General features: G+C 54.4%; 1 protein-coding gene across 1 annotated transcript; it reads left to right on the plus strand.

The window, feature by feature from the left end:
* The first annotated feature begins 30,648 nt into the window (after nt 1-30,648).
* MTUS2 (microtubule associated scaffold protein 2) lies at nt 30,649-110,555 on the plus strand. Its single transcript, XM_029048531.2, has 18 exons — nt 30,649-30,879; nt 33,042-33,113; nt 56,620-56,659; nt 58,632-58,763; nt 58,850-61,288; nt 63,419-63,659; nt 64,118-64,315; nt 84,129-84,290; nt 89,653-89,751; nt 90,835-91,046; nt 103,973-104,039; nt 105,846-106,060; nt 106,323-106,428; nt 107,337-107,410; nt 107,821-107,919; nt 108,745-108,864; nt 109,187-109,284; nt 110,342-110,555. Exons 5-18 carry the CDS (start codon nt 59,114-59,116, stop codon nt 110,553-110,555), a joined length of 4,080 nt encoding a protein of 1,359 aa, XP_028904364.1. The 5' UTR covers nt 30,649-30,879; nt 33,042-33,113; nt 56,620-56,659; nt 58,632-58,763; nt 58,850-59,113.
* Nucleotides 110,556-113,541: the final 2,986 nt, after the last annotated feature.

A 113,541-nucleotide genomic window follows, 5' to 3' on the forward strand; every position in this document is an offset into this window, starting at 1 on the left:
ACAATTGGCACCTAGGATTAGGGTTAGAGACCCCCCTTCTTAACCCTTCACAAACACTACAATTGGCACCCAGGATTAGGGTTAAGGTTAGAGACCCCCCCCACACACAACCCTTCACAAACACCACAGTTGGCACGTAGGGTTAGGGTTAGAGACCCCTTCTCAACCCTTCACAAACACCACAATTGGAGCCTAGGGCTAATAATAATGTTTGTATTTGTTAAGCACTTACTCTGTGCAGAGGACTGTTCTAAGCGCTGGGGAGATACAGGGTCATCAGGTTGTCCCACGTGAAGCTCACCGTCTTCATCCCCACTTGACAGATGAGGGAACTGAGGCACAGAGAAGTGAAGTGACTTGCCCACAGTCACACAGCTGATGGGGCAGCGTCGAGATTGCAGCCCATGACCTCTAACACCCAAACTCTTTCCACCAAGCCGCGCTGCTTCTGATATTTATACTCGAAGTGTTAAATGATCCCCTTAACTTCAGGGCGGGGTCTCCACATCTGTTTGAATTAGATTCCCCGCCTTGCTCGCCTCAGCTATTTGGCAAAACCCGGGCGTCTCAAACCAGGGCCAAAAAGGTCCAAAGGGGGGGCATTGTCTGACTCCATGAAGCCAGACTCCTCCCATTCTCTCCTCCCCTCCTGCAGCAAAAACCAAAAAAAAAAAATCGCTGCCCCTTTTCCATCCCCACACTCAAAATAGAAATCGGCCATCTATACTCCTTAGCAGGCAGGATTGTGGACTACGCCGAGGACAGCCTGTCAGAGAAAAAAAGAAAAGTCAAGGCTAAATAAAGAGGAGTTTGAAATGATGAGCAAGTTAGTAATAATAATGTTGGTATTTGTTAAGCGCTTACTATGTGCACAGCACTGTTCTAAGCGCTGGGGTAGATACTGACTGTAAGCCCGTCAAACGGCGGGGACTGTATCTGTTGCCGACTTGTTCATTCCAAGCGCTTAGTACAGTGCTCTGCACATAGTAAGCGCTCAATAAATACTATTGAATGAATGAATACAGGGTCATCACGCTGTCCCACGTGAGGCTCACAGTCTTAATCTCCATTTTACAGATGAGGAATCTGAGGCCCAGAGAAGTGAAGTGACTTGCCCACAGTCACCCAGCTGACAAGGGGCAGAGACAGGATTCAAACCCATGACCTCTGACTCCCAAGCCCGGCCTCTTTCCACTGAGCCCCCGCTGCTTCTCTACTCGCAGCTCCTCGTTGCTCCTAGATGACTAGAAGAAGACCCTGGAGGAGGGATGTTTCACCCAGAAACGGGATTGTACCCTAAATAGGGTTCCCCTGAAAAGCTCCGTCGAAGAGAAGCCCATAACAGGTTGGTTTGCATGCCCGGAGAAAGTTATTTTTCTTATTTAATCAGACTTGCAACATAACTCCTGATGAAAAGCCCTCAGCTCCGCCAGTCTTCAAAGAGGAGAAAGGAGTATTGTAGGAGACACGTTTTCTCCGTAGAGATGTTTTATTCATTCAATAGTACTTATTGAGCGCTTACTATGTGCAGAGCACTGTACCAAGCGCTTGGAATGGACAAATCGGCAACAGATAGAGACAATCCCTGCCCTTTGACGGGCTTACAGCCTGTTTTATGGCCCCACTGACTCGTATGAGAGCTCACCTCCTCCAAGAGGCCTTCCCAGACTGAGCTTCCCCTTTTCCCTCTGCTCCCTCTCTGCCGCACTTTCACCTCCCCTCACTTAAGCCCCCTTTCCCTCCCTTTCCCTCTGCTCCTCTCCCTTCCCCTCAGCACTGTGCTCATTTGCTCACTTATATATATTTTTATTACCCTATTTATTTTGTTAATAAGATAGACATCCCCTTGATTCTATTTATTGCTATTGTTTTTGTCTGTCTCCCCCGCTTAGACTGTAAGCCCGTCAATGGGCAGGGATGGTCTCTATCTGTTGCCGAATTGTCCATTCCAAGCGCTTAGTACAGTGCTCTGCACATAGTAAGCGCTCAATAAATACTATTGAATGGATGAATATGAGGCTAATGGGAGCAGCTGCTGTCTGTCTCCGCATGATTAGTCATAAGCAAAGGAGGAAACCATTTTGATCTTGGTTAGGCTTGGGAAAGCACACAGCAGGGTTGTAGCTTTGTTGTAGATGTGCCAGAATGTGGCATATTACTTTCATAAATAGAGATGAGCTTAGAGGAAAGAGCACGGGCTTGGGAATCAGAGGACCTGGGTTCTAATCCTGCCTCTGCCACTTGTCTTCTGCACCACCTTGGGCAAGTGCTTTAATTTCTGGGTGCCTCGGTTACTTCGTCTGTAAAAGAGAAGGGCAAGTCACTTCTCAGTGCCTCAGTTACCTCATCTGTAAAATGAGGATTAAGACTGTGAGCCTCACGTGGGACAACCTGATGACCCTGTATCTAACCCAGCGCTTAGAACAGTGCTCTGCACATCGTAAGCGCTCAACAAACACCAACATTATTATTATTATTATTATTAAAATGGGGATAAAGACTGCAAGCCCCTTGGGGGACATGGACTGTGTCCAAATTGATTAGCTTGTAATAATAAAAATAATGTTGGTATTTAAGCGCTTACTACCCCCGTGCTTAGTACTAAGCCTGGCCCATAGTAAGTGTTCAACAGATGCCTAAAAAAAAAATGAAGCCGTACTTTTCTCTGCAATGAAGACTGGGAGAAGTAGGTCACATTCAGCAAGGCTCGCCGCCCACAGCCTCTGCTGTCTCTCGGCCCCTACGTCCTCTCTTTTAAATAGTAAAGGGTCAAAAGAATTATGAGGAATGTTAGTGGCAGACAGTGAATACCCACTCTTATTTCAGAGAAGTAAATTCTCACTGCGGCCATGCTACTCAGCCATACAGGTGGGTAGTAATTTTCCTAAGTGCCTCAGTTTCTCTTGATTGTTAGATGGTAAGCAGCTGGGGATGCCTGCTCAATCCCAGAAATGGGAAAGTGGAATGTGTGGCTGTACACCCCTTTATTCTCTGTAGAAGTACAAGTTTATCCAATCCAAAGAGCGGTCAAGATATACCCAAAGATGGCATATCCAAAAATGTGTATTTGATTCATAATATTAGGAACCTCAACAGACAGCCAGTATATTATATGTCCTGTTTCCTTCAGCAGCCTTATAGAGGACCTTGAAGATTTACACTGAGCCCCGCTCTTCTCCTGGGGAAGAAGGAGGGAAGACAACCTCAGTTTGGCATGACAACCTGACCATGATTCCACCAGAGACCTGGAAGCTCACCTGGCTCATCTCCCAGGGTCTTCAGACAGTTTCCTCCCAGGTGAGTAAAATTGGTGGGAGACGAATTAAAAAATCATGATCCTTTGAGTGCTTGTTCCCTCTTCTACCACCAGTCAGTAGTATTTATCGAATCCCTACTGTCTTTAGAGCACTGTACTAAGGGTTTGGGAGAATAGAGTGGCGTTAGAAGACGCTACTTTGCCCTCAGTGACCATTCCACCCCCTGCCAACCATCCGACGGTCTCAAACACAGCTAAATCCACTCATGAAGACATTTTTTTGGCCTTCAGTCCAAAATGGCTGCTTCTTCTCCACGTGAACAGAGTTTACTAATTAATCAGGCATATTGATTGAGGGCTTATATGTGCAGAACACTGTACTGAGCACTTGAGAGAGTACAATACAACATTCATTCAATCGTATTTATGGAATGCTTACTGTGTGGAAAGCACAGTACTAAGTGCTTGGGAAAGTACAATATAACAGACTCATTCCCTGCCCACGGCGAGTTTACAGAATTAGCAGACACGTTCCCCGCCCATAGCAAGCTTACATTCTAGAGGGGGAGATGGGCATTAATATGACTAAGTAATTTTTAATATATAATATAAAATTATGTCCGTAAGCGCTGTGTGGCTAGAGAGGATATCAAGTGTCCTAAGATTGATGTGCGTAGATGATGCAGGAGGGAGAGTGAGCCGGGGAAACGAGGGTCTAAGCGGGGAAGGCCTCTTGGAGGAAGTGTGACCTTAATAGCGGTTTGAAGGTGGGGAGAGGTGTGGCGGAGATGGAGTGGGAGGGAGTGCCAGGGTAGGAGAAGGAGGTGGGAAAGGGGTAGGCGGCGAGATAGATGAGATTGGGGAAGGGTGAGTAAACTGGAACTAGAGGAGCGGAATGTGTGGGTTGAGCTGTAGTACGAGATTAGTGAGATGAGGTAAGGTGGGGCGAGCTGGTTGAGTGCTTTAAAGCCAATGGTAAGGAGTTTCTGTTTGATGAGGAAGAGGGTGGGCAACTCCGCAGAAAACCCAAAAGGCAAGAAGTGAGAAGCGAGGGGGGGTCCGTGTCTGCCAGAAGCAGGGCTGAGTTGGCCCCGTCACAAATCACCTATGTGGAAGGAGCATGGAAGCCAAGAGACCTTGCTTTTAATCCTGGCTCGGCCACTGGCCTGTGGTGTGTCTTTGGGCAAGCCACTTATCCCCTCTGTGCCTCAGTCTCCTTATCTGTGTTAGGGGGTAAGGTACTCGTTCTCCCTCCCTCTTTGATTGAGAGCCCCATGTAGGATAGGAAGAGGAAAACAGTGTGGGAAGAATTCAGGTCAGCTTTTAATCTGGCTTTTAATCCCAGCTCCACCACCTGACTGCTGTGGGGCCTTAGCCACTCATCATCATCATCATCAATGGTAGTTATGGAGCGCTTACTCTGTGCAGAGCACTGTACTAAGCACTTGGGAGAGTACAATACAACAGAGTTGGCAGACTTGTTCCCTGCCTGCAAGGAGTCTGCAGTCTAGAGGATGAACTTTCAGTCTAGAGGCCAGTCACTGTGTGTGGAGTCTTTGCCTCCATTCCCTCATAGGCAAATGAGGATTCAATCCTCGTTTCTCCCTTTTATTTAGATTGTGAACCCCATGTGGGACCTGATGATCTTGCATCTAATCACCCATCAATCGCATTTATTGAGTGCTTACTGTGTGCAGATCACTGTACTAGATGCTTGGGAGAGAACAATATAAGTGCAATATACAAGTACAATGTACACCCCAGTGCTTGCCACATAGTAACACAAATAACACAGTGTTAGTATTTATTATTATAATAACTCTATTGTCCTCTCCCAGGTGCCTAGAATAGGGTTCAATGAACAACATTGATTATTGCGGGTTGGAAGTTTACCCAGAAAAGGAAAGATGAAAAACTGTCTGTAACTCTGAGTGGGAGAAGGTGAAATTAAAAATAGGGCCATTGACATCCTCCAGATGTCTCTATGTGGGGTGGAGTGGATGTCCTGGGTTGTGAGGAATTGTTTTCTTGGCTGTTTGGAGTGGGAATACCGAGGAAGGGGGAAATCATTTTCTTTCTGCAAGTGCCATCTGGTGGACAAGGCACCAGGATTTTGCATAATCGATCAATCATTGGTATTCACCGAGTGCTTACTATGCGCAGAGCACTGTGGCTCAGTGGAAAGAGCGTGGGCTTGGGAGTCAGAGGTCATGAGTTCAAATCCCAGCTCTGCCACTTGTCAGCTGTGTGACTGTGGGCGAGTCGCTTCACTTCTCTGTGCCTCAGTTACCTCATCTGTCAAATGGGGATTAACTGTGGGACAACCTGATTACCCTGTATCTACTCCAGCGCTTAGAACAGTGCTCTGCACATAGTAAGCGCTTAACAAATACCAAATTATTATACTAAGCACTTGGGAGAGTAAATTAGCCGACAGGTTCCCTGCCCGTAATGAATCTACAGTCTAGTGGGGGCGTACACACACATCCTCCTGGTGATTGGTACAATGTGTATGTTTGTGAGTGTATCTGTGGTCACACACCTACTCACAAAACTATATATTTCCATGCACAAATTCACACTGACACCTTTCTCTCACACCCATATACCTTCCGACACGTTCACCTCGAATCAGTCCCCGGGAGGGTTTATAACATAGTTGGTAGACACGTTCTCTGCATGGAATGAATTTCCAATCTAGAGTACGTGTGCCAGTTTAACGGATAAACTGTCTTTTTTGGTGTGTGGTAATAATAATGTTGATATCTGTTAAGCGCTTACTATGTGCAGGGCACTGTTCTAAGCGCAGGGGTAGACACAGGGGAATCAGGTTGTCCCACGTGGGGCTCACAGTCTTAATCCCCATTTTACAGATGAGGTGACAGAGGCACAGAGAAGTTAAGCGACTTGCCCACAGTCACACGGCTGACAAGCGGCAGAGCCGGGATTCGAACTCATGACCTCGGACTCCAAAGCCCGTGCTCTTTCCACTGAACCACGCTGCTTCTCTGGTACTTGTTAAGTGTTTACTGTATGCCAGGCTCTGTACTGGGATGGATACAGGCTAATCAGGTTGGACACCATCCAGGTTTCTCAAGGGGCTCACAGTCTTAATCCCCACTTTACAGGTGAGGGAACTGAGGCACAGAGAAGCGAGAGGTTTCTTGCTGCACCTCTGCGTTTGCTGCCCCAAGTTCCCAGTCCCTATTGTTTCTCTCTATTATGATCTTCTTGAAACTTCTGCTCCAAAAGTCTAATTCCTGTGCTCCAGGTTGATCCATGTTTCGCTTCTGCCTCCTGGCCCCTTTGCCGTATTAATTAGAGTGTTGCTCCGCTGTGTCTTTGACGTGTTTCTCCTGATCTCCCTTTTTACTGCTGTTTGCGATGCTCTCACCCAGTCGACCTGGCCTCACTCCCAAGTTAACAGGGCAGTTTGAAGAAACTATCCCCCTTAAGGTTGTTTCCCAACTTTTAGCTTTTCCAACCACAAGCACTGGCTGGAAATATGACATTTTAGCTAAGGAAATGCTCTTGATCAAAACCCGGATTTTTAGCAATAGGACAAATAGGCCATTATCAGCTTCCTACAGATCTCCTAAGAGCAATTCTCACGCATTATGGACCCCAAATCACGGAAGCAATCCTCACAAGGGCCACTTCCCCAGCTGAAACGCCTGCTGTGAGGTGATTCATGTCTTTTGTCTTGCGTTGGGAATTCGGGGATGTTTTTGCAAGGTGGTTATAAATACTGGTCCTAATTCCTCTTCTCCCAAGATTCCTCATTTCAGAAAAATGAGTGCCACATCACGTCCAGACGTCAGCTCATTTCCCTCCTCCTTGCCATCTGGTCGCTTTTTCATTCCACCCAAGGAGCAGTGTGGACGGGGCAGGGGAACAGTGTGTCAGGCAAACGGACCCTCCAAGGACCACGTTTTAAGACCCTGGCATCAGACAGTGTTACAGGGCAAGTTGACCGCGGCTTTCCGAAGCCCCCGCTTCGGTGCGGCTCGTGCCTGAGGGGCAGCGGGAAATATTCATGATGGATGAAATACATCCATAGTCAATGGTCCTAAAGGCCAGAAGTCACAGTGTTTGTCTTTCTTTATGAGTTCCCAGGTGCAGGTGGGAGCTTAAAAATTCCTATTTGGAAAGATGCCGTTTGCCCACTTCTAGACTCTAAGCTTGCCTTGGGCAGGGAATGTGTCTACCAACTCCGTTATATCCTAATCATCCAGAGCTTAGAACAGTGCTTTGCACACAGTAAGCGCTTAACAAATACCACCATTATTTAGTACAGTGCTCTGAATACAGTAAGCACTCAGTGAATACAATTAATTGATTGATTGGGAATGATAAACCTTTCCTAGACACAAGCCCATCTGCCTTCAGATCAGTTTAGAGCAGCCACAAAATGATTTGATGGTGAGTTTTTTGGGGTTTTTTCGGGTATGCAAATTTAGCAGCTTGGACTAGTAGAAAGCGCCTGGGCCTGAGAATCAGAGATCCTGTGCTTTGATCCTGGGTCTGCCTCCTATCTGCTGTGTGACTTTGGGCAGGTTACATAGTATTTTATTATTAATATGGAACTTGTTTAGCGCTTACTGTGTGCCAAATACTATACTAAGCGCTGGGGTAGATATAAGACCATCGAGCTGGACGTAATCTCCGCCCCACATGGAGCTCACTGATTTATTTCTCTGGGCTTCAGTTTCCTCCTCTCTAAAATGGGGATAGATACTTTTCATTCAATCGTATTTATAGAGCGCTTACTGTGAGCAAAGCATGCATTCATTCAATCGTATTTACTGAGTGCTTACTGTGTGCGAAGCACGGTGCTAAGTGCTTGGGAGAGTCCATTATAACACAACAGACAGACACAGTCCTGCCCACAACAAGCTCACAGTCTAGAGGGGAAGACAGGCATTAATATAAATAAATAGATCAATAAATTACAGATATCTAGCAATGTATTAAGCTCTTAGCACTGTTCTCTTTCCTACGTTGATTGCCAGACCCTTGTGAGACCGGAACTGTGTTCAGTCTGATTATCGTGTATCTACCTCTGGATTTGTACAGTGTTTGACATATAGTAAGCTCTTAACCAACCCCAGAATTATTATTATTAAGCATCTGTGATCATACTTGGCACTCGGACAGAAATATTAGACAGGAAAAGATAAACATATCATTGCAGGACATTGTCCAGACAGCCACCGTAAATCTTAAAAAAAAAAAAACCACCCCAAAACCCAAGTAGCCCATATTTGCGATCTTAGATTCCAAGCGAAGTTCTTACGCCGTTCAAACTGCCTTCATCCATTCCTTATTTGGCAGCGTCAGGGGCGGAAAAGAGGGGGCTATCGGAACTTACTATTTGAATGCGCTTGCCTAAGTCAATACAGGATTGGGAAAAGAGGGGAAAAAATATCCGTTGGTGCACACATTTCAGGTGGTTGGGTGGATTCGTCCCTCCAGCTGTTTCAACAAAGGCCCCGTGGAAGGTAGGCAGACCCGGTGCCCGGGCAGAAGCCCGGCACCCTAAGGATAAGGCCAAGTCAACGAGCTGACCCGAGAATTCTTCGGAGACTTGAAGGACAATTGGGAAAGCAATGAAAATCGTCCCCCAAGCCAGATTGCTACAGATCTTAAAAAATAGCACCACCGATAGAGCGAATGATAGAGAGACAAAAGTGGCCAGGCGATGCACCTCTCCCCAGATGTGAACAGGAAACAAAAACTGTTATTTCAAGCTCACTGTGGGCAGGGAATGTGTCTATTGTTGTAGTGGACTTTCCCAAGCGCTTAGCATAGTGCTCTGCACACAGGAAAGTGCTCAATAAATACCGCTGAACGAATGAAGTTAGGAGAAGGGCCAGGGACAGGAATTGAGACACCAGTTCAGGTGACCCGCAAAAGAAGTAAAGGGGCTTTCCTGGTCTTTTCACTTCCCTTTCTAGATAAATGTGGATGCATTATGGATCCTGAATCACGGAAGCAATCCTCACAGGGGCCACTCCCCTAATTATCATTTTTAACAGTTACTAATAAAGCAGGAGTAGGGACCATTATGGATCCTGAATCACGGAAGCAATCCTCACAGGGGCCACTCCCCTAATTATCATTTTTAACAGTTACTAATAAAGCAGGAGTAGGGACCGAGGACCTGGTTGTCCATTCTGCAAGTGACAGTAAGTCAGGCAAGGAGGGTCCGTGTCGGCTGGCAGGAAAAGAGTTCAAAGTTGCGCTCTATGCAAACAGGATGGAATTCAATAGGAAAAGTGAGCCTAGGGCTGGAAAACAATTATCCCATATCCAGGAAGGAGAAAAACTGGCCAATCCAACCCCAGACCTCTGAAGAGATTTAACTCGTCACCCATGTCTCTTGGTTTTGCGAGACTACCCCAATTCCTCCAGCTTTTCCTCATCCTGTTTTCTATCTCCTTAAATCATTCTGGTCACTACCTCCGGGTGCCGCGAGAAGAGACATGCCCGGGGCCTTTAAGCGAGACCCGCCTGGCGCTCAGAGAATTGGTCAGATGCTGCTCTCGCCACCCCGGGGATCAAAGTTCTTGCCTATCTTGTTTATCTTTCTCTGGACTTTCTGAACAGATTGCAAAATGAAAATTGAATTCTCTGCTTACGTTGTTGTTGTCTATGTCCCATGAGAGAGCTCCACTCTCCAGGCGATAGTAAGCTCAGTGGGGGGAGGGAGAGGAGGGTGTCAGCTTTGACAGTCCAGGTTTAGGAGCAGCGGCTGGATGCGATTCGCAACTCACCCTGGCCTTAGGGTGCTGCTGCTGTGACAGTCAATCGCATTTATGGAGCACCTACTGTATGCAGAGGACTGTACTAAGCGCTTGGGAGAGTGTGATATACCAATATAACAGACCCATTCCCCGCCCACAGTGAGTTTACAGTCTAGAAGACGAGTTGAGGGTATAGAAGACTGAAAAGAAGCTAGAGGAACAAAGACAGTGGGAGGGAGGAAGATATAGTACCGCGAAACTTTAGAACCACTCTTTGAATTGGGAGAACCCCTTTTATGCTTCCCAATTGCTTTCAAAGTTACTTATTTCACTTTGTCACAACATCCCTGTGAGGTAGGGCAGTGTTCATAACCCCATTTTCCCTCCTACTTAGACTGGGAACCCCATGTGGGACAAGGACTCCGCCCAACCTGGTTATCTTGTACCTTGGCCAGTGCTTGGCACACAGTAAGTGCTTATAACGCTAATATTGACATTAATAATAAATAAGATGAGGACACTAAGGCCCAGAAAGGTCACCTGCACCCAGCGGATGATATTACTTTTCCAAGTTCCCAAGAGAACCCCCTCCATTCTTTTTTCTACTGTTATCCTAGACGCTCGTTGTGGGCAGGGTCCTCTGATCCCCAAGTTCATGTTCTTTTCACTAGGCCGTACTGCTTCCCATTGACTGCATCCCGGCTCTGCTACTTGTCAGCTGTGTGACTGTGGGCAAGTCACTTAACTTCTCTGTGCCTCAGTGACCTCATCTGTCAAATGGGGATTAACTGTGAGCCTCACGTGGGACAACCTGATGACCCTGTATCCATCCCAGCGCTTAGAACAGTGCGCTGCACATAGTAAGCGCTTAACCAATACCAACGTTATTATTGACATCTGTTGGAAGACTAACGTCTGCTCAGCAGAGGTGGGCAAAGCTACAAGAGTTCACCTCAGGGAACCCCTAAATAGTTTGTGCGCTAATCAACTTTGGGGAGCCCTAGAAATGCCGCGTAAATGCAGAACTGTAACTCTGTGATTGGAGTAGGCAGGACCCGGGGTTAGGGAGAATAGCGAAGAAGCCAGGTGCACTTCTGCTATTTTCTTCTTCTAATCTTCTTCTGAGTGGCTGACAGAAACTAAGCCCAAGAAACTTCTTCTCTCCGTTGGTTTCACTTCCCGGGATAACAACATCAGCTGATAATAAAGTCATCCCTCAACATTTTTTTTTTTCCCTCCTACTCAGGAGTCTAAAGTTGCCAAAGGACCGATCACGGCTCCCTCCGTGTTCAACCCAGGCCGTTCACTGCTGTCTCGTCGACCCCGCTTGGGATTAAGATAACCCCAGCGGACGAACACTCTCAAGGTCGGAGTCTAGGGGACCCCCCCGATCACATCCTTTCAAAAGTCTCGGGTTTTCCTCCGGGTTGGGAGCTATTGCTCTTTAGAGTCGGAAAGATGGAAGTGAAATGGTGTAATAGTGTTGGTATTTGTTAAGCGCTTACTATGTGCAGAGCGCCGTTTTAAGCGCTCGGGGAGATACAGGGTCATCAGGTCGTCCCACGTGAGGCTCACAGTTAATCCCCATTTTACAGATGAGGTAACTGAGGCCCAGAGAAGTGAAGTGACTCGCCCACAGCCACACAGCTGACAAGTGGCAGAGCCGGGAGTCGAACTCATGACCTCTGGCTCCGGAGCCCAGGCTCTTTCCACTGAGCCACGCTGCTTCTCTAGTGTTGTGGATGGAGCACGGGTTTAGGAGTCAGAAGGTCATGGGTTCTAATCCCGGCTCTACTGGTGGTCAACTCGCTTCTCTTCTTCTCCATGGCTCAGGAACCTCCTCTGGAAAATGGGGATTGAGACTGTGAGCCCCACGTGGGACTGTGTCCACCCCGATTTACTTGTATCCATCCCAACGCTTAGTGCAGTGCCCGGCACATAATAGGCGCTTAACAAATACCGTTATTATTATTATGGAAATCCCTGGGGGTGTCCGTTCTCCCTTTGATGGCATCAGGTCTTTGATCCAGGGGGATACATGGTGTTTATCCTGGCGGTCGACAGTGCAACGCCCCGGAATTATTTTTGAAAGCACTCCGATGTGGCTTCCCAGAAATCACTCAATAAACAAACTTCTGTGGGGACAAAATAAATTCGTGACTTCCATTAGTTCTTCTCCGGGGTCTCTCAGCCATCCCTCGGATTCTCGCATCTTCCTGCTCTTCCATAAACGCGCACCAGAAACTACGCAGCCGACCTCTCTCAGGACCAGAGATTGTTTGGGTTAATTCAGCGCATTCTTTTGGAGATGATGTATATTTTGCGCTGGAAGCCAAAAAGGAAAAAAAAAAAACCTGCTGGGTGTCTTCTATTTAGACTAGAGCTCCAGCCCTTCTTTAATCCTGTTTTTCTATGCTATATATGTATACCGAGCGCCTTCCTATTTTGAATTGGCACGATCAGTAGGGTTTGTTTACCTGTGAAAAATTAGCCAGTGTTTAGGCGCTTTGGGGAACTGGCCGGACGTGGCTATCGTTCATTTCCTATTTTCCAACACATTCCTCCTCCCTTTTCAACTTTCTCTAGGCCCAAACGAAGTGGTTCCCACCAAATCTCTTTATGGTTGGCGGGGGGATGGGGGCGGGGAGGTACTGCTCCCCCAAATCGCTTAATTGCCCACAGTTAAGCAAGTGGGAGGGGGAGTATTTTACTACTTGTAGCGTGGCTCGGTGGAAAGAGCCCGGGCTTGGGAGTCAGAGGTCATGGGTTCGAGTCCCGGCTCTGCCACTTGTCAGCTGGGTGACTGTGGGCAAGTCGCTTCACGTCTCTGTGCCTCAGTTACCTCATCTGTAAAATGGGGTGTGAGCCTCACGCGGGACATCATGATTACCCTGTATCTACCCCAGCGCTTAGAACAGTGCTCGGCACAAAGTAGGCGCTTAACAAATACCAACATTATCATTATGATTATTTACTCACCTCTTAGTTGTTTTGAAGACATGAAACTTTTTTCCTTAAAGTTAAATTGGGAAGTTTTATGTCTTGGAGATGAGGGAAGCAGCGTGGCTCAGTGGAAAGAGCCTGGGCTTTGGAGTCAGAGGTCATGGGTTCGAGTCCCGCCTCTGCCACTTGTCAGCTGGGGGACTGTGGGCAAGTCACTTTACTTCTCTGTGCCTCAGTTACCTCATCTGTAAAATGGGGATTAACTGTGAGCCTCACGTGGGACAACCTGATGACCCTGTATCTCCCCCAGCGCTTAGAACAGTGCTCTGCACAAAGTAAACGCTTAAATACCAACCTTATTATTATAATTATTTACTCTTATCTCTTAGTTGTTTTGAAGACATGAAACTTTTTTCCTTAGAGCTAAATTGGGAAGTTTTATGTCTCGGAGATGAGGATTAGACATGAATCAGTTCTGAGAATAAGAATAGGAAGGAGCCTCCGACTACATCTTACCTTGAATAAGTATTTTTATACATTCCACAGAAATACCTTCAGAAATAAGTGCCGTCACACCAACCAAAACCTTTCTGGTCAGTCGTGATCTTTACACTACAAACTCTTAGCGAAATGCTGACTCACGGGCTCCTTGCCGCCACATGACTAGAAATTGGAACAGAGCCATGCACGGGAAAAGTTATGGACGTTACACTATTGGCTATTCACCAAGCTGGTGCCCTGAGGTCAAGAACCATTTTTCCCCAAAGCGAAAGAAAGCCTGGGGAAGGCATCCTCCCCGAGTCCGCTGTTTTTTGGAACGATATTTCTGAAGCGCTTACCATGTGCCAGACACCGTACAAAGCGGAGGGGTAGGTGGATACGAGATAATCAGATTAGACGCAGTCCATGTCCCATATGGGACCCTCAGTCTTAATCCCCATTTTACAGAAGAGGGAACTGAGGCCCAGAGAAGTTAAGGGCATTGCCCAAGTCACACAGCTGACAAGTGGCGGAACTGGGATTAGAACCCAGGTCCTTCTGACGCCCCGGCTCGATCCACTAGGCCACGCTGCTTCTCTGGTTCATTCAGTCGTATTTCTTGAGCGCTTACTGTGTGCAGAGCGCTGTACTAAGCGCTTGCACAATTCAGCAACAGAGACGGTCCCTGCCCAACAACGGTCTCGCGAGTTGTTTAAATTATTTAGCTAGCGGGTGGGGAAGGGGAAAGGGGGATTATTATACTTGAGTTTTTTCCCATTTTCCCCCTTTTAGAAACGGGGAAGAAGTTCGGCCTGGGTGAGGGTGAGAAAGAGGTAGAAACTGGAGCTCAGGTTGAGAAGATGTTGACAGCGGCATCAACAGCTCATTAACAGAAATAAATCAATCGAATTTATTGAGCACTTACTGTAGGCAGAGTTCTGAAGTAAGAATTTGGGAGAGCGTAATATAGCAGAGTTGGTAGACGTGTCCCTTGCTCCCAAGGAGCTCACGGTCCTGCAGGGGTCAAAATTTACGGTCAGGGTTGTTGTCCTAAATCATCTCGGGACCTAAACTAGTTACTTTCTGACTGGAGAAGAAATGTTCCAAGAGACGACAACTTCCCGATCAGGTGACCTGTCAGTTTGGAGGCCCCTAGGAATGCTTAATCACCAGGTCAAAAATCCCACCCCGTGGTTTCACCCAGTTTTCCCCGAGTTCTTGCCACAGGGTCACTCCGGGAGTGAAAATGGAGCCGATGCACCGGGCTCCGTGAAACCCACGCCTTGGGTAGAACAGATCCATGAAAACTTTTATTTCCGTCTCTGCAGGCGAGGCTACTCTACCGCCAACTTTGCGCTCATGAAGCTCGTTGTGGGCGGGGAATGTGTCCGCTTACTGTTATAGTGTAGCCCCCCAAGAGCTTAGTACAGTGCTTTGCACCCAATAAGCGCCGAAATACGAATGAATCAATTATGATTGAACTATTGAGCACGGGGCCTCTAGACCCAAGTCTCCCAAATCCTCACTGTAGGTCTACCAACTCCCTTGAATTGTGCTCTCCCGAGCCGTTAGTTCCGCGCTCCGCACACCGTAAGCCCTCAGTAAATACGATTGATCGATTCTATCGGGGTGGGGGGGGGGATTATTTTTAAGAGAGAAACTATTCAGCTAGTTAATCCGAAATGGAGTCCAAATGATGCATCGTGGCATGTACAGCTGGCCATCAGCGGGCGGTTTAAGAAAGAGAAGAGGCCGGGGTCAGCTGCATTTAGGCCCCGGCTCGTCTCGGGTGTTTTGTAGGATGAGGATTTCTTGCTGGAAGGCGCCACCTGTTGAAAACCGATAGTGGACATAACTGCCGGGGGGAGGGAAATCAAAATAAATTACAAATATGTGCATAAGCGCCGAGGGCTGAGAGTGGGGCGGATATCAAATGCCCGAGGTCATTGATCCAAGTGCATGGAAGACACAGGAAGGAGGAAGAGCTGGGGAAAGAGGGCGTAATCGGGGAAGGCCTCTTGGCCTCGTGTGTCCTTGCTGACACAAGCCGGTCAATAATAATAATGTTGGTATTTGTTAAGCGCTTACTATGTGCAGAGCTCTGTTCTAAGCGCTGGGGGAGACACGGGGGAAATCAGGTTGTCCCACATGGGGCTCACAATCTTAATCCCCATTTTACAGATGAGGTAACTGAGGCCCAGAGAAGTGAAGTGACTTGCCCACAGTCACACAGCTGACAAGTGGCAGAGCTGGGATTCGAACTCATGACCTCTGACTCCAAAGCCCGTGCTCTTTCCACGGAGCCACGCCGCTTCTCAAGTGCTTAGCAGGATCGCGTTAGGGGGGGTCGAGGTGGGCAGACTGGAAGAAGCACTGGATTCCACTTCTGGATCCATCCCGGGCAAGGCTCTCAATCGCTCCGTTTCGATTCGGTCGTGTTTATTGAGGACTCCATCAACAAGTCCCTCTGTAAAATGGGGATAGCCATGCTCGGCGTGGGAGTGGTCGTTTGGGTGCACGTGAAAGACGGGGGCAAGAGAGGCAGAGGGAGAGAACGTGGGAAGGCAAAAGAATATCTCAGTTTATAGGCAGTGTGGAAAAAGCATGGGGCTGGAAGCCAGGAGAGCTGGGTTCTAGTCCCAGCTCTGCCACTTGCTCGTTGTGTGACCTCGTGCGAGTCACGGAACCTCTCTGGGCCTCAGTGTCTTCATCTATAAAGTGGGGATAAAGTAGATGGTGAGCCCCGTGAAGAACGGGGACTGTGTCCCAACTTGTATCCACCCCAGCGCTTGGCACAGACTAAACCCAAATAAGGCTGAATTATTATTTGGGAATTTCAGGTATTACTATCAGTCTAGGGAAGAAAAAAAAGCCCGTTTAGGAGAATAATTCATTCATTTAGTCACCCTTTCAGGGCTTTTTCACTACGACACAGGCCTCAGAGCTGTCTTGTTTCCAGGTGTGGGACCGACTGTGAGACGAGGCGGGTTTTGGGGGTTTTTTGAATGGTATTTGTTAAGCCCTTACTATGGCACATAGGAAGCATTTCACATATACCATAAAAGAGAAAAATAAAATGGACATTAGTGTCCCTGCTCACAAGGAGTTTATAATTTTCCCCTGGGAGACTGACATTAAAATAAATTTCAAGCAGGGGAAATAGTAGAGTAGAAGCATAAGATCAAAGTGCTTGGAGGTGGGGGTGAATATCGAAGCGCAAGGTCAACGAGGAGGGGTGGCTGAGCCCCCCAATTTTAGGGCACTTGAGGTTTTGTTTTTCAAGGCTGAAAGTGCTTAAGGTGGACTGTTAGTGTATTTGCTGGTTGGTCAGATAAAGGATCTAGATTTCTGGACTGTGGAGCAATTACACTTTGCATCGCGACTAGGAAACCACAATTAAATAATGCATGAAATCTATCCTCCTGCTGAATATTAAACCCCACCATGGAGTAAGCCGTCCCGTGGAAAGACAGTTCGGTTAATTAAGTCCCCACCCTGGAGGGGAAATCTTCTATTCCAGGCACACAGCCGAACGTTGGGCAGTCAGATATCAATAATCATTCAGAAAACAAATATAAACTGTCATAGGGTATCCTATCAGGGTTCCGTTATAATAATAATAATAATGTTGGTATTTGTTAAGCGCTTACTGTGCGCCGAGCACCGTTCTAAGCGCTGGGGGAGAGACAGGGTCATCAGGTTGTCCCACGTGAGGCTCACATTTTCCAGATGAGGTAACTGAGGCCCGGAGAAGTGAAGCGACTTGCCCAAAGCCACACAGCTGACAGGTGGCGGAGCCGGGATTCGAACCCACGACCTCTGACTCCTAAACCCGGGCTCTTTCCACTGAGCCACGCTGCTAAACCAGCAGCCTGGCCTAGTGGATAGAGCACAGCCCCGGGAGTCGGGAGGGCCTGGGTTCTGATCCCAGCTCCACCCCCTTTTTTCCTGTGTGATCTTAGGCAAGTCACTTAATTTCTCCGTGCCTCGGTTGCCTCATCTGTAAAATGGGGATGAGGAGTGTGAGCCCCATGTGGGACAGGGACCGCGTCCAACCTGAGTAAGCTTGTATCTGCCCCAGTGCTTAGAACCATGCTTGACACATAGTAAGTGCTTAACAAGTACCGTGATTATTATTATTACTCTCCCAAGCGCTCAGTACAGTGCTCCGCACACAGTGAGCCCTCAATAAATACGATTAACTGACGGACTGACCGGCTGCTGTTGTACGTGCCGGTGTAGTTATGTTGCTGTTGCGGACCGGGGGGAAGAGTCCAGGTGTGCGAGCCGGGAAAATCATGCGGGACAGGGACTGTGTCCAACCCTGAGCCCGTCATTGGGCAGGGATTGTCTCTATCTGTTGCCGAACTGTCCTTTCCAAGCGCTTAGTACAGTGCTCGGCACATAGTAAGCGCTCAATAAATACTACTGAATGAATCCGATTTGCTTATATCCACCCCAGCACTTAGTACAGTGCCTCGCACAGCTGTGTGATTGTGGGCAAGTCACTTCACTTCTCTGTGCCTCGGTTCCCTCATCTGTAAAATGGGGATTAAGACTGTGAGCCCCACGTGGGACAACCTGATTCCCCTGTGTCTACCCCAGCGCTTAGAACAGTGCTCAGCACATAGTAAGCGCTTAACAAATACGAACATTTATTTTATTTTATTTAAGCGCTTCATTAATAATGTTATTTTATTATTATCTACGCACTGGAGTAGATAATAATAAAATAACATTATTAAGCGCTTAATAAAGCGTAAGCACGGACACATAAGCACTTGACAAATACCGTTACTATTATTAATGTAAGCACTCAATAAATACCATGGATTGGTATTGATGAGATTAAAAGCGCGATCAGAAGCAGCGTGGCTAAATGGAAAGAGCGCGGGCTGGGGAGTCAGAGGCCATGGGTTCAAATCCCGGCTCCGCCGCCTGTCAGCCGTGTGACTTTGGGCAAGTCACTTTTCATTCATTCATTCAATAGTATTTATTGAGCGCTTACTATGTGCAGAGCACCGTACTAAGCGCTTGGAATGAACAAGTCGGCAACAGAACAACAGAGCAACAGAACAGAACAAGTCGGCAACACTTCACTTCTCTGTGCCTCAGTTCCCTCATCTGTAAAATGGGGATGAAGACTGTGAGCCCCACGCGAGACCACCTGATCAGCTTGTATCCTCCCCGGCGCTCAGAACAGTGCTTTGCTCATAGGAAGCGCTTCACAAATGCCATCGTTTCTTAAGCACCTACTCTTTGCCAAGCACTGGGTTAGAGCACTGGATAGACGGAAGAGAATCGGATTGGGCTCACAGCACACGAGGTGGGGGGAAAAAGAGAGACCTTATCCCCATTTCAGCTCCTGGAGGGATCATCGCTGCCAACTTTACGTGGCTCGGTGGAAAGAGCCCGGGCTTGGGAGTCAGAGGTCCCGGGTTCGAATCCCGGCTCTGCCACTTGTCAGCTGCGTGACTGGGGACAAGTCACTTCACTTCTCTGGGCCTCAGTGACCTCATCTGGAAAATGGGGATGAAGACTGTGAGCCCCACGGGGGACAATCTGATTCCCGTGTCTACCCCAGCGCTTAGAACAGTGCCCTGCACATAGTAAGCGCTTAACAGATACCAACATTATTATTATTACATCCATCTGCCAGCCGCTTTTAGCTCTTACACCCGTCTTCTGAACATATACGTGGTCACTTTTTTATGGTCACTTTTTAAATTCAGCTATTTCATCCTGACGTCCCACCACCTCCGCCCTCCTGCTCCCACCTTTTGGAAATCGTTTCTGGCTGCCGACCTCCCCCCGTGACTTGTTTCCAATCCTGAGTTGGGGATCAGACCCGTTCGGGGACTGTTTGAGACGGTGACCCCGAAAGGCCTTTAGACGAGCTTCAGAGGAGGCGCTGCTATTTTAGTTTGTCAAAATACACAGGGCGGGATCACCAGACGTCACTGTTGGCTTCTAAATCCTTTGGGGGTTCGGGCGGCGAAGGGGAGATGCATTTCGGCTTCATTAAGTGTGGGGTAATTAGCCACAATTAAATTAGCCTGTTAATTCCATTCGAATTTTAGATTCAGTTGAGCAGATTACCTGAAAGGGTGAAATCCGAATGTGACCTTGATGCGCTCAGAATTTAAGAATGGAAGAAACGGAAGTCAGAGAAGGAAGAATCTTTCTCGTTTAATGCACCGACAGCAACCGGATAGGATCCCGGGTTTTTAGATCGCCCTCCTTCCTGAGAGGACAGAGTTGTTTCGCCTGGCTCGGTGGAAAGAGCCCGGGCTTGGGAGTCAGAGGTCATGGGTTCGAATTCCGGCGCTCTGCCACGCGTCAGCTGTGTGACTGTGGGCAAGTCACTTCACTTCTCTGGGCCTCGGTGACCTCATCTGGAAAATGGGGATGAAGACTGTGAGCCCCATGTGAGACAACCTGATTCCCCTGTCTCTCCCCCAGCGCTTAGAACAGCGCTCTGCACATAGTAAGCGCTTAACCAATACCCACATTATTGTTATTCTCTGGGCCTCAGTTCCCTCATCTGGAAAATGGGGATGAAGACTGTGAGCCCCATGTGAGACAACCTGATTCCCCTGTCTCTCCCCCAGCGCTTAGAACAGCGCTCTGCACATAGTAAGCGCTTAACCAATACCCACATTATTGTTATTCTCTGGGCCTCAGTTCCCTCATCTGGAAAATGGGGATGAAGACCGTGAGCCCCACGTGGGACAACCTGATGCCCCTGTCTCCCCCCCCAGCGCTTAGAACAGCGCTCTGTGCAGAGTGAGCGCTTCACCAATACCAACCTTATTATTAAAGCAGCGTGGCTCAGTGGAAAGAGCCTGGGCTTCGGAGTCAGAGGTCGTGAGTTCGACTCCCGGCTCTGCCCCTCCTCAGCCGGGTGACCGTGGGCGAGTCACTTCACTGGGCCTCAGTGCCTTCATCTGTCAAATGGGGATTCACTGGGAGCCTCCCGTAGGCCAACCTGATGACCCCGTCTCTCCCCCAGCGCTTAGAAAGGTGCTCAGCACGTAGTAAGCGCTTAACAAATACCAACCTTCCCTCTGCTCCTCCCCCTCTCCCTTCCCATCCCCTCAGCACTGTACTCGTCCTTGAGAAGCGGCGTGGCCCAGTAGAAAGAGCGTGGGCTTTGGAGTCAGAGGTCATGAGTTCGAATCCCAGCTCTGCCCCTTGTCAGCTGGGTGACCGTGGGCAAGTCACTTCACTTCCTCGGTGCCTCGGTTCCCTCATCTGAAAAATGGGGATGAAGACCGTGAGCCCCACGCGGGACCACCCGATTCCCCTGTGTCTCCCCCAGCGCTTAGAACAGCGCTCGGCACATAGTAAGCGCTTAACCAATACCAACGTTATTATTATGACATAGTTTCATTACCCTGTTTATTTTGCTAATGAGAGGTACATCGTTACCCTATTTATTTTGCTAAGGAGGTGGACATCACCCTGATTCTATTTATTTGCCATGGTTTCAATGAGATGTGCATCCCCTCCATCCTATTTACTGCCATCGTTCTCGTCTGTCCGTCTCCCCCGATTAGCCGGTAAGCCCGTCCAACGTCTCTATCCGTTGCCGACTTGTCCGTTCCAAGCGCTCAGCGCTGTGCACCTAGTAAGCGCTCACGATGAGTGACTGTGCGAAGGCCCCGAAGGGAGGCCGGCCGGGGCGGGCTGCAGGGAGCGCGCGCGCGCGGCCGCCAGGGGGCGGCCGAGGGAGGGGGGGCTGCTCCCGCCACCTGCAGGGCCCCGGCCGGGCCGGCAGGGGGCGCCGCCTCCCGGAGCCGCGCTCGTCCCCGCGCCCGCCCGCCCGCGCGCGCGTCCCCCACCTGGGCGGCGGGAGCGCGGCGGGCGCGTCCCCGGGACAGCCAGGACCGTGCAGCAGGACGGGGGAGGCGCAGCGCGTTTCGCCCGCAGTGGGCACCGCCGGGGAGGGCAGGGGAAGGAAAGGAAAGGGAAGGGAAGGGAAGGGAAGGGGAGACCCCCGTCGCCCAGCCGCCGCCCGGCCTCAGGTGGGTGTCCGGGGTCACCCGGGGGGGGCGGGGGGGGGGGGTCCCCGGGGAGCCCGCAGCCGTCGACCCCTCCCCACTTCCACCTTGCAAGTCCGTCCCGTCCCCCCCCCCCCCGATGCAAAACTGGGGGTCCGGCCCCCCGGGCTGGGCACCGGGGGGGGCAGGAAGGGTCAGTTTCTAGGGGGGGCGGGGAGACCTCACCTCCTCCAGGAGGCCTTCCCAGCCTCAGCTTCCCCTTTCCCCTCTGCTCCCCCTTCCCCTCCGCCCCCCTTTTTTGAATGGTCTTTAAGTGCTTTACCCTGTGCAGAGCGCTGTGCTCACCTCCTCCCAGAGGCCTTCCCAGACTGAGCTTCCCCTTTCCCCTCTGCTGTCTCTCTGACCCCCCCTTCCCCTCCCCTCTGCTAAGCCCCCCCCTTTTTGAATGGTATTTAAGCGCTTACCGTGTGCAGAGCACTGTGCTCACCTCCTCCCAGAGGCCTTCCCAGACTGAGCTTCCCCTTTCCCCTCTGCTCCCGCTCTGCCCCCCCTTTCCTCTCCCCTCTGCTAAGCCCCCCCCCCTTTTGAATGGTATTTAAGCGCTTACTGTGTGCAGAGCACTGTGCTCACCTCCTCCCAGAGGCCTTCCCAGCCTCAGCTTCCCCTTTCCCCTCTGCTCCCCCTTCCCCTCCCCTCAGCTAAGTCCCCCCTTTTTTGAATGATCTTTAAGCGCTTACCGTGTGCAGAGCACTGTGCTCACCTCCTCCCAGAGGCCTTCCCAGACTGAGCTTCCCCTTTCCCCTCTGCTCCCTCCCTGTCCCCCCTTCCCCTCCCTTCAGCTCAGCCCCCCCCCTTTTTTAAATAGTATTTAAGCGCTTACCCTGTGCAGAGCACTGCCCTCACCTCCTCCGAGAGGCCTTCCCAGCCTCAGCTTCCCCTTTTCCCTCTGCTCCCTCCCTGTCCCCCCTTCACCTCTCCTCAGCTAAACCCCCTTTTTCCCCCCCTTTCCCTCTGCCCCTCTCCCTTCCCCTCATCTCTCTGCTCTTGTACAGATATTTATTCCCTTATTTATTTTGTAAATGAGGTGTCCGTCCCCTTGATTCTATTTATCGCGATGAAGTTGTCTTGTTTTTGTCCGTCCGCCTCCCCCGATTAGACCGTGAGCCCGTCCATGAGCAGGGACGGTCTCTATCTGTTGCCGAATTGTCCATTCCAAGCGCTTAGTCCGGTGCTCTGCACGTAGTAAGCGCTCAATATATGCTATTGAATGAATAATATTTGCTCGTTCATTCAATAGTAATAAGAATAATGGTATTTGTTAAGCACTTACTATGTGCTGAGCACCGTTCCCAGCGCGGGGGGAGATCCGGGGGGTCATCAGATTGTCCCACGTGGGGTTCCCATTTTTTAACCCCCATTTTTCCAGATGAGGGAACTGAGGCCCAGAGAAGTGAAGTGACTTGCCCAGCGTCGCGCAGCAGACAAGCGGCAGAGCCGGGATCGGAACCCACGACCTCTGACTCCCAAGCCCGGGCTTGTTCCACTAAGCCACGCTGTTTCGGAGTTATTGAGCGCTGACTGTGCAGAGCACTGTACTGAGCGCTTGGAATGGACAGTTGGGCAACAGATAGAGACCATCCCTGCCCAGTGACGGGCTCGCGGTCTAATCGGGAGAGACGGCAGAACGAAACAAAAACAAGACAACATCATCAAGATAAATAGGACCGATGTTCAGCGCTTACTATGTGCCCAGCACTGTACTAAGCGCCGGAGCAATGATAACGATGGTGTTTGTTCAGCGCTTACTATGTGCCGAGCCCTGTTCTAGTCACTGGAGCAATAATAATGATAATGCTGTTTGCTCGGCGCTTACGATGTGCCGAGCACTGTTCTAAGCGCCGGAGCAGCAATAATGGTATTAGTTCAGCGCTTACCATGTGCCAAGCGCCGCTCTAAGCGCTGGAGCAATAATATTTGTTCAGCGCTTACTATGTGCCGAGCCCTGTTCCAAACTCTGGAGCAATAATGATGGTATTTGTTCAGCTCTTACTATGTGCCAAACGCCGCTCTAAGCGCTGGATCAATAATAGTGATATTTGTTAAGCGCCTACAATGTGCCAAGCACTGTTCCAAGCGCCGGAATAATAATGATGGTGTTTTTTCAGCGCTTACTATGTGCCAAGCACTGTTCTAAGCGCTGGAGCAATAATAATGATGGCATTTGTTCAGCGCTTAACGATGTGCCAAGCACTGTTCTAAGCCCTGGAATAATAATGATGGTGTTTTTTCAGCGCTTACTATGTGCCAAGCACTGTTCTAAGCGCTGGAGCAGTAATAATGATGGCATTTGTTCAGCGCTTACTGTGGCAAGCACTGTTCTAAGCCCTGGACTAATAATGATGGTGTTTTTAAGCGCTTACTATGTGCCAAGCACTGTTCTAAGCGCTGGAGCAATAATAATGATGGCATTTGTTCAGTGTTTACATGTACCAGTGCTCCAAGTGCTGGAATAATAATAATAATGATGGTATTTATTAAGCCCTTACTCTGTGCCAAGCACTGTTCCAAGCGCTGGAGCAATAATAACGCTATTTGTGAAGCGCTTACTATGTGCCGAGCCCTGTTCCAAGCGCTGGAGCGATGATAACGATGGCATCTGTTCAGCGCCTACTGTGCGCCGAGCACCGTCCTAAGCTACAAGGTTGTCCCACGTGGGGCCTGTCGGTTTTAATCCCCGTTTTCCAGACGAGGTAACCGAGGCCCGGAGACGTCAGGCGGCTCGCCCCGGGGCGCGCGGCGGAGGCGGGATCGGAACCCACATCCTCCGACTCCCAGGCCCGGGGGTCCTGCCGCTAAGCCACGCTGCCCAACCGAGGTTTCCAGCTTTCTATTTTAAACCCCGACGGGGAGCGAATGCGCCCGAGTGAAACTTGCCCAAGAAAATGCCAACCGAGAGCCCGCCCGCCCCTGTTATGCAAGTGCAATTTTCGGTGCCTGTTCCCTGGTTAGATTTAGAAAGGGCTTATTAAATCCAAGGCAAGAAACGGCTCCGCCGTCTCCCCGGAGCCAGAGGAGCCGAGTTCGAACAACAGGTGTGAGCAGGGAGAGGTCCCTGGTGGGGGGACCCGCCTTGGTCGCGAGGGTGGACCTCCCCCGTCTTGCTCACGGCCAAGGCGTCCACCGGGGAGATAGTAATAATAATTATGGCATTTGTTAATGATAATGTTGGTATCTGTTAAGCGCTTACTATGCGCAGAGCACCGTTCTAAGCGCTGGGGGAGATACGGCGTCATCAGGTTGTCCCACGTGAGGCTCGCGGTCTTCATCCCCATTTTCCAGATGAGGGAACTGAGGCCCAGAGAAGTGAAGTGACTCGCCCGCAGTCCCACAGCTGACGAGGGGCAGAGCCGGCAGTCGGAACTCATGACCTCTGACTCCGAAGCCCAGGCTCTTTCCACACACTTACTATGTACTAAGCGCTGGGGTGGATGCAAGCAGTTCGGGTCCCTCGTCCTCCCTGGGGCCCACGGTCCCAATCCTCTTTTTACAGATGAGGGAACCGAGACCCAGAGAAGTGAAATAATAAGAATGTCGGTCTCTGTTAAGCGCTTACTATGTGCCGAGCACTGTTCTAAGCGCTGGGGGAGAGACGGGGTCATCAGGTCGTCCCACGTGAGGCTGACAGTTAATCTTCATTTTACGGATGAGGTGACTGAGGCCCAGAGAAGCTAAGTGACTTGCCTAAAGTCACGCAGCAGACAAGTGGCGGCGTTGGGATTCGAACCCATGGCCTCTGACTCCCAAGCCCGGGTTCTTTCCACTGAGCCGCGCTGCTTCTCTGCTCGCCAGGTGGCTGTTTAGGACACCTAATAATAATGTTGGTATTTGTTAAGCGCTTACGATGTGCAGAGCACTGTTCTAAGCGCTGGGATAGACACAGGGAAATCGGGTTATCCCACAGGGGGCTCACGGTCTTAATCCCCATTTTACAGATGAGGTAACTGAGGCACAGAGAAGTGAAGTGACCGGGCAGTGTAAGTTTTAGGCCTAATAATAAGAATGGTGGAATTTGTTAAGCACTTACTATGTGCCAGGCACTGTACTAAACTCCGGGATTGACACAAGCAAATTGGGCTGGATACTGTCCCTGTCTCTCAGTCTTAATCCCCATTGGACAGATGAGGTAACTGAGGCCCAGTGAAGTGACCTGTCCGAGGTCACCCAGCAGGCAAGAGCCGGAGCCGGGACTTGAACCCAGGACAGAGAAGCAGCGTGGCTCAGTGGAAAAGAGCCCGGGCTTGGGAGTCAGAGGTGATGGGTTCAAATCCCGGCTCTGCCACCTGTCAGCTGTGTGACTGAGGGCGAGTCACTTCACTTCTCTGGGCCTCAGTTCCCTCATCTGGAAAATGGGGAGTAACTGTGAGCCTCCCGTGGGACGACCCGATGACCCTGTATCTCCCCCAGCGCTTAGAACAGTGCTCTGCCCAGAGTAAGCGCTTAACAAATACCAACGTTATTATTCCGACCCCCAGGCCCAGGCTCTGTCACTGTGGCCTTCCAGGGAAGGAAAAAAGGGGACGGTGCTCTTAAAACTGAGGAGGAAAATTCATTCAATAGTAGTTATTGAGCGCTTATTGGGTGCAGAGCACTGTACTAAGCGCTTGGAAAGTACAATTCAGCAACAGATAGAGACGATCCCTACCCAACGACGGGCTCACAGTCTAGAGGGGGGAGACGGACATCAAAGCCAGTAAACAGGCATCCATAGCATCAATCTAAATAAATAGAATTATAGCTATATACACGTCATTAACAAAATAAATAGAATAATATGTATTTTTTATATTTATATAATAAATATATTGAGCGCTTACTGTGTGCAGAGCACTGTAAATCACAAATACCCTGAGGTGGCCACGTGGACCCCAGCAGGAATAATATTTTAAAAGGGGGAGAAGGGCAAGTCGGAGAAATTTGGGGTCCCGAGGAAACGAAGAATTTCCACAAAGGACGACGTCAGAGTTTGGAGGGGAGGGAGGTGGCAGAAGGCTGTCAGTGAGAGCCGGATTGTCCATTCCAAGCGCTTAGTACAGTGCTCTGCGCATAGTAAGCGCTCAATAAATACTATTGAATGAGAGAATAATTGAACACGGTAGCCATTTCATATTTTTCCCTCACCACTCTTGAGGCGGGGGGGAGCGGAGCTTTTCGATTTTGACCCCGAAACTCTTCCTGAATCGGAGACCCGCGCTTCCGTCTGGCTGACCTAGTTGGACGGGTCTACTTGAGAGGGAGTTCATTTCAGCGGGAAACGCTCCCGGGAAAAGTTAGGTACCGCGGGGCAGCGTTTCCTTGCGTGTCTGTAAAAAAAATAACGACCTCGCACGATCGCCTCGTCGTTCTTTCTTCCCCGATGGAAGCACGGTTGGGGTATGTGGGGGGCATTTTAGGGCAGATGGTGTTGGGGGACCTTCTGGGGTTCTTGAATATGAGGGAAGTTGGTGATCAACCTCTCCCAACCCACCTTAGAGACAACGATTTTGGGGGTCAGGGCTGCAGGCTAGCCAAGCTAGTACTTTGGATTCAGTCTGCGATGAAAGGATGCTTAAAAGCATGTGGGATCGGCGTCTTTCTTAACGTCCGTCCTGAAAGTTAGGAGGGGGCTGACTCCCTGACCCTTTCCTCTCTTGAATCCCACCTCTCCTTCCAGGCTCATCTCCTCCTTGAGGTCTTCCCCCATTAAACTCCCTTGTCCCCGGCTCCCTCTCCCTTCTGCATTATCTACGCGCTCGGATCTGCGATCTTTGGACATCTGATACTCTCCCCAGCCCCACGGCGCTTAATGTACATATCTTTCAATTATTTATCATAAATTATTCGTATGAAGGTCTGTCCCTCTAGATTGTAAGCTTGTTGTGGGCGGGGAACGTGTCGGTCAATTCTTTGCATTCGCCCAAGTGAAACAGTGCTCTGCGCATAGTAAGTGTTCAGTAGATACAACTGATCGATTCCGTTGTGGACGTCTTGCCCGTGAGTTGATTTTGGCCCTTCTGGAACCTATTAATGTTTGCTTCATTGAGAGGAAGTGTTTCCTCGTGTTGGCGCCAAGAGAGACTATTCTGCTGGGGGATTCGGCAAACAATGATAACTGTGGTGCCGATTAAGCGCTCACTATGTGCCACAGTAAGCGCTAAGTAAATACGATTCAGTGAGTGAATGAATGCCAAGCACTATATTAAGTGCTGGGGCCCATTTGAGATAATCAGGTCACGCATCATCCCCATGGGGCTCACAGTTCTAAGAGGAAAGGAGATCGATCCAGTATTTAGGGAACTGAGGCACAGGGAAACTAAGCGACTTGCCCAGTTTCACAGAGCGGGCTAGTGGCAGAGGCAGGATTAGAACCCAGGTGCTCCGACTCCCAGGCGCGAGATTTCTCTGCCCGGGCCCCGACCCTTTAACGCCCTTGTCAACTTTTCCCTTGTATATTTTCCGGCGACTGTCCCGGTCCCCCCCGGTAGCAGGAGATGTTTTATGGCCTAATTATTCACCCGTTAGGATTACATAAGAGCTAAGATGGTGGGGTATACGTGTGTGTGTGTGTTTTCCTGCGATGCTGGCAGGTTTTTCCCCTTACATAACCGATGCATAACTAGATTGTTAAAACCAGATTAGGGCAACAAGAGAATTTCAAATCACACTCAGTCCAGCCATGAGCTACTGATGCCAGATCCGAGAGAACAGCGGTGATGGTGACTGGCGGGGAGGAAGGAGGAGCGTTAGCGAGAGGATTGAATGGGAACTCCTTCGCCGCTGTGTCGAGCTCTTTTCTAGAGATCTCACTGGTGCTCTACCGGCCCCTCTGATCCATCCTACACCCCCCCCCCATATTTACTCCTAGTGAGGAGCGGGTTTAATAAGCTGCCGTTTTTTTGCTCCTTTTTTTTTTTTAAATGCACGCTAGCCTGCATCATTCAACTGCGAGCAGGTGAAAATCGGGCCAGCGAGCGGCGGGCTCAAACTGCTCTGCACCCAGGGCTCTGAGGGGCCGCTGAAACCCCAGCATAACACTCAGAACCTCGTGACCCGGTGCTGGATGTGACTCTTTGGCGGAGCTCATGTTGGTATTTGTTAAGCGCTTACTGTGTGCCGAGCACTGTTCTAAGCGCTGGGGTAGACACAGGGGAATCAGGTTGTCCCACGTGGGGCTCACGGTCTTCATCCCCATTTTACGGATGAGGTGACTGAGGCACCGAGGAGTAACTTGCCCAAAGTCACACAGCTGACAAGTGGCCGAGCCGGGATTCGAACCCATGACCCCTGACTCCAAAGCCCAGGCTCTTTCCGCTGAGCATTAGGAGAGAGGATGGAGGAACCGTGGTGGGGGGGGGAGTTGTTGAGGCCCAGAGAGGAGTGGGGGGGAAGAAGCAGAAGAAAAGGGGGCTTCGGGCGAGCATCGGAGACCGCATTTCCCTGCTCTTTCCGGTAGTGTCGTCCTCAAGAGCCAGGGGAAAGGAAACGTAGGGACTCAGTTTCCCCAGCAGGGTACTTCCCGCGCTCCTTCTCCCCCCTCCGGTTCTGACTCCGGGAAAGCACTATAAGCCGTGAAGCGAATGATGAAAATAAGACTACCGTAGGCTCCCTCTAGGCGGGAAGCCTGTTGCGGCCAGGGACCGTGGCTCCCACCTCCGTTGTATGATACTCCCCCAATCGCTTAGCACAGTCCTCTTCCCACAGTCAGCGCTCAATAAATGCGAGCGATCGATCGATGGAAAATCCCCAGAGGGACGATTATGCATTGCGAGCGGATTCTGATCCGCCAGCTCTCCTCCACGTCCGGTTTCTGTGATTAAACTGACTCGTGGCCCAGCTGAGGGAGGGTCTCCCCGGGGGCTTCTCGTTTCTTTTGTGAAAGTTGCAGCGGCTTCTAATAATGTTAATAATAATAATGTTGGTATTTGTTAAGTGCTTACTATGTGCAGAGCACTGTTCTAAGCGCTGGGGTAGACACAGGGGAATCAGGTGGTCCCACGTGGGGCTCACAGTCTTCATCCCCATTTTACAGATGAGGTCACTGAGGCCCAGAGAAGTTAAGTGACTTGCCCACAGTCACACAGCTGACAAGTGGCAGAGCTGGGATTTGAACTCATGACCTCTGACTCTGTGGCTCTGCGTTCTGGGAGCGGGGGCAGGAGGACCGCTTTCACTCTCCGCCGGGCCATACGATGATTCCGGTAGCCGTCGGTCGGAGGGCTGACCGCCCCCCGCCAGTCTTCGCTTAGCTGCGTTAGAGCTCTGAATTATGGAGGGGTTGTCTCTCCACATTAGATTGGAAGCTTCCCGAGGGCAGGAAATGAGTCTCTTGCCTCTGTTTCGCTCTCCCAGGCCCTTAGTCCGATGCTCAGCCCGTGACATCCCTCGTTAGTATTTACTAAGTAACTACTGTGCGCCGGACACTGTGCTCAGCACTCGCGGGAGCGCAGTAGCATCAGGAAGCAGGTCGCTGGGGGCTACCGTGCTGGGCCCGGCTGGAATTCCTAAACCGAAACGCCCAAGTGGCCGTTGTAAGGTGGGGAGGTGGAGGAGGAATCGGGGAAGACACCCCCCACCCCGGAGATGTGATTTCTTGAAGACGGGGAGGGCGGCGGGAGGGAAGGGAGTCGGACTTCCAGGCGCTGGGGCTCAGAGGACCGAGGGAGGAAACTCGAGCGAGAGGTCGTCTACCGATCGACGGGAGGGTCGGCAGCGGCCTAAATGTTAGAATAGTCTGGGGGCCCTTGAAATCTTCCCGTTGGTTTGGTTGGCGCGTGAAGTGGCTGGGCGGGGGGGGGGGGGGATCCTACCCAGGTCCATGGTGACCCCAAAAGAAGGGCTTGGTACAGTGTTCTGCACCCAGCAAGCACTCAATCAATACCACTGATCGATTGGTCGGTTGACTGGAAAGGTAGAGCGAGGAGCACGGAGGAATAATAATGTTGGCATTTGTTAAGCGCTTCCTGTGCGCAGAGCACTGTTGTAAGCGCCGGGTAGATACCGAGTAATCGGGTCGTCCCACGTGAGGCTCACGGTCTTCATCCCCATTTTACAGATGAGGGAACTGAGGCCCAGAGAAGCGAAGTGACTCGCCCACAGTCACACCGCTGACAAGCGGCGGAGCCGGGATTGGAACCCGTGACCGCTGACTCCAAAGCCTGGGCTCTTTCCACTGAGCCACGCTGCTCAAGAGTTAATATGGGAGCACCGAATTCCCTCTGCGCAAGGCTACTCAGAAGCGCCGAGGCAGGAATTTTGCCCGAGCCCCACTCTGGTTCAGCGACGAGGCAGAAGAAGTAATAGCAGATCGGCCCGCGTTAATGATCTTTCTACTGGATCGTTGTTGAGATCCCTTATTCGGTGTACGCTCTGCTCGAGACGGGCAATTGCTCCTTTACCCAAAGAGCCGTCTTCCAAGGTCAGCGACTTCGCCGTCTGTAATTCCGTGATTGCTAACCATGCGTTCTCAGCAGAGCCTTCTTCGATCCCTGGAATCACGCGGCAGAATGATACGGGTTGCAATTGATATTACTGTGCCTGATGCATTTCCGCTTACTTTGGGTGATACGTGTCAGCCGGCAGTTAGGGAAGTGATTTTTTTAAAAAAAAAAACGTAATGATGACGATGGTACTCGGTAAGCGCTGACACTGTTCTAAGCGCTGGGATACATACGAGGTTATCGGGTTGTCCCACCTGGGGCTCACAGTCTTGATCCCCGTTTTCCAGATGAGGTGGCTGAGGCTCAGGGAAGTGAAGTGATTTGCCCAAAGTCACACAGCTGACAAGTGAAGCCACCTGGCTCAGTGGGAAGAGCCCCGGCTTGGGAGTCAGAGGTCATGGGTTCGAATCCCGGCCCCGCCACCTGTCAGCTGTGTGACTGTGGGCGAGTCACTTCACTTCTCTGGGCCTCGGTTACCTCATCTGGAAAATGGGGATTAACTGTGAGCCTCACGTGGGACAACCTGATCACCCTGTATCTCCCCCAGCGCTTAGAACAGGGCTCTGCACGTAGTAAGCGCTTAACAAATACCGACATTATTAAGTGGCGGAGTCGGGATTGGAACCCGGGCTCTTTCCACAAAGCCACGCTTTTATTGTGTCAGGTTGTAATTTGCCTCTACCAGCAGGCCGTTAAGATGATCGGAGAAGCAGCGCTACCCCAGCGCTTAGAACAGGGCCCTGCACATAGTAAGCGCTTAACAAATACCAACATTATTATTATCATCATCAGAATTTGATTCCGTCGTTTAGCCGGGAGAGTGACCTGATGGGTCCTAGTTTTGGCTCTGTCACTGGCCTTCTGTGTGACCTTGGGCACATCAGCCACTCTAGGCCTCAGTTTCCTCATCTGTAATTGGGGGTGAAATACTTGCCCTCCCTCCCTCTTAGATTGCGAACTCCACGTTGGATTGGGTCTGCGTCTGTTCTCATTATCTTGTGTCTTTCCCGGCTGTCAGTAGTGTTTGGCACATGGTAGTGCACGGTATAGTAATAGTATTTGTGAAGTACTTACTCTCTGTCAAGCATTGTTCGAAGAGTTTACCGCTGCCCGCACCTGAAATGTTTAAGACGGTGGTTTAAGCGAGTAAAAGACATTTCTGTGAGGAATCAGGCTTTCTCCCAGCCGGCCGAGAGTTGACTAGGAAATACTAACGTGATCTGCGGAGCTTCTTATCTCGAAGCCCCAGTAAATTGTGAAAATAGGGAAATACAAGGAGCTCGAGAAAATGAGAGGGGAGCTGCCGTGAAACAGCTAGTCTCTTTCGGGGTATGACGAGCGAGCTCCTCCGTTGTTTCCGACGGGAAACTCTACTCCGCCATGGTCAGGGCTTGGCAAGAAGGGGCTCTGGGGTGAAGGGCTTATTTCTAATTGGACGCGGGAACCTTTAGGCGCCAACTCCACGGGGACGACCAGCAGGAGTGCTCACCCCGGTCTCTGACAGGCCCTGAAAACTTCCAGTCAAGGCCGACAGGATCCAGAACGGCCTCCCCCCAGCCTGTTAGCGCATCGAGCCCGCCTCGGGCCCTCCACCCCGTAAAACGACTCCTCTTTCTGCCCTCCCCCGGGCAATGAGAGATGGGCACCTCTGCTGTGAACTACCTAGATCCACATTCGGACGGGAGATTGCTTTTCCGACTTCTCTCCAGGAAAACCTGAAAGCGCTAAGCGGTCAGCGAACTGTGATGGAACGTGGGATAATCTACATCGCCTTGATTCTGTTTATTTGCTATTGTTTTAATGAGATGTTCATCCCCTTGATTCTGTTTATTGCTATTGTTCTCGTCTGTCCGTCTCCCCGGCTTAGACTGTAAGCCCGGCAAAGGGCAGGGACCGTCTCTATCTGTTACCGATTTGTCCACTCCAAGCGCTTAGTACAGTGCTCTGCACATAGTAAGCGCTCAATAAATACTATTGAATGAATGAATAGTTGGAGGAAACAGAGGGGTAACTCTAGAGAGAAATATTTCATCTTAATGGGAGCACTGTTAACACGGAATTGCTATTGCGCTTTCATTAATTTGTCACCTGTATTCTAAAGCTTCCTTTGTTCTTCCGTTTTTGGTTTTCTCTTTTAAAGGTTCCAGAGAGGGATTGTCTTCCAGGGCAGATTGTCACCAATGGCAGTAAAACCTGGCTTCTGGTTGACTGGGTGAGTGTCCCGTCTTCCCATTGAACTCTGTTTCCTTCCCTCCTCACTCCGTTTTTCTTTTTTAAAATTTGCGGTCCCATTCCCCTCAGAGACTCGGATGCTGTTCTGTGCCACACTGCCTCAAAAAACAAGAGAATCCCTTGTGGTGATTTTTTTTTTGTAAACGATATTCTCGGGCAGATGAGGTCGGTGCAACTTTGCGATGCCGTGGCAGCTTTCGCATTCGCTGATGGAAGCGTAAATCGAGGGAAACTCCTCGGGCACGTGCTCTTGGCCAGCTCCCTCTCCTGTTGCTGACTTCCAAGGCTATTGGTCTCTCTCTCAACTTGTTTGGGGAACTCATAAATGCTCCATTTGGCTCATAAATAGAATTCCGCTTCCAAGCTCGATTGGTGAATCGGGCTCCAGTGCCAGGATAGGCTGGTGCTTATGGGCGTTGATAAGAAAATCAATCAGGTGCGCAGTAATGTCGGCTCTATGAAAATATTCCTTTTTCTCTCAAGCCCTGCTGCCATGGGATAGTGCTGCCGGTCTTTACGAGGCCAGGTCTCCACACCGCAGACCCTCACGTCTTAATTGATTGAGCCGTGTCAAAATTCCCAAAGTGAAGTTTACACGGTAGAGCCCTCACCGAATTCATTATAACAACAAAAGCGGCTTTAAGCCCTTACTGTATTTCAGACACTGTACTGAGCGATGGGGTAGATAGAAGATAATCAGGTTGGACACAGTCCCCGCTCCTCTCGGGGCCCACAGTCTAAGCAGGAGGGAGAAGAGGCACTGAAGTCCCTTCTTACAGAGGAGAAAACTGAGGCCCAGAGGAGTTAGGCCACACAGCAGGCAAATGGCAGAGCCAGAAGTAGAACCCAGATCCTCTGACTCACGGGCCCGTGCTCCTTCCACTGGGCCACACTATATCCGAAATTACCTGAGATACCTAAGGAGATAGGAGTCCATTAAACCGAGGCCAAAGGATTTTTAAATCACCGTTTTGAGGCAGTTGGGTGATGGGGACCCGGGAGGAATTAGATGCTTCGGCACGGTAGGGCACGTCTCCGAGAATCTGCGGCTCCGGGGCCTAGTCCCATCTCTGCCCCTGGGTGGTTGTGTCACCCTGGGCAAGTCACTTCCTCTCCCTCTTTGGTTTTTGAGGTTGTCCGCTTCCCTCTGCCGCATCAGGGATGTGGTGAGGACAAAAATGAATCGACTAATGTGACGCTGCTTTGAAAATATTGGTGCCGTATCAAATCGAGGTCTTATCGTCTGGGTTCTGAATGAAGCATTTCCGTGTTGGCTTCAAAATAAAGGCAGAATACACACACACACACACATCTTCTCTCTCGCTCCCTCCCCTCCTCCCACCCTCATGCCATTGCAGATGTATAGAGGATGGGCCTATTTTTTTTTTGCTCCTGCCTGAAATTCTTATTCTGCGTGCAACATTTGACAGGCGAGTGGGAATTTGAATTTAATTAGATCATCCGGGCACCGGCGTGAGAGTGGTGGGTCAAATGCGTAACACCAGGACTCCTCCTCCTCCCCTAATTAAGCCCACAGATGGAGCCCAGTCGAAGCCAGCAACAGGCAGCGGTGACAGAAACCCTAGTAAATTACTTCCGATATTCACACTGTGTCCAGCGAGTTCGTCGCGTCTCGGCTTTTGGCCGAGCGTTCCAGAGGGATTGAGACCGATGGCGTCCCCGTTGGGAAGAGCGATCCGTCACTGTCCCGGCCGGCACGTTCTCAACGGGCTTCATTTCTTTTCTCCCCTTTGAACGTGAGGGGATCGCCTCCGGCGACTGTCTCCCGGAGGCGGGGGTTACCCATCGCCCCGTCGGGGAGTCGCTTCCATTGGCGCGGATGCCCACGGGGGTCGGTCAGGAGCCCTGTGAGCCACAGCTCCCCGGGAGAGTGCCCGAGGGCTGCCCCTCTCGTCACCCAGCCGCCTTAGAGAGCTGGTTCTCCCCTCTGAACTTTTTCCCCGTGCTCTAATCAATCAATCCGTCCATCATTATTGATCTTTAGTGGTCAGTGTAGAGAAGCGGCGTGGCCTAGAGGAGACAGCGCAAGGAGGACCTGGGTTCTCATCCCGGCACTACCATTTGTCTTGCTGTGTGACCTCGGGTAAGTCACTTCCCTTCTCTCTGCCTCAGTTACCTCATCTGTGAAACGGGGATTAAGACTGTGAGCCCCAGCTAGGACTGCGTCCAGCCCAATTTGCTTGTATCCGCCTTAGCGCGTAGCACAGTGGCACGTACTAAGCCCTTAACAAACACCACCATTATTAAATGGATAATATAATTGACTTATTAACCTGAATAGGGATGTCATACCCTCTCTGGCCATTTAGAAGGCGCATCCTTTTGTGTAGAGGCTTTCCAGGACCCCAGATGGTAAGCCCCCAAAGGGTTTGGTCATGGGATCGAATCTAGCGTCCTCTGGGGCCCATGACCGCGTGAGAATTTAGTTCCCGCGCTCTCAGGAGAAAGAACCCGTCTCCGAGAAGCAGGACTCCTGGGTTCTAGTTCCAATCCTGTCTGTAGCTGGCCAGCGCCCCTGTTCGGCACCCCTGCCTGCCGATTTGCACATGGCGCTCTGCCCACCGACGGGAACCCAGTGTGTAGGGAAGGGTGAGCACCCCGCTCAAACCCCTAGCGCCCCATCGATTCTTCTGCCCAGGGTCTCGGGCCCAAAATCCCAGAACTGAGGCTCATCGTCAGTTCTCCAGTATCACCTAAAGACCGGCCAGTCCCTGAGACCCCGATGGCTGGGAAATTTGGCCTTTACTATTTAAAAAATAATAATAGCGATAACAATGATAATAGAGTCATAACGATAATGAAAATTGTGGTATTTAAGCACTTACTATGTGCCAGGCACCGTACAAAGTGCTGGGGTGGTTCCGAGATAGGAGATAGACTGTGTCCCACGTGGGCCTCAGAGGCTTAATCCTCATTTTACAGATGAGGTCACTGAGGCGCGGAGAAATGAAGTGACTTGCCCAAGGTCACCCAGCGGACAGGCGGCGGAGCTGGGATCAGAACCCAGGTCCTTCTGACGCCCAGGCCCCGGGCTCTCTCCACTAGGCCATGCCAGGGTTTTCTGCTGGTTGGCCGGTGGCCCTGTGACTTCACCGCCTGTCAGACCAGGCCGTCTGGGGCGCGTCGTAGGCTTCGCCAGGCCTCCGAGCTACTTGACGGCACGGCCTCGAAAAGACCCGGAGGGGGGGTGGAGAGCGGGAATGTTTCCGTACCGTTTTCTCAGTCGTCTGCCCCGCGGGGAGCCGATCCCCAGCGGCATGGATCCTGTCAGGGTCTCCGCTGGAAAATTCTGCCCGGTTGTTCGGCAACTGTATTTCACACAGAGGAACAGAATGTGCTCTCAGGCGGGTACAGTTTCTTCTGCAACACCTCAAAGCACCAGGCTGGCTCAAGCAAGAGAAATACTTTAACTCCAGAGGAGCCGGGCTTCTGTTGTGGGCAGAATAATAATTTGTGGTATTTAAGTGCTTACTCTGTGCCAAGCTCTGCACTAAGCGCTGGGGTAGACGATACAGCACCAGGTCCCATATGGGGGCTCACAGTCCAAGCAGGAAGGAGACTAGGAGTTGTATCCCCATTTTGCAGATGAACGAACTGAGGCCGCGGGGAGGTAAGTGACTTGCCCGAGGTCACACAGCAAACAAGGGGCAGGGGCAGGATTAGAACCCCGGTCCTCTGACTCCCGGGCCCGTGCTCTTTCCACCAGGCCGTTCTGCCTCTCTAAAGGGGAGCAGGGTCCTCTTTAGTGTCATTGCGATCTTACCGAGATGCAGGGTGGCCCAGCAGGGAGAACGCAGGACTGAGCGTCAGGAGTCCCGGGTTCTAATCCTGGCTCCGCCACTTGCCTGCTGTGTGACCCTGGGCCGGTCACTTAACTTCTGTAGGTCCCAGTCTCCTCTTCTGTAAAATGGGGATTAAATACCTTTCATTCATTCATTCAGTAGTATTTATCGAGCGCTTACTATGTGCCGAGCACTGTACTGAGCGCTTGGAACGTACAATTCGGCAACAGAGACAAATACCTGTCTTCCTTCCCCTTAGACTGTGAGGCCCCATGAGGAGCAGGGGACCGTGTCTGATCTAATTGGATCGTATCCACCCCAGTGCTTAGAACATAGTAAGCACTTAACAGATATCGAAATGATCATGATTATAATTTCCACCCTGGAAAATGGGTGTTAATTTTATGCTCACCCTCTTCGCTATACATTTAGTCGATTGTATACGCATTTATTCAGTTATTCATCATTACAGCTCTATTTGTAAATGTTTCCGTATCTGTCTCCCCGATAGCCTCTCCCCAATTTATAGATGAGGCAACCGGGAGGACCAGAGAGGTTAAGTGACGGGCCTGAGGTCACCCAGCAGACCAGTAGAGTTGGGATAGGAGCCCGGGGCCTCTTGCCGCGCCCTTAGTTCCATCTGCTAGACCCGAGCCCGTCTAGCGCCTGTAGTGATAAAACAGTTCTTTTGTTTGTTTCCTCCGCTCTTCCCAAAGCTTCCCGGCGTTCCCAAAGCTTTGGGCTGCTGCTGCTCTAAATTGGACCATCAATTAGACTTCCCGGGATTAGTAGGACGGTTGCCAAGCAAAAAGGCAGGTGTGAACGGTTGCAAACATCAGCACCGCAAGCTCTCGCTCCCGGCAGAGTCAGGGAACCGGCGCCCGTTTTCCGCCCAGAGCCCGTCGCCTTCTGTTCCGGGTCCCGGGGGCAGAGCCCGGTTTCCCACCCCTCACGGAGACGGGTGACTGTCCGCTCTGGGAGTCGGGGGACCTGCGTTCTAATCCCGTGCTGCACCACGCCCGCTTGCAATCTGTGGCCCAGTGGGACAGCATCGGGCGAGGGAGTGAACCTGGCACCGCTCCAACCGTCAGTTCCGTCGCACAAGGCCTGAGCCCCGAAATCTCAAAATGGAGGCCGTCCCGTCGTTCCCGGCGGCTGGGCTCTTTCTCCCACCAGGGAGGAAGAATCCCGAGACTCCACCTGCCAGCAGTGCGTCCTGTAACTCCGCTGGGCGTGAGAAGCCGCCTGGCCGAGAGGATAGAGCCCGGGGGCTGGGAGTCAGGAGGATCTGGGTTCTAATCCCGGCTCTGCCACTTGTCTGCCGAGTGACCTGGAGCTTCACTTCGCTAGGCCTCAGTTATCTCATCTGTAAAACAGGGATTCAGCTGTCGGGACGTGAACTGTCCAGCCTGATTAGCTCGTATCAACCCCAGCTCCCGGTTCAGCGCTTGGCACGTAGTAAGCGCTTAACAGATATCACTTAAAAAATCATTTAGCAGGGTTTCTAGGGCCGGGGGGTGGAAAGGGCACAGCTCGGGGAGTCGGGAAACCTGTCTAGCCCTGGCTCTGCGAAGTATCTTCAGTTTGCCCAGCTGTAAAATGGGAACAAGATCCCTGCTCTCCCTCCTCCTTAGACCGCGAGCCCCATGTGGGACGGTGGTTGGGTCTGGTCACGTGATACGGCGCTCAGTGCTTAGAACGGTGCTCGGCACATAGTGAGCACTAACAGATACCATAATTATCATCATTATGTGTTTTTTGTATGCTGGGGGAAGGGAGGAATTAGCTCCAAAGCAAGCCTGAGTTTCTCTTTGAAAAATCTAAGATGAAGCCCCGTGGCTTCAACTGTTTATGTGGCTCAGGGAGATTAAGGGAACAGCAGAAAGAGGAGAAGAGAGGATAAATGAATAAATGATGAGTGCATATTAAATTAGCAGAACAATCTGAATTGCTCCCATAGAAATATAGCAAAAAGCTTGAGAGTCGAACATACGTTGCTGCCAATTTTTTCCTTTTTAAATCCTTTGATTATTTTTATCAAGAGAAGTGGAATTAAGCACCTCCTATCTGCTGAGCGCTGGAGTAGACGGGAGGCCATCGGATTGGACGTAGTCCTCATCCAAGGGGAAGAACAGGGGCCCGGGGGTCAGAAGGTCCTGGGTTCTAATCCCGGCCCTGGCACTTGTCTGCCGTGAGGCCTTGGGGAAGTCGCTTCACTTCTCTGGGCCTCAGTTACCTCATCTGTAAAATGGGGATTAAGACTGTGAGCCCCACGTGGGCCGGGGACTGTGTCCAACCCGATTTGCTTATAGCCACTCCGGTGCTTAGTACAGTGCCCGACACATAGTAAGCACTTAACAGATACCATAAATGCCATAAAAGAAGCGGGGATGCTGGGTCCTCTGTCCCATTTTGGCAAGACGTCCCTTCCAAAGCCGACCAGCCAGGTTCAGGGAAACCCTCCTGGGGGTGGTGGGGGGATTTTTGAGCCTTAGAGACTGTACGGGAACGCTGCCTTTGGCTTCTGTGGTCCTCTCTCAGGTGCCTAATACAGTGCCGGGCAGTCAATCAATCAGGAGTACTTACTGAGCACCTATTGTGTGCAGAGCACTCGACTAAGGACTTGAGATACAAGTAGAGTTGTAGATAAGATCCAGGCCCTGGAGGAGCAGTGTGGCTTAGTGGTAAGAGCACAGGCCTGGGAGTCAGAGGACCTGAGTTCTAATTCTATGAGAGGCAGCGTGGCTCAGTGGAAAGAGCCCGGGCTTGGGAGTCCGCGGTCATGGGTTCGAATCCCGGCTTTGCCACTTGTCAGCGGTGTGACTGTGGGCGAGTCATTTCACTTCTCTGTGCCTCAGTTACCTCATCTGGAAAATGCGGTTTTAATTGTGAGCCCCACGTGGGACAACCTGATTCCCCTGTATCTCCCCTAGCGCTTAGAACAGTGCTCTGCACATAGTAAGCGCTTCACAAAAACAAATACCAACATTATCATTCCTCTGCCACTTGCCTGCAGTATGCCCTCGGGCAAGTCACTTCACTTCTCTGGGCCTCCGTTGCCTTATCTGTAAAATTCCTGTTCTCCCTCCTGCTTAGACCGTCAGCCCAAATGTGGGTGCGGAACTGTGTCCGTCCTGATCGACTTGTTATCTACCCCAGAGCTTAGAACAGTGTTTTTCACATGACTGCTTAACGTGTTCCCTAATGATAACAGAGGAGTTTACAATCTACTGGGGGCAGAGGTGATCAATAAATACTATAGATGGATTGCCATCTGGCTGGAAAAAACTTTTCAAGACCCTTTGAGGGTTTTCCCAGGACTTGTACAGCCTGGAAGGAGAAAGGAAGAGTCAGAGTTGGTCTGTGATAAACCTGATTCTGCTAACAAGCGTCCCAGTGTTTCTACCAACTGTCATGTTGTTCTCTCCGGTCACTTAGTACAGTGCTCTGCACACAGTAAGCGCTCAATGAATACGATTGATTGCTTGATTGACTGCCTTGGGGCGGAGCTGTGGATGAGGGAACCCGAATCTGGTAGATTTAATAAAGGAATGATGTGAAATACAATTGCACATCGACTTGACCATGGCTTCCGTAGTCAAATGCAAATTGACAGTGACATTTAATAACGAAGACTCTACTTTAAAAGCAATTTGCATTTATTAAGGGCGTCTTATGCATTCGAAGTGACTTTATTCATTCTTAATTCTCTGTGGCGACCGTGACGTAGTCGTTTCTGGCTTCCGGCAGGCTCTTCCCAGGAGTTGTAGCCCTGTGGAGGCATTGGTGAGGAGCCTCTTTGAAATGAAATGAGAAAGAGATAGAAAGAGGCTGAGGGAGTCTCTTATGGTGCAGTCCAGTCCCTTATAGTTTAATCCAGAAGAAACAAACACCCACGCTTAAGAGCCCAAGGACAATAAGAACGGGCTACTGAAGTAAACCGGTGACGTCTATTGGGAGGCAGTGTGGTCTGTCAAGATTTACTGAGTTCTTACAGTGTGCACAACACTTTGCTAAGCGTTTGGAAGTCAACAGACGCTTTCCCTGCCCATGGTAGGGAGCCAGGGAACCCAAGTTCTGGTTCCACCTCTGCCATTAGTCTTCCAGGGCACCTTGGGTAAGTCAGTTGTGTCCATTTTCCAGATGAGGAAACTGAGGCCCCCAGAGGTGAAGCTATCTGCTCTACCTTCCCTCTCAGACCGTGATCCTTGTATGAAACAGGGACTAGGAAGCAGGATGGCCTAGCGGGAAGAGCACGGAATTGGGGCACAGAAAGTCCTGGGTTCTAATCCCAGCTCTGCCACTTGCCTGCTCTGAGGCCTTGGGCAAGTGACTTAACTTCTCTGAGCCCCGGTTACTTCATCTGTAAAGTCGGGATTAATACTGTGGTTCTCCAGGTGGGACATGGACTGTGTCCAACCTGATCAGCGCGTACCTACTTCAGTGCTTAGTGCGATGCCTGGAACATCATAAAGCGTTTAACAAATACCATGAAAAAACCTAAAAACGGGGACTGTCTGCTCTGATTGTTTTGTATCTGCCCCGGCCCTTAGCACAGTGTTTGGCACATAGTAAATAGAATAAGTGTCATTCTTCTTATATACTTTTGTAATGCATTCGGAAAGATTTAGTGTGTCTTTCAATGCGTAGCCCTAAGGAGTGATGTTGATTGTCGTGAGGGGTAAATTCCCAACCAAAAATCAGTATCGGCTCCCTAAGGAAATACAAGGAAAGAACTGCGGCCTTCCTGGCATTGGGGCCAAAGGGCTATTTAGTGTCCGGGGGTCCAGGACTCACAGAGTCGGTTGCCACCTGCCAACGGGGACCTCGGAACAGAGCAGCTGAGGGCTCGGAGTCCCGTGTTTACCAACAGAAGTTCTGCTGCGCTCCTTAATTAGCCCCCATTTTGTGATAGATTCTTGGCACAGAGGGACTGCTGTCAGGCACGGATTTATGTGGAAATTGGCGGTTAGGTTCTCATCCGCGGCAAATTCTAATTTGGGAGCGTCGTACGCGGCTTGCGAATCACTGGAATCCTCGGGTCTGGGGCGCTGGTTTGTCTCAGCAGGGAAACTTGGAGCCCGTGAGTACTTCAGGACAGACAATGCCTGGATCTCAAAACTCTCCCGTGTGAGGGAGGCAGGATTTACAACTTACAGTTCAGAGCAACGCACTGAGCGGGGCTTGAAGCATCACAATCCTCCATTTGGGTGTGAGTCCCTTGTGGGCAGGGAACCGGTCACTTTTCTGCTTTGTACTTCTCAAGCGTTTAGCACAGTGATGCGCAGAATCCGCCCTTTCCTCTCCCTCCAAACTGCTCCCACATTCATATGATCACTCATCCTATTCTGCCTGGATTACTCCATCAGCCTCCTCGCTGACCTCCCAGCCTCCTGTCTCTCCCCACTCCAGACCATACTTCGCTCTGCCGCCCGGATCATTTTTCTACAAAAACATTTAGCCCCACTTTTCTTCATCTCCCACGCCCTTCTCCATTGCCTTGACGTGCTCCCTTTGCTCTCCCCCCCGCCCCCAGCCCCACAGCACTTACGTACATATCTTTCATTTTATTTATTTGTATTGATGTCTGTCTCCCCGCTCTAGACTATAAACTCATTGTGGGAGGGGAATGTGACTTTTTACTGTTTTATTGTAGTCTCCCAAGTGCTTAGTACAGTGCTCTGCACACATTAAGCACTCAATAGATACGACTGAATGAAAGAATGAATGAAAGAAAGAGCTCCGTACAGTCCACGGCAGAAGACCCCCGAAACACTCGGGCCGTCTAGGTTATCTAGAAGACAGCCCTTTCACAGCCACGAAGCCCGGCATTTTGGATCCACCTGGGTGTTCGGTACTTGCCCTGTGCCGAACACTAAGGTGGATACAAGGTCCTTGAGTCAGACGCTGTCCCAGTCCCTCATTTCAACGGGGAGAGAAAGCAGGGATCTCAGAAAAGCAGCATGGGGTAGTGGATAGAGCACAGGCCTGGGAGTCAGAAGGTCATGGATTCTAATCCCTCCTCCGCCCCTTGCCTGCTGCGTGAACCTGGGGAAGTCACTTCCCTTTTCTGTGCCTCGGTTACCTCATCTGTCAAATGGGGATTAAGACTGGGAGCCCCACGTGGGACAGGAACTGTGTCCAACCTGATTTGCTTGTATCCACCCCGGCCCTGACTTCAGTGTCCGGCACATATGAAGTGCTTAACAAATACCGTTACTATTATTATTTTCTGCTCCTTCTTCCACCTTTCTGTTCTCAGAAGATTGATAGCACTGGAGAGCGGGAATGTGGCAGACTGATTTTTTATAACTAGTTGGATTTCGGCCTTCGCCTCCCCCTTCTTTACCACCTCTTTCTGCAAAGTCGTCCCTCGCTCTCTCGAGGCCAGGAGGCTGCTGGTGACCACCCTCTGCTCCCAGCATCCCCCCATAAATGCCGAATTACCCTCTCCTTAAAACGAAAACCGAGACCCTCTCAACACCCCAGCGTCCTCCGTTTCCAAAAGCTGGCAAAGCAAGAGAGGTCCGAATTTACGGGGGCTAATTTTGTTATATTTTGGTATTAAGAGGAAATGATGTTAATGGTAATTGCCTAATAAAAAACCGTTAAAATCATTTAGGGAAATTAAAGCACCGACAAGCTCGTAATGGCTTTTCGGGTTGTTAAATGGGATCATCTCGGATTATCATTAAGGGATGGACGATAAACTCGCAGAATTTTCACGAGTGAATCTTCATTAAGACGGCGGCAGCTGCCGCTGTCGGTCTTCCCCGGAGCGCTCGGGCATGGGGTCTGGGAGTGTGGAGGGGAGAGATAATGATCACCAAAGACACACGTGTCCCTGTCTCGAATGAGGTAAATTATCCTTCACCTTTTAATCACGTGACCTCAGCCGTGGATGTTGGAGGGGGTTGGAAAAAAACCATTTCTACCCGCCTCTTGTTGCCATCTCCCTTCATTCCATTAAATCTCTTCTAGGTTTGCCGCTGGAGTTTGCAGGTTGTGGGTTCCGGCTCTTTGATAGACCAATCTCTCATGGAGCTAAAAGATTGTTCCACAGATTCGTGTGTTAAGAAGCTGCCATTTAGATATCTGAAATATTCAACCCTTATGTCCCACCCGGTCATCCATACGAAATTATTTTAATACGCTCAAGTTTTCGGCTTCGCGCTCGTGTGATTTTAACGACTTCTGTGAAGCGCCATAAATTGGTAATGTTTCCGGACGAATGGAGAAATTCATTCATTCATTCAATAGTATTTAAATTGAGCGCTTACTATGTGCAGAGCACTGGACTAAGCGCTTGGAATGGACAAATCGTAACAGACAGAGACAGTCCCTGCCCTTTGACGGGCTTACGGTCTAATCGGGGGAGACGGACAGACAAGAACAATAGCAATAAATAGAATATCCAGATAGGGGCTTCCCCTAAACCTGCGAGATGAGGAGCGGTTGAAAGGCGGGCAGGTGTGAGGCAGAGGTCACCCCCCAAGCCGTGTGTTCGGAAAGATCTCGGTACCCCGAGTAGCAGTTACAGGTAGGAGAAAGTTAGTGCACTTATTTCGGCAGGCGTTATCCACCACAAGTGAGGCCGACCTGTGTCTGTGTGTCCATCCCGATTAACTTGTAACTTACCCCTGCGCTTAGAACAGTGCTTGACACATAGTGAGTGCGTAACAAACACCATTATTATTATTACTATTGCAAAAGTGAACCGGTGAGACCGCGTAACTGTCGGGAGAGATTGCCTGCAGACCCGAGAGCTGCTGTTCACGCCAAAGCCTCCAACCGACGGAAATTAGTTTCACAAATCTAAGACTTCACGCCTGGACCGAGCGTTATTCAATTGGCTCAGTGACACAGAAAGGTGTCCTGCCCATTTTAAAAACGCACTGAACGGTGCCGGAGTCTCCCGGCACAATCTGGATGGCCAAGAGCAGCATCTCGTGGGGAGGGTTAATCCTCAAATCTCCTCTCTGGGTTTCAGAATCTGGGCTGGTTGCCCCCATGCTGCCCTGCATGTCCTTGCCCCTGCCTCAGATGTCCAGGTTCAGTGTGTTTTTAGAAACTGCTCCCCGAAACTGAGATAAACCCAGAGTCCGTCCCTGGAAGCGAAGCCACTTGTCAACTGTGTGACTGTGGGCAAGTCACTTAACTTCTCTGGGCCTCAGTTACCTCATCTGTAAAATGGAGATGAAGACTGTGAGCCTCAGGTGGGACAACCTGATGACCCTGTATCTACCCCAGCGCTTAGAACAGTGCCCTGCACATAGTAAGCGCTTAACAAATGCCAACATTATTATTACTTAGAGAAGCAGTGTGGCCTAGTGGATTGAGCACCGGCCTGGCAGTCAGGAGGATCTGGGTTCTAATCCCAGCTCGGCTACTTGTCCGCTGTGTGACTTTGGGCAAGTCGCATCACTTCTCTGTGCCTCAGTTACCCCATCTGTAAAATGGGGATGAAATCCTGCTCCCTCATTAGACTGTGAGCCCCTCGTGGGACAGGGACTGTGTCTAACATGATCTCCTTGTATCTACCCCAGCGCTTAGTACAGTGCCTGGCACATAGCAAGCGCTTAACAAATATTCTATTATTATTGTTATTCCTACTACTCGTGACTCTATATCATCAATACGTTTGGGCATCAGTCATGTTTTATAATGTCATCAGATCTCCGACAGCTCTTTTCTTCCTTTTTGTCTCCTGTCACGTTGTGTGTTTCCTTCTTAGTTTGCCCTCTAATAAGTTGCTGCCTATCGGCATTGTCCGCCTTTGACTGTCAGCCTCTGGTGGGCAGGGACCACGTCTTGCTGCTTCCGTGGACCCCCTTGTCTCGTTTGGTTGTCACGCGGTCTGGTCTTAAAAATAAGCCAACCTCAGAGACGGTGTCTGTGGACCTCGGAGGTGACTCCCCCGAAAACAGCCATCCGCTCTTTACCCCCACCTTTGGCTCTGCGCTGGTCAATGGGAGAGAGCCCGACGCTGGGAATCGGGCGACCCGGGTTCCGGTCCCGGCTCCGCACGAAGGGACGTCGGGGGGCAAGGTTTCTGTCCCCCAAAACCTTCTCTGGCCTTCCGGGAGGTGGACGGGCCCAGCAGGAGTCCTGAACAAAGCTGGCCACCTCGGGCGGCAAAGACCAGGGTGGCTACCAAGACAACTTTGGCACTGGTGTGCAGCCCTACCCCCCCCCCCCCTTCACTTGCTCATCGCATTCCTCCTCCTCTTAATTAATATAAGGGCCCACCTCAGATGCCCATCTCTTCCTCCTCCAATCTCCTCTGTGGGTTTCAGAATCTGGGCCGGTTGCCCCTTGCTGCCCTTGCATTTCGTGAATCATGTATTTCTGTTTTTGGATTCCCCACATCCTTCCCCTTTCTCCCCGCTCCCAGATCAGTGTGTGCGTCCAGCCAGCACAGTGTCTGCACCGCGGAAGTCGAAGGACCCGGGATTCTAGGCCGGGATGCGCCTGGAGCTGGCCATCGTGGGCAAAGAGCACACGTGCCCTTCACGACGTGCTCTACCTTCTGTCCACCTACTCTCTCCTTGCTCTCCGGGACCCAGCGGGAACGTGATGGCGGGGACCAGAGAGTGTTGGGTTATTTGATTTTTCACTTCCTTTTCTGGCCTCTCAGCGGTACAAACACTGCTCTCCATTTGGATGTTGATATTTTCCCTCTGGCAGATAGGTTCCTTGGCCATTTCCCCAGATGAATAACAATAATAACAGAAAGAATAATAGTCCCGAAGATAATTACGGCATTTGCTGAGGGCTTACAGTATGTCAAGAACTGTTCCAAGTGCTGGGGGAGATACAAGTTAAACAGGTTGGACCTCGCTCTCGTCCCACGTGGGGCTCTTACATGTTTTACAGATGAGGTGACTGAGGCCCAGAGAAGTAAAGTGACTTGCTCAAGGTCACACGGCAGACAAGTGGCAGATCTGGGATTAGAACCCATGACCTTTTGACTCCCGGGTCCATTCTCCATCCACTGTGCCACGTTGCCCCTCTTCTAAGCACTTAGAACAGTGCTCTGCACCTCGTAAGCGCTCAGTAAATACCTTCGATTGATTGTTGGCCGCGGGATGAGGGCCACAGCCAGTAGAAGGATCCCTGGAGGCCCGGTGGTCTAGGGCTGGGAGTGACAGCGGCAAGAAATGATTAACCAAGGGGGGGAAAGTGCAGCGAGTCCAGACAATATTGTGCTTTTGGCAAAGAGACCGTTCGAGAAGCCAAAGGCCAGAAGCCCTTCCATTCGACCAAAAGAAATCTGTGCTACAACGAGGCCGTTTGGAACTGTTTGGAAAATAAAATTAAGCTGGGGACCATAGACTGGAATTCGCTGCTAAAGATTAATTTATCTCTTTTGAGATTTTTTTTTTTTAGCAGTCTTTGGGCAGAGCCATTATGCATTTTCACAAGAACACTAATTACAGTACGTTTCCTTAACTAAACAACCCATGTTTTTTTAATCGTGATTGAATTCCATCTCATTACTGTGGCTTGTGTAAGATCCTATCGGAATAGTAATAATAATAGTAATAGAACCTCAAGTGTTCACAGTGGGTTTTTTTTTTTCCTAAATTCCTTTCTCTCTGATGATCGCATTTTACCCTCTCACTATCCTTTCGAGGCAGGTGTCATTGCTTCCATTTTACAGATGAGATAATGGAGGCACAAGGAAATTAAATGACTTGTCCAGAGTTTTGCTAATTATTAAAGACTCAGGGTGGCCTAGTGGATAGAGCACAGGCCTGGGAGTCAGAGGGAGCTGGGGTCTAATCCTGGCTCTGCCACTTGTCTGCTGTGTGACCTTGGGCAAATCACTTCGCTTCTCTTTACCTGTCACCTCCTCTGTAAAATGGGGATTAAGACTGTGAACCCCGTGTGAGACAAGGACTGCATCCAACCCGATTAGCTGGTACCTACCCCAGTGCTTAGTACAGTGCCTGGCTCCTAGTGTGCGCTTAACAGATGCCATTAAAATAAAAAAGGAAGAGTCCAACCCAGCCTTCTAAAGCGTCCACATTCTGTCCACAACCTGTAATGAAAATCCCTTCTTCCAACTTATCACCGTATTTAGTGCGGGCCCACGGAATGCAGCACACTGTATTGGGAAATTACAACAGAAAGAAAACATACCGACTGCCCGCAGGCACCGACGCTGAGTTGACACAGATGATTTACACGAAGCGGGAGCAGGAGGAAGAAGAAAGTTCGGAGAGGTAGAAGAGCGAATGTGACAGGGTGGAATATCAGAATAAATAGGAATAGGTAATCGAATGGAGCTGAGTGTGATTAGAACAGGCGTGGAAGGAACATCTCCGGGCCTGTGTGGCGCTTCTGACTCCAAAAGGAGCCGACACGAAGGGAAACCTCCCGTCGACGCCTCTCCGAGCCAGAGAAATTCAGTTTTATTTCGTGGGGCAGGGTCTTTTTGGGAGGTGTAGTTACGGGCCCCGCGACTGGGATAATGGCGTTGCTTCTTGGAGCTGAGTCTCCGGAGGAGGGGGTCGTTCAAAAGAATCCTACCCGGCGTCGTACAGGGCGGGGTGGGGGTGGTGTGCCTTGATATCGCCACGCTCTGCTGTGCTATAGATGACCGAGTTCTCTGGCAAGAGGAGGATGACCCGAAGGACTGTAGGGTCTGAATCTCCGAAACAGATAAGAGTAAAGCCGGGCCCCGTGCTCAGATCGCGGACAGAGAGGTCAGCTTTAATCAACACCTATCCGTGGGCCCTGAGCATGCTTGAGAGGTTTCCAGTCAGGGCTGAAAGGATGGAAATGGTAATTAAGTGCTTACTGTGTGCCAGACGCTCTGCTAAGCACTGGGGTAGATACAAGCTAATTGGGTTGGTCACAGCCCATGCCCCACATGGGGCTCCCGGCCTTCACCCCCCTTTTACAGATGACATAAGAGACGAGGCACCGACAAGCGAAGCAACCCATCCGAGGTCACCCGGCACACGAGTGGAGAAGCCGGGATTAGAACCCAGGTCCTTCTGACTCCCAGGCCCTTGCTCTCTCCACCAGGCCACGCTGCTTCTCCCAATGGTGTCTCTGTGGCCTTTTGGTGCTCGGAAGCCTGTCCCCGCCCGCTCCTCACCTTCCTGCAACCCCTGCCCTGCCAGGACCCCAGATTCACGGGCTGGCAGCCCGTTTTAGACCCGACAGTCCCGGTTTCAGCCGGTCCGTTGCCCGGGCGGCTCAGATAGGGCCCTGGCCGCCTTCCCGCCTGGCGTTTTTATTTGCAGCGACACTTCAGTCAGTAGGGCCCCAGAAGGGACATGCCCCAGCTCTGGGCCGAGGAAGGATTATGTGGATTCTGGGAACTTCTGCCGAGAACCTCTCTGGAAGTATCCTGCTGACACCCTCACGCAACTCTCTGTACAGAGGATGCCTTGTGCCCGTGTCTCCTGTCAGCATGGCTCAATCAATCGATCAGTCACGCTTACTGTGTGCAGAGCACTGTACTAAACACTTGGGAGAGTACAATATACAGGGTTCCCAGCCCACAGGGAGCTCACGATCTAGCGGGGGGAGACAGACGTTACTAGAAATAAATAAATTATGAATATGTGTTTAAGTGCTGTGGGACTGAGGGAGGGATGAATATTGGGAGCAAATCCAAATGCAAGGAAGATGCAGAAGGGAGAGGGAGAAGAGGAACTGAGGACTTAATAAGAATAGTACTCGTCGTTTCTCTGGGCCTCGGTGACCTCAGCTGGAAAAGGGGGATTAACTCGGCACATAGTAAGCGCTTAACAAATACCAACATTATTATTATGTGTCAAGCACTGTTCTAAGTATTGAGGTAGATGGACACAGCCCCTGTCCCACGTGGAGCTCACATCTAAGGAGGGAGCAGGATTTCATCCCTATTTTATAGATGAAGTAACTGAGTCACAGCAAAGCGACTTGCCCAAGGTTACACAGTAGACATGCGGCAGAGCCAGGATTAGAACCCAGGTCCTCTGACTCCCGGGCCTGCGCTCTTTCCACTAGGCCACACAGCTTAGGGAAGCCCTCTTGGAGAATCTGTGCCTTCAATGAGGCTTTGAAGGTGGGGAGACGAAGATGGGAAAGGTGTCGGATATGAAAAGGGAGGGCATTTCAGTCCGGAGGGAGGATTGAGGGTGAGAGGTCGGTGGCGAGATAGGCGAAATCGGGGGACAGTGAGTAGGTTGGCAGTAGAGGAGCTAAGTGTGCGGGCTGGGTTGGAATAGGAGAACAGAGAGGTAAACAGGTCAGAGACGCATTTCCATATTTTATCTTCACGCAGCACCGATCTGTCTGCCTCGTAAACAGTGTGAGAGTGTCCATTTTCCGGTGGTCTTTCTAGCCACATCGGTGCGCTTGGGTAGAATTGTACTGTCAGCCATATTGACTTTGCAGACAAATGACAGAGATATACGTGTATATATATTTAGATAGAAAGAGATGCATATGTATTATAGGCAAGTGTATATGTATATACATAGGCTGTTTCGAACAAGAAAACTATACATTTCCTAAGGTCAGGTTTGCAAGAATGGGGAGGAGGTCCATCTTCAGCAATAATAAAAAACCTGCCCCCTGCCTTGAATTAGGATTCCCATGCTTCCAGGGTCAGAGCGTCTACAGCTTTAGGATTCCCCGAGCCCTAACATTCAGCGAGCTTCAGCAGTTGCAAACAATGTATTTTCCTCCAACGCCGAAGGGACGTGCCCAAGGTAATTCAACTAAAACCCAGGTGTCCCGAGTCCTGGGCTCTTTCCACCAAGCCGAAGATGTCATCGGGGGAGACGGGGGCCGAGGCACCGTGGCCCAATCCGGGCAGGTGTTTTCTATACACACTGAAGAATTGTCCTTCTCTCCCGGAAACCCCTTGGGGACCCACGGACCCCAGATGTGATATGGGGAAATGTGGCAGACGGAATGTATTCCGATCGGGCCAGGCATCTTCTCTGCACATTCAGGCCGCCTCTCGCCGCCTTCTGTTACTTGCGGTCTTATCTGTTGATGCACTGAGATTTTTTTTAATGAATCATGAATCGATCATAGGGCGTCACAGAATCCAGGAGGAACGCCCGAGTGGGGCCCCCTTCCCCCCGCGCCAGCCCCTATGGCTTGGCATGGTGGGGACGACCATTCAACATTAGCCCCGTAACGAAAGGACCAAATTGTAAAACGGTTTCAGCGTCATCAAAATTTGCTTTCTGTGTAACCTCCCCACGGCCCAGACACGTGAATCAGAAAAGGTGGAGCTCTGTGGCCCAGTTTTCCTTCCTCTCTCAGCGTGTTTGCGCGTAGTACGATGGGATTCAAGGAGCCAAAGTGAAGAGGGCAACCTGGAGGCTGCAGAATTGACAGCTTGAGGGCCATTTTCTCAGCCTTCCCCCCGCTCCCGTGGAGTGATGATGTTACCGTCCTTCCTTTCCTGCTCCCTGTACTAACCCGGAAAGACCTGCTTGCCTCCAAAGGAGAGGCAGTGTGAGCTAGTGGAAAATGTGTGGTGTCAGGAGACCCGGATTCCAGTCCCACCTCTGCCACTGCTCTGCCGTGGGACCCTTGGGTGAGTCACTGAACCTCGCTGGGCCTCAGTTTCCTCACATGCAAAATGGGGATAAATTACTCCCTGCCTCTTAGACTCCGAGCCTCATGAGGGACAGGGACCGACACCTCTCGGATTATCTGTCATCTTCCCTAGCCACTAGCAGAGTGCTCATCACACAGTAAGCACTTAATTACCTTTACTAGCTAAAATAGGCCACTAAGAAAACGCCCAAATTCCCTCTTGGCGCTCTTCTCAGCCCCGAAAACCTCATGCTATTTTGACCTAGTTTTTCCTGAAGTTAAGCTGTGGAGTGACCCAGATTTTTAATTTTTAGTCCATTTCTTGTTCTGTTTGGTCGTTTTCCCTCAAACCTGCTTGTAGCTGAATCAGACAGAAACCCAGCCCCGGAACCATCTCCCCCCCTGCTCCTCCGCGCCCTCGGTTTCCTCGGCCTTCAGCCGGGTTGGGGGCTTTCGAGAGAGACGGTTTTGTCCGGTAGAACCCAGTTTGACCATCCAATGGTGACACTCGGCATCAGAGAATACTGGAGAAGCAGCGGGGCTTAGCGGATAGAGCGGTGGCCTGGGATTCAGAAGGACCTGGCTTCCAATCCCGACTCCGCCACTTACCTGCTATGTGACCTCGGGCAAGTCACTTCACTTCTCTATTATCTCAGTTACCCTCGTCTGTAAATCGGGGATAAAAGTGTGAGCCCCATGTGGGACAGGGACTGTGTCCAAACTGATTAACCTGTATCTACCCCAGTGCCAGAAGAGTGTCTGGCACATAGTAAGCGCTTAACGAGTACTTATTATTGTCATTATTAAGACTAAGTGGTGGTGTTCTCCCCTCGGATCGGCTGTGGCGGGGATTTTCGGTGTGTTACAACAGACCCGGCTGCCGGGTCCATAAGGCGGCACTGACCACTGAGGGCAACCGGAATCGCTCCTCTTTGGACCGTTAGCCAACGACACAGCGGCCTCCCTGAGCTCTTGCCAGTTTCATGCCTCAATCCCCATTTTACAGATGAGATAACTGAGGTACAGAGAAGTGAAGTGATTTGCCCAAAGTCACACCTCGTGTCCTCACTTAGGTTCTCTCATCCTTGCCAGTTGAAATCATTTTTCTCCGTCTCCCCCATTACACTGGAAGCCGTGGAAGGCCGCGACCTCTGTTGAGGTTGTACTCCGCTCAAGGTTTAGGACGGGGCTTCACGCTTAGTCGGCCCTCGGGACCACGGGATCGATGGGTTGTGTAGGGTCCTCGAGATGGTTGGGCGGGGGAAACGAGGTTTAACATTTCTAATGTCTCAGCCTTGCTCAATGCCTCCAAAAGGATGTGGATCTGAAATTTTTCTTCTGTGCTGAATAGGCGTGATTTTAGCTGACTCCCCGCAAGCCCATATGGTAAGATACTGCCGAAGAACTTTGCGTGGACCAATTATCTCTTGGCTTAATACTGCTGACGGATCTCCACAGGGTAGCCCGCTCGAGGAGTGGAGGTCACGGAGGTCATCGCGGGAGGAATCGTTAATTCTTCCATCCCTAGACGCGGGGATTCTGAGAGCCGGCACCTGCCCCCGACCCTTGCCATCTGTGCGGCCCCTTCCCACAGTGCCGGTCGCACCGCGGCACCCGAAACACCCGCAGCCCGTGAAGCACCGGCGGTCCTCATGGCACGGGCGAGCACACGCTTCACTCACGGCCCACGTGGCACCCCGGGCACCCGCGGCCTTCACGGTTCTCCCGGCACACACGGCAGCTCCCGGCTCCCCCGTCCTTTACGCCTTCGCGGCTCCGAGACGCTGGCTGTTCATCGGATGCGCTTTGAGCGAAGCAGATTTTCATTTGGAATCGAACGCCTGGGGTACAATCTGAGCAAGCATCTGTTTGGGGCCTTTTTTAAGAAAGTCAAGTGAGTTGGGAAGTTCTAACACGCCTCGTGGGCGGCACGGGGGGCTTGGCTGGCTCGACGTCGCCACTGGGAGAGAAATCGGGATGGGAAATGGGCGGGCCGAACTCGACACGTTCATCTCTGGGGAGCCCGGGGGCGTTTGTATGCCGGTCGGGCTCGATCCTCCAGGCACCCGGTTGTCCCAGGCTGCGGATTAGGCCGGAGACACCGCCGTTGGGGACGAGGGAACGTTTGTCCGGTGATGCTGGCCTGCCTGGATTTCAGGGACGGTTTTCCTGAGCGCAGGGCTTTGTAAGAACATCACCTCTAGGGTCTGTCAATTAGAAAGGGGGAGGGAGTTCCAGGCCAAAGGGAGGATGTGGGCAAAAAGTCGGCGATGAGATAGTCTGTCTCCCCCTCTAGACGGTAAGCTTGTTGTGGGCGGGGAATGTGTCTGCTTACTGTTGTATTGTACTCTCCCTAGTGCTTCGTACAGTGCTCGGCACACAGTAAGCGCTCAATAAATACGATTGAATGAGATCGAGGAACAGCGGTAGGCGGGCGCTAGAGGAGTGAAATGTGTGGACTGGAAGGTGTGACTTGGGGCAGATCACTTCTCTGTACCTCAGTCATCTCATCTGTAAAATGGGGATTGAGACTGTGAGCCCCACGGCGGACGGGGACCGTGCCTAACTCGATTTGCTGGTATCCACCTCGGTGTTTAGTACGGAGCCTGGCACAAAGTAAGTGCTTAACGAATACCATCAATATTATTATTGTTATTATTAGTATGAAGAGAGCTGGTAGGGTTCCTTAAAGCTGACGGTAAGGAGTTCCTTTCTGTTGGAGGCGGATGGTCCACCACTGGAGATTCTTGAGGAGTGGGGTAAGGTGGGCTGAGCACTTTTCTCTTTTCAGAAAAATGATGCCAGGAGCGGAGTGAAATGTGGACTGGATAGGGGAAAGTCAGGAGGCCGGGAGGTCAGTAAAGAGACAGATGCGGTCGTCAAGGCGGCTGTGATAAGCGCTTGGATCAGCGAGGTGGAAATTTGGATGGAGAGGAAGAGGTGGATTCCAGAGGCGTTGAGGTAGAACGGGAGGGATTTGGTACCAGATCGGGGATACGGGTGGGACGGGCGAGATGAGTCGAGGATAATGCCAAAGTTCTGAGCTTGTGATCATGGAAATCCCACAAAGTCTAAAGTGGAACGTCTTGGACAGGGAACGTGTCTCCCAATTCTGTTGTGTTGTGCTCTCTCATGCTTTTAGAGCGGCGTTCTGTACGCAGCAAGCACTTAATAAATACCGACGAGGAGGGAAAAAAAAATTGGCAAAAGGGCCGGAGGGGCTGAGGGGCGGTGACAAAGGGTGTGCGTTGCCCGCCCGTGTCTCGGGGACGGGATGTCTCCGTGATCAGTGCCGAATATCAGGTCAGAGTCTGTGACTTTTGCTTTGGAGAGCGGAGTGAGATCTTGGAGGGTCGGGCAGGCTGCTAGTGGGCGGAATTCCAGTCGGCTGTCCCCTGCCCCAAGGGTAGAGCGTGAGGAAAACAACTCTGGCAGTAGAGTGGGTCTGAACGGGACCCCGGCGTGACGAGGCTTTAGCGGTTCCCAGAAGGAAGGGAGGACGAAGGCCGAGCCGGGCCTAAGCCCACGTGACCGCAGAGGAAGCCAATAAATCCCAGGTGGATGGCAGAAGGGTTTAGGAGCTGAAGAAACTCCCTCCTACTTGTAACACCCTCTTTCAACGGCTGATTATATTCTGATACATCTTCTCAGCCCACGGAAAGGTTCCATTTTTAGACTCTGTTTTCAGTGGCCTATGATGCATTCATAAAGGATCGTCTTCAGGCACAGATTTATCGTACAGTGTCCAATCCCCGAAAAGCTTTGTTTTCTAACCAATGCAGAGGAGAAAAAAAAAGGCTTTCGGCCCAGTCCATGTTCAGCAGTGCTTCTTCAGAAGGCCCCGAGGCCGAGTAGGGGAGCGCTCGTCGCTTAGTTTCGGAGGGCTTCTTGGAAGGTCGGGGTGTGTGACCTGGTCTCACTGGGCTCTGGGAGGAAAACAGAGGTACGAGAGAGAATTGGCACGTGCTGTTTCCCGAAGCTGAAATCGCACAATGATTTTGACAGAAGGGACCGATGTGATGAGTCAGAGTGATTTGAGGCATGGAAACGACTCCGGCAGCTGCCCGCTCGTCCCTGGCGTATCGGCACAGAGGGCCGGAGGCGCCACCATTTTGAAGGTCCAGAAATGCCTCTTGACAATCCTATTCTTAGTGTCTGTCTTTGTGTGCACCGAGATTGGGCTGTTAATAGAAGCGGTCTGCCTGGGGTTGGTTGGTGGTGGCTATGGACGGATGAGAGGTGAGGGGGCTAGGGGGACCCCCGGGGATGGAGGGAGCTGCACGGCCCAGTGGATAGAGCACGGGCCTCAGAGTCAGAAGGACCTGAGTTCTGATTCTGGCTCTGCCACTTGTCTCCTGTGTGTCCTTGGGGAAGTCACTTCACTTCTCTGGGCCACGTTACCTCATTTGGAAAATGGGGATTAAGACTGTGAGCCCCACGTGGGATAGGGACTCTGGCCGATCTGATAAGCTTGTATTTACCCCAGCGCTTACTAGTGTCTGGCACAGAGTAAGCACTTTACACTTAAAAAAATGAGAGAGAGAGAGAGAGAAATCTGGAGTCAGGAGATGCCTGGGCTCTAATCACAGTGGAGCTTAAAGAGAATTATAAGTGGAACTCCATCAATTGATAGTATTTATCGAACACTCCAGAGCACTGTACCGAGTGCTTGGAAGCGTGTGATAGAGTTTGAAGAAACAATCCCTGCCCTCAAGGAACTTACATTTTAGCAAAGTTTTGCTTCCCCAGGGCCCTTAACCAGAAAGAGCTTGCCAGTTTCCCCAAATCAGGGCTCGGGGGTAGTAAAGGCCGACACGGGCCCCATGTCTTGTTCCTGAGGTGGGCTCAGGGCCTCCGCCCCATCTTTAATCCCTCACCCAGGCCGGAAAATAGAGACACGAACAGAGAAGCACTTGTGTACTGCGTACATTCCCTCTGCTATTTCCAACACGTAGCCAGCATGCGAACGGATTGCACCATTTTGAGGTGTCTGAAAATAATAGAACTCTGAACATGCAACTTGCCAGAAAAACTTGTATTCGCCAATGAAATTCACAACACTTTGAGTCTGTGGAGCGCTATTACTATTTTAACCTGCTGACTTATCTCTTCTTGTCCTCACAGCATCTACGTGAGGTGAGGGAGACTGGCCATGTTTTTGCAGGTGAGAAAACGGGCCCAGAGAAGTTAAATGACCCACTCAGAGGTTCGCAGCGGGCTCGGCGTTAGAACTTGCGTCTCCCGACTCCCAGACCCGTGCTCTGTCCACTCGGCCGCACTGCCTCGCTCTCATAGGAGCGGCCGGCAGGCGGGAGCCTCTGTGAATGCATTTCTTGTTTTATCCCATGCACGCGGGCAGCCCATGGGGAATTCTGCTACCAGGGTAAGAGGGATCAATATGGAAATTTACTAATTAGGCAACTGAGTCCTGGAGGAGGGGAAAGAGGGACCCCCTCTGGGACCCTGCCCCCTGATCGGAGGGGACATGAGCACAGTCGAGAGGGAGGGAGAGCCTGTCTGTCTCCTCCCGGGAATCGCCGTTCCAGGGAGCATGGTAAACTCCCTGAGGGAGCAAACTCATCTCAACCCGAAAGCGTGTAGAACCCTGATGTGGATCAGTGGGGGGGGGGGGGAAATAAAGTCACCAAATTAGCGATCCGGTTGGCCGCATTCAGCAGAACAGACTGATTGTTTTGTGAGAGCCTTTGATTTAGAGGATGACGTCCTGTAGAGTCTCTCAACGTATTCAACAGTGGATCTCTGAAACCTTGGTCATCGTAACAAGCACTTTGGAGTTAGAAAAGAACTGATTTGTGCCGCCCGGAAAGATGTTGGATCCAAGGAGGGGGTCAGTGTTGCTAGCCAGGATGTGCGGGGTGAAGGCGCTTTCCTTGTGGATAGAGCACGGGCCTGGGAGTCATAAGGACCTGGGTTCTAACCCCAGCTCCGCCACCCGTCTGCTGCGGGGACCTTGGGCAAATCGTTCAACTTCTCTGCGCCTCAGTTCTCTCATCTGCAAAATGGAGATTAAGATCGTGAGCCCCATTTGTCCAACCTGATGAGCTCGCCTCGACCCCAGCGCTCAGTACTGTGCCTGGCACATAGTAAGGGCTTAATAAGTACCATCTGAGGAAAAAAAAAGCCCACCCTTTGGAAATCCCACTCCTCAGTTGGCCTCAGAAAGAATTATGGACCGGGCACTCAGCAGTTATTAGAGCAACTCTCTGCTCTACAATCATACACTGATTTTTGAAAGTCATTCTGCAAGATTTGGTGAAAAACTTTCGTTTTATTTCTTTTCTTTTGAAACTTGGTGGCCCATTAGAAAGAGTCAGAGAACCTGGATTCGAACCCTGGCTCCACCACCGGTCTGCTCTGTGACTTTGGGCAAATCCCTTACCTTCTCTGTGCCTCAGTTACCTCACCTGTGAAGTGGGGATTCAACCAACGCCTGTCCTTCCTCTTACTTAGATTGTGGGACAGGGACTGTGTCCAACCTGATTAACTTGTATCTACCTCAGTGCTTAGAACAGTGCTCGGCACATAACAAGCTCTTGACGAATACCACCGTTATTATTAGTAACGGTAGTAGAAAGAGCATGGGATTGAGACTAGGAGACGGGTTCGAATCCCAGCTCCGTCCTCCGGTTTGCTATGTGACCGCGGCCCAGTCACTTTCATTCATTCGATTGTATTTCTTGAGCGCTTACTTTTTGCCGAGCACTGTACTGAGCGCTTGTGGGCCTCATTTTCCTCAGCAGCAGAATGAGGATAAAATCCCTGCTGTCCTTAGCTCTTGAAATCAGTCAAATTTATGGAGTGCTTACTGTACTAAGCGCTTGGGAGAGTACAGTATAACAGAGTCGGTAGACGGGTTCCCGGCCCTCAAAGAGCTTACGGTCTAGACGGGGAGACGGGCATTAAAATGAATTACGGATACGTACATCGTGTTTTGGGGCTGAGGGTGGGGTGAAAAATATCCAGTGCTTAGAGGGTACACATCGAAGTGCAGTGGTGACCCAGAAAGGAGTAGTTGGACAAAAAAAAGCCATCTAAAACAACAAAAGTCAACATCATAGAAGCCACGGGACATTATGGTTTAAGGAGCAGTTTCTTTTTCCTCACGAAATGGACAGGGCTGTTTGGAGCAAGAGGCCGGGATCCTGCCTTCAGGGAGCTTCCGGTCTAAAGGCGGGGACTGATCGTCCCCGGCCACTCCCGGTCACGGCGGCTGTCGAGAGCAAAGGCACGGAGGGATAAAAGTGACGGTAAGGCCGCGTTTGATTGCCACAGAGGGAATCCCCGGGAAGATCCCGGTCCACTGTAACACGATTATCTTCCCTCCCCGTTACAGGCCGACCAGGCAGACCGGCTGCCGCTCCGAGGGAACTTGACCGTGCGCCCCGAAGGCTGGGTGCTTCTAGAGGTCGCCCGGAAGCCGGCGGAGCGGAGCGAAGATGTGAAGTGGCCGGGAGGCCCCCAGCAGCCGGAGGAGACGAGGGCGAGCTCGTGGCCCCACTCCCGTCTCCCCCGTTGGGGTTGGAAGGAAGGAAGCCCCCCGGCCAGATAGGCCCAAGAAGAGCAACCCCTCCGCTCCCTACCCCAGCGAGACGTTAAGATGAGTGTCCCTTTGGTCCCAAACAAGTCACGTTACTCCCCGTTGCCGGACAACCGAAACGGCGTGAAGAACGACCGTGAAAGCTCAGCGAGGGTGGGGGACAGGAACGCCAACCCGATCACGACGCAGGTCACGCCCCGAGATCGCGAGGCCGCCCGCCGCGATCCGGTGCGGGCTGTCCCAAATGCTAACGCAGGTGGGTCAGAGACCTTTCCCCGCTTTGGCCGGGAGGCCCGCCTGCCCCACGGCTTTGGGAAGGCGTTTCAGGTGGGCTCCCTCGGCCTGAAGGAGCCCCGGCTTCCCCCCGCCTCGCACCCGGCGGCGGACGAAGCGGGAGAAGCTCGGAAGGCGCCGCGCCGATTCCCGGGTTCGAGTCAGTGGGGTCTGCGGAGCTGCGGGGACGAGAGCCGCCCAGAGGGCCCCACTCCAAGAAGGGACGAGTTCTTCCGCCGCATTTCTCAGAAGGAGGGGGCCCAGGCTCCTGACAGCGAGGCCCGCAAGAGGCACTCTTTAGAGAGGTCGAGCAACTTCTTCCCCAAGACGGGAGCTGTCGCCAAGGAGCAAGTGGCAGTCGTGACTCACAGACGCTTGCTCTCTGCATCTCTGGACTCCATTGAGAAGGCCCGCCATTTTGTGGGTGGGATGGAGCCATCACAGGCCCCGCCCCCCCTCCTCGGCCCGGGTGCGGCTGTCCATACCCCTGAGGCACCGTCATCTACCTCGGCAGCTGGGGAGGCCCCTCCCTCAGGCGGCCAAGGGGACGGCCGCTGCTTGCCCCGCCCAGCCCACGGTGACGCGCCTCGGGGTCCGACCGCCGTCGTGGACCTCCCAGACCAGCCAGAGGACCGGGCAGGTCAGGGCGAGATGGGGATTGGGGCTGAGCTGGATGAGGCCCAGATGGAACACCCCGACCCCCGGGAGCCGGAGACGAGGACCACGTTCCCCGTCGCAGGTGGCGGCGGACCAGGGGAAGGAGAAACCTGGGGGCAGAGAGGGCCAAAGGCGGGGGAGGAGGAGGAGGAGGAGGCAGCAGAAGGGAGAGCCCCTCGGCGTCCAGACCCGGTCGGGGGTGCTGTGGATCCAACCCTCCGTCAAGCAAGAGCTTGTTCAGGAGACTCCGTGTCAGCTGGGAGCCTCTCTGCTCCAACGGCCAGAGGCGGAAGGAAGGAGGAGGAGGACGGAAGCAAAGGCCAGAGCGACGCCCAGTCCACCGAGGCCTGGGAACCCGGCCCCGCCTCTCCCCTCACCGAGGGGCTCGGAGAGAGCGGGCCCAGCAGCCGAGGGACCCCAACGTCGAAGCGGCAGTCCGGCGAGACGGGGCCTGGTGGCTTTCTGGCCGGTGGGCCGTCTGCGACCCCCAGACAGGCCCATCCCACTGACCACGAACCCGGGGAGGGCGATGGGATGTCTGGAGCGGGGGCCACGGAGAGCGCCCCGGCAGCCGGTCCGGGAGAGCCGTGCATCAACGTCCCGGGACTGGAAAGGGAAGTAGCCAGCCGCACGGAAGAGAGCGGGAAGGCGGAGGCCGGGGAGAGCCCCCTCACGGATGGAATGGGGGGCCCTGAGACGCCCCCCTTAGGAGCTGGGAGCGGTGGTGAGGGGGATCCTGAACCCCCTCCTCCAGGGGCGGCTCTGAGCTTCTGCAAGCTTCAGCCCGGCGCACCCGGTGACAGCCCTAATGATCTCCCCGCGGAAGCCGTGGGGTCCACGGCCCCGCTGCCTACCCCTGATGAGGCCTTGGGGGAGAATGGGGCTCCCAAAGTCCCTGGAAAGACCGTGGGCCCCAGCGGGATCCCAAAGCCCATCCTGGCACTGGCCAAGGGGCCCCCGCCACCCCAGGGTGAGGGGGACGGAGCTGGCGGCGAGAGGCTGGAAGAAAAGGCAGAAGCAAAGCCCCTCCTGGTCCCCAAACCCAAACACGTGAGGCCCAAGATTATCACCTACGTCCGGCGGAACCCCCCGGCCCTGTGCCCTCCGGACTCGGCCCCGCGCGGCTTGCCGCTACCCAAGGAGCCGAAACCCTTCGGCCCCGACCTCCCGCCAACCCCCAGCCCCTACGACAAGCTGAAACCGGACCTGCAGAAGCCGCGACTCTTCAGCTCGGGGCTGGTACTCTCTGGGATCAGGCCGCCGGGCCATCATTTCAGTCAGATGAGCGAAAAGTTCCTCCAGGAGGTGAGAGAACGTTCTCATTGTGGTTGCGAGGGGCCCCCTCCACACCCTCCAACTGGCCAGCGGGTAGTCACCTAGTGGCTCCGGCTCGAGCCTGAGGCCGATGAGGATTTGGACCCCTCCCCTAGCATCCCCCCTTTAAAAAAAATACGGTATTTGTTATGCGTTTATTATGTGCCAGGCACCGTACTAGACACTGGGGTAGATACAAGTTAGGTTGGACACAGTCCCTATCCCACACAGGGCTCAGAGCCTTAATCCTCATCTTAACAGATGAGGAAATTGAGGCCCAGAGAAGTTAAGGAAATTGCCTAAAGTCACACAGCAGACAAGTGGCGGAGCCGAGATTAGAACCCAGGTCTTGCCCACTCCCGGATGATCTCCGGAGATGATTTCGCCGTAGGAGAAAACATCTTAGTGTTGTTCTCTTGGTGTTTCCAACCCTGCTGGGTTATCTGTGGAAAAACCGCCAATTAAGTGAAAGTAGAGAGTGTGAAGTCTTCGGCCGAATCACCGGTCGGATTAAATTGTGTCACTTCTGGGCCCGGTGGGCTGGGGGTTCTTCCCTCTGCTTCCAACGAGACATTTGTTATTTAAGCGGCGACGTATCCACTAACAGGGGTCAGGCATCGAGGGTAACTAAAGCCAATTAGAACAGGATCATTATGGAGAGAGAAAGAGAGAGCGCGCTCATAGGCAACCAGCTGTGGTCTGATGTATGCTCTCTTGTCGAAGGGCTGGAGCCGAGGCAGATCAAAATTGTGTGGATCTTTCAAAGTAGAAGTGGAAGATGCGGGGTGAGAATAGATGATTCCATCTGTTCTCGGTAGGAAAGACATTATCTGTACCCCCGATCACTGTACATCACTGAAAATAAGCCCAGACAATCTCAGCCAGATACCAAAAAATGTAAAATAGGAGCTAGAAAAGGGTAATTGACAAAGCAAAGAAATAGGAGGAGAAGGACAGTAAGAAGATTGATGCTAGAAATCTGGTCAGAGATAAAGTGCTCTTTCACCAGAATATAATTTGATACTGTCAGCGTTCGGCCTATCTGTTGCAATGATCGTGAATATTTTACCCTGCAATTCTGAGAATAAAAGCAGTCAAGATCTAATCTCTCATTTCAGTAATGGGAATTTTAAGGACAATTTTGTGTCTTTTTCAATATTAAAGGTGTCAAATTAGGATTATGTCTTGTGAGCCAGTTAGGATCAAAGCTTGTATAGGCTGTATTAAAAAGTATTGTCTAAACGGGAATAGTAGCCGGAGAGATATGGGTTTGATCCATTAAGCTTTTGAACATTAGAGCAGAGTTAATTAACAGGGGTATTTTTGCATACGCGGCCTCGGGGACTATGTTTGATTCCATTTTAAAGGACACTTTTTTCACGTAAGTGAAATTCTGATCATATGAATGGGTGAAGTGAGATTTTTATGTTTCAGAGATATTTTCCAACTTTGCACTCTAAACCTACATCATTAACCAAAGAAAACTGGTTCTTCTCTTAGAATTCCTGGGGGTTGGGGCCAGTTTCTGGAGACCCAGAAAGAGTGGGTGGGTGGGGGCTGACTGAGAGAGACTTTGGAGCTGGAGGGAGAGATTCTCTCTCTCCCTTCCTCTCCCTCCGTCCCTCCCTCTCCCCCCGACAAGAAGCATGGACAGGGAAGCCCATATCACTACGTAGCAAAAGCAGTCTCTGCCAGCGGTGCCCAGGTGACATTGATTCGTTTTGGACCCCAGGTTCCTCCTGGCCAGGCTGGTAAACTTGACCTCTTTATTTGCCTGGCACTTGTCATTCAGTGATATTTATTGAGCACTGATTGTGTTCAGAGCACTGTACTAAGCGCTGGGGAGAGTGCAATACAACAGGAGTTGGGAGACGCGTACCCTGCTCGCAAGAAGCTTAACGTCTTGAGGGGTGCTTGGAAAGCATGACTCCTCTCGGGAGCCATCCTGAGCCCGTCGGACTCTCTCCCCGGCATCTCTGGCTCCATTTTACCATTCCCAACCCTCTACTCCCCTTAACGACCCCACCACCGGTTACTTTTGGGAGAAGGAGTCCCTCGGTGGCTCAAAGATCCGTGGAACGTGGGTGTTGGGATTAACTTCCTTTCGTTATTTCTCCTCAGGTTGCAGAGAGAACTGGGAAGGAGGAATTTTGCTCCCCCGCCTACGCTCACTACGAAGTCCCGCCCAGTCTCTATCGATCTGCCATGCTCCTGAAGCCTCAGTTGGGACTGGGGGCAATGTCCCGCCTGCCACCTGCCAAAAACAGAATCCTCATGGCAGGGCAGAGGGCCTCGGGGACCTCCGTTCACCCCCAGGGGCCAATAGCCAATGCCACCAGTCTCTACCATGCAGACCCCTCAGGTAAGCGGCCGAACGTCGGCTACGTTGCAGTCGTGGCTGGATCTAATCGCCCCGGCCGAAAGTGAGATAAAATGGAAATACCAGGGTATCCCACGAAGGCATGAGGTCGTTGCGAGAGAAACGGAATGAATAAGAGGTTTGTGTAGCAAATTAGGCTAAGAAATTCCCAGAAAAAGGGATGACTTCATCCCACATCCCAGCCCCACAGGACTTATGTATATAACCTCTAGACGGTAAGCTTGCTGTGGGCAGGAAATGCGTCTGTTATATTGTACTCTCTCAAGTGGTTGGTACAGTGCTCTGCACACAGTAAGCGCTCAGTGAATACGACTGATGGATTGATCTTGAGTGACATTTTTAAACACTGCTCGTAGATCCGGTTGCCATTTCTAGTCCGTCGGATACCTTATGAACCTGGCCGTTTAATCGCGAACTCTTCCGCTTCATCGCGTTTGCAGCTGAACTCAAGAAAGGCACCAGTTCCAGCGTGGCCAGGTCCAACCTCCTCAAGTCTGGGCTGCGGCCTCCCGGCTACTCGCGCCTTCCGGCCGCCAAACTGGCCGCTTTTGGCTTCGTCCGAAGCTCCAGCGTGTCTTCCGTCTCCAGCAACCAGTCTAGCGACGGCCTTCCCAGCGATCCCGGCAAACTGGCCAACGGTAAGCCAGCGGGGAGAGGAGAGAAGGGCAGGGTGGTGTGCTGGTTTGGGTTCAGAAGAAAATGGTCTGGGCCAGGAGATGTCGGAGGGGAACTGCGGGAGGGAGGTCCGTTCGGTCTGGGCGACGTTGGAATAGTTCTTCATTTCCGCAGCCTGGGAAGCTTAAAATTCAGGCTAGCTGACGTGAAAAGCCTCCTAATTGGAATGGCTGATTCCCCGCTGGAGAAAAATAGCCAATTCGGCACAAGTCCCTTCCTAATTTCGGAGCAGAGCTACTCCTCCAGAGGGAAAATAATTTTTTTTTAATTTCTTCCTCTCCAAAACTAGAAGGGAGTATATGACACGAGGAGCTGAATAAATCTCGGGGTCGGGGAGAAATTATAAAGATTTGATGGGGTCGTGGAATTTACGAGGTATTAAGGGCTTTGTGAAGAAAGAATGATTTTTAGGTACCTGTGAGAATGAGGTAACTACACCGTGTTGGTTATGCGTTTCATTGCTTGTCAAAAAAGAAGCTAACACAGCGATGTTAAAAATAGAAACCAAGAGCACGGGGTTTTTCTCGTGGTTGTCTTTTCCTCCGTCCCAAAATGCTGTTCTCCGGGGGTGTTTCCCCACTGAATCCCGAGGCTGAATCCTGAGAGGCCTCGGGCTGGGGCAGTTGTTGCCGGTCTGTCTTTGAAGGCTGCTCCCTTTCTGGGCAGGGCAGTCTCCAAAGAGCTGTGACCAAAAGAGGGGGACCAAGCGAAAGTCGTGAGTTGGCAAGGCGGTGGCCGACGGCAGCCTTCTGGGTCCTGGTCTGGACCGTAGAGTCCAGAGGCGGACGGCCAAGAGAGGGCTAGTTTGGGTTTCCGCAGGGACCGGTGACTTCTGTTTCTTTGCTCTCTTCTCCTGCCTCGATAATAATAATGGTAATGGTATTTGTTAAGTGCTTACTGGGTGTTCTAAGCACTGGGATGCAAGCTACTCAGGTTGGACACGGTCCCTGTCCCACGTGGGGCTCACAGTCTTAATCCCCATTTTGCAGATGAGGTACTGAAGCCCAGAGAAGTGAAGTGACCTTCCCAAAGTCACACAGCAGACCGGTGGGATTAGAACTCAGGTCCTTCCGACTCCCAGACCCATGCTGTTCCTTCAGGGTTCTGCTAGGCTCGGTCCCAGACAGCAGTTAGGGGATGGGTTGGTGAGAGCTTTCCGTGGATGTGGCGGGAGGGCAGCGCTGAAGAACTGGCGATCTCGCAGGCCCTGGCGTGCAGTGGGTGAGGAGCCGGGCCGGACACAGCACGTGGCGACGGGCTCACCAGGTTCTTTGGTGGTCAAGGTGACCGCTGGCACCTAAGACCCAAGTTCACATCTCCTCCAAGAAGCCTTCCCCGATTAAGCCCTCTTTTCCCTGGCTCTCCTCTTCCTTCCGTGATGTCTGTGCACTTGGATCGGTGACCTTTGGGCATTTGCTATTTACCCCAGCCTCCACCCCACAGCACGTACGTACATTCTTGAAATTATATATTATAAATCACTTATATCAATGTCTGTCTCCTCCTCTAGACCGTAAACTCGTTTTGGGCGAGTAACGTGTCTGCTAATTCTGTTGTATTCTACTCTCCCAAGCAGTCAGTACAGTGCTCTGTACATAGTAAGCATTCAGTAAATGCCACTGATTCACTGGGGGGGTGGAAGAGATCATTTGGGCCAGAACCGGAGGGGAACGGCAGATGCGGTCGTATCACCGGCTTAAAGAAACACCAGCCAGGAGTCTGATCGGCCTCGACGTCCGAGTTCCTGTGCGGCTAAGACGGAGTCTGGCCTCGGGTTCTGGACCGTGAGCCGGGAACCAACGGGTCACCCCCGGTTTGGGGGTCCCCGAGCCGGAACCTCAGGTTTTATCTCCCAGAGGGCAGATGCCACGAATGCGGGGGTCCGTTATGCAGCAGGAGAGAGAGAGTGAAACATTTTCTACAGGCCAGCGATGACGAACCGCCATTGATAACGGCCGGTATGTCAGCGGGCCTCCGGCACAGCCTTTCCCTAACAATGGCGACACGCGGGGCCGGAATTCATTATGGTGGTGGGCGAACGATCTAATCGTCCAGTTAATCAGTGATTCAGGCTCTGGCTCCACTCTCCCAGGGAGCCCCTGGCAGTTGTTCTTTATTAAAAGTCTGATATCTGAGCGGTTTGCGGAGTGGGAGGAGGGGTTAGGCAGAGAGTGAGGCCGGGCCTTTGGGAATAAATACGGGGTCAACGTGACTGAAATCCTTTCTCCGCAGGGACTGTCTTAGAATAGTGCTTGGCACATAGTTAGTGCTTAATAAATACCATTATTAATATTATCATTATTATTACTGTTAGCTGAACGTTCCACAGAGCGCCACGACCCATTGCTGGCGCCCCATTAATAGCCCCTGGCAGTAGGACAGGGAAGGGGTGGGGGCTCTTCCCGTCACCCACCTAAAGCCCCCTTCTAAATAGCGGTAAATAAATAGGTAGATAAATAAAGCTCCAAGTAGAGAAGTCGGGTCGTGCTCCTTTGTTTGATCCCGACGGCATATTTTGGGCACATCATCAGGAAGACTAATTCTCTGGAGGAGACGCTAATAATGCTAGGAAGAGTCCAGGGAAAAGGTGGAAGAGGCAGATCAGCAGCTAGATGGATAGAAATCGTAATGAATGATAACGGGAGAGCGGTTAGCGAGGTTACGGGTTATGGCAGAAGTCGGGACTTTCTGGAGAAAATATATCCGTAGAATCGCTATGAATCGGAAACAACTAGATGACACTTGGTAATGGTAAAGGAAAAAGGAATGGACAGGATGAGCGGAGATCAAATTCCCTACTATCTCTCCCAGGCTCTCCCAAGTGCTGTGCCCCCAGCAAGTGCCTAATAAATACTGTCGAAGGAATTACGCCTCTGGAAAATAACAGTCCAGAAATAGATACCTGCCGCCCAGTGCTTGATACAAAGCATCGTGAAAATGTCACAACATGAAGTTTTGCTTCGAGGGCAATGGAACTGTTACACGAAAGCACTCCAGGCCCCCAGCACCGTATGTTCTCCTTTAAACAAGGGTGGCCTAAATTGAAACCCGACAAGATGTAAGTCGAGATGTGGCGGCCGTCTAATCGAAGGGATGCGCAAGAGCCGACCTGCCGTCATTCACAGACCCCGTGCAAGCCGCTGCCGTAATCGGTGATGAAATGAGTGAGCAGTCAAACCTTTTACGGGCGGCTCAAGTCCAGCTAACGTAGTTGATATCTCTTGTCCTCGAGTCAGGATCTCTCTGGGATGTGAAATGTGTTTTTAAAGTAATGGCCTTGGGAGAGACAGCGGCTTGGCAGAACGAGTTATCTGGTCGGAAAGGACCCTAACAAGTTGATTAGGAGTAGCGACGGAGTGACGGTAAGCTCGTGTGTCGGTTCGAGGACGGGGCCGCTGATGGGGAGGCTGTGATTGTGAGTGTGAGCGACACTGAGAGAGAATCTCTTGTGCAGGTGTGCATCTGCCCCGACCACCCCCCTCCAACCCCTCGTCGCTCAGACACGAAGGGCTAAGAGGGGAAAAATGCATCCTGTGCTTTATCCGCTAGGCCCCGTGTGCCCTATCCACAACCAGCTTGCAGTCTAGTAAGGGTTGGGTCAATGCATGAACTGTGAACTCGGAGCCAGTTTCTGATGCTTGAAGGCGGCAGGGTCCAACAGATCAGCCAAAGAAAACGGCCCCCCCCTCAGTGGGTAGCGAGCCCCGGCAATCCGAGACTTCGGGAAATTTGTGCGGATCCCAGTGGGGTCAAGGAATGGTCTGTGATGGGAGAGGTGGATCCAAGGGAAAGGCCGGGGGTGCGAGACGGCCCGACCCGGAGAGCGAGCCCTGAGCTGGACCCCTGGGCTGACTTAGTAAGGACCTTCCTTGCTCGGCGTCGTCGGAATTCAGCCACAAGAGCCATTCTCCGAATTCCCGGCCTGGCTTCCATGAGCCAGCATCCGCTCTGAGCCCAAGGGCGTTTCAGCTGCTAAACTTCCGTACCCCTGGATGTCGGGCGGTGAGGTGAGCTTGAGCGGGCTGGCACCCAGTGAGCAGTGGACGAGCCCCAAACCCTTCCTCTCCCTCCGTGTCATCCCCTCCTCCCCACCGTTGAAGTACTCTAGATACCTTTGACAACTTGAGAAGCCGGGATGGGGGCTTCTGGAAGGGGAAGGCCTGTAGGCCCGGATCATATCTGGGCGGAACGCTTTATTCAATGTTAACTATGTACCAAGCACTGTGCCAGGCACTGGGGTAGACAGGATAATCAGATCGGGCACAGCCCCAGCCCCTCATGGGGCCCAGAGTCCAAGAGGGAGGGAGAGAGGGCATCTTATCTCCAGTTTACAAAAGAGGGAAACTGAGGCCAGACAGGTAAAGAAACTCGCCCAGGGTCTCACAACGGTCCAGCTGTGCCCGTGACCCAGACTCATGGGAACGTTTCTGCCCTTTTGAACCCACCGCAATCCTGGATCTGATGATAAAATCAGGGCTTCAGTCAAGTGAAGAGTGCTTCCTTTATTATTCATTCTTTCATCGATTCATTCCTTCTCTGAGGAAGAAATCTCCGAGGGGCTTTCCCGGTCCACGCGGCCTTCGGAAAGAAATTCACCCCGACAGCTTGTAGGGGCTTTCTGTCTGTCTCTCCCTCTCCCTCTATCTCTGGTTCTCTCTCCTACTTTCTCTCCATCTCTCTCTTTTTTTTCTGCCTCTCCTGTTTCACTGAAGGAAGACTCTTGTGAGTATTGATAGTTGGGACCCAGCAGAGAAACAGATATTTCGTGGGCAGGGCCTGAGATGACCCTCCCTTCTGCCGTAGTCCTGAGGAAGTAAAGTAGTGTGGCTCTGCGTGGAGGTTTTTTTTAATTGCAGTCGTTAGGTGCTTACTCTGTGCCAGGCACTGTACTAAGCGCCCGGAGAGGTACAGGCTAATCAGGTTGAACACAGTCCATGCATGGGGCTCACAGACTTAATCCCCATTTTCTGATGAGGTAACTGAGGCACAGAGAAGCGAAATGACTTGCCCGAGGTCACACGGCGGATAAGTAGAGGAGTCGGGATTAGAACCCAGGTCCTTCTGAAACCCTGCCGAACTCAGGCCACGTCTGAGGGACTGGTTTCAGCGCCTCCCTGGACACTTTCTTTATTCTTAAAATACATTCATTTTAAGAATACAACCATAAAAGATGAGAAAGAGGGAAAGGCCATTTTTCTAATCACTATCCTTGGGGATTTCTCTAGCGTGGATCCACCCGTTCTAAAATATCTTGAACTTGGTTGGACGGTGGTGGCTGCCGATTGAAATAGCATGGCCTAGTGGAAAGAGCACAGGCTTGGGAATCAAAAGGACCTGGGTTCTAATCCTGCCTCTGCCACATGTCTGCTCTGTGACCTCGGGCAAGTCGCTTCACGTCTCTGGGCCTGAGTTACCTCATCTGGAAAGTAGAAATTAAGACTCTGAGCCCTGTGTGGGACGGGGACTGTGTCCAACCGATTACCTTGAATCTTCCCCAGTGCTTAGTACAGTGCCTGGCACGTAATAAGCACTTAATAAATACCACAATTATTATTATTATCCTTGTTATTATACCCTCATGCTCTCTTCTGCTCTTTGAAAATCATTCATTCCCCTCCCACTCTTTCAAACACTTTCACACACAGTTTATTTTGCTTCATTTTTTCCGAATCCCCAGTGTCGACATTTTCCTCATTTTGCCGCAAAGGCTTCAAGGCGGAGAAAATGAAGCGATCATTACACATTCAGCATTCACTTGAACAAAACATCTTACATTCTCCATTCTTTTTGAAGGAATGGGGATAATTAGGGGAAGGGAGGAAGGAGAGTTTGAGAGGGAACAAGTTATTAAATTTCCATTTCCCTAGATATTATGGCATTTGAAAAAACTTGTCCTTTCCTCTCAGTCAATCAGTGGTATTTTTTGAGCACTTTACTGTGTGCAGAGCACTGTACTAAGTGTTTGAGAGAGTACAGTCTGACGGAGTTCGTTGAATTCTCCAAGCTCTCACCTTTTTCTCCCCACTCCTTTTGAACTCAGTGGGAGAGAGTTGCGGCTTGTAGAAAGACTTAGTGCGACTGTTACCTGTTGGTGCCCCTACCTAGGTAGAAATAAAGTTCTGAAGAAGTTAGAAATAAAGGCCCCAGAATAAAAGAATCTGGCCTGAGAGAATCAGTAAATCAGAGAATCAGAATGCCTAGAGATGTGATCAAGTCTGGGTTTTCCTTTTTTAACTTTAGTTTATCACTATTAATCTCTGCCTCCTCAACCAGTGCCTTTTTTTTAATGGTTTTTGTTAAGCGCTTACTGTGTGCCAGGCACTGTACTAAGTGCTAAGGTAGATGCATGTTAATCAGGTTGGGGCACAGTCCCTGTGCCACTTTGGGATCACAGCTTTAATCCCCAATTTACAGATGAGGTAACTGAGGCACAGAGAAGTGAAGTGACTTGCCCTAGGTCACACAGCAGACAAGTGGCGGAGCCGGGATTAGAACCCAGGTCCTTCTGATTCCCAGGCCTGTGCTGTATCCACTGGGCCACGCTGCTTCTATTAAGGCGTAAAAACTGCCTTAATAGATACCAAAAAGGTCTGCGCTCTCTCCGGGAGCCTGAGTACACGGGTGGTGTTCAATAAAATCAAATCCTAGTATTGAGGATGATATTTGAGTTTCTGGGAGAGTTTCCTGGAGGGGCTTCATGGAGGCCGGGGTCACTAGCCCAAAGAGCTCACTGATGGGTGGGGATGTGTGGAAAGGCCTCCAGACCGTGACCTTTAGGAAGTTCAGAGGAAAAACTCAGAGGAGAACGTCCTTAGCGGGTCAAAGTACGGCCGCCCGGCCCAGGATTCGGCCTCCAGCCAGGACGCTTGCTGTCATCCCCCCCACCAATCCATGGGGTTAGGGATGCTCCTCATGATATCCCCAATTCTTCCCTCCAGACCCCCATCCTTCCACGGCCATAGGTATTTAACCCCTCTCGAGCTTTCGGGCCCCACTCCCAGCAGTTGTAGGGGTCCTCGCCGTCGCTGGTTACTTCTCCGTCCTTCTCCGGCTTCCCACCCAGCAGACCAGCTTCTCTGCACGGGGATCTCGTGCCCCGTTACAGCTGCCAAAGCCATTTAACCCGCATTTGTTTCCTCCCTCTCTTTGATCGGACAACGGTAGTTGAATTTCTCTAGCCACATTTTCTGAGGGTTCGATAATCATCCCCTTGTCTTTAAATCACCTTCAAATGGCAGTTTGAACCCCTCAGGTACATGAGAGAAATGCACCAGAACTTTTTTTTTTATTATTTTCTGGAGGGGGGACTAGATTTGAGAGGGAAATAAAAAAGTGTGTGTGTCGTCTACTTATGTCATTCCAGTTAAAATGTGCAAATGCTTGAGGAGCCTGTAAGTCATCCGAGAACATTTAAGGTTGCCAAGCAACAGATGACTGCTGTCAACCCAGGCAAATCTATCATGAATTTTCCCCTCGCCCTGAAGTCCCCCCGGACGACATCCATCAGGGGTCCCAGAGATCAGGATTCTCATTCTCACAGACGACAGCGGGCAGTGCAGGCGAGGAGTCGGGGGAGCTCCCGGAAGGTGGACTCCGGCTCATTGTCTCTTGCTCTCAGGACTAGCCCCACCACACACACGCCGCACATTTTGGGAGGCGAAAGGGAATGTGGGAATGCGCAGGACTAGATCGGTGTTGGGGCTCGGCTCCGCCCGCCTCCTGAGCGAAGGCGACCATTCTCGGCCTCCGCGATGTCCCCGGGTGCCCAGATGGGCCTCCGCCGCCCCTTGTTAGGGGTGGGCATCTCCCGGTGAAGCGCGGTGAGCGATCTAGGCCCCAGGTTGCTCACGGCTCCTTCCCCTCTAGGGCGGCGGGATGGGTGGCGGGAGGCAGGCGGTCAGCTCGAAGGCTGCCGAATGTTTCAGGAAGGTTCGGTCAGTCCGGTTTGGATCTAGCAGCCCGGCTCAGGGCAGGCGCTCGACCAAATACCATTACTGCTGCCCGAAGGAACACTTTCTATTCCGTCACTTACTCCCCTTTCCTCACTGGCCCCCAAGCAAGATCATTTGGCTTGAAGCAGTCGATAAACATTCCTTCTGCAATAGGCTGGGTGATTGCCTTTCTCTCTTTCTCTCCCCCACCATTTTAATCCTGTTTCTCCCCTCCCCCCACCTCTCCCCTCCCCTCTATCCTCTTCCATCTTTCACTAAGAATTTTCCACTTTCCACAGCTCTTTCAGCCCTGGCAGTGTGGCTCTGTTATTTCAGCAGTTGTCAGACCAGGATGTTGACTACTTTTAAAGATCTCAAATTGTGGAGAAGCACCTTTTGTTGTTGTTGGTATTTGTTAAGCGCTTACTATGTGCAGAGCACGGTTCTAAGCGCTGGGGGAGATAGAGGGGAATCAGGTTGCCCCTCGTGAGGCTCACAGTCTTAATCCCCATTTTACAGATGAGGGAACTGAGGCACAGAGAAGTTAAGTGACTCGCCCACAGTCACACAGCTGACAAGTGGCAGAGCCGGGATTCAACGATCGTCAACAATGAACTTCATCTTTAGCCTCTGATGGTTGCCATCCATTTTTTTCCTTTGCCTTCAGTTCATCGTTATCAGCTTCATGATATTTATAAATCATTTACTCTGTCCCAGGTCACTTTGGTGAGGCTGATCGGATCGAATGCAGTCCCCGATCCCCATGGGCTCGCAAGCTAAGGGAGAGCAGCGATCTTCTTCCCATTTTACAGACGAGAATACTGAGGTGCAGAGGGCTTAAACGACTTGCCCAAGGCCACGTAGCAGGCCAGTGGCAGAGCTGGGACTGGAGCCCTAGAGTCCTGACACCGAGTCCCGTTCTCTCTCCACTGGGCCCCGTCATCTTCAGAATTTCAGTTTGAAATGTATTTTGCAATGATTTGTTAATCAGTAGCCTTTGCTATTTGTCTTTGCCGGGTGAGGCATTGTGGCTTAGTGGAAAAAAACATGGGATTGAAAGCTAGCTCTGCCATACACTGGCTCCGCTCTGGTATTTTGGGCAAGACACACAAGCCTCTTTGGGCCTCAGTGATGCGCAAAGATCTTGACACCCCCTTTCTCCCTGCCCTTCCCGGCAGGGAGAGCTAGTACCCGGAGGAATCAAATTGATGCTCTCAATAAATGGCATTTATTGAGCACGTACTGTGTGCAGAGCACTATACGAAGTGCTTGGGAGAGGTCGGTACCCTCAAGTTAGTTGACACGATCCCTGCTCCCAAGGAGCTTACAGTCTAGTGGGGAAGACGGGCATTAAAATTCATAAAAGGGAGCTGTCTCTGGGCATAAGCGAAACCCTGTCTTGCCCCCCACCCAACCCCCACTGCTGTTGCTTCCTTTTTGAGCTTCCTGGAGTCCCAGAGTTCCCGTCGTCATAGTAGCCAAGCCCCTACAGCGCTTTGAAGTTCCCCCAGAGATGCTCTGACCCATTTGAAAGCCTCGGTGTTAATAGGTCTGGTAGCATTTTTTATACAGTATGTTATAATTGGCATGTTTTGATTTTTCTAAAAATCCTTCGAGAGGAGGCGAAGTTCCTTTCATGCTACTATGGAGAAGGGAGCTGAAATGGCTGTGGAGACTGGAGGCAGGAGGCCTAGGTTCTATTCCAGGCTCTGTTGCTGACCTGCTGAGGGGCCCTGGGCAACTCACTGACCGTTCTGGGGCTCAGTTTCCGCATCTGTAAAATGGGGCTAAGATCCCCCGCTCCCCATCCCTTTTAGACTGTGAACCCTTCTGTGGGGCCAAGGCTGTGCCTGACCTGATCCTCTTGAATCTAACCCAGCGTTTAGCACGTTATTTAAGACATCCTAGAATGGATTAAGCGATTTTAAATAGCTCTGAAGGCTAGGTTAGTGTCCAGGGTTGAGATGGAAAAAGGTGAGTTCCTCGCCATCGGATGCCCGGATCGGGCAGGGCCTGCCCACTCAGGGAAACTGGGTTTCAATAATAATAATAATAATGTTAAGTGCTTACTATGTGCCAAGCGCTGTTCTAAGCGCCGGGGTAGACACAAGGTAATCAGATTGTCCCACGTAGGGCTCACGGTCCTACACCCCATTTTACAGATGAGGTGACTGAGGCACAGAGAAGTGAAGTGACTTGCCCCAAGTCACACAGCTGGCAAGTGGCAGAGCCGGGACTAGAACTCATGACCTCTGACTCCCAAGCGGAGTCTTGAAGCGGATTCTCTGGCGCCCCTGCTCTGCCTCACTCCTGATCAAGGAAGCTTCTGCCTGGAAGCTCGTAAACAGCGGGGGACGTGACCGCTAATCCTGGTGTATTGTACTGTACTCCTCCAAGCCTTTAGTTCAGTGCCCTGCGTATAGTAAGCGCTCAATAAATAGCTCTGACTGATTGCTGTGACCACCGGAGCTGAGGCTCTCTTACGTGCATACAGTGATGGCCAGCTGGCCTCCTAGTTTTCAGCCAGTGGGTAGATGGGGAGAGGAAATGGTGGAAGAAGCAGTGTTCCTCACAGCAGTCCATTCGTCGGTCGTATTGATCGGGCGCTTACTGTGTGCAGGGCACTGTACTGAGCACTTGGGAGAGTACAATATAAGAGTTGGTAGACATGTTGCCCGCCCTCCAGGAGCTTACAGCGGGAGTCGTGGCATTTGTTGAGCGCTTGCTATGAGCCAGGCTGCTAGATCCAAACCGTCCTGACTGTACTAAGTCACCCCAGCCCAGAGGCTCCTCCCTTGAAAATCAGACAAAAATACCGCATGTTTGTTTCTCTCTCTGTTACATTCACTTCCTCAGTTCCCGTTTTCCTCAGCACTTGGTCACTCCTGTGTTCCCGACCGCATAGTCCATTCCTTATTCTGACGATGCTGTTTTTAATGGCACTGGGCCGCCTTCATGGGCAGTCTCGATGTCCCGGGTCTTTATTTTCGGGGCTCTCCAAGCACCTACAGAGCCATGGCAGAGGGAGACCTGAAATGCCTCCGCTCCATTTAGGTGCTCCATAAATACTATTGGCTGATACGTGGAGTCTTGGGGAACACAGAAGCCCGTGGGCGAAGGTGTCCCCATCTTCTCCGAGGGGCTGATGGATTAAGACTGTTTCCCCGTGCCCTAGGCTGGGCTGGAATTCAGCAGAAACCCTTGATTTTTCACTTGGACGCTATGAAGAATAGGTCTCATTTATGACTCCCAACTTCAAACGGGCTCTTCCGATTTCCTGCATTAATCTCTAGGGATTTTTGGCAACCCAGATCCCATAAAGCTTCCCCGGACAGTGGAAAAACCCCCTCCTCTCGGGCTTCCTGCCCAAGGTGGCAGCAGGGGAGCACAGACCTGCTAAAAGTTCCCTCAGCTTCTGCCCAGCGCCGTGTGCTGTCTGTTGTCTGGGAACCTCGGCTGCTCGGAATGCGGCCGTCTGGGTGCCAGGGTGCCTCCCCGCTTTCCCGGCGAGCGGCGGCGGGAAAGGAATGATGAGAGAAGGAGGGGCCCCTGTCATGAGGGGAGGAGAGAGGGGCCACTTGCTTCTACTATGATGGCTGGCACTGCCAAGAGCAGCCTGTTTCCGCACAGAGTCGCGAGCCTCCTCCCCTGAGCTCCGTCACCTCTCTACTTCCCATTTGAACCCACCCCCCCGGGGAGCGAGAAACCGCCAGCGATCCATCGGCCTCGTGAAAATAGCCCAACCCTCCATCTCTTCTTTTCTCCCGACGCCTTCGCTTCCTAAATTCCCAACGTTTTCCTCAACACTTGGCCACACCTGTTCTCAACCGCACATTCCTTATTCTGATGATGCTTTTTTTTTTTTTTACGGCACTGGGCCCCTCTGTGGCCGGCCTTAATGTCCAGGGTCTTTATTTTCAGGATCTGGCCTCCCTCTGCCATGGCTTCGGCCTCCCTCCCGGATCTTGTGACCCAGACCTGGTGCTTACACTCACGAGGACCCGCGAGGGAAACGCTAAGGCCTCGGAACTAAGTGGTGTGGGATCTGATTTGGGAGCCGGGACTACAGGCCAGCACATCGGGGTGGCCCGGGCGGGCTCACTTCAGAGGCCCCAAAAGTGAGCTGGAATGGAGACAGCGTGGAAGCAGGGTTGGGATACGGCATGTGGGTGTCCTAGGTTGAGATGGAAAATTCACTTTGAAGAAGGGTTCGTCCGGAATCGTGTGCTCAGGGGTTTTACTGAATTCATCTTCTGAGGGCTCATGGAGACCAAGGGGTCTCCAGGGGAGATGGAGGTTGTGTGCTGTCCTGTATGCTGGGGACCGGACCCCGTGCTGCGGGAGACTGTATACTGGAGACTAAACAGCGCTGTGTGCACGTTCTGCTCACTGGAGACGCTACACTGTTACATGTCAGATGGCTGTCCATCGCCCTTTCCCTACCCCGGAAGCAACCTTGAGATGTGGAAGGTTTACTCTCTGAAAGACTGTAAACTCCTTGAGGATGGGGAACTTGTGTTTTGCTTCCCGTGTACTCTCCCAGGTGTTTAGTACAGTGCTTTCCGTGCAGCAGGTGCTCAATAAGTACCAGGGATTGTTCGATTAATCGTCGAGGCCCTCGGTTGTTCTACCTCCCTCATCCTGATCGCACAAACAGTATGTTGTGATATAGTCATCCCCCACAATTGTCATTTTAAATGTTCACTCTGGTATTTTTAGTTATGTATTGGCTGAGCACTTACTGTGTGTAGATGTTGGCTGAGTAAATGGCTGGCATGGTGGAGGAATGAGGCCATACTATAAAATATAAACCACGGTGAACTAGATGCGCCTGAATGCCCACACAGTATGCAGTAGGCTAAGAATCCTCACCGACCAACATTCAGATTGCCTTACGTGGTTTTTCTCTGGGCTTTAACCCCCTTTCCAGCTGTGTGCTTTGTGGCTTAACGTAGGTTTTTGAAGCGTGTCCATCGGAGCAGATTAGAGTCCTCGGTGACATATGAAGACTTGGCTACTTCTTAATTTATGATAAAAGCCAGTCAGAGCTTCACATACATTAACTCCTCAGACTCTTCACTTTCTTCTCCCTCTTTACCTTCAACTTACCAGCGTGTGTGGCCACTAAAATTATTTTTTGTACTATTCCCGACTCTGATCTTTGCTAAAATTGATCTGCTGGGCTACTTCTGGATCCTACCAGTCTATTAGAAAAGTAGCACGGCCCAGTAGATAGAGCACGGGCCTGGGAGTCGGAGGGACCTGGGTTCTAATTCTGGCTCCGTTACCTGTCTGCTGTGTGACCTTGGGCAAGTCGCTTAACTCCTCTGTGCCTCAGTTACCTCAGCGGTAAAATGGGAATTAAGACTGTGGTCCCTTTGTGAGACGTGGACTGTGTCCATCGGCACCAGTGCTTAGAACAGTGCCTGGCATATAGGAAGTCGTTATTAAATACCAGTAAAAGAAAAAAAAAAGAAAGATTAGGTCCCTCTGGAGCTCTGGGCAATTCTCTGTAGTTTTTCTAGCCTACATATTTCTTGATGTCAGCTTCTTCACTGTGCTGCCTCCTGTCCCCTACAACTAATTATTTAACATGTTCAGTTCGAATTCCGGAGCTATCCCATTAGCCTCAGTCAAAATTGGCCATTTGAATTCTCCGTCTCCGAACCGATTTTTAATCCACAGGAGGGTTCCATTCCCATGGATGGAAATAATAAGGGCTCTCCGCCTTCTGAATGCTCAAATGCTTTCCAGTCGTGAAGTTACCTCCACAGGGCACCGAGAGGTGGATTGGCAGGATCGACCTCATTCCACAGATGAGAAAACAGTGGTGAAAGGTGAAGCCGTAGGCATCACTGATGCCCCAGGAAGTCTGGGGAACTCAAAGCAATAACGAGATGCAGTGGAACGTAACGATGAATCCGTCACGGGCATTGATTGAGCGTCTGTTGGGTGCAGAGCCCTGCGCTAAGCCCTTGGAGGAGTAAAGTAATGTGGATGGTGAGCCCAGATTAAGTTAGAAAAAGCAGGGAGATGAGAATGGAAATCTGGATAGGTGAATAATTTAGAGGATGACTTCTCAGAAGGTCCAGTAGTGTTCTAAGGGGTTGTGAGTCCAAGAGTGCCCAGCTGATATTTGGAAGGAACCTGGAAAGATTCCGGACGAATTAGGTCCATAAAGTCCCTACGAATCGGAAATGACTCGGCATTTGGGGGAAAAAAAACAGGGAAAGAAAACCGTTAACTGGGGAAAGCATTCCAGAGGAGGTGGGATTTGAAGCTGGAAAATTTAGCGTTCTGGCAGATTTGAATGGGGAGGGAGTTCCAGGGAGGAGAGCCGAGGATGAGACACATTCTGGGAGGGGCGGAGAGTACAACCCGGAGGGTGGGTGTAGACAAGAGCTGGAAATCGGGTATCATCAACTTCACTCTTCAATTTTACCATTTCCAAGTTGTAATCTGTTTGACACCCAACACTTCCCTTTAAAATGTGACTAGATTAAGATGAACGGCTATTAGCGTTTTACTTCGGTTTGAACTTTTGGATTCAGGATGTTGTTTCTCAGAGAGGAAAGGAGAATATTAAAAAATGGACTATTTTACTAGGTATTATCAACTCTGTCCCAACTGACTACCTGCATCTTCCCCACGCTTGGCATAGTGCTTGGCTCCTTAGTAAGCACTCACAAAATACCCTCCATATTTTCGTTGGCTAAAATGTCATTTTTGAAACTGTGCATGTATTTGGTCCCAGATGTGAGAGATGATTGTCATTCAAAATCACAGGTTTGGCATTTCTTCACTGAGTTTTAAATACGAACATTTTAAATAATGTTATTATACTGCCTGAAAATGATTTCTTGACACAGTTTTCTTACCTTAGTGGACTGAACCTTTTTATAGAAAAATGACCCAGGCAGCAGAGTGATGTATCCAGTCAATCAGTGGTATTTTTCGGGCACTTATGAAGAGCACTGTATCAGTCAATCCTTTGTGTTTATTGAGTGCTTCAGTGTGCAGAGCACTGTACTAAGCACCTAGGAGAATAGAGTACAATCGAGTCGGTAGACATAATCCCGCCCCACAAGCAGCTTATAGTGTTGAAATACGAACTGGAGGCGGGCGAGTGGGCAGCAGGGAGGTCAGAGAGGAGGCTGATGCAGTAATTAAGGTGGACTATGAAAAGTGCCTGGCTCCGCATAGTAACAGTTTGGGTAGGAGAGGAGGGGGCGGATTCTAGAGATGTTGAGGAGGTAGAACCGAAATGATCTGGGGACAGATTGAACACGACGGTTGAACGAGAGAGATGAGCGGAGGATCACGTCAAGTTTATGGGCTCCTGAGACAGGCAGGATGCTGGTCTTGTCTGCATGAGGGGAAAGTGTGCAGGAGGATGGGATATGGGTGGGAAAAGGCGGAGTTCTGTTTTGGGCATGTTAAGGTTTGAGGTGAAGCCTCCTGTTTCAAGGTGAAATTAATTGCACGTAGTTTCTTGGCATGGGAGGGATAGCGCTGGTGCGTTATAAATGTTGTATAAATATTGGAGCGCCACACTTTTTTAGAACCTAAGGCATATTACAAGACTATGCTATGTCGTTCCGAGCTGTGAGGATCTCAGAAGAGTGTAAATATTGATGAACAATTTCCACCGTGGGAAGATTTGACCCATTTCCTTCCCCCAACTAGAATCAGCTTTCTGATCCCCCCCATTAATAATTACAGCGATTCGTATAGGAAACCCTTGACCCTAGGGTAGTCGGCGCTCAGAGACGCATTGCAGGGCTTGGCCGGAGCCTTCTCCCGGCTCGGAGGGGCCTCCGAGGCGGCCGAGCTCCGGTAGCCCCCAGCCCCTGCCCCCAGGTCTGCTAGAGCCCGACCAGGCCCTTCTGGGCGCAAACTGTTCTGGTTTGGTGTCGTCCCAGCCGGGGACGGATCCTGGAGTCAGGTCACCGAGCCACGCGGGTAAATACTACTGCTCGAGTTTCCTTTCTCCGCCCTCCAGGTTCTCTTACGAGTTCTGTTTCGCTTCATCTTTCCCCAACAGCGGGGTGGCAAAATTTTTATAGCTGTGTCTTTGGATTCCGTTCCTTTCCCTTTTATCTTGCTCTACCAAATCGTTGGATGTCACACCGAATCTTCCTTCAGCCCCCGGTGCCCCGACTGACGGCCAGAGCTCTAAAAGCAGCCACACGTCTGCGCCGCCGTGGGGATGGTATCGCCCGGAGGGGTTTCAGCCGGCTCCCTTGTTCATTCTTCCTTCCCCACCGTCAGTCTGTCGAACTGAACACCCTCTGGGGGCAGGACCGTGGACCAAATGCTCAACAGGCAACGATAGACACGGTCCCTGCCCTCAAGCAGCTTTCCAGCAAGACTCAGAATAATTGACAGTAAGAGGAAAAATAGAATGGGAAAATATATAGGGGAATAAATTGGTGCCTAAAGGGTAGAGAGTGCAAATCAAGGTACGTACAGCGGGGCTGTGTGGCGTGGTGAGTGCCTGTGCGCTGAGACGGGAGTCAGGAGGAGAAAAGCGAATCGCGGAAGGCATCCTGGAGGAAGGAGGGGTTTCAGGAGGGTTTTGAAGATGGGGAGAGCTATGGTTTGGCTCGAGATTTTCAAGGGGAGAATCATAAATTCTGTTTCTTGAGGAAAAATTGCTGCCAAATGGCGGTTCCCCACAACCAGTCTATGCGAGTGAGGGCCCCCGATTTCTGAGGATTGCAAGGTCCAGCTGTGCCTCGGTGGAAGAGAGCACTCGGGGGCTTAGGTTTGGGTCTCTGGGAGTGAGGGATCAGGGTTTGGGTTAGGTTGTCTGGGAATGAGGGGTCAGGGGTAGGATCTCTGGGAATAAGGGGTCAAGGTTAGGGACTCTGGAAATGAGGGGTCAGGGTTAGGGTATCTGGGAGCGAGGGGTCAGGGTCAGGGTGAGGGTCTCTAGGAGTGAAGAGACCGGCTTAGGATCTCCAGGAGCAGGAGATAATTGTTGGCTTCAGCATCCAGGGACTCCTGCTGCCAGCTGACCCTCCTGCTAATGGGGAAGAACAGATGTTTTTAGTGGGGAGGGTGGAGGGGAGAGTGGGGAGGGGACAGGGCCGAAGAACGAAGATCTCTCTCAGAAGAGATTACATAACTTCCCCTGACACCTCATCCATCTAACAGAGGAATTGCTGGCCAGCGTGGCTGGCTGCCAGATCTCTAAATTGAACTCTTCCCCGTACGATAATAAATTTTAGCGAGGAGAACCAACGTCGGCCACCGGAGGATTGGGTAAAAGAAAAAAAAAGTATTTGAACCGTGTTTCCCTGTAAATGAGAAGTGATTTCCTTCTTAAGGAACCTTAATCTGGGGTCCCAAGCGAGGGGGTTGCCTGAGGGTAGGATGGGGGTCACCGTGGGAGTGAATGGGGTCCCCCACAGGGAGGTGGAACCGGGGTCCCAAGCACAGGGGCCGTCTGAGGGCTTGGGAGGGTCGGTGTGATTTTCTGGCAGCATGACGGTATTCTTGCAGGCCCGCGTAGGGCCGGGGTTCACCGTCAGTGCCGACAGAGAGCTCGCTAACAACCGGGCAAACTACATCTGCGGAGTCCCCGGAACCAGGAGCGTGGTCGGGGGAGAGCAGTGTGGCCTAGTGGACAGAGCACGGGCCCGGGAGTCAGAAGGATCTGGGTTCTAATCCTGGCTCCTCCATTTGTGGGCAAGTCATTTTACCTCTCTGGGCCTCAGTTATCTCAGCCGTGAAATGGGGATGAAGACTGTGAGCCCCACGTGGAACATGGACTGTGCCCAGCCTGACTACCTCGTATCTACCCCAGCGCTTAGAACAGTGCCTGACACAGAGTCGGTGCTTAACAGAGAAGCAGCGTGGCTCAGTGGAAAGAGCACGGGCTTGGCAGTCAGAGGTCATGGGTTCGAATCTCGGCTTTGCCACTTGTCAGCTGTGTGACTGTGAGCAAGTCTCTTAACTTCTCTGGGCCTCGGTTCCCTCATCTGTAAAATGGAGATTAAGACTGTGAGCCTCCCGTGGGACAACCTGATGACCCTGTATCTCCCCCAGCGCTTAGAACAGTGCTCGGCACATAGTAAGCGCTTAACAAATACCGACATTATTATTAACAGATACACAAACTGGGAGTGTGACTGGGAGAGAGCCCAAGGAATCCAGATGCGGAAGATGTCCCAGGCCTCTCCCGGAACATTGGTCCCGGCCCAGTCGGTCTGCGGAGAAACAGACGGGGGGCTCTTAGCCCACCAAGTTCAGCGTCCAAGGAAATGCTTCGTCTGAGTGCTCACGAATTTTCTCTGCATAGGTCAAATGCGTTGGCGGAAGTAATAAATAATAGTGATTATGGTATTTGTTAAGTGCTTATTATGTGCCAGGTACTGTACTGCAGGGAAGCAGTGTGGATCAGTGGAAAGAGCCTGGGCTTCGGAGTCCGAGGTCATGAGTTCGACTCCCGGCTCTGCCACTTGTCAGCTTTGTGACTGTGGGCAAGTCACTTAACTTCTCTGTGCCTCAGTTACCTCATCTGTAAAATGGGGATTAACTGTGAGCCTCACATGGGATGACCTGATTACCCTGTATCTCCCCCAGCGCTTAGAACAGTGGTCTGCACATAGTAAGCGCTTAACAAATACCAACATTATCATTATTATTATTATTGTTACTAAGTACTGGGGTGGTTACAAGCAAATAGGGTTGGACACAGTCCCTGGGTTGGAAAACTGTGGGGAAACCGGGTTTGCCTGCTTCAGGGAAGACCTGGGCCTGATGTCCCCACCCCTGCAGACAGAATAATAATAATAATGAATATGGTATTTGCTAATGGTTTACTAAGTACCAGGCACTGTTCTAAGCACCAGGGTAGATATAAGATTCATTCATTCATTCAGTAGTATTTACTGAGCACTTACTATGTTCAGGGCACTGTACTAAGCGCTCGGAATGTACAAATCGGCAACAGATAGAGACAGTCCCTGCCCATTGACGGGCTTACAGTCTAATCGGGGGAGACAGACGGACAAAAACAGTAGCAATAAATAGAATCAAGGGGACGAACGTCTCATTAAAACAATAGCAATAAATAGAATCAAGGTGATGTACATCTCATTAACAAAATAAATAGGGTAACAAAGTCTGGTTGGACACCGTCCCTGTCCCACATAGGGCTCACAGTCTTAATCGCCCCTTTAAAGATGAGGGAACTGAGGCCCAGTGAAGTGACTTGCCCAAAGTCACAGCAGACAGGTGGTGGAGCCGGGATTAGAACCCATAACCTTCGGCCTTTCAGGCCCGTGTTCCGTCCACTAGGCTATGCTGGTTCTCATAAGAGAACAGGCACCCTGCCGGACTCTAAGCAGATGCTCTTCTGTAAGAAACCAAACAGAATCCCGCCCGGGTCCGAGACGGCTTTCAACAAGGGAGAAGGAACCGATGCCGTTTGTTCTGGGGACTCAGTCAATCCATCAGTCGAATAATCTTGGGGGGATCGTGTCTGCTAGAGAGACCCCCAAGGCCTTCTCTGCTCCCTGTGGCCGCTCAGTACAGTGCTCTGCTCCCAGTGAGCACTTGGTAACATTCAGTGGTATTTTTTGAGTGCTTATTATGTGCAGAGCACTGTACCAAGCGCTTAATAGTGCTCTACTCACAATGGGCACTCAGTAAATACTACAGGTTGGAGAGGGAGGGAGAGAGGGCGAGAGACATTCAGGCCAGAGCCTCACGGGGCGAGTGGTGAGGTGTCAGCGGCCGGCGGCCCCAGGTGGGCGCAGAGAAGGGAGTGTGCATCTCCGTCTTCCCTTCTCCCCCGTCTTCGCTCCGTGGCTGATGAGAGGTTGGCTTCTTTCAGGGGCGGCCTTTGGAAACGAGGAGCAGCCCACCCCCCGGACAACCGGGCCCCCGAGAGACGTGGCCAAGGGAGTCGGCCGGCCGCCACCGCCCGGACCCTGCAACCCGCCGGCCCCCCGGAGAAGCCTGCTCCCGGCTCCCAAAACCACCGTCATCCCCGCTGGTAAGACCCCCTGCCCAGAGGGGCCGTCCAGGGAGAGGTGTTGTCAGTCTACCTCGGGCCCCTGAGCCACCTGTCGTCTTCGTGCCGCAGGGGAGGGGGTGGGTGGGGAGAAGGGGTCGTTTTCCTCGCACTCAGCAAAGCGCTCTGCACAGAGAAGCTGGTCGGCTCCTCCGGGCCCAGGATCGCATCTCCAACTTCTAGGGCCCTCTTCCGAGAGCCTACTCCCGCGCTCGGCCTGGGCTCGGTTCGTACCTTTGGTCGTTTAAGCGTAAGGTTTTGAGGCTGCCAAAGAGAGGCTTTTCCCATCAGAGAGGGGCTTGCGTAATTTATCGACGGGGAAGGGAGGGAAGAGATTGCGTTCAGCCCGATCGTCCGCTGTAATGTGGACAAGGGCCAGGGGACCAGTCAGAACCGTCGCTCGTTGACGTAAGAATTCCCATTATGAGGACACAGTCCCAGATCTCTCTGACGCCCCATGTGTTACTAGCAGGAAGGGTGGAATATGCGAAGGGAACGGCCGTCAACACCACGAGCGATATGGACCCAGGTCAAGCCCTTCCTCCCTCCTTCTCGGCCTCCCTCCCTCCCTTCTTTCATCCCTCTATCTCTCCCTCCCTCCATCTCGGTGAAAGGCACCGCCCGGGGAACTTGGAGGAGGGCAGAGATAGCGAGAAAGCAATCTCTCCTTTCATTTCCGAAGGGTGAAAGCCCACCCGCCACTTCGCGACGCCCCTCAAATGCCACGGACCCCACACAGCAGGCTGAAGGGAAGGAAAGGTTTTGTTCCAGGGGAAGCGAGTGGCTGGAAACCAGCTGGCAAAGGGCGGCGGAGGAGAGGCGGGGAGGGTGGTAAATGTATGGAATTTGTCACCACGGGAAGTTGTACGGACAGAAAATCTCCTCCTTCCTCCTCCTCCTTCCCTCTCCTCTCACCTCCTTCCCCGAGAAGCAGCGTGGCTTCGTGGAAAGAGCCCGGGCTCGGGAGTCAGAGGTCGTGGGTTCTCATCCCGGCTCTGTCACTTGTCAGCTCTGTGACCTTGGTCGAGTCACTTAACTTCTCTGTGCCACGGCTACCTCATCTGTAAAATGGGGGTGAAGACTGTGAGCCCCACGTGGGATGACCCGATTACCTCGTATCTACCCCAGAGCTTAGAACAGCGCTCGGCACATAGTAGGCGCTTAACAAATACCAACGTTATTAATCTTACCTTATTACTTCCTCCCGTGGTCCCCCTCTTTCGGTCCTCTACGTTATCCCCGCCCCTCTTCGCCCCGCAACAGGCTGCTATCAGCGCACGATCAGCTACGGTACCGAATCACCACTTGGAAAAAAGTAAAGACCAAGGAACCATTATGGCATAATTAAAACTACCTGAGTACCCTCAGGTATTCATGCAACTAGCCTTTCCTAATAATTGTAATATTTTCAAGCACTTCTTGGGAGCCAAGGACCCCGCTGAGCGTTGAGGCAGACTCAAGGTAATCGCATCGGACAAAATCCCACCTGGGGCTCACAGCCTAAGACGAAGGGAGGGCAGGTGGTGTATCCACATTTTACAGATGAGGGCACGGAGGCCCAGAGAGGTGAAGCGACTGGCCCGAGGTGAGCGGGAAGGGGCCCGAGTTGGAATTGGAACTCCGGGGTCCTGGCTCCCAGCCCCGCTGCCTCTCCTCGTCGGGTCTCCATTTGGACCTCCGGCGGCCTCGGCTTCGGCAAGCCTGCGCACCGTGGCGGGTAGCGGCGCTGGAGAAGGGGGGCTGTTCTGCACACTGTGGTGATGTCGCCGGGGGCTCCCGCGCCAGCTGGAAGGCGAGCATAGGGCTTTAAGCCTCACCGTCTCCAACCTTCGCTGTCCCCCTCAGTGTTTAGCCGGTGACTGGCAGCATCTCCTGGCACCCACGGGGTGCTGGCTCTCCTTGCCGGTGTTTCTCCAAGGTTTCCTGGCAGTGGGTAGAGGGTGGGCAGGCAGACGAGGCCCGGCTCTCTCCTCGCCAGGTTTGGGCCGGGACACCGGCGGGTCCGGGAGCGTCCCATTTTCCGTGCCTTTGACTGTGGCCGAAATTGCCTCAGAAGTTGTAGCCAAGGCCCCGTCTCCTACTTCCTTTGCCGCATTTCCTCAGCTTCGGATCGCCTCGTCCTCGGGGGTGGCCCGTCCTGGCCAGCTGCAAGGGACCGAGCCCCTCGCCGGGGGCCTAGATGCCCCTTTGGACGTATTGATTGTGTTTCGAACTCGGGCTGGGGGAGGGTGGGCATGGCACCTCAGGTGGCTTAGCACCGTGCTTGGCACAGGGTAAGTGCTTGACAAATACCACTATAATTATGGCCACAGTGGTCCGTTCTCCTTTCGAGTCCCGCTGCCAAGGAGCAGCGTGGCCTAGCGGAAACAGCACGGGCCTGGGAGGCAGAGGACCTGGGTTCTAGCGTCAGAGGTGGGAGGGTCAAGAACCAGGCCCAGTCAGAAGGTGAGCGGGCGAGGAGGAGGAGGAAGGAGAGGGAGTTGGCGAGCGGGGGAAGCAAGGGGGTTTATGTGGCTGTCCCTACCTGGAGAGATCGGGGGGCTCGTGAAGCACTGCGCAATCCTCTCTGGGCTCCAGAGCTTTCTGGGGTTCTCTGGAGCAGCTTTATGGGTCTTCAACGCTAGGCTGTTGGTAGGTCCCTTCTGGTCCCACCTTAATGATTTTCTCCATCTGTCCTCTCCCTCCCTCATTCGTCCTGGGAGCTAGGTATCCCGTGGGATTTTCCAGCCTGTCGTGTTGAGGTTAAGCTCCTATACTAATCTCCCTCGAGTTCTCGTTCAGTATCTTTAACTTCGTGCAAAAGAGAAGAAGAGAAGGCGCCATCCCTCTGTCCCTTTAATCCGTCCCGGTGTCTGCTTTCAGACACGCTCCCGGCCGACCCTATCAGGTTGCTGGACCCTATCAGGTGGCCCGGGGTGGACGCCGGCTTTAATTTGAGATGGCGTTGGCGCTTCGGTCAGGAGCGCCCTGGCCCTGGAGCAGATTGCCTTAAACCGGGCTCTGTGAGCGCCAGATAGCTCATGTCCAGCCTTTGGAGCGAGCGGGTTTAAGGTCCTCGCAGCCCCCGCTCAGCAGGCAACGACAAAAGGTGGCTGCCGCCGCTGCCGCTTATCTCACCTGTCGCTCACCCCGCCTGTCGGGGCTAATCCTCCACGCAAATCTCTGAGCCCTCTGCGGTGGTCAGTCAGCCGGTCCCCTCTCCCCCAGGAAGGAGAACGAGCCCCAGAGAGGCTCTTCGAGGTTGTCGGCTCAGACGTCTGGAACAAAAAGCGGCACGGCCTAGTGGGAGGAGCACGGGTCTGAGACTGAGTCCTCTGACCCGACTTCTAATCCCAGCTCCGCCGCTTGCTTACCTTACGACCTTGGACAAATCTCTTAACTTTGTGCCTCAGTTTCCTCATCGATAAAATGGGCATTCCCTACCTGCTCTCCCTCCCCTTTAGACTGCGAGCCCCCTGTGGAATAGGGATACTCCAATGCTTAGCACAGCACATAGAAAGCACTTATCAAGGACCGTTATTATTGAATATGTGGCACTCGTGGGTTATGTCTGAGCCGTTCTGGACTGGAGTTGCAGTAGTTTTAGCCATCCGGGAAGTCTGATCTCCCGAAAATGAATTGGCTGTGAGGGGATTTTCAGGCCATCGAGATGGAGCTTCGGTTTAACCCAAAGCAAGCGAGAGGGAGAAAAATACGGGGGCCAGGCGGCGAGATCAATCAGCTAAGGCAGTGGGATGAATTCAGTGCTTACCACGTGCACTGCTCTGGGAGAGTACAGTACCGTGGAGTTGGTAGACGGGATCCTTGCCCACGAGGGACGGACAGCCTATAGAGGGAGGCCGATATTAAAATGATAGACAGGTAGGGGAAATGGAAGGGTATTAGGAAACTTAGGGCGAGATGAGAGACGGTAGTGATTGGAAAAGTTCTGTGAGGGTGGGTAGAGAGAGAACAGAAGGGGTCCCTGGGCAGGAAGGAAGATTTCTGGTAAAGGACTGGGCAGATGGGTTGGAAGGCACTGCGGAGATGGCGAATATTTACCTTACAGAAGTTCCGTGAAGCATGACGGCAACTTTGAGGGAGGAAAACCGACGCGAAACCCCGGATCTGATTGCCGTGTGAATGTGTGTCAAGAGTCTCCTCAGGGAGGTTTCGTTTGACTTTTCCTTTCGTGTCTTATCACCTCTTCCCTCGGTAGCGGCCGAACCTGGTTGCGAGACGCTTCCGGTCCTGGAGGTGGAACTGACTCCAGGGACAAAGAAGTAGGAAGCCGACTCCTGGCGCTCCTGCTGCCGAGGAACTCGATTTCCTAGAAACCCGGGGCCTCCGTTTCCCAGCGTCTTCCGGGAATAAAAGCCATATGCAGGAAGAGTGGAGCCTTTAAATGCAGGAGAGGGCACTCTGGCTTTATCTCTCGCCGCTTCGGGGTCACATTCCGGTTGCCTCGTCAGAAGCTCTATGTGCTGACCTGTTGACTTGTGCCCGCCCCAGTGCTTAGAACAGTGCTTGACAAATACCATCAAAAATAGTTGGTGGCAGGCAGCAAGGCCGCAGAGTGGGGGCATGCCCAGGGCAGTAGCCGTGTCCAAAGCAACCCTTGACACTTCCTGGTTATTTTTAATAGGATCCGTTAAGCACCGTTCCAAGTTTGGGGGTAGATACAAGGTAGTCGGGTTGGACACAGTGTCCGTCCTACGTGGGGCTCACAGTCTTAATGCCCACTTCACAGGTGAGGTAATTGAGGCCCTGTGAAGTGACTTGCCCAAGGTCACACAGCAGACAAGTGGTGGAGCCAGGACTAGATCGCAGGTCCTTCTGATTCCCAGACCCTTGTTCTATCCATTAGGCCAGTTGTGTAGGGTGGGACTGTCCTGTGTGTGGGGGGACTGTCCCCACGGACTGTGGGGTGAAGGGAGACTGGTCGCTTCCTGGAGCCCCCCGCAACCTGGAGCCCCAGTAACAGCTCTCTGCCAGCTGCAAGGGCGCCATGGGTGGGGCCGGCGGGTGGCCAGAAGGGGTTGTCCACTCCCAGGTTGCCTCGCAGGTGCTCAGGAGAGCTGGTCTCTCTTAACTGAGTTGGGATAGCGGTCAGCGGCCCCTCGGAAAGAACGTGACTAGTGCGCCCCCGTTTCCTGTTCTTTCCAGGCGAGCAGGTGGAGGCCCAGGCCACCGAACAGCCGCTGGTCCCGGGGCCAACCTCCCGGTTGTTTCTCCGAAACTTCCGCTCGGGTGTCAGTCAGCCTCTGCCCCGCTGCCTCGTCGGTTTAATCCTCTGCCGTCTTTTCTCCCCCAGAAAGCTCATGCCGTCCTCTGACGGCCTCTCGTTCGGTTCTCTAACCAACAGGACTGAAGAAAGAAGCCCAGAAAGATCCCGAAGCCAGTAAGACGGCGGGTTCCTCCCCAAAGAGGTTCGCCGCACCGAGCCCCAAGCTCCACTCGCCAGGTATTTATCGAAGGCGGCCCGGACTTCCCGCCGTGGCGGCGGAAGGGAGTTGGGGCGCGACGGACGGATCCGAAGCCGGGCCCGCGCACGGCTTTAATGGGGCGTGACCGGGACGCCTCCGCTTTGTGGCCTCTGGAGGGGATGAAAGGCCGGTCTACTAGACTCCAACCCGGCTTTAGTGACCGCTTCCCCCGGCAGTTTCATTGGAAGAGCATAACTCTTTGCAAGAAAAATCAACCGTTGACTAAAACGGGCTTAGGAAGAAAGTCGCGAGCATCATTACTCTTGGGATCGCGGCTATATTTTACCTCAAGCAGCTTCTCAGCTGTACTTTCCCGGCCCCAATCCACGGATCCCCTGAGGACGGGGATAATGTAGGGCGGCACATTTGATGCCGGGACGGAGAAAGCGTCGCGGATAACCATCGGAGCGCGACGGGCCGGGCTCCTCTTTCCCCAAGGCGAAAGGAGATCAGGAGTTTATGGAGGCTAGCGTTTTAACGGACTGCCAGACCCACAGTCCTCCTGGGGCTCACTCCCAGCTTCCTTTGCTCGCCGCCAAACTCGTCCTTTCCCTTGTGAGAGATATCTCCGATGGGATTGGAAGAGCCACGAGGAGGCCTTCAGGCGGACATCGCTTTGGAATTGTGGCAGTTCACCCTTGTTTCTGGGAGGAAGAGGAGGTCTATCCCCTGGGGAGGGCCCCTTGGGTTTGTTGTGACATCCGCTGCGGGGCAGGGCGGGACTGCCGACGTTATGGTGGCGACTGAGCTTTTACCAGCCGTCAGTGACCTCCGATGCTTTCTCAGGGGGCCATCTGAGGAGGTGTGGGCCAGGCAGAGAGTAGACAGGCATACTGACAGGCGTACTGACAGGCATATTGAGGGTGACCCTTCTGGGACTGGGAGAGAGAGCAGGTGCGGGCTGGTGGGCTAGAAGCCGGCCGCTCGTCCACAAGCTCCAGACAGAGCCGCCCGGGACTTCGGGCCTGCCGACGAGGTCATCGTCAGGTGCACGCGTTTGGCTCGGTTGGGAGGGTCGGGCACGGCGGAGCCCCGGATGATGGCTTTCCTCCTCCCCGCAGGCCACCCGAAAGCGAGGTCCACGGCCCCGCGAGACGGCTCTCCCGCCCCGCCGGACGCGCAGGCGCGGGAAGCCGAGAGGCAGCTCGTCCAGCGGCTGCAGGACAGGTGTGCGGAGCAGTACCGGCGACTCAGCCGCGTCCAGGGGGAGCTGAGAAGGGCCGTCCGAGGCTTCGAGGTGTTCGCCGTGTCCACCCAGCACTTCTTCGGGAAGGTAAGCGAGCGACTGTGGTCAGGACTCCTGGAGCTTCGCCCTGGTGCGGCTGCGGCCCCTCCCCAGTCCGGGAGTCCCTTGGAGGAGGCGGCCTAGGAGGTGCGGGGGTTTAGAGGGGAAGAGGGTCGAGGGGATGAGGGGGTACTTGGCTGCGCGTGTCCTGTTGCCACGGTTTGGGTGATCGGCAGGCACCGAGTTCAAGAGAAGATAACCAAACCCCAGTGAGGCCTACCCAGCTAGGCCTCGTCGTCCCCGTCCCGCCTCACCGGTTAGAGAGCCGCCTTCCCTCCCCTCGCTGGTGTCGTTTCTGGCCCAGGCGGGCCTTCCTCTCCCCGGGAAGGTTGGGTGTTCCTTCGCCCTCCGCTTCTCCAGGAGCCCCAGTCAAAGCCCGAAGCCGCAGTGAGGTGGCAGTGACGGGTCGTCTTTCCGCTCTGGGTTTTAGCTGCGATGCCGTTAGGAAATCGGGGAGGGTTTTCCCGCGGCGGGAGCCGTGGTGTCGGAAGGAACGGCTCTATACACGTATGCGGCATTTGTGCGGGTGGGTGTGAGTGTGTGCGGGTGTGTGAGAGAGACGGAGCGAGAGAGATGTATCAGTTTAGCTGTGGCATAGTAACTGGCAGCAAACTCCACTTCCCCCCCCCCCACCACACAATCAGGGGTCTCCATTTTGCCACATAAGCTGTATTGCTCTCAAGGAAACTCCCCGGCGAGGCGGAGGGGTTTATTTTCCAGGGAACAAGGGGTTCGTTTCCTTTGCTCAGCCGAACCCGGGGCCGGCCCTATTCCTCTTCCTTCCGAGGGGAAGTCTAATCCCGGCGCCCCGTGCCCCGCCTTCCTTCCCCAGGGGAGAGCGGCTCTGTGCCCACGGGCACCGGCCCCGCCACCCTGCTAAGGCCGAGGCCCGGAGCACAGATGAAGCGGCGCAAACCGCCGTCCCCCAGACTCGGGCTCTTTTTCCCGGTTGGTGGACCAGAGCTCAACCTGGTAAGCAGGAGCTGCTCCACCTGTTCAGGCAAGCCGGCCTTGCCCAAATCCAATGTTGGGTGAAAACCGACCTGGATTCATCCCCCTTTTCCCTCCCCATCCCGCTCCCAACTCCAACCGGGAATTCTCGTGTGGCGAGAGGGCCATCTTCCGGTCAGGATCTGGAACTGGCGATCCTGGGCAGCTTTCCTAAAAAACCAGTTCAGCCGCAAGAAGCGATTGAGTCGATTTCCTCAGCCTCCTGGCTCCCACCCTCACGGGGGGGCTTTATTTCTAGACGGGCCGTGGAAAACTCATTTCCTTTTTTTTTTTTTAAAGACATCTGTTAAGCGCTTATTTATGAGGCCAGGCACTGAGGTAGAGACAAGCCAATCAGACTGGGGGGGGACAGTCCCTGTTCCACATGAGGTTCCCAATCTTAATCCCCCCCTTTAAAGACGAGGGAACTGAGGCACAGAAAAGTTAAGCGACTCGCCCCAGGTCACACAGCAGACAAATGGCAGAGCGGAGATTAGAACCCATGTCCTTGTGACTCCCAGGCCTCTCTGTGTCGCTTCTCCACCAGATCGTGTCGCTTCTCCTCTGCAAAAGGACCCCCCCCAGCCATCTTTTCTTCAGGATAGCAACTACAGCTCCTACAGCATATTCTCAGCTCTTTCTGCTAAAATCCAAGATTTTTTTCTAGGTATTTTTTCCCTCTTTCTTTGAACTCTGCCCGATAGATTTTCCGTTACTTTCTGCAGACTCAGTATAATTCCACCGGCTTCCGAGTCATAGGAGAGCCTGTCACTGTTGGAGGATCTGGGTCAAATTGCCCTCATTTGGATCATCGAGGCTATAATTATGTCAGGTAGGAGCCCCCGCTGCACACAGGCGTTAAGCATTTTGATTTGCATCTTAAATCTTGGAGGAGTGCGGCAAAAGTGTTCTGTCTTTCTCCTGAGGGGAATTGGGAACCCCGGGCCCCTAGAACCAGCCCAGACCCTTAGGGTTTGGTTTTTCCACCTCTGCTGTTTTTAGGGCATTGCCAAATTCTAAAAATAGCTACATTTTGAAAGTGGGATTGCTCACTTATCGGTCCTCAAAGCCAAAATCGGACAGCAGAGGAAAACAGAAGGGAAAATGGGAAATTTGCAGTTGAATAGCACTGAGAAAGAAAAATCTCCAGGTCCAGCCAACGGTCGGTCAGTCATGCCCACCCGTGGTAGTGCAGGTGGACAAGAACTGTGGTCAATGTGGTTGCCTTGTGCCTACCCCAGTGCTTAGAACAGTGCCTGGCCTTTGCTCCACTGATGCTAATATCCTCAGTGTACCTCGTTCTGCTCTATCTTGCCCCCGACTTCTTGCCCGCGTCCTGCCCCGGCTAGGAACGCCCTCCCTCCTCCTACCTGACAATTACTCTTCCCCTCGTCAACCCTTCTTGAAGCCGCATCTCCTCGAGAGGCCTTCCCTAAGCCCTCTTCTTCTCCTTCAACTCCCTTCTGCGTCGCCCCCGACTTGCTCTCGTTGATCATCGCCCACGCCAGCCCCACGGCACTTACGTACGGATCTGTAATTTATTTATATTAATCTCTCGCTCCCCCTCTAAACTCTAAGCTCACTGTGGGCAGGGAATGTGTCTGTTATATTGCACTCTCCCAAGCGTTTAGTACAGTGCTCTGCACACGGTAAGCGCCCAGTAAATACTGGCCAGTAAGCTGGCTGCCTGGCTGGGCAGGTGGAGCCTAATCGGGGGAGGACCCTTGGAGGAGGTGGGATTTGGGGAGCAGCCGTCGGGCAGATGTGAAAGGGGGAGTCTAAAGCCCGATCCCTTTCCCTCATCTCCCACTCCTTGCCATCAGGATTCAGAGTAGCATTGCCTGACTGCCTTCTGAGTGCAGAGCACTGTGCTAAGCGTGTGGGAGAGTACAGCGGTTTTTAATTTTTTTGGTTACGTGCTTATTATATGCAAGGCACCGTACTAGAGAAGCAGCGTGGCTCAGCGGTAATAGCAGGGGCTTGGGAGTCAGAGGACGTGGGTTCCAATCCCGGCTCTGCCGCCTGTCTGCTGTGGGACGTTGGGCAACCCACTGAAACTCTCTGTGCCTCAGTTACCTCATCTGGAAAATGGGGATTAAACTGGGAGGCTCACGTGGGACAACCCGATGACCTGGTATCTACCGCAGCGCTTAGAACAGTGCTCGGCACGCCTCACTCCAGGCTTCAAGGCTCTCCATCACCTTGCCCCTTCCTACCTCTCCTCCCTTCTCTCTTTCCACCGCCCACCCCGCACGCTCCGCTCCTCCGCCGCCCACCTCCTCGCCGTCCCCCGGTCTCACCCGTCCCGCCGTCGACCCCCGGGTCGCGTCCTCCCGCGGTCCCGGAACGCCCTCCCTCCTCACCTCCGCCAAACCGATTCTCTTTCCCTCTTCGAAACCTTACTTAAAACTCACCTCCTCCGAGAGGCCTTCCCAGACCGAGCTCCTCTTCTCCCTCTACTCCCTCTGCCACCCCCCCTTTACCTCTCCGCAGCTAAACCCTCTTTTTCCCCTTTTCCTCTGCTCCTCCCCCTCTCCCTTCCCATCCCCACGGCACTGTACTCGTCCGCTCAGCTGTATATATTTTCGTTACCCTATTTATTTTGTTAATGAATTGTACATCGCCTCGATTCTATTTAGTTGCCATTGTTTTTACGAGATGTTCCTCCCCTCGACTCTATTTATCGCCATCGTTCTCGTCCGTCCGTCTCCCCCGATTAGACCGTAAGCCCGTCAGACGGCAGGGACCGTCTCTATCTGTCGCCGACTTGTTCATCCCAAGCGCTTAGTACAGTGCTCTGCACATAGTAAGCGCTCAATAAATACTATTGAATGGATGAATGAATGAAAATACCGTAATTATCATCATCACTTTAGAGAAGCAGCGTGGCTCAGAGGAAAGAGCCTGGGCTCGGGAGTCAGAGGTCGTGGGTTCTAATCCCGGCGACAGCACTTATCAACTGTGTGACCTTCGGCAAGTCACTTAACTTCTCTGTGCTTCAGTTACCTCATCTGGAAGATGGGGATTAAGACTGTGAGCCCCGTGTGAGACAATCCGATTACCTTGTATCTACCCAGTGCTTAGAACGGTGGTTGGCACATAGTAAGCGCTTAACAAATACCATAATTATTATTATTACTAAGCACAAGGGTAGATACAAGCTAATCAGGTGGGACGCAGCCCCTGTCGCACGTGGGGCTCACAGTCTTAATCCCCACTCTACAGATGAAGTAACTGAGGCCCAGAGAGGTGCCTTGCACCAGGTCATACAGCAGACAAGAGGCAGAGCCGAGATTAGAACCCAGGTCCTTCCGACTCCCAGGCCTGTCCTCTCTACACTAGACCACCTTACTTCTCAACACTTAGTTTTTCAGTTAGGAGACGTGATTCCTGCCTTGGAGAAGTTTTCAGTCTAGAGGGGAATGTGGGTAGGGAGGGGCAGACAGGCAGTTGTATAAATTACAGATAGAAAATGAAAAGTGCAGTCAGGAAAATATTCTTCAGGTGAATTATTTTCACCTAAATATACTAATATTTAGGTGAACTAACTGGGTGAAGCAGTTAGTGTCCAGACCCTCCCCTTGCTCTGCAGGTGCCTTGTTTGGTGGTGGTGGGGGAGGTGGGGATTTTCTTAAGCGCTTACTGCGTGCCAAGCACTGTATTAAGCACTGAGGTAGATACAAGATAATCAGGGGTGCCCTCTCCCCCCCCCCATAAAACTACACATAATTGAGGCCCAACTTTCTTGTCAGTGAAACCGAGCTCAAGGGACCTATGCGTGAAGAGTTTGCAGGGTGCTTGCCAGGTCGTGCTTGGAGAGCAAGGGAAAAACAAAAAACAAGTAAGGAACTATTCTCTGCTGCTCTCTTTCTGCCCTACAGAAGTCGACCGTTCGAATATGTGGAGATTAAAAAGGGAGACGAGCAAAATCTGAGGTGCTGCGCTCCCTGAGGGACGGAGTGATTGTTGACACTGCCCTCGGAGGCATTATTGAAGTTTGTGTCGTGTCGGGCCAGCTCTTATTATTCTCTCCCTAGCGCTTAGTACAGTTCTCTGCGCCTATAATTTTTACCAAAGATGAAAATTGAAGGCTGGACCCGGGCACGTCTTCCTTCTCTGTAAATTCTTTTATTCCTGCCAGCTAGACTAGAATGTGGGTGGGGAACATGTCTTCTCAATAATAACAATAACAATAAAATTGTGGTATTTAAGAGCTTACTGTGGGCCAGGGACTGTACTAAGCGCTAGGGCAGAGACAAGCAAATTCGGGTCGGACAAAGTCCCCGTCCCACGTGGGGCTCACGGTCTCAGTCCCCGTTTTACAGGTGAGGTAAGTGAGGCACAGAAAAGTGAAGTGACTCGCCCAGAGTCACACAGCAGACAAGTGGCAGAGGTCTTTCTGACTCCCAGGCCCGTGCTCTATCCACTAGGCCGCATCTACTCTGAGCTGTCAGTAGAGCGGTCTGCGCACAGTAGTTGCCCGGCGGCTACTGTCGGTTGATTCGTTGCCTCGGGACGTGAAGGTGGTAGGTTGCCCCTAAGCGAGGGAAAGCAACCCTCTCGAAACCCGTGGCTTTTCCTTGTCCACTGGGTCAGATCAGGCTGTTTCACCAAAGCCAGGGTCGTGTCTGGCCGACGGGTGCGGGTCCATGTGCAAGAAAATCATCTGTGACTTAACTCCAGGGGACATCCCTTGCGGGGGGGGGGACGTATTTGTTTCGTTCTTCACACCGATGGCGTCGGTTCAGGCTGTGGCCGCTGAATCCAGCCTGGCGGAGGGCTGACGTGCCAGCTGGGCACCGAACGGCGGGTTTAGGTGGGCGCTGGATCTGTTCGCCCCAACTCAGAGGGTCCCTTTCGGTTTCAGGCTCGGGGGGGGGGGGGGGGGGGGGGAATCTGGGATGATGTAACGTGTCCTGATTGACCGCTCTGGGCTCCTCCCCCAGCTGCGGCCCCAGAGTGGGGAGGTAATCTGGCCTGTGGCCCTGAGACATGCTGGGATGGCAGGGAATCTGTCCGTCTGGCCCACGTCGGGCCCCGGGATCGACTCCCTCACACCGCTCGAGACGGCCGGGGTTCAATCGTTCACGCGATCCATCGCTGGTACTTATTGAACGCGTACTCTGTGCACAGCACTGTACTAAACGCGCGGGGAGAGTACAGTACGAGAGAGTCTAGAGGGTTCGACTGGAGTTTCAGTTGGGGCTTGTAGGAAAAACTGCTGTTTTTCCTAGCAGTTTTTCCCGAAAACTCCATCCAGGAGAGCTGGCTGCCAAGTTCTTGTGCTCTCAGTGCTGTGGGAGGCTGTAATGAGAGACGTGATTTGCAAGGGCTCGGGCGGGGGGAATTGGAATCAATCAAGCAAGCAATCGTATCTCCTGAGCGCTTATTGTGCGCAGAGCACTGTACTGAGCGCTGGGGAGAGTCCGATATCATCGTATAACAGACACATTCCCTGCCCACAGTGAGCTTAGAGTCTAGGGGTAATCTGAACTCGGCATACAGCTCCGGTAAAAGAACAAACTTGGGCATCCGAGGTAATACAAGTATTATTATTATCATTAATAATAAAATAGTACCTTCCAGCTCGGTACTGGGCGGGGGACATGTCTACCAATTCGGTGATGTTATTCTCTTGCACACGCCCAAGCGCTTAGGACAGTGCTTTGCCCACAGTAAGCACTAAATATCACCCTATTTATTTTGTTAATGAGGTGTCCATCCCCTTGATTCTATCTGTCGCGATTACGTTGTCTCGCTTTTGTCCGTCTGTCTCCCCCGATTAGACCGTGAGCCCGTCATCGGGCAGGGATTGTCTCTATCCGTCGCCGAGCCGTCCATTCCAAGCGCTTAGTACCGTGTTCCGCACATAGTAAGCGCTCAGCGTATACTATCGAACGAATGAATGAAATACAGTCGAGGTCGGCGAGGTGTCGAGGAGGGAAGTGACGAGCGCGGATCGACAAGGCGGCACCGGGGTGGAGGGGAAGGGGTGGGTCCCAGAGATGTCGCGGAGAGAGAATCTGCAGGAACGGGTGACTGAACGGGGACGGGGGTGGGAGGAGAGGGGTTGAAAGGGAGAGAGGAGTCAAGGATAACGCCAAGGCTGTGGGCTCGAGAGATGGAGAACGGTGGGGTCGCCGACGGTCACGGCGAAGCCAGGAGGAGGGGAGTCGGGAGGGAAGATGAGTTCGGTCTGGGACACGTGGATCTGGAGCGGATATCTAGGTAGAGACGGCTCGAGGGCCGGAGGAGACGTGAGACGGCGGGGACGGGGAGAGAGGAGGGCGAGGCCGGGGGTGGATCTGGGAAGCCTTCCCTTAGAGGTGGGAGTTAAAGCCTGGGAGCAGATAAGCTCCCCGAGGAGCGAATCCAAATGAAGAAGAGGATTCAGAACCGAGCCTCAAGGGACCCTCACGAGGGGCGAGAGAGAAGGAAGGGCCAGGGCAAGAGGCCTAGCGGGAGCCGCCGAGGGAGGCCAACCAGGAGAGCCCCGTGTGGGAGCAGCCTAGGAGGGACGGCGTTTTCGGGAGGAGGGCCCCGGTGGCCCAGCTGGCCGAGCGGCCAGGGAGGACCCGGATGGGGAGGAGGATAGTGGTCTGGATTGAGCCCCTGTCACGTGCAGAGCACTGTCCTGAGCATTTCCAGGTCAGGTGACGGCGGGGCCGGGCCCCTCGGTCGTTCCGAAGGCTCCCGTTCGGAGGGCGGGGGAGCCCCGAAGGGACCCGGCGCCGCACGATCCGCGCCCACCCCACGGCCGCAGCCGGGGGGTCCGGAGCTCCGCCGGGACGCGGGTCCCCGTCGCCACCCCGCTCCGCGACTTGCCGGCGTCTGTGCCGGGGGGTTACCAGTGAGCCCGGCCCCCGGGCCCCCCGGCCCCCATTCATTCGCTCATTCGTTCGGTCGTATTTACTGCTTGCTTACCGTGTGCGGAGCACTGTGCCGAGCGCTCGGAAAGTACAGTCTCCCAACGGGGACGATCCCTGCCCGCAGAGGCCTCACGGTCCGGACTTGCGGCCCTCAAGCCCCCCATCCACCAGGCCTCCGGCTCCCAAGGGTCCAGGCCTCCGGCTTCCGAGCCCCCAGCCCCCCCCCCAGCCTCCATTCATTCGTTAATTCATTCAGTCTTATTTATTGAGTGTTTACTGTGTGCAGAGCGCTGTACTAAGCGTTTGGAAAGTACAAATTGCCGACGAGACGATCCCTGCCCACAAGGGCTTCACGGTCCAGGCCCTCAGCCTCCAGGCCTCCTATTCCCCCAGCCCCCCAGGGCCGAGGCCGGGTCAGGGAAGGGCTTTGTCCATGCTGGCTTTGTTTCCCGTGGAAAGGGTGGGGAGCCGCCTGCGGCCAAGCCCCGGGCCCGGCCGCACCGCTCACCCCAACCCTGGCGGCTTCCCGACCCAGGGATGCCCCCCGGGGAGGGGGACGGGCCCACCGAGGCCTCCTCCTCCTCCTCCTCCTCCTCCTCCTCCTCCCCCCGCCCCCGGCCTCCTCTTCTCTCCGCCCCCTCCATCCCTCCATCTCCTCCTCGCCCCTCCCCTCCCCATTCTCCTCCTTCCCCGTGCCTCGACCTCCCTCCCGTCCCCTCCCCCCGGGCCGGCTGCCGGGGCCGCTCCCCGGGGCCGGGGGCCGGGCACCGTGCGCCCCCACCCCCTCCGGCCCGTCCTCCGGCCCTCCCTCCGGCCCCCGGGGATGGGGCTCAGCTGCCGCAAGCTTCACCTCTGCCGCCGGGGCCGCTGCCCGCACCAGCCGGTACCTCCCCACCCCCACCTCCCCCCCGACCCCGGACCCCCTTCCTCCCACCCCCGGGCCCCCTTCCTCCCACCCCCGGGCCCCCTCCCTCCCACCCCGGCTCCCCTCCCTCCCACCCCCGATCCCCTCCCTCCCACCCCCGGACCCCCATCCTTCCACCCCCGGACCCCCTTCCTCCCCCTCCGCTTCGCACCCTGAAGGCCGAGGGATGGGGAGGGGGCCGCGCTTTGTTGGGGGAGAGGAGCATCCTGGCGCGCGGTGCCCGCGGCAGGTCCGAGCGGTGTCCCCCCCCTTCCCCGGCCTCCCTTCCTCCCCCCAACACTCCAGCCCTTACGAAATGGTGGGTGGGGGGGTCCCCGGAGCCCTAAGAGTGCGGGGGGCACCGGCCACGTGCCCCCCGGCGGTGCCCACCCCCCGCCGCTGTCCCCGGCCGTCGCTCCCGAGCCCGGGCACGGCCCGCTGGTGTCGATGATTTGGGAAAACCGGGGGGAGGGGGAGGGGGAGGAGAGAGAACCGTTAGGGGGCCTGGACCCGGGCGGGCGGGCCGGGCCGGGCCGTGGCGGGAGAAGAGCGAGGGTACGGTAGGAGGGGGGTGCCCGAGGTAACCCGGCACAGTGCGACACTTCCCATTCTTCCGATTCCCGAAGGCTTGCCCACATCTGGGGGCTCGGACCGGTTGGGAACGAGCCCGCGGATTTCGTCTCTTCAACAGAAATGTAGGGCGGGAACACCTGTCTGAGGCGTATACTCCATTAGAGGTTAACTTTCTGACAGAGGCAGAGATGAGAGATGTAAACTGCCGGCTGTCGGTTCAGGTACCGCGGGCCGAGGCGGGACGGGGAGGGAAAACGCGAGGCCGAGAGGGGGGGGGGACGACAACCCGAAACATTTCCGTTAACGAGGACCCTCCTTCCCTTTCGGTCCCGGCCCTCGCTGCGTCGTGTGAGAGAGTGGACGGAATCCTCGGGGCTGCCTCTGTGTTTGAGGGGGGTGGAAGAGAAGCCAGAAGTTTCGCACAGTAGTTAAAACGGAAAAGGAGCAGCGATTCCCTGGCAGTCCCCGCCTTGAAAACGGTTCTCGCCACCGGGGGTGGAGGGGGTAGGGAGGGCGGAGAGCCGAGGGGTCCGCTCTTGAACCGCTCGGTTTTCGAAGCGCGGCTGCAGAATCACTCTTCCGGAGAAGGCGAGGATTTTGTGAGCCTCGGATTTCGGTTCGCGTGCGTGTACGTGTCTGGAGGTGGAAGGGGTTCTTTTTTTAAAAAAAAGAATGGGAAAAATATAGGTCCTGTGACTCAGTGGTGCCCGCCAGGAGGCCCGAGGTGGCACCTAGCCCAGCCCAGCGGAGGAATCTCCAGTAGGGGCCAATACACTGTCCCGGAGACAGCAGGCCCCACCTCCCCAGGGGAGACCAGCCCGCTGGCTTTTCCCCTCCCCGGGTCCCGTTCCCCGGCCCCCACGACCACCTCCGCTGCACTCCCGGACCCGTGGACCTGCAGGCTGTCGCTCTGCGGTCCGTCTCGTCCACGGACCCATCTTTCCATTCTTCCCTCCTTGCCTGTAACCGAGTCGGTCCGGTCTCCCCCCCCCCCCCGCACGGTCGTAAACTCCCAGTGGGTGGGGACGACGCCTACTAGTTCTCTTACCCCCTAAACTCTCAGCGCGGAGCTGGCGCTCAGCGAACTCCGTCGTAACGATGGTATCTGTGAAGCGCTTACGACGTGCCGGGTACCGTGCTAAACCCCGGGGCCGAGGCGAGATGATCGGGTTGGACGCGATCTGTCCCACGTGGGGCTCGAGTCTAAGGGGAAGAACGGGTGACTTCATCCCCATTCTCCAGCGGAGGACAGTGAGGCGCGGAGAAGTGACGTGACTTGTCCGAGGTTAGCCCCCGGGTCCTCTGACCCCTGGGACCGTGCGCTTTCCACTAGGCTGCAGCGCCCACGGTCGACCGACCGTGGGGAAATGGATCCCTGGCGAATTTCTGCTTAATCCAGGCTTGCTGGTGAATTTCCCAGAGCCCCCAGAGGGCACCCGGCTCGGGTCTTCTTGGGCGAAACGTTTGGGTCGTTTAGTGCCGGGCTGTAAAAGGCCCTCAGTTTACGCGCCCGGCGTCGCGTTAAGCACGAGGTAGGTGCCAGGTCATCAGACAGATGAGTGAATCGCCTCCGGTCGGCTAAGCCGATGGCAGAACCGACTGCAAATGGGGAATCCTCAGGTCGACGTGCCGGCCCTCTTGGGTGGAATTTGGGGGTGGGAGTCACCCGCGGTGAAGCGCATCCCCTAATGCGAAAGGGCCCGTCGTTAGTCATCTTTCCATCCGAACCGTGCTGCAGGAATACCCGGATACCCCGGAAGCTTCCATTCCGGGGAGGGATTCCCCGGGGAAAAAGGACAACCTTCCGTTTCCTTTCCCAAGGGTTGTAATTCCTAAGACCGTCATGTCACAAACTCGACCTCGGCACTGCCCGTAGCCCCCCCCCCCCCCCGAGGATCGGAAACGTGTCTCTTGCTTCTTTGGTGCTCCCCCAAGTGCTCGGTACAGCGTAAGCGCTTCGCAATACTACAGCGCTCAGTGGGGACGCCGTGGCTGACGACCGAGAGGCCTCCCCTCCTCACCGAAGCCGTCGGGCCGAACGTCCAAGAAGGAACGGTCCCCCCGCCGCCCCCCGGAGACCTCTCTTCCGCCTCCCCCCTCTCCCCCCCCCCCCCCCCAGACGGGAAGCCAGTGACAAATGGCCTGCCGCTGCAGCCAATTCAGAGAGAGGTTGGCTGGGAGCGCTTCCAGGCAGCCCGCCAGCCTGCGTCTTTGCTGCCCGGACCCGTGATGGGCCGAGGCGGCCGGCCCAAGGCGAGAAGCCCGTCCGTCCTTCGCCGGGGGCCCCGGGGGCTCGAGGGGGCGGAGCGGGGCCGGCTCCCGGCAGTTGGCCACCCCCTCCCCTTCGGCCTCCCCTACGCGGTGGGGACGACGCGCTGCCCGAGCCCGCCCACCCCAGCGGACCTGGAGCGGGTCACGGTGGGGGAGCCCACGTCCGATCGGGTGCCCGGCCTGCCGTGCCACGCGGGAGTCCGCCCCGACCCGGCCCGTTTCTCCAGCACCGCGACCGTTAGAAACACAAGCCCGCCTTGGCGGTGGACCACGGCGGGGCCCGCGGTCCCCGCCGGACGGTCGTGTTGCGGGCCGGCAGATTCCCCAGGTGGCACCGCGGGCGGCGGCTTTGACCGGGAGCCTGCCGTGTGCAGGGCCAGGGCAATTGGTGGACGGGCTCCCTGACCACAAGGAGCTCACACTCTTCTGGGCCAAGGCTGACCGTTTAATGCGACTGTCTCTTTTGGGGATCCGGGGGCAGATATTACTGTTTCTTTTTCCGGTTGGATTTTCAGGCTTAGAAATCACCTAGAAGGATTTATTTCAACACCTGTTGGGGTCAGTGAGCACTCGATATATGCCACTGATCGACCGTGGTGCCCCGTACAAGGATTTGGGGCGTACCGGAGCAGATGAGCCTTTCCCGGCCCACGAAAACTGCCATTCTGATGGGGGAGCATTCCCAGGCCGGGGCTCTTTCTACCGGGCCACGTATTTCTCCCCCTTGACAACTCAAATGCTCATTAAACACAAACTGAGCAGAAAATCAAATTATTTTCAAATTCAGATGAGGGCAAGGGCAGTTCGCACATCTGTAAAATACTGCCGTCGACGCAGGTTCACGATGTCATCGCGACGGTCGTGGCTTGTAATAATAATAACAATTACGGTATTCGTTAAGCGCTCACTATGGGCCGCGCACTCTTCTAAGCGCCGGGGAAGATACAAGGCGATCAGGTTGTCCCACGTGGGGCTCACAGTCCTCATGCCCATTTTACGGACGAGGTAACTGAAGCACAGAGAAGCGGCTCGCCCGAGGTCAGGTGGCAGAGCCGGGATTAGAACCCAAGCCTTCCGACTCCCAAGCCCGGGCTCCTTCCGCCAAGCCACGCCGCTCGCTCTCTCCGGGCCGGAGCCGGGCGTGTTTGAAGGGGCCACCGCGCCTGGCTTCCGCGGCAGGCTTCTGTACGGGGGAGAGGGCGGAGCGTTCCCGGCGGAGGCGAGGCAGGCCGGACCGGCTGAGTCGCGTCGGCGGCGCAGGCTTGTCGGGGCTAAACCGGGACCCTTGGTGTTATTTGTCTTTCCAGAGCCAAAGCGCCCTCGAGAAAGAGAGAGAGCTGTCCGCCCAGCTCGCAAACATCAGGGATGAAGTCGGTAAGTAGTGGTAATAATGATAATGATTAATAATGGTATTCGTTCAGCACTTACCAGTATATGCCGGGCACTGTACTAAGCACCGGGGCGGAGACGAGAAAATCGGGTCGGACACAGTCCCCGTCCCGCCTAGGGCTCGTGACCTTGATCCCCCCCTTACGGGTGAGGTGACTGAAGCACAGAGGAGTGAAGTGACCGCCCAGAGTCACACAGCGGACACGTGGAGGAGCCGGGGTTCAGAACCCATGACCTCCTGGCTCACGGGCCCGCGTCCTACCCACTACACCGTGCCGCTTCTCCGCTCCCGGCCCCGACTCGGGGAAACCTGGGGGGGCGGGGGCCGCCCCCCCGCCCCCCGAATCACCGGCCGGGAGCGCCCGTCTCCCTCCCTGCCACCCCGCCCCGGGGAAGCCGAGCCCGGGGCGGATTTAGGCGGCACGGCCGGCAGTCCCGTCGGCGGGTTCACATCCGGCTCCCGGAGTCACATCCGACTCACCCGGGGTGAGTCGAGCGGGTATTTATTCATCCAGTCGTATCTGTTGAGCGCTTACCGTGTGCGAAGCGCCGTACTAGGCACCCGGGAGGGTACGGTATAACAACCGACACCTTCCTGCCCACAACGAGCTCGTCTGCCGTTCCCCGGAGGCAGCGGATCCGGGTGTCCTCGGCGCACCGGAGACCGACCGCTCCATCGGCGGTGTCGACCGGGCGGGGAAGGCGTCCGTCGCGTTGCGCCCTCCCAAGCGCTTAATACGGCGCTCTGCACAGAGCAAACACTCAGCGAATATCACCGGCCGACTGGCCGAGCGCCTGCCGGGTGCACGGCGCTGTCCCGAACGCTCGGAAGAGCGCAACAGAGTTTAGGAGACCCCGTCTCTGCTCTCAAGGTGTTCAGTGGTGGGGAGTCTGACGCCAAAATCAATTCAGCGGGGGAAGCAATAGAGTTAAAAAACCCGTACGTAATTTCTGCTCGAGCGTAAGCTTGTTGTGGGGCAGGGAACTCTTCTGTTAACTCCGTTGTATTATACTCTGCCGACCACTTAATATAGTACTCTGCTCTTGGTAAGCGCTCAGTAAATTGCTACGGAGGGGTCGGTGTGATTTTATCTTAGTTGCACAGGTGTCGTGAGAGGGCCGAAGGGACGGTCGGGAAATGAATCGGGGAAGGTCTCCCGGAGAAGTTTTTTTTTTTTACGGTATGCGATAGACATCGTATGTCCCGCGTCGTACCGAGCGCCGGGGCGGATGCAAGCTAATCGGGTCGGACGCGGTCCTCGTCCCAGCAGGCCTGTCTCAATCCACATTTCTCAGATGAGGCAGATGAGGCGCAGACAAGGTGAGGGACTTGCCCGAGGTCACACAGCGGCCAAGCGGCAGAGCCGGGATTAGGATCCGGTCCTCCGACTCCCCGGCGCACGTTCTTTCCGCTAGGCCGCGCCGCTTAATAACGAAAGTGGCATTCGTTCAACCCTCGCTACGCGCCGGGCCCCGTACCGGGGCGCCTGGGGTGGGGACCGGCTGATCGGGTTGGAAGATGGGGGGGGGGGGGGAAGAGTTGCGGCCCGCCGGATGCGAAAGGGGTGGGGGTTCCGGGCGGGAGGAGGTGAGCGAGACGCTCACGGCGAGAGAGGTGAGGAGGAGGCCCAGAGGGTAGGTAGGCGAGCTGGCCGGGAACAGAGTGGGAGCTGGCCAGGGAGAAGGGGGCGGATCCGCTCCCCCCCCCCCCCCCCCCCCCCCCCCCGTCCGACCCTCCGGTCGTGCTCCCCGCCGACCACCGGCCGCGTCTCCCCCCCCCCCGCCCGGCAGCCTCCAACAGCGCCAGGTGCGAGGCGCTGCAGCGGGAGAAGGAGGAGCTGGAGAGGAGATTCGAGGAGGAGGTGAGGAGGCTGCGCCGGCAGCAGCGGGCCGAGCTCCAGGAGCTGGAGGGGGCGCTCCGGGGCCGCTTCGCCGCCGAGACGGAGCGCCTGCGCCAAGACCACCTGCGCCACCTGGACGGCGTCAAGGGTCAGCATCACCGGCAGGTCAGTCGGGTCCGCCCTCGGCCGGCGTGGCGACGGGCGAGCCCCCGTCACCGAGCTCGCTCCCCGGTCCGGCTTAGGTCCGGGGAACGGAGCGACCCGGCTGCCCTCCCCCCCCCCCGCTTTCCTTCCCTCCCCCACCCACCCGCCCCCCGTCCCCCTCTCCCCGGGCCAGCGACGAGTCCCGGAGGCAGGCGGGCCTCCGCTCCTCGGCCCACCCCGGGGCACCCGGGGGCCACGGGTCTCACTCTCGACGCCGTTCCAGGTGGAGCGGCTGTCGGCCGCCCACGAGGCGGCCCTGCTGGAGATGGAAGCCGGCCACGCGGACGCCGTGGCGGCCCTGCGGGAGGACCACCGGCACAGGGTCGGAGGTGAGCGCGGCCACGGGGAGGGGGTGCCCGCCGCGGGCCCGTCGCGGTCCGGAGGCGGCGTGGCTCGGGGGAAGGAGCCCGGGGAGCCGGGTCCCGTCCCGGCTCCGCCCCCGGCCTGCCGGGTGCCTTCGGAGAAGCCGCTCGATCCCCCCGGGCCTCGGTTTATCTCGTGCCCCCCGCCCCGGCCCCTCAGCACGGCGGTCGGCAGGCGTTCGGCACGTCCCACCCTCGCCGGCGATTTTAGCGACCACTTCCCCTCCCGGTCCCTATCCCACGTGGGGCTCACGGTCTCGATCCCCATTTTACAGATGAGGCGACCGCGGCACGGGGGTCACCCGGCAGACAGGTGGCGGAGCCGGGATTAGAACCCGTGACCTTATGACTCCCAGGCCGGTGCTCTCCCCGCTGTGCTGCGGTAACGTGCCCGGGAAGCATAGCGGGTGCCGTGCCGAAGAGCCCGGTGACTGTCGTCCTCGTCGGGACGCGGGCCACTCGGCAGTAGCCGGACCGGGTCGGACCCGGGTTCCGATTCCGTCCGCCGAACGACCCCGGGCGAGTCCCCTCGCCCCTCTGGGCCTCGGTCACCTCGTCCGCGAAACCGGGATCCCCAACGGGGGACGGGAGCCTTCCGACCCCGTCGGCCCGGACCTACCCCGGCGGCGCCCGGCACGTAGCGAGCGCTTTACGGAGCCCGGGCTCCGAAGAGGTCCCCGCCGCCGGGAACAAATGGGAGGGGAAGCGTCGCCGAAGTCGACGAGGATGAGATACGCCGCCCGCCGCCGGCCGCCGGCCCCTCCGCCCGCCCCCTCCCGAAAGACGGAGGGGAGAAGCCACCCTTCTAGCGCTCTCCGCGCCAGCCGGCGCGGCGCTCGGGTCTAACCTGACCGCGCGATTCGCCTTCTTCCCAGAACTGACGTCCGCCCACGAGCTTGAAAAGAAGGAACTGGAAGAGAGTTTCGAGAAACTGCGCCTGTCGCTCCAGGTAAAGCCTCGTGGCCGTCTCTCCGGGCCCGAAGGCCTCGCCGGCGGGGGGGGTTGGGGGGTCGGGCCGAGGCGGCCGTCGGATAGCACGTCCCGGGCGCCGAGCACCGGGCCGGGCGCTCGGGAGCCCGAGGTCTAGGTGGGAGACGCGGTCCCGGCCCCGACAGCGTAGACGGGGAGGAGACCGACGGCCGTTGGCCGACAGGGACCGGTTCGGTACAAGCACTTGACGGTCTACCCCCCCCGAGGAGACCCTTCCCGGGCCCGGCCTCCCGCGGACCCCGAGACCCAGGAGGCGGGCGGGCCGGGGGAAGCCGGTGCGGATTCGGTCCCGCGCCCCCCCGCCTCGCCCGGTGGCCCGGGGTCGGCCCTCACACCGGCTCCCGCTCCCGCCGGGACCCTCCCTCCCAGGACCAGGTGGACACCCTGACCTTCCAGAGCCAGGCGCTCAGAGCCCGGGCCAGGCGCTTCGAAGAGGCCTTGAGGAAGACCACGGAGGAGCAGCTGGAGGTACGGATCCATCCGTCCCCCCGCCCCCTCCCCTCTTCAACCTCGGAAGCCTTTTGTCAGGCTCGGACAGCGTGACCGAAGCCCGTTGGAATTTTAGCATTAGAAGGCGGCGGCTCCGCCGCTCGTCTGCTGCGTGGCCGGGGCTGAGTCGCTTAGCCTCTCTGTGCCTCGGCGACCTCATCCGTAAGATGGGGGTTTAGGATTAAGATCGTGGCGTCCGTGATCCCGCCCCTCGGCGAGGAACCCGGGGGGGGGGGGGGGGACCCGGGCGGATACGCCCAGGAGCGGCGCGGCTCAGCGGAAAGAGCCCGGGCTGAGGGGTCGTGGGTTCTAATCCCGGCTCGGCCACCCGTCCGCCGTGTGACTTCGGGCAGGTCGCTCGACTTCCCCGCGCCTCGGTTACCTCCTCCGTACAACGGGGATGAAGACGGTGAGCCCCAGGTGGGACGACCTTCTGTCTACCCCCGTGCTCAGAACAGTGCTCGGCCCATAGTAAGCGCTTAACTATCACCATCGCCGTGGTTACGATACGACCTCTACTCCGTTGGCCGACCACTCCGTGACCAAGGGGGTCCGGCCTCCCCCGGTGAGGGTCTTCTGCTTGAGCCTCCCCCAGGGCAGAGACCGCCCAAACCCCGCAGAGCGGCGGGCGGGGCGGAGGAGGGCGGGAATCTCACCCCCCTCTTCCAGCCGGGGAGACCGAGGTCCGGGGAGGCGAAGCCACCGATCCCGAGTCGCCCCGCCGGGCGGGGGCGGGATCGGAACCCGGGACCGGCAGCTCCGGGCCCCGAGGGCTCCCCCTTCACCGGCGTCCCGCCCCCGCAGGTGGCGCTGGCTCCGTACCAGCACTTGGAGGAAGACATGAACAGCTTGAGACAGGTGTTGGAAATGAAGAACCAACAGATTCACAAGCAGGAGAAGAAGATCGTCCAACTGGAGAAGCTGGTCGGTGCTCTCGCCGCTCCCCCGGCCGGGCCCCCGGCTCGCCGCCGCGTCTCTTTGGGAAGCGGGAGATGGGGGAAGGGAGGAAAGGGGAAAGAGGAGGGCCTCGGGTCTGGGGGCGGGGAGGCCCAAGCCCAGCAGGGGCCCGGGTGGCCTGTGACCCCGCCCCCCCCCCCCCCCCCGCCCCGGGGGCGGCCCCCTCGTGACCGGAGAGAAGGGCCCCGGGCCGGCGCGGGAGAGGAGAGCGAAGCGGGGATCGGGGACTGCAGCTTTCCGTTCTCCCGCCTCTCCCCCCCCCCCCCCCCCCCCCCCCCCCCCCCCCCAGGCTGAAAAGAACATCGTCCTGGAGGAGAAGATCCAGGTCCTGCGGCAGCAGAACGAAGACCTCAGAGCCAGGATCGATCAGAACACGGTCGTCACAAGGTGAGCCCCACCCCGGGCCCCCGCCCCGTCACCTCCGAGGCCTCGGGGAAGCGAGGCGGGCGGAGCGCCGAGCCGGGACCGGCGTGCCGCGGCGGGGAGCCGGAGGTCCACGGCGGGGAGAGACGGATGTCGAAACGTTTACCGCTGCCGCCGGGCGACAGAATCGTCAATGGGATTTACCGGACGCGTCCTACGCGCTGTACCGAGCGCCCGGGGGAGAACGCCACAGAGCCGGCGGGCACGTCCCCCCGCCCGCAAGGAGCTAAGACGTCCGGGAGAGCCGAGGAGGGCGTCGATCAGGGCCCCGGGTGCCAGAGGCGGATGCAAGGGCGATGTGGTTCGGGGGGGGCCGGGAGGTCACTCGGGAGGAGCCGGGGAAACGCGGAGGGGTAGAGGAAAACGGGGGACCTTAGCCACCGCCGGGGTTGACGGAGCACTTACCGGGCGGCGACCACGTGGCGGGGGCCGGGGCCGGTCCGGTCCAAGAGCCGGGGCCTTCGCCTCATTTCGCGACGAGCGAACTGAGGCCCGGAGAGGCCGGGTGACTCGCCCGGGGTCACTCGCTCCCGTGCTCTGTGAGGAATTCCGTCCAGCCCCGCTCCCGGCCCCGGGGCGGCTGGCCGGGGACGGGCCTCTCTCGCTGCCGCCCTTCTCTCCCAGGCCCTCGGGATAGCGTTCGAGCGATGGGATCGGGGCCTTCCCGTCGCTCCTCGGTGCTCCCGGCGGGCGCGGAAGGGCGGGGAGGTGGAGCCGGACCGCCGGCGAGGCCGTCCCGTGACCGAGCGGGCCGAGCCGAGGGGCCGACGGGGGCGGGAAGCCGCGGTTGGGGGTTAAGGTGAGGTTCCGACCAGCGGTCCGGAGGGAGAGGGCACCGGCGGAGGCACGGCAGAAGCAGAGTTCTCCGGGAGCTTCCGGCCTCACCCCCGGGCACCCCCAGGTGCTCCCTCCTCCCTCGGGCGACCGTCGGGAGGGTCTGTTCCCGGCGCCCGGCGCCCGGGGCCCGGGAAGCGGCGCCCCGACGGCTCCTCCCGTCACCGTCGGTCCTTCCCGCGTCCAGGCAGCTGTCCGAGGAGAACGCCAACCTCCAGGAGCACGTGGAGAAGGAGACGGAGGAGAAGAAGAGGCTGAGCCGCACCAACGAGGAGCTGCTCTGGAAGCTGCAGACGGGAGATCCCGCCAGCCCGGTCAGGCTGTCCCCCACCTCCCCGGTCCGCCGCGCCGCGCCGGGCCCCCCGTCCCCCGCCGGAGCCGGCGGCGCGGCCCCGAGATGACCCGGGCGCGGCCCGGCCTCCCCGCTCCGCCCGCCCCTCCCCGGGATCCCGCGGGCACGCCCGCGGGTCGGCCCGCTGGGGGCCCGGCCCGCGGCCGAGGGGAAGGGACCGCCCGGCGGCGACGCCCGGCGCCCTCCCGGCGAGTCTCCGGCGCTGCCGGGCCGCGCGAGGCGGCGGCCGGCCGCGCTCGGTGCCCTCGGCCGTCTCCCGACCCGCGCCTAAGCCGGGGCGGTCGCGCCAAGCCGGGCGGGGTCCCTCGGAGGGGCGCCTCTCGCCGTGCCACCGCGTGGCACCGGACCTCACGGGGTCGCCGGCCTCCCCAGAAGCCCGCGAGCGGGTCGCCGGCCCGGCGAGGGGCGACGCGGGCCGCTGAGCGACGGCGGAGGGAGGAGAGGCGGCGGTGAGCCTCGCCCGAGGGGCTCGGCCCCCAGCGGGCACGCCACCCTGAGAGATCGGGCCGGCGCCGGGTCGCCCACGCCCTCCCCCCCCCGTCGTGCCCGTCCGGTCCGGTACCCCTCCGGCCCCCGCGTCCGGCGGGGCGCGTTCCACACGCGCGGGCCCCCCGCCCGGACCCACGAGGCCGGGATCCGGCGGCGTTTCCTCGGCGGCGGTAGGCGTTCCCGGGGCCGCCGACGGCCCGGGCTCGGGCCCTCTCGCCCTCCGCCCTCCCCGGCCGCCCCCCTTTACCGCCCTGCTCACCTCGGCCGGCCTCCGCGGCGGGTCCGGCCTCCGGCCCGGCTCTCGGAGCTCCGGGGAGGCGGGAGGCGCCGGGCCCGGGCCGTGCCCGCGGGGCAGCGAGCGGGTCCCCCGCGGGGGGAGGGCGGCGGCCAGGACCGGGGGCCTCGGCTCAAGGGGCCCGATGTGACCGGTGAGGCGTCCCCGCCCTCCGGCGGGAGTGGCGGCTCTGCCGTGCGGGCGGTGACTCCCGCGGGAAGTCTGTACGTGGACCCGTGTAGAAGATGACCGGTAATAAATCCCGGCCCCGGCCCTCCGGGGCGGGAGCCCGCAGAGAGCAGTGCCGCCGCGTGTTCTTTCGGCCCCGGCCCCCCGACCGGCGAGGCGGGGACGGACGGCGCCCGGGAGAATCCGGAGATGCCCCGGGGGGAAACCGTGAGCGGGGTCCTCGCCCGCCGCCCCGGGTTCCAATCTCCCCGCCCGGCCAACCGTCCCGGGGGACGGGCGGGGGGCGGAGGGTGGGGAAGGAGGCGCTGCTCCGGAAGGTTTGGGCCGACCCCGAGCTACCGCCCGTCCTTCGGGGCCGCGCGCCACAAAGCAGACGAGGGCGTGACCACGGACGTGATTTATTAGGCTGACGGGGAAGCGTTCGCCGCCGCGGTGCCGAGGGGCGCTCCGCGGCGCAGAGGGAAACGGCGCGTAGAGAGGGAGGAGGGCGGGAGGCCGCAGGCCCCCGGGGGGGGGTGGGGCGGTCACAGCGAGGGGGGGGGGACGACGGCGCCGCCGCCGCCGAGTCCACGGGCCCGACGGCCGGAGCCGGCGAGCGGGCTCTCGCACGGCTCCTCTCTCGGTAGGGGAAAAACGGTACCGGGGAAACGGGCGCCGGCCCCCGGCTCGCCGCCCCGGGCTACCTCGGCCCTCCCGGGGTGGCGAGGCGCGACCGGAAGCGGGAACTCACGACGCGCGTCGCGGGCCCGCCCCCGGCCGGGAAGGAGTCCCCCCGCGTCGTTCCGGAAGGCCGGGGGCCCGTCCGCCCCTCCCTAGCCCCGGCTCCCGGGCCGAAGGTCGAGGTCCGGACGCCCCGGCCGGCCCGGCCGCGAGAGGGCCGCCGGCCGTCGCGACCGCGGGCGGGAGACGCGCGCTTCGGTTCCGGCGCCTTCGGAGCGATCCGACGGGTCGCTCCCGCCGTGAGGCCCCCGAAACGGGTGAGGGGGAGTCTTCCCGGCAGCAGACTTTATAGAGCTCTACGTATACCATCTCTCTCCGTTACATATATACGCGTGTATACGTTCCGCTTGAAGAGCGACCCTCCAGCTCCGCGCACCTCAGAGACGTAAACCGCCACCACCCGGCAAGTGGGCCGCGGGCGGGCGGGGGCCTGGAGCTCTGCGGCTCTCCGGAGAGCCGAGCCCCTGCCCTCTTTGAACCCACCTGCCACCGGTCAGTGGGTGGAACCACCCACGCGCGCAGATACACACAGACACACACGCCCACACACTCGCTCTCTCTCTCTCTCTCTCTCCTGGCCGAGGGTGCCCCAGTAGGCCTCCGGATAAGCTTTCTTCTCCCGGGCCCAAGCCCCCGCTTCTGGCAGCCCCGGTCCCTACGGGACGGGAGGCCGGCACCGCCGCGCTCCGACCCTCGGTTCCGAACCCAGAAGGTCGGGAAGCGCCGGATTAGCGGGCCCGGGACCGTCTCTCCTCCCGTGTCAAGCCGCCGGCCGGGACCCGCCTCCGGACCCGGAATGCCGGGGGGGGGGGGGGGGGCCAGGATCCGCCCCCGGCCGGGGGCCGGGCTTAGGAGTGTCAGACCGCGTCTCTCAAAGGCTCCTCCTTCCCCGGTCGAACTCCACAGCCGCGCTCGTGGGTCGCGGCGGCTCGGCCGGGGGATCCCGGCTCCCGCCCTCCCCCTCGGCTCTTTGCGCCTTCTCTACCCTGAGCGAGGAGGAAGCGGGGAAGAGAGAAGGGGCCCGGCTAAGGGGCACCCGCGCAGCGTGACGACGGACGGACACGCGGACACACACGGACCCGCACAGGTACACACGAGGCCCCCGGCCGCCTCGCCACGTCCCTCCCGAGCGGGGTGGGCGACGCCGCGGCCGGGCCCGGGGGGGGGGGGCGGCCGGCCCCGGGAGGGCTTCGCGGAAGCTGAGAGGGCAGAGGGGGGCCGGGGAGGCCGGGGACCCGGCGGACGGACCTCCGGCTCCCCGGGGCCCCAACGCGCCGGAGGGGGCCGCGCGCCCCGATGCAATAAGTTAACATTTATCAAAATATTTTACAGCACCAAATCTACATAAATTTAAATATTCTTC

This window comes from Ornithorhynchus anatinus, chromosome 20 (genome assembly GCF_004115215.2).
Source record: "Ornithorhynchus anatinus isolate Pmale09 chromosome 20, mOrnAna1.pri.v4, whole genome shotgun sequence".
Lineage (NCBI taxonomy): Eukaryota > Metazoa > Chordata > Mammalia > Monotremata > Ornithorhynchidae > Ornithorhynchus > Ornithorhynchus anatinus.

Excerpts from the sequence above, each read along its gene's own strand:
- MTUS2 (XM_029048531.2), top strand. The coding sequence starts at position 59,114 with ATGAGTGTCCCTTTGGTCCCAAACAAGTCACGTTACTCCCCGTTGCCG. Across the intron at positions 64,316-84,128 it reads TCCCGGCAAACTGGCCAACG|GGGCGGCCTTTGGAAACGAG; the intron begins GTAAGCCAGCGG and ends GGCTTCTTTCAG. Across the intron at positions 91,047-103,972 it reads CCCAGCACTTCTTCGGGAAG|AGCCAAAGCGCCCTCGAGAA; the intron begins GTAAGCGAGCGA and ends TTGTCTTTCCAG.